The sequence below is a fragment of the Asterias rubens genome, chromosome 1, assembly GCF_902459465.1.
Source record: "Asterias rubens chromosome 1, eAstRub1.3, whole genome shotgun sequence".
In the NCBI taxonomy this organism is placed as follows: Eukaryota; Metazoa; Echinodermata; class Asteroidea; order Forcipulatida; family Asteriidae; genus Asterias; species Asterias rubens.
Window position 1 is genome coordinate 29,766,303 of NC_047062.1, and position 133,986 is coordinate 29,900,288.

Sequence of the window (133,986 nt, forward strand, 5' to 3'; positions counted from 1 at the left end):
ATGAAAATGAAGGTATTTGGACTGCACATGCAAAACTGTTGAAGCAAAGACTTAATTGTAAAATAAAAACTCAATATTAAAGCAACAGGTTCTGTATAACAAACAAAATCCTGGGTATGTTTGTATTGTTGTAATCTGCAAATTATTTGATCAATTCTTTGTTAAATATTCACAGCTCAACATTTATTTTTGATTACGTTCAGCTGTGATTATAACGAAAGTGTGTTCTTAGAACTCAATATTGTCATACAAATCTTCAAGTAACACTGCAGTTAAAGGGTCTATGTACCTTTTTGTAGGACAAAAAACACAATGTCCACATATTTATACAAAAATTACACAGTTTGAAGATAATGATAGTAGAAAGCTCCCCTGAAAATATTACGTGCTGAGGTGCTGTAGTTTTGGGGAAATGAGTAAAACAATGTCATGAAAATAATTTTGAGCATGTAAAAACGTATTTTCATGACACTGTTTTACTCATTTCTCAAAAAGTACAGCACCTCAGTTAGTAATATTTGAAGGGAAGCTTTCCACTATCATTATCTTCAAACCCTGTAAGTTTTATGTAAATATGGGGACATTTAAAAAAAAAAGTACGGGCTCGCCTATCACACACATGGGTTTGAATTTCCAGAGGAAAGCCTTTTACAGTGAGTCAGAGTATATTATCTTGTTACTCAAGCAATATTGATTAATTTAATGCAGTTTGTAATCATGGGTATTAAACAAATGTTTGTACTTAATGGATTGGCTTTTGCCAGCTCGATGTTTGTTATTGTGAGAGCTTTCTCAAAAAAAAAGTTGTCCATTCTATTAAAATAACACTTCTTGCAATGAGAGTCAATGACCAACCTCACCTTTAGTAGCTTTCATATCTGTTCAATTTCGTGGTGTCGTGGCCGAGTGGTCTAGGGTGATAGAATCAAGTTCTTGACTTGAGCAAGGTACCTTCTTTTAATTTATTCTCTCCACCCAGGAGTACACAAGATTTCCGGCAAGAGATGGAGAGTAAGTAAATGACTGCAAGTTTGAGTAGATTTCACTGTATGGACCTTGGACATTTGAAACGTTGTCCTTTCACACCAAGTGCAAGTTTCACAACCATGCTCAAATAAAGCTAGGGACCCCAGCTAAAAAACTGTCGTCTGATGAAAGGGCTTTTAGTTCTCTTACAGGGTGTGCGTGGTGGCAACTGATCCAGTGCTATCACTAGAAACATTATTTCACACGATAGCAATTGAGAAAGGGTCCCTTGCTTAATGTTACCATGGTTGCAAAATTGCACCTTGTGTGAAAAGACGACAAAAGCAAGTTTAAGAAGATTTAACTATAGGGACCCTGGATAGTCCAAACATTGTCCTTTCACAAAGTACAATTTGTAAAGTTTCACAACCATGCTCAAACTAAGCAAGGGACCCTTGCTAAATTGCTGCCGTCTGAAAGGGGTTTTTGAGTCTCTTACATGGTATGCTCGGTGGCCACTTGATCCAGTGCTGCATTCAAACATTTCCCCTCTAGTTTACCAGGGTGGCATTCCCTTGCCCTCTCGGCAACCTACTTGCTTGATGCATTGAAAACTGAACAAGAAAACGCCTTCTATGATGCCATTCTGACCAACCTCTTGAAAAGCTAATAACTCGGTAATTAAATAAAAAGGTGGTCGTTGAACGTGAAATCGTCCCAGTAAGTGTTTGATACAATCACGGGTATAAATTTATTTATTCATTTTAGACTAATCAAGGCCGCCGTGGATTTTGGCCTTGCACCTGCACCAACTAGAGAGGAAGATTGTCTTAAAGAAAATACACAATAAATATTCCCTCTTGGAGTTGTGCCGTTTAAAAATACATCGGGTATGAGGCAAGAAAATAAATTTTAGTCCTTCGTGGTTTGGGCAACGGGGGATCCAAAGTGAGAGTCGTGCAAATAATCTCTAAAAATAACATATGAATTGGAAACGGGAGTCATATTTTGAGTTATAATGCCTTTACGGGTAGGGGATCTTTGAATGGCTTCTGCCCGTGGGTTATTTTTCCTCCAATAAATGCGAATTTGCTACATCAGTGTGGAATGAATTGGTCTTTTTTAATCTCAGTGGACTTATTTTTGTGTCAGTGTTTCCGTTGAAGGCCTCAAGGGGGAACGTTAAGGAAGAGGGTATGCCCTCTGTCAATGAACGGCTTGCTTTGGCTCGTGGTCTGACACACATTTGACATCAACTCTTTTATTACGGCGTTCTTTAAAGGCACTGGACACTAATGGTCAAAATAGTTTTTGGCATAAAAACGTTGGTAAATACATCAGCTTAGACAAATTTAAGGGTGATAGAGAGGGCCATGGAAGGATTATGATAGGAGTAACAAAGAAGGACAGGGTGACGAATGAGGACCCAAGAAAGAAATCAAGAGTGCAGATCATTATTAAGTCCATTAAATCAAAACAACCAAAACTGGACTCCAAGAAACCGGACAAGAAAAAGAGGGCGACAAAACAGAAGATGGAGTCAGGAGGCGCTGCTTGGCAACAGACATCGCAGGATAGAATGACATGGAGAATTGGTGAAGAGGCTCTTCCTCATGCAGTGGAGTGAAACAGGCTAGACGACGACGATGACAGCTTTGGATTGCATTTTGAGAAGACTGTTCACTTTGAAGCAATGTGGTTATGGAAACAGATGTATCTTTGTATCCCTCAATTTTCGGCATTATCTCAGAACGTTAGTTTTATGTAAGATTGATGGTTCCAATAACCATAACCATCACCCCTAGTAACAAATTGGGCTCACGATGAGCAGTTGCATGTGTTGTTAATGTTTTAAATAATTATGGTGCAGTTATGTTCCGCCGTGCTTCGGAAAGCACAAGAGATGCACAAAAAGGGGAGACAATTTCTGACAAACCTTTACAAATAGGCATACCACTAGTGTTGGGTTATTCATTCTTTTTTTTTCTTTTCTTCAAATGGTGTTCCATTTAGAATGCGAAACATTTGGATCAATTTATTTTGTGTGATACTATATTTCTTAGCCTGTTTCTAAGTTATACGCGGTAATTTAGGTAGAACCTTGCTTCGGTGACACTGCTCTGTGATACGGCAGAAATAATGTATGCACTAAATTATATTAAATACTAATATTTTCCAGGGGAAAACGTGTGATACCCCGTATACCACCACATCGCATCCCATTTATTTGATTTCAGAACTCATTCGGGCGTGGTTTAATGCCGACCGGTAAAAAACACGCAGCATAAACACCAACAGCGTTTGGCACGCCCGAGCGCCGCTCCTGATGCCCATCGAAGCGGCAACAAAACAGCCCTGAAAAATGTGTTCCCAATTTTGCTGATATTAAATACATAAATGCATACACCGCTAACCATCGATTTTTTTATTTTTCTGGTGTATTTCCCTTCGCCAGCTCTCAGCACTTTCCTCTCATAATTGAATGAAATTCAATAATTTATCTACCGGTATAGAGAAACGTTTTTTTTTTTGTTTTTTTTTCTTTTTCTACCGAGAGAGGCGTCGTTCAGCGACGGAATGGTGATCCAGATTTAGCTGGGAGGTGTTCGTATAGCGTCCGCCGGCGCAGAGCGCGAGCTTCTATGTTTAGGCGGCTGCAGCTCGAGAACAAAAGATAGGTGCAATGCGAGGGCGGGTCGGTATGGATATCCACAGGCGAGATGGAGATGTTGCTATGGCAACGTACGCCTCTTCTGAGGACGCAGATATATGTGATGCCAGTAGATGCTCCTTCTATGTTTCTGCTGCCTACTCTGTTTATAGAGTGCTTGGTTCGCCTCGGGGCATCTTATTGCAAGGCTGGTGGATTTCATTTTGGTGAAATCAAAGACAATTCAGCCATGGGTCAGACAAAACGCCGCACTGACTGTATGCGGTAAAAACACCTTGCTGTTTTACAGTAGAGAGTATATTTACTGGCAATACTGCATGGAGGAAGAAATATAATGATCATAGCGAATGTGGGAATGTGGATGATGGTAGTGATACAAGTGACATTGTGTGTTGTACTTGAACCTACTTAAAATTGAATCTATGGTTTTGTATGGGAAAGGGCTGTGCTTTGAAGAACATAAATATATGAGAGCAAAAAATATTGGCCTACAAAAAAAAACATGAAAACAAAAAACATCAAACCTGCAATCAATTTTATACGAAGCAAGAAACAATGGCGACATGAATTTAAGGTGGAACAAACGTTCAAACTTATTCAGCCAAAAATATGGGAAACTTACCAAATTTGGTCGCTGAGGGCGCATATATGAGGATATTTATGAGAAAACATTAAATTTATATAATTATCAAAGTGCACTGCGTAAGGCCCTCGTGTGTGTCCATAACATTTCAATGTTCTCTCTCCACAGACACGCCACCACAAGCGATGACGCAACTCATAATCAATCAAGTATCTTCCCGTATTAGAGAGTTTGTTTATTCTCGGACCATATGTCTTGCTCTTTAGATCACTATAATCGATATTGGCGTATAGCCAAACTGAAGCTCGTTTTATAACTTGCCATTTTGTTTCAATTGATAAACAAAATGATACAAACCATTTGAAAACTTTAATTTGTAAATGCTATGAGTAAAACATGACAATACGGTGGCAAATTAACAGAACGTGGCGTTTAAGTTCAACCTTAGCAGAGTTTTTCTCAAAGGCTTAGTTAAAACACAACACATCACACATAAACAAAAATAAAGTCTGGATTTTAATATTTTTGTCGACTATATGGGTTGTTTCATAATTATTGTTATATATTTTTCGATCATTATAAAACTAGAATACGGTACATTTTGATAAAACTAACAAAGTTTCTAGGAACTTGAAAGGCACAAATAGGAAGTGGTTCGGAAAAGTAACTGACTCTCATTGTCTCTTGTTATTAATTTTTTTTCAAATTGAGTAACAATGAAAACAACAATTTCGTGAAAAGGGGGAAGTTTTGAAGTATATTTAGAATAATTTATATACAATATAACAGTGAAATACAATAACTGTATATATCTTCCTCTCACCATTTCTTCTTTGTACTTGATACGAAAGCCGCGCCACAAAGACTTCTGTAAAATCTGTACACGGGGATTACCCCAGCAGGTGCATAACTATCACTGATTGGTTGCTATCACGCTAACTCTGGCTGTTCTATTTATTGGACATTTTAATAACCCCTTCAATTGTGTCACAATATTTGCTCAACTTGTATAATAAAGACTACTTGGCACACAGAACTAACAAAAGCTGGACACAAATAATTGTTAACATGTATAATTTTCTTTATAAAGAAATATAAGTGCAAAAAATATTTATAAATGTGCAAAATTGGGACAAAACTCAGAGGGTATATGAATTGTCTAGGCGACCAAGCAGCGTCATACGTCACGGGGATTCCCGTATGTGCGCATGCTCACACTGCTATCAGAATGAATCACATGTCGCGTGCGCTGAAAGCATGGTCTTTGTGTGTAGTCTACCGACACTGTGTACAAAGTGAATGCAGTTTGAGACGCTCTAATTTACCACCACACCAACACATTGTTTATTGGAAAATCTGCACCATCGCTGTGAGCTGTACCAACAAAACGTAAGTAAAATTACACTTTTCTACTTTTTGGGGTATTATACATTTCAATATGATACGAAATACAACAGTCTACACTTATTACAGTTGTGTTTGAGTGTGAAAAGTGATTGGAAAACCCTAAAATGTCAGAGTTTCGACCCTGAAGTGTCCTTCGGAAATCACGATAATTTCCCTTCCGGTCGAGAGACTTCTGTGGGTTGCACCACGGGTGCTTCGGCCAATGAGGCCCCACGACTGGGCACGTGGCGACTACGACACGTACATGACATAAGCAGCTAGTTTCAGTCACTAGGTTATAAATTTCGACTTATTTTGCGGTTTGTGCACAACGTTCTACAAGTTTTGCTGTAAATATTATTGATTTGAGACGATATACAATGTGTAAATTTGAGTTGAATAAAGGAGAAAGTTTTTGGAAGTACAACAAAGCATGTGAACACACCTTGTCTCCACCAGCGTGTAACTGCTCTTGTTGTGTTGTCCTTGTTCCTTTTATGTGGTCAGCCACGTTTATTTCCTCTGAAAGTGGTTAATGGTGCCACTTCTAAAAATAGATATGATGAGCCAGTCAGTCACCTGCTCTATTTTTGGTAATATTTGGCAAAATAAGTTTGAACTGTTTTTTCCCCCTTCTTACTACTACTACTGTACTAGTACTAAACAAACTACATCTTGAAAGCATGCATGTGTTTACTTTTAAAACATGGATTTGATTTAAAATACAGGGTCAAAAGGATTCGTTTGTGGGAAACATTCATGACGTTTGACTTAAACATATTCTGACTTTTGAGATGTTGTGTTCGTTTTATTGGTAGAAGAAATGCCTGCATTGAACGTATGTGAATGAATAAAACAATAATAAACAAACAAGTCTATTGTGTGTGTTGTGTATTCTTATATTTGTTTAAATCATTGGAGCTATCAATTTCAGCAATGCCTAAAAATGTCTCTTTACATTAAACACAAAGAATTTAGTACATTAAACACAAAGAATTTAGCTAAATTGTCCAAAGAATGTAATAAGATTTCCAACGATTGTTCTCCAGACCTTAAAAATCAAACAAACCGTCCTCACTATGTTCAATTGCAATGCACATAAATTGTATGAATGGCCTATAAGTTTGAGAAAGATGGTGTTGTTTATTGTTTACGTAATTAATTGAAATGATAATAACTTGATAATTGTAATCCATGTTCTACGTGGACATGTGTTTAATAAATGATCTGCCTTACCACAAACTTGTGACCATTATAACCATGGTATAACCTTGGATGTGGTACCATGGAAGTAGGATTATGGAACCGTGGAGTATAAAATAACATCACTGTGCAGAGAAGTCCTTCAGTTTGTAACAGTCTATCATCAAATAGCACTCACATGTGCTTAGGTTTCTAAACATTGTTGTAGTGTGGAGGTATGTAGGTAGTGAGGGGTGATGACACTAGTGAATTTAGTTATGATCTGTTGGCATACTCTGGACTTTGTCTTTCGAGTCCATCATCTACTCTTCTTGACCAGGATTGGGCGCATCTCACAGCCTTCTCAGTTGCTGCCACCTGCAGCTGGGTTTGATGCATCCTAACTTCTATTACAGAACTTAACTTGTCCTATATCCTTAGATTAGTCCCAAGTTAGGAAGAGTTTGGTAAAATCAACTGGCAGGTCTTCCAAGGCATCTTAGATGGTGTGGCAATGTGATGAGTTTAGTAAAGAAAACTAAGCATCAGACCTAAGACCCACATTTATGTGGATCACATTCCAATCCTACGTATTTCAAGACTACAGCTTAGCCAATTCCATTAACTTACTCTAGCTCTACCTCCCTGCAGCCTAGCCTGTATTTTTTAGAGACAAAGATTAAAGGAATTTAAATCCCTTTGGCCCCTAAAAAGCCATCATTCAACTTTTCCCCAAAAGACCTTGCAGTATATTCATAGGTGAGTAAGGTGGGATGGGGGGGGGTCTTTTCCCCCTAATTTCTAGACATTTATTTCCATTTCAACAGATAATCTCTCCTTGTTTGTAACTAACATCCAAAAACAGCCATACAATTGTTTGTTTATTCCTAATTAATTGGCCCAAGATATAGCTTCCAACTCCAACTAAAATAGTATCAGAACTGGTAAATGACAAAAGAAGCACCACAAAGAGTTAGGTCTACACAATGAATTCAATCAATTTCAAATCAAATTTATCATGTGAGATTGTTTTTTCTGGTGTTAAACAATGGCGTCTGAGAAATAAAGCGGTGGTAAAATGTATTGATCATTATGGATTTTTATTTAATCTCAATAGGTATGCATTTTGCTTGATAATAAAAGTTCAAGGCTCAGTCTGTATCTGATTGTGTGCGTACAGAGAATACATAGTCCTCACATAAAAAGTATGTTTCTAGGGTTGTTTACTGTTTAATTATTAAGGGGATTTAATTAGTTTGTGCATTTGTGTGTTTGGAGCATGTGGTGTGTAGATTAATTTGGTAGTCATGGTTACGTGGACAGCTGGCCTTGCAGGATAATGGCAGCTTTGGAAAAAGATACTAGTAGTATACTTATCACTTTATGTGTGTATCTCTGTTCCATTTACTCTGTGTGGTGTTTTGTTGCAGATATTCAAATATCGTCTATTGTAAAGCCTGCCATATTGCGTTTTCAACCAGCAATAAAACTGATGTCCAAAACACATAACTGTCTTTTACCAGTAGTAATATTTCATATTTTAGACCTTTATGAGGTCTCAAAGTGACTGATAATGTTAACAAATAGGACCTCATGTAATACTGAAATTCACCAGCAGTTTTAACACAAGAAATTGAGACTGAACTTATTTTGTGCACACTGAATGCACTTATTGAGTAGCAAATCCTGATTTTTTAGTAGCATTTGAAACCTTTTGTGTAACATTTTGCTCTGCTATACAAGGGAAATTGTTCAATGCCACACCTCTTTCCTAAACAACATTCTTACAATTCTGCATCTACATGTAACCATGGTGTTCAACTTTACACATCATGGCTTGTTTTGAGCCCATAATACATGGATATAATTCAAAGAATGTTGCCTGTTGGTACACACCTGCATTGCATTCTTAAAACTCATCCGACTTTATCAAGCCTTAAGTACACCTCTAAGTTTCATTCTTATCCAGCAAGGGTATCAACGCTGTTAATCCCCATTAAACTTGACTGCTTGTTGGTGGGACTCTGGTGGTGGACTCATTGCAACACTGTGTATGCTTAGCAAACATGGCAGGAGAGAATATCCAGTTTTTGATTACCCTCTTTTATTGAAACCGCAGAGTAGATTGGTTTATTTAGTGATTTACGCTGGGTACATGGGAATGTTTAGACCCCAGCTTAAAATCTCATCTGGACAATAGCTGTACGAGCTATTGCTCCATGGTATGAGGAGGACCACTGCAACTCCTTTGCAAGACTCCGCCGCCCTACAAAAACATGTGAAGACTCAACACACTTTCAGTTATTGGGTCATGGGGGTGTAGCTTCGTAGCTCTTAGTATGTGGGTGGAAGAATTTCAGGGCAGAGGGGATTAAGAGATTTAAAGGGATTTGAAATCAATGGTTCACCTACAGTACAGGTGAGAGGCTAGTGTCTTCTTTGATGGGAGATGATTTCTAATAACAAAGGACGAGAGTGATTGTTGAACAGCCTTTACTCAAGTGGCACTGGGTCCCCTCATGCCTGCTACACTTGTGTGGTTGATTAAATACCAGGCCAGTCAATGTGCTTTGTTGGGATTTGTGTGGGTTGTTGATAAACTAAATTGTTATTTCTTCAGTTGAAATACAGTGACTTCTTGTTGGGGTGTATTGTCTGATTCCACCATGGTTTATTTGACAGGGGTTACACAGGCAGTGATTGGAAGAGTTGAGTGTGTTTGGTCTGTGCATAGAGTAAGGACAGATCCTTACTCTATGGTCTGTGGCCTTCTCATCAATGCAGATTTTTGCATTTTAACAGCAGGACATCTTGCTCATAGATGACTGGTTAGCAAATCAAACTGAACCACATTTTGTAACATAAAGAGTCTTCGATTCTGTATTGAAAAAAAATCACTTTATGTAAAAAAAGGTCTGGAAAGTGTGAAGTTGGTTACGTAAAACAACAGCAGACTGATTAAATTTGCAGACTGATTAAATTTGTTGCTTGCTAGATGTTCCTGTTCTATAAATTTGTCCAAGTCTGAGAGACTGTATGTTTAGGTTTAAGGGGTTACCATGATGCGGTGGAGAACCGTCGCTTGTAATGTCGTAGTACTACAAGCCAACAGATAAGTGGGTAGATTTTAATCTGAGATATTCTTTGAAAACCAGCTCCTTTGTCCACAAAGGCATCCTGTACAAACCTGTTTTGTAACAATTGGCAGTCTCTGTACAGAAAAACCAAGAATAATTAGTCAATAGGATTCTGTGTTTCCGAAGACAAGAGAAACAATGAACTCTTTATGAGGTGAACTTTTTTGTTGAAGTTGAAGGTAGATTGCTTTGTCTTATAGAATGAGAGGGTAATTTTAAGTAGTTATAGTAATACGATCATGCTGGCTGACATTGTTATCAATATGTGAACAGTAACACAGACTAGTTACCGTGGCATCTTGCAAAAACAAGATTTTTTGTCGGAGTTTTAGGAACTGTAGAGATTGTTACCAAGGCAACCTGCACAACAATTCCAGGTGCCTGGGAGAATAAGCCCCCTAGATATACTCGGGCCACAAAGTCATGGTGGGTTATCCGTATCATCGCTCAGTCACCTCTGAAGTTAACTCCCCCATCTGTTACTGTCCTTTGCTGAAGCCCTTGAGAATGGTAGCAGTTTGCTTACTGCTTCAATCAGGGCAGACGAGGACCAACATGGAGTCCATAAGGACTACAGCAAATGATCATCCCATATGGATAGTTACAAAATAGTCACTTGATTTTGGTTGTTTCAGTCCTAAACATACTGTAGTTGTAATAATGACATACTAGGTCCAATTTCAAAGACCCTCTTTGAAAACACGGCTTCGGCTTTGGATTCGGCGTAAGTCTCTTACCCTCGTCTGAAGCCCTGAGCGCGTACGCAAAGCACGCGCAATATTTAAACAACTGTAGGGCTAAGCTAGCCTGAGCCGAATTTGGAGCCAAAGCCGTGGATTCAAAAAGGGCCATTGAGGTGCTGATGCAGAGGATTATGCTTAGCAATTTTCTGCTAAGCAAAAATAACCAGGATACCAGTCTCGTTTTGAATTATGTAACTGGTATTTTAGCTGGTAACCTTATTCTGGTAAGCATAATTATATTGTGCTTAGCAACTTTTTGTGCTTAAAGCAGCTCTCCCTGATTAGAACCAATGGGTTATCATGAAGTTGTAACATTCATTTAAAACATTTAAAAAAAGATGAACATACACACAATACATATCCTGTGGAAGGATTTGCTAGGCCTTGTACCTTTAAACCCAATTCAAATTTTAATATGCATTCATAGGCATTAAGCTGAACTCTGTAGCATGCTTGTGATACCATACAGGGTTATTGATATTTGATTTTGTTTAAACAAGAACTTTAAACTAGCTAACCTTAAGACCTTTTACTCAGATAAAAATAAACATGCTTTACAGGCTCTGATAAATCACACACACAAAATACTAAAAATGTGCACACACAATGGTGTCAAATGATAATGCAGTAACTTATTGGAACATTTTAACCGTATAACCCATTTTAGCCCATCAAAATCGGTGGACCACAAGACAAAGGTTAAGTTTCTTGTCACGGTTTGTTTGTAGCTGTTCCGTAATATAAGTACAACAACAGTCTTGGAATGGGTCATAGGACAATAGCAACTCTTTGGGAACTATGGGTGTAAAACGGAAGGGCAATATACTTTATGTTGGCTCATGTTAAATGCTGTATTTGGCCCACTTCTTTCAAAAGAACCTGTTCAGAACCCCAGTTAAATATATTGTGACCAAGCTAAACATGGAAGAGGAAAGCAATATTATAAGCATTGAATGCATACATTAGTTTACACTGCATGATTTGCCCTAACACTAACAGGCACTGGACAATTACTCAAAATAATTGTAAGCATAAAAACTTAGTTGGTAACGAGCAACATTGTAAGAAACAGCTCCCTCTGAAGTAACATAGTTTTTGAGAAAGGGGTTATTTCTCACTCAAAAATTAGAAGACTTCAGGACTGAGGCATTAGGCATCTGAAAGCACACACATTTGTGCAGCCAAGGTGTTTCTTTTTTCATTATTCTTTTGTAACTAGGCGTGTCATTTCTCTAGCTGGTCGGCTTTTTCACTAGTCAGTATTTCATATTAAATAATGAAGCCCACTGAACTAGCCAGCCAGACTACTTGAAATGATTTTTGACTGGCCCTCAGGTGTTTTAACTGGCATTTGGCTAAGCTTCACATTTGGCCAGTAGACCACTGTTTAGGGGAGAATGCTGAACAGCTTTCACAAACACTAGGCCTACAGTTCATACCTTTTGGGTTCCCACTTTAATTATGTATAGCATAAAAGTTTGTGACCGAGAGATTGTACAGGAAGTGAACTTTAATACACTTTCCAGTTAGTAGTAACAATACAAAAACATCATTGTGTACTAAAATGTCTGTGCATACATGTAGCATAAAAGCTGCCAAAGGATAATATATAGGCCCTTCTATACACCAGATCCTGGCTGACACCCCTGGATTGTATCATGCAGTGTGTTACCATCTGCCTACCATGCTTAGTGTACTGTTGCCGTGGTTCCCTCCCCAATATGTGTACGGTTGGCATGGTGAAGAAGCTCCCTAGTCCATATCCCATTGTGTTCGACTCAAAGTCCAAACAGTACAGACCTTGTTCATTCCAATTTAACAGTTTCATCACCCTAGGTCATCTATTCTGATGAAATACCCTTTGATGGGTTTAGCAGAGTATCTAAATGCTTGACTGTTCATAAACCCTGTGTGTTTTTCAGATGTGTTGAGATTATCCGAGTATTATCCCAGACCAGTCGCTGGTTATTTTACTTTACAATAAACCCTTATATGTACAGTCCTATTGTGAGCAATTACGTTTTACTGGCGGTGTCAGAAAGCTTTATAACTCCAAAAAAGCAGTAAGTCAACTTTCTAGTTTTAGTAGTTTGGATAGGCCTATAGTTCTTCATTCAATGCAGGTATAAGATAGATATTAAAACAGTAAAGAACACAACCTACATAACATACCTTTAAAGTAAACACTAACATTTTTAAAGACTTATTTTAAAGACTTTTTTATTATGAATGATCTCAGCACATGGAATGGATGGAGTTCTAGTTTGAGGACTTTGAAATCCAAGTTCATTAAACAATTACTGACAATGCGCTCAGTTTATTGTCTCGTGGCTGAAAAAAAAAAATCCCACTAAGTGTACATCAGCCAGCCAGACGAGCTTACACAATCCCAGGCCTTATCTCTGAAAATGTTATGGAAAAACAATTTAAAAATTGACTGTTACCATGGTGATGGGACAACAGTGATAAGATAACCACCTGGTGTATGTAGAGTTGATTCTCAGCCAGTCTGGTGTGGTGTCAAATTTATTATTATCCATCCACAGGTGACAGTGGTTGGCCTGTTATTTGTGGGCCAGTTTTTGTTGCTGTTGTTCAGGTTCAGAACATTTGTTATGCCAATATTATTCAAACTCCATGGCAGGCATGACGTTCTTCCTACTTAAGTCTGTTTTCCGATTCTTTTGCCCTTAGAATTATCATAGAAATTGAGTTTAATAAGGCCGAAAAGTCTATAGTATACAACTGTACAATCAACCCTCATTTAAAGAGCACTGTTGTTAAGAGGTTCTGCTGATAAAGAGTACTTTCCGATTTTTTTCTTCTCATTTCTGCTTTGTGTTTCTTTGTTCTACTGTCCTCTTATAACAAGGTTCCTGTTTTGAAGAGGTAATTTGAGAGTCGACTTTTGTACAATGCTATCAATCAATGGTTATACTGTATGGGGAAGTGTTTTGGGAAGTTTTGTATACCTATTATGTTACAACCATCTTGCTTCAAAAAAGTTGTGTAAACAAGAACATTTATGGGACATTGGTCGGTGTGTCATTTGTTTTGTTGGGAGATTTTGGTAATGGTATTCCTTCTACTGTCACTCTGTGGCAATATGGACCGTTTAAAAAACAAACATTTGATACCACACCATATTGTTTGATTAATTTCTCTTGAGAGCTTAAAACAGACTGCTCGTTTTTCACAATTAAACTAAGTCATAATATCTTAGTTGGAATTACCAAATTTAATCAATCTGATGTTATATAAGTATTGTCGGAATTACTTTCTAGTTAAGTGGAGTTATTGACAAAGGATTGAGCCCAAATCCCTTGAACAAACACTCTTATAAAAGAGTTATCATTATCACAGATATAGCTCTTGGATCATCACGTACAGTAGCTTTCTTTATAAATTTGTTAATATGATATTGTAATCCACTTGCCAAATGGCAATTAAAACACCTGAGGACCAGTCAAACTTTTCTCAAAGTAGTCTGGCTCGCTAGTTCATTGTTGAAAAGCATACCTATGGGAGTAGGTATGTACTACAGAAAAAGCTGCTGGACTAGTGAATTGACTGGTCCTACTGGCCAGTCACTAGAAATGTCGAGGGCAAACTCTGCATACATTCACATAAATGTCATTAAAAAAATACTTACTTGGCAATCGCTGTGGTCTAGTCGGTAAGACACTGCTCTAGAACTGCAAAGTTTGTGGGTTCGAATCCCACCCGAGTAATAATGTGCCTGTGAATATTTGCTCACAGAACTCGGGAAGTATTTTAATACTTAAAAGTATTCCTGCTGAGCACCAATATTAATATAAAACATAACTGTTATATGATTTGATTGCACTGTGTCAAGGGAAGGGTTGAGTTTTCCTACTGAGTGGGCCTACCAAAATTAATATAAAACATAACTGTTTTATGTTTTTTGTTTGCACTGTATCAAGAGGGAACATTTATAACAAAAACATCACTTCCAATTTTCTTTCTACTTAACATCTTGAAATTGTAATCTGAAAACACAAACCCTTATCATTGATGACTCCTACGGTTCAAATGGAGGCGCCTGTATCGTAGTGCCGTGTTCATGATTATTCCCGTTATCTCCTCCTTACTGCGCACACCGCTGTTGACAAGGAGACGACTACGTCAAACTCATCAGTCTTTTTTTCAAGTCAACAACATCCCAGAGAGGACTGCAGTCAGTAAGACTTCATGTCTTGAGGTGTCCCCCTAGTGGCTTGACAGGGGTTTTTAAAGGCATTGGACACTATTGGTAATTACTCAAAATAATTGTTAGCATAAAAACTTACTTGGTAACGAGCAATAGAGAGCTGTTGATAGTATAAAGCATTGTGAGAACTGCTCCCTTTGAAGTAACATAGTTTTTGAGAAAGAGGTAAATTCTCACTCAAATAATAACAGACTTCAGCTAAAGCCTTTTTATTATGCATCTGAAAGCACGCAAGGTAATGCATCAAGGGTGTTTTTTCCTTCATTATTCTCTTGCAACTTCGATGACCAATTGAGCCCAAGTTTTCACAGGTTTGTTATTTTTTGCATTTGTTGGGATACACCAAGTGAGAATACTGGTCTTCGACAATTACCAAATGTATTCAGTGCCTTTAAAAAAAAGATGTTTAAGAAAATATTTACTTGCTTGTGAGTGCAATATTCGTGTTTGTTTACAGCAGTGATCATATGGAATGTAATAAGCTAAGGCACCGATGTTTACCTCGGCGAATTTTGTTTTTTCATTAAGTGGGATTAGCATGTAGGGCCTGCTTGTGAAATTCCTTATTGGCCTTGCCTCCGTTGTTTAAACAACTGTGTACAATAAGGCTGGACAGGCCTGAGGCTGGATGATTTCATTAAAACCACTATTTCTCTTTTAAACCATCCCAAGATTTTGCTGATGAGGGCATCAGTCATATTGAAACATGTTGGTGAAATTAGTGTTTGGATGCAAGAAAATGTTCTTACGTTACAGCAAATTATAACAAAACAGAATTTATGATACTTGGTTCTTGCCAACAACTCTTCAAACAACTTATAATTTGGAATTATACTCTTTAAGTTTTGCTTTGTTTCATTTTGCTGATGAGCGCTTTGAGGAAAGTTCATTCTGATTGTGCTATATAAATACTGTTAATTATTAACTCTCTAAAGTTACAATTCCCCAAATATTAATATAGGTGACTCTGCATTAATCACTGTCCAAAGTTCCCAATCTTAGTGCAATGAGCACTTTTCTGGATTTCCATTTTTCTTCTTATTATTTATTTCTATTGCTGTGTCTCTTGAAAATCTCTCACCCTGTACAGTTGTCAGCTTGCGTATTATCTGCAAATGACGGCTTATCAACTCGATATCTTTTCAGGCTGTTTGGTGAGGCTATCATCAGTCTAACCATCCAGCCAAGCTTCATTTCTCAGTCAGATAATTACTTATGTGTACACATCCTTGAAGCAATATTGTAATTGATCATCGCATAAACTCCTGTTTTTTACCCTTTTGCTTATTTCTGGGTTCCGAGAAATGCCTTGACGTCGCGCTGTTGACTCAATTCATAGAATTATTGCCGTTGCAATTTGAGTGTCTGGAAATGATCCAATCGTCTTGGACAAAGTAGGACCCTGCGAGATATTATATTCATTATTTAATCCCCTTACCACCTGCCAGGCCCTAACCATGCATAGTTTTCCCGTAATTTACAATGACAATCCTGGGCTAATGAAACGTGTATGGAGAATATCAATGTTTAATAAAAGTCAACCATGCAAATCGTTCATGACTAATAAATATGATTTTTTAATTAAAAATACATTTACGTGTGCAACTCTGGATTGCGATCAAAATAAAGAGTTTTTTTGATAATTTACATTGTATTAAAGGTGATATGAAATGACTACATAAGCAGCTACCCTCTAAATGCCCCTAATGTAAGCAGGAAGATAACAAATAGTGTGCTTGAAAAATGCAAATCTAAAGCACTTTCTTTCACCTTCAATTCCTGTCTCGTTTGGATTGAAGAATTTGGTCACAGGGATTCCTTTTTTGATTTCACGGTGCTTGGTTCTAAGAAGCTCTCTCGGTGTTTCAATTTTAATGAAACGCATCAATCATCCAGCGTTCTTCACCTATCAGCGGCTGGTCGCCGACTCGCCAAGGCGAGGTACCAGTCAAGCTGTACTCTCTCCTCTTGAAGCGTGGCATACTCAAGAGCAGCACCTAGCATCTGACAGAAACAGGTATTACTACACTTGAAAACAGATGTGACTCTTTGATCTTAACCACTGGTTAAAAAATGTTCATCTTCAGTTTGATGGTATTCATTTCCTCACGTTTGTTTCCTCGTCCACTCTGGGTTCGCACGACATGTCATCTCTGGGATCGCACGACGTGTCGTCTCTTGGTTCACACGACATCTCTGTGGTTAGCTCAGGGTGTGAAAACCTCTTGACGGTTGCCAATGTGCATTATTCATAGATCAGTGGCTTTGTATAAATTATTCACTTGCATAAATTGATTTTTGATCCGTCCTATTGGTTTAACTGTGTCATCTTGTTTGCATATTGCATAAAGTGTTCTTTTTTTCTGGAGGACTGAGAGGGGTTCATCTTTTAACCTTGTTGAATAAATTGAATGTTTCAACTGGTATGTTGGTGCAATACTGTTTGTACAACTAAAAAAGCTGGTAATAGTTCCTCCTTGAGTATACACACTCAAATTGTAAACCAGGAAATGAATGTTGTACAAAGGCAACACACAGGCTTGTTTGTGCTTCAACTTTTCTGTTAATCGGCTGATTTCCTGTTTTTCTTTTAAAGTCACCTGGAAATAGAATTGTTTTTCTTTCAAACATAAGAGTATATGCTTACGAACAATAAAACAGTTTTTTTAGTAATTGTTTGTCACCATTTATATGTTTAAAAAATATATAAAGTTGTTTCGGGGGCTGACTCCGCCTACCCCTTTTGTGACATCAATCTAGGCAGACTTTGCCTGCAATGCGTATAGTAAACACACGTGCAAAGTACATGTACGTCCAAGTCGTGAGTTGTTACATTTCAAAAAGTCTTTTTCTGCATTCAGCAGCAATACACCTGGTCGGCATTTTTTTTTTTTTAAATGTACAAACTCACGACTTGGTCCGTACATGTACTTTGCAATTGTGTTTACTCTACGCATTACAGGCAAAGTCTGCCTCGATTGACGTCACGAACAGCGCCCTCTCGGGTCGGGGTCTACTCTTAAATTTGTAAATAACATAAGAACTGATTTTGTAAAACCTTAGTTAACTGTTTATTCACATTTCACTCATCAAAACACATATATTAGTGACAAAAGCTTTATTTTGAAAAAATACCACTTCCAGGTGACTTTAAATAACAGTGCCATTAGAACACAGAAAAACACTGCCATACCAAAGTCAAACACTGAATAAAGTTACACCGAGAAACACTGTGTATACAAAATTAAAACACTGACAAAGTGACACTGAGAAACACTGTCAACTATACAGCATTCAAACACTGTAGGCCTACAAAGTAACGGTTAGTATGGTTGGGCATTTCCTCTTCTTTTATTACAAAGTTGCATGTTTGAATACAATTTGTTGACAATCTCTACAAGGTTTAAGCATGTACTGAAAAATTCACTGTTTCCTGACACATAACTTTCTCAGAATGTTAAGTCTCTCTGGAATTTTGTGAAAAAATTGTGATTACAAAAGTGATAGTTCACTAAATTTTACCGGCGCATTTCTCTATGTCTTCAAATATTTTCTTCTTCTGTTAAATTAAAATTAGAAATCTCCTTATGGAGTCACAGGAAGACACAACCTGGGATACCTCTCCTGAGGTGAACCCATGTTGTCAATTAACACCCTGGCTCACTATCATCATAAATTCCAGGCCTCAATTGAGTCATATTCTATTTCAAGGAGGCCTGGGTGTTCAGTGGAGATGATATTACAGTGGTTGTCATGAACACCAACATCAGGAAGCCTTAAAGGGGCAGATTAATCATATTTATGTGGAGTTAAAGAACAGACACATATAACTCGTCTAATGTTAAATTAATAATTACATAAACCACCTTTAACCTCTTTAAAATGGTTTGACTAATTAGAACTCCATCAAACTGCAACCGTCATTTTTGCAATGCCTTTATTTGATAGCAAACACAAATAAAGTTACTGTATGCTCCGTAGATTAATACAAATTCCCTTAAAGGCACTGGACACTTTTGTAATTACTCAAAATAATTGTTAGCATCAAAACTTACTTGCTTTGGCTTTTATGCCCCCAGTTCCAATTGTCCTCTTATTGTTCCTTTTTTATTGTTATTTGGATTCTCTGTTAGAATGGAAATACATTTTATAAAGGCAGTGGACACTATTGGTAATTACTCAAAATAATTATTGGCATAAAACCTTTCTTGGTGACGAGTAATGGGGAGAGGTTGATGGTATAAAACATTGTGAGACACGGCTCCCTCAGAAGTGACATAGTTTTCGAGAAAGAAGTAACTTTCCACGAATTTGATTTCGAGACCTCAGATTTGGAACTTGAGGTCTCGTAGTCAACCATGTAAATGCACACAACTTTGTGTGACAAGGGTGTTTTTTCTTTCATTATTATCTCGCAACTTCAATGACCGAATGAGCTCAAATTTACACAGGTTTGTTATTTTATGCATATGTTGAGATACACAACTGTGAAGGCTTGTCTTTGACAATTACCAATAGTGTCCACTGCCTTTAAAATGAAAAGAATGAAATGTTACTAATAGTCAGACCCTGTCTTATTAAAGTCCCCTCCATAGTCCGTGTTCAGATATATCCATAATGTTACATGATGATGGTGTGGGACAGCAGCTGCTACTATCAACTTGAATCATCTAAGCAGGTGCTAAAACTGATTACCACTACCAGGCTGAAGTTACCAGTCTGTTGGAATGGCCTTCTCTTGCCTTGCTTTAATACTGACCGAGATGTGATTTATGCGTATTTCACATACCGTGATGTTGGGTACAAGTATTTACCCTTGATGTTGGGGGCTGTCTTGGGAATCAGCAGTGTGGATTAATGAATGGTAAAAGTGTTTGCTGATCTGGTGGTGTGCAATGCTGTTTAGTCTCTGGATCCCCAGTTATGTCAATGATACACTGTACCACATCCAGCAGACAAATTGCTCATTTAAACTTTGAACTGTAAAAAGCTGAAATGTTTTCGTCTTTCATTTAAGTTCATTGCTTTGGTTTTTAAAATGCACATACTTTTGGTTATTACTTACAAAATTAAAGACTATAAAAAGTTACTTAGTTAATAAAGAGCAATCGAGAGCTGTTGATATTATAAAACACTGTTAGAAACGAACTTCTTTGCAGTAATGTATTTTGAATTTGAGAAAGGCATGAAGCCGGCATGAAGCCTTTCTTGATGAGCGTCTGGAAAAATGGAAGCGAAAAATTCTATGCAACAAGGGCATTTTTTTTTCTTGCAACATATATGACTAATTGAGCCCAAATTTTTACAGGTTTGTTTTTTCATGCATTTATGCTGGGATACACAAAGTGAGGATACTGGTCTTTGACAATTACCAAAGGTGTCCAGTGTCTGTAAGTGCCAAATTGAACAGGTATAAGTGCTCTCACAACTCAATGAAAAAAGAAAACCTTGTATGCTGTCACCTCACAACCGAACAAAAAAGAAACGCTTGTATATTGATGTGTACTTTTCTAGGTAGGCTGTTACTGTCAACCATGTTCCTAAATTATTTTGGTTTTATTTCCACACCATCACCTTTAATACGTGATGACAGGGTATTGGGCATAAACAGTCCATTCACACCTACTTATTATGTCATTGAAACTTCTGTTACACCAGCAATTACACCACTGCTCTTTATATGTCCCATATCTCGCTGCATAGAGAGGATTATGTAATATTTCATAATTATCCAATTGAAACTGCTGGTGTCCTTGCAGCCATTGATCAGTAATATTTAGATTGGTCTTGATGATTGCCATGGCAACAGGAAGCGTCTGCATTGTTGTATTAATATAATTTAATGTATCCCTGTTTTTTTAATGAAAACCCAAGTGACATATGTAAATACAAAATGTTCCCTCCAACCAAATTTGTTGGTTTATTTTTATCTGCTATCAGTTAAATTTGGTGAAATAGCAAATATTTTTGATTAATTTTGTTGTTGTTATTTGATTTTATTTAAAATAGTTTATTGCTTCCAAATTACATTTGCCACCGAAGGCTAAATTGTGGTCAAAGTACAAACCGTTTAAAATAGAACATTCAGAAATCAACCTAATTTCAACCAATCAGTTAAATCAGAACTTGGTGAAATGAACATTTGTTGCAAGTTTCATAAATATATCGGTCAAGAAATATAGAGGGAGCAATATGTGCCCACTGGCAAGTGAACTACAATGTATAAGGCAACTGGTTCTGCGTTACTTAAAATTGTCGAGCTCCATCTTCAAACGCAATGTTTGAACTTTGGTATTCTGATTAAAATATTCAATTGACCCCAGGTCTCATGCATTATTCGATTCTTATTGATATGAAAGCTAAGAGAAGAACAACTTCAAAGATCACACTGAATATATCGGTTTATCCACCCCCCTCCCGGTTGAAAAAAATATTTACTTGTAGTGTACAGTAAAGTAAAACGGAATTGTTGTAAGTTGATACTAAATATTTATAAAGTTATTTTCTTTTTAAAAATTTGCCCAAATCCTCTTTGCTGTAATTTTTTTGTAAATTTTTTCAAAATTCGATTTGATGATCAGTGCTGATTTATGATTGCAGCCATGGTGACTGACCCCAGAGATAGGAGAAAAGTCTAACAGAGCTTTTGGGGAAAATTTTGTTTCACACGCATCAGTTTTCTGTAATTCAAGAAGGAAGTTGTTGCTCAGGCATAGCTGTACATATATTTTCTCTGGTTATGGACTAGTTTCAAACCTTTTATGTCTGTCTTGTTTCAGTTTCTATTCTAGCAATTAAAGTCATAGAATATAAGGGTTAAAAATTCTCCCCTATCATGACATTTATGTGGGAACAAAAGACGGCGGCTTATTTTTGATAAATTATGAACAAATATTCTGATAATCCTCTTTATGTGAATGCAATATCTAATTGGAAAATGCGTTCCAACCGCACATTTTCAATTTTTAGATTTAGCAACAGAGGACAGAAACTTGTATGATGAAACTGAGATAGTTATTATCTGGCTTGCCCACTGTGAAATTTTGTTGATATTAGTTAAACTTGATGAAGGTTGAGAAGGGATTATGTATTATTTCTTCTGATTATGTAGTATTTCTTCAAAATATATAAAAGTTCAAATTTGAAATTGTGTGTTGCTGACCATTTATAGGATTACTCTAGTTTTGCCAGAGGGTTGGCCTACGTGTCTCTTTTAAATAAATGAAATAACCAATCGCCCAAGGCTGGATGAAAAATAAAAACCCAAGATGTATTTTAGTGCTGAGATGCTGTCACCCTTTCTTGGATCAGGCCTCTTGACTGCTAATTCTTACTGTGTTGTTGCGTTCATGCCTGCCTCTCTCAATGCTGGTCACTTGTATCCTGCAACTACCTCAGAAACGTTGCTAAGGACGTGTTTGTGGGTTGCCATGGTAAAACCTAATTAGCATTTTTCTCCTCCTTTCTTGGAGAGGGGAAGCTGTGGTGAAGATTCCCCCAAGGATCACGATGGGAGTGTAAGGGACGCAGGCAGTGTGAATCATATATTGGTCTCATTGTCATGGATGTGTGTGTGTGTCGTAGTGGCTGCTGAAGCTGCTGAAGCTGGGGGATCTTGTTGATAGAGACAGAAAGAGAAGACAAGAACCCAGATCATTAATCTGATCAGGAGGCAAGGACCTAGATGCATTATTGCCGGCAATCAACTATGTAGGATATTGGCCAGGTTTTGTCCCATGCATTTGGGGACATTCGACGGCCTTGGTGATTGAAAATCGAATTGATCCAGTTTGGCGACCAGCTGCACTGATTCTCATTCAGTTGTACCACCACCAGAGCACAGACTTTCTGCGGATTATTTTGCAAGGCCCAGCCATTTCATGGGTAGACACTGTGTTGCCACCAGAGTTTCCGCACACACCATCTAGATGCATGATGTGCCACATACACACATACACCGCACCGGCCATGGAAAAGATTGCAGTGGCATCGCCTGAAGGTACTAACCCTTTAACATACAGTACTTTTCTCCAGCAGCATCCACCCACCATGTGCTTTTCTTAGTGCACAAGGTCTCTAGCTAATTGAAATCTGATACCCCAATGTGCTTAGTATACACTTCAACTCACCATAATTAATTCATAACTTTAATCCTGTTTTATGTAATGAGTTGGCAACGACTGTACAAGGGCACATAGTCCGGTCAATCCAAACATGGAAACCTTTATTTGTACCACTCACAAAATTTGTATTAACTAATTCCACCACGACTGGCTTTTAAGATACTTTCTATTTTGTTCAGAGAGTGAAAACAATTTCAACATTGAGATTAAATTTGCAGGCCTGATACTTCACGAAGGCAACGAAGGCGATTGCCTCCATGCCCCCTGGTCATTGCCTTGGTGCCCTTGAAATACTCAAGTAGAAATTTACAATTCCTCTTAAAGTGCACATTACAAAGGAGAACATGCCTTGGTGCCCTTTCCCTCTCAAAAACAAAGCATACAGTCTTGAACTAGCTCTAACCCATCTTTGATTCATTGAACAAAAGCTAGATGTATTCTCAAGTGCTTCGCATTTAGAAGTGACCGGAAGCAATTCCAAACGGCCACTATTAATTTGCTGTCACTGTCATTGTGATCAGTCATTAGCTTGAGGCCTTCCCTACATGATTGTACAGTTTGTAGTTGCCGGTACTGACCGACCCAAGAGATTTTCTCAATGACCGTTCTGTCATTGTCAACATGCCTGCTACGAGAGACGCTACTATTTTGTTTTAGTCGTGCCAGGAGAAGAGCATGCAGGTTGTTTGTGTTAAAGGCACTGGACACCATTGGTTCTTACTCAAATAAACTGTTAGAATAAAAACCTACTTGGTAATGAGCAATGGAGAGCTGTTTGTAATGTAAAACAGTCCGAAGTAACATAGTTTTTGAGAAAGAGCTCACTCAAATATTATAGGACTTCAGGCGTGGAGCCTTTTAACTATGCATCTGAAAGCACACAATTTTTTCTCTCTTTCTTTCATTATTCTCTTGCAGCTTTGATGACCAATTAAGTCAACATTTTACAGATTTGTTTTTGTATGCATATTTTGGGGTACACAAAGTGAGCATACTGGTCTATGACAATATTACCAAAGGTGTCCAGTGCCTTCAAGTATTCCCAAATGAACGTATGTATAAAATTGAAACTTTTTGCTGTCCTTTCACACCACTTCAACATGGTAAATTTTACAACCATCCATGCTAAGCTAAATAAAAGCTAGGGACCCCTGCTAACTTGCTCTCATGTGAATAGGGCTTATCCTCCATGGAAGCAGATTGAATGACAGCAGTACTGTGTCTTTTTCTGTCATTTTGATCATACTGTATTCCTCGGTCTTCTTCTGATCCTTGTACACAGCCTTATTGATAAGCTGTAATTAAATTTCCAAGAAAGTCTGTGTACAAGTAACACCACAAATCACTCCATCCTTTTGTAGATTAGGTCTGTATCAAGCAGTCCATCATACTGAGTGTCAAAAAACATGTCTACAAGTAAATGAACATAAACTAGTGCGGGTCATTTAATTTCCCTTTCATCAGGTCATTTGGAATTAGTACTCTTAAAAGTAAAATCATGCCAGTTGAGTTTTACTATTATCTTTTAGAAATGCAAACTATCCTCACTACATGACTGTTCCTAAGGGATTGACAACGTGTACTTTACTTTTCATTTGACGACAACTTGTGCTATTTTTGTCAACCTATTTGTGAATAATCCATTCAGAGAGTGCCTCCCAGTTCCCCCGCCGTCTGCGACAACTTCATGCGTCATTGGCCGAGTTTTCTCAAGGCATAGAATGGATTTGCCATCTTTAGTTTGCTTGCACGACCTGAAATGTTTATTTATGAATGAACTAAAATAGGAGGCTACTATTTCATTACACAAACCAAATGTTATTTAAGTCTGTAGTACACGTGAAACAGCACTATTCAATAGGATTAGACAAATTTGCTTGATTTTTTTCGTTGAGATATTTTGTTTGAAATTAACACTATAAATGCTTGCTCACACATCGAAGCAGAAGAAAATTTTTGATTGCTACGTTAGTCATCGTGGAGAGTCCATGGGAAGTGATTGCCACAGGAATGTTGAGCGTGCGACAACTCTGATTAAACAGACATTTGATGTACACTGGTTGAATGCTGAGTAATATTGATTTGGGAGCATGCGATTCAGGCCAAGTTTAAATACAGACGGCCGGTTGCTTAGAAGAAGGCAGATGACAAGAGAGAGAGAGGCTCCAATCTTGATGGCGACAAGGGGGGATCGAGATGGTGGAGTAGGAATCATTAAAGTGCCGCTGTCACTGCTTGCGCTGCCGTCACGTTTGATGCTTTCAGTTGTCACGTGGTCGGCGTCTATTTTTAGGATGCATAAATAAAAATCGTGCTGAAAGGGAAAAGAAATAATGCAAGCATAAGTCCACTCTCGATAAGTAAGTGTTTTTTTATAAAAAACTGAATTATCAAATTGAAAGCAAATATCTGTAAATTATACCATTTGATGTATTTTTTTCTTTAAAGGAAATTATCATTATTATAAAATATATAAAAATTGTCTAGTGGACACAGTGAAATAATTATATCATATTGGTAAAAACATAATGCATGGGTTATTGATAATTTTAATAAAAAGAATCCGTACCTAAATCTAGTAAAGTAAAAAAAAGAGCGATATTAGCAGATCAGTCGTGAAAAAAAAAGAAAATAATTTGTTACTGTTATGAACTGGCCATTAGATATGTTATCCAAAACAATAAAAAAAGAAAACCTGCAATAAATAATTTGTGCGTGTACATGGTTAGTTGTACACATATCGGTGTCTACTAATACAGTGTTACAGACCTGTCACTTCAAACCATTATATTATTTACCCTCATACTTGTCCGTTGATGTTTCCTAATGCTCGGAGCAATCCATGAAATTGAATAAGCAAACATCTCTAGCAGAGGAACCCTCTGTAGTTTCACTCTTCCTCTTCTTAAAACTTAGCCCCTCCGCGATTTTCCCATCTCTTGCTGGAGTCAGTGCATTTACGCTTGTATAAAGACTACAGAATCTGCATATCGTCTTCCATAGCGGCTTGACCCGGAGGCTAGCCAAGGAATGACTTGATAGAATCTCTCTTCTTCAAGTTCTGGGCGAGAGCCGTGTCTGATTTCCAGAATAATTCATCTCAATTGGAAAGCAGAGTTAGGCATGTAGGTATGTGTAACTCGCAGCATCATTTAGCGATTGGTGCCCTGCCATCATCCTCATCGGCCCTCTGATGCTTTCCTTCCCTGAGGAGCTTTGCGAACTTGGGTTACCAACCGTCCCACCAAACTAACACTGAGGGAGTTGTCTCTAATCAGTGAACCTCCTCTACTTTCGGAAATTGAATTTCAAACAAAAATCACCACGAGAGATATCCAACCTGTTCTTAATTATATTAGTTCTTCAAAAGGATGTCTTCAATTGTTGAGCAAGTTCATAAGAGGCAAGAGGAACTGTTTTTGTGTTTGGGTGCAGGAATTCTTAGAATCTTTTTTGTTAACTGAATACACATGGTCTATATTTTTTTGTTCAGTCCAGTTCAAACCAAATCAAACATTGAACTGCATCAATGTTACAAAATGCTTGTCTAACAAAGTTTTTGCTCCAATAGCTAGTGACATAATTTGTTCCAAGTGGGGAACTGGGTTAAAATATAAACCTGTTTACAAACTACAGATGATTGACAATGTTACATATTTCAAAGTTTATGTAGGTACAGGTAACTAAAATATGAAAGGTTTGTGTAGCTTTGTACATTGAAGAAACTTGAATAAATTTCCCCCTCCAGGGGGAAAAAAAAAAAAAAAAAAAAATGAAAGGTTTTAAGCCGATTTCACGATTAGACTATTATTTTATTTGGATACGGTATATTTTATTATACATTATTGTTTGTGGTAGAACTTTCCATTTGTATACGTACTAAAATACTGTGCAGATCTTTGGCTCTACATTTCTAGGCCTGAAATTACACAGAGGCCATGGCTCATGTTGCTCCTTGCCTTTGCCTTGGTGCCCCTTAAAAGTGTCCCATAGACTTCAAAGATTTCCAATGGAACTGCCCTTTCAAAGCTGAAAATCCAGGCCTGTTTTTATGATTACATTACTTTCAAATGTCAAACAAATAAGGAGTGATAACGAATCTAAATGTTCATATGTACATATACAGGTACTGTGTGTACACCCGTACGTGAATATGTTTCTACTATTATTAGAGTTCCCATGGTAACGACAAAGCCAGTGGCAAAAAGTTGCAGGTAGTCCTGTTTATAAAGGGATAATTGATATGCACATGCATCATGCATTCAGTACTTGTTATACTATACTGTGGGTGGGGCCAGAATATATATTGTTCTCGGTTACCACAGCCATTTACATAAATGAATTAACAGGATCCTGCCTATAAAACTCACTTCCTTTGATAATCTTTCCCTGTCTGGATAAAGTTACATTCCCAGTGAATATCTGTATTGCTGTGCTGGCTGTGCTGCTGAAGCCATCATCAGCCAGTGTGTCTCTCTAGTGAGGTCCAGCACTTCCATTAGGCGTGGGTAATTGCGATATCACCCAGGCAACAAGTTGGCCAATCAGAGGGCATGTCTTATTGGCACTGCTTGATGGTTTACACTGTCATACTTTGATGAGTCAAGTCTGCAGCTTGGCTCTCCAGAAGGAAGCGCCTGAACACAGATAATTTGTGTGATAGTCATGCCAGCCTGAACTCTTGCTGCGGTGCATGGCCGGTTGTGTCGTACTGAAGTCCCAAACCAGGAATACGGATATAAAAGTACCCAGGCCATCATGGCTCTGATCCTGCCAAGCTGAAAACCATTTTGTGGAATACTTTAAAGACTTGGTTATCTTTTACGGACCATGGCCATTTCCTCTAACTGCTGTTGCCGTGAGTAGCTTTTAAATAATTGTTTCAGTAAACACAATCCTTCTTGCACTCGGTAATCTTGTAATTAGTGTACAAAGTCTGATCTTGTACAATACTTGCTTGTGCATAATATACGTAAAAGTACATACAGACTATTTACTCAACTTCAAGTACATACAACCCCTAAAAACCTAACTTTTTTGTAATGATGTTCTCAAGTTTACGTGCATCTCAAGAAAAAGGTCTTCTAAGTACATGTACATTTCTCCTGAAGACGATTAGAGCATATTGATCAAAACATTGAATTGTTAAACCATCGGTTCTTTTCATACAACCACAACTCATAGAGAGAGTTTGTATACGTATTCTTATACTATACACACTGCAAACCGGTAGATTGAATTTATAGAATAAAGCTGATACTAAAACCGTAAACAAAACTGACCATCTTGAAAAACAAAGTGCACACAAACATAATTCAAATGGCATACATTTGAGTTACGTTTGTTTTGAAAGAGTCTTAATCTTTCTCAGGATATAACACTTCTCTTTGAAAGAATACAATTTATACAGCATGTAAACAAACTAATTTTTATTACCTTGTCGTAGTTGTTTTGCAATTGTTGAAGTTCATAAAAATATGATGAACAACAAGATAATCATTCTGCGAGCCAAATGAAGCTGAGTTTGAGATAGAAGTTATTTACACAACACAAATAACTAACTACATTGTACTTTGTTTTAGATCAAATACTGTGATAGTTTGGATTGACTGATATTCACAGTTTTGCAATAAATTGGGCCCCTAAATTCAATTTATAAAAGCACACCCGTCTACAGTGCCTCTTAATTTTTCGCTAAACAAAAATTACACTGCAGTTTGTGGAAATCACCATACTGTACTTGAATTTAATTATTGAGTCATGCATTTTATTCACAATTAATGCAGTGCCATTTCAGTTTACATGCCTGCTGGCTATGCTTTATTTCTGTGGACACAACACTACGTAGTTAAAGGTTCAGGCTCCATAAGGGCTAATATGCAAACTGTGCAGGATCCGTTGTTGGTTGTAGACAAAACAGGCGATGGTACCAGCATGTTGAAATTCCTTGAACCATATTTAGAAACCTTATATTCTAAACTGGGATCTCTTTGTGAATTATTTATACCATGGTGGACCAGAAGTTCTTATCATTTAGCCACACAAGTTTGTGTTTTTTGTACGTGTGTTTCATCATTTATTGGTAGTTTCCTGGGTTTTATTGACACCATTCAAAAGCTAAACCAAGTTAACGTAATGGGTATATTTAAATTGAGTAATGAGTACAATGAAATGTTCAAGGTTCTGTCTCAGAATGGTTTTAGAAAAAACACATAAACAAATAAATTTCTTCTAAAAATTAAGGTGGAAGTGATGCACAACAACAATTAGATTTGATTTATCTGAGATGATAATTATAGAATCCTTCGATAAAACCCATTGGAAAGATGAAATTAAAGACAGTGGACACTATTAGTAATTGTCAAAGACCAGTCTTCTCACTTGGTGTATCTCAACATATGCATAAAATAACAAACCTGTGAAAATTTGAGCTCGATTGGTCGTCGGAGTTGCGAGATAACTATGGAAGAAAAAACACCTTTGTCACACGAAGTTGTGTGCTTTCAGATGCTTGATTTAGAGACCTCAAATTCTAAATCTGAGGTCTCAAAATCAAATTCGTGGAAGTTTACTTCTTTCTCGAACTATGTCACTTCAGAGGGAGCCGTTTCTCACAATGTTTTATACTACCAATCTCTCCACATTACCAGTTACCAAGTGAGGTTTTATGCAAATAATTTTTTTGAGTAATTACCAACAGTGTCCACTGCCTTTAAATGAAAAAAAAAATACCAACAACATTTTGGATGGCTTCTACAAGCAAGCCTGTTGTGTATTATAGAAGGGCTCAAATTTTACATTGGATTGCAAGCCTGAGGCCAGTGATAAAACAATGGGGCCAATAAACTCAAGTCTAACGATCTTGTGTTTGGCTTCTGATTTTGACTTTCAGTCAGATAAATACAATTCAGTTGATTATTGAAGGATACTTACCCATAATACAACTGAAATAAATATTGTCTTAGTGCTTATTTCAAATTCAAACTGTTCCAACTGTGTAGGCATTTTTCAATGATGGTGTCAATTTCCCAAAGAAGTCATAAGATCTTAAAAACATAGGGCTAGTACCAAGTTGATTGATTGATTGATTGATTGAATTTATTCGGATAAAAATACAGCAAGAACATACTCAAAATACAAACATGTACTTAACAACAGGAGAAAAGACAAAAAAAACAAGATAGAAATACTGCAGAAAATTATCCAAGGATAGCCCAAAAAAGCCAATAACTTAGACTTATTTCCATTGGGGTCCTTAGTTATTTCCATTGGGGTCCTTAGTTAGGACGAGTTGGACTAGTCCTAACTCTTTGTGAAATCCACACCTGGTCTTGTATACATCTGAGTCAGTAAATATTTTGAGCTACAACCCCTGAGATCTTGTGTTTTATTTGCCCCAAATTCGAGCCTGAATGGGGAATCTAACCTTACTACAAACATACATGTAGTTAAAATAAGTCCACAAACCAATAGCTTGAAGACTTAACCCCCCCATTATTGAGGAAATGTCCCAAGACTCTCTGGGGATGCGTGCTTAGAATATCATCTCAATTCTTAGAGAGCCTGCCTGAGAACGGAGAAGAGAACCCATCTTAGGTATCAAGAGAGTTACGATCGATTGTTGATTGGTCTCTTGAAAGGGCTTATGATCAGAGGATATTAATAATAAGCTTCTTAGCCTCCCTCTTTCCTGAAGTAAATAATAATTTATGAAAACAATAACAGTTAATACATTTAACTATAAAAATAAACGGTTCATTGAATAAAACTGAATAATTGTAATAAGATAGAATAACAGTCAATTCTGACCAAACCCTATGTGGCTGACCCTAAATTAGAAATAAACAAGATTAATTTTACTGGGAAAAGATATCATATTTTTTTCCCACAAAAGTACACATCAGTACAGAGGTTTTAAATACATAGACTTATTTTAATTTTATAACGCCAACAAAACAATCATGGTGAAGTTATTACAGCTCGTTGTTTGATCACAAAAGTGTTATTTCATGTGTGAATATACAAAGAAGGACAGTTGTGTTCAAATACCATAGCCTCTTCAAGAAAGGAAAACCAAAGCATTTAGTCTTTAGTTTGATATTTAAAAACTGGAAAGATCTTTTGCAATAGTGGTATTTTACATATAATGATAAAATCTTCATCCATTTTCATTTCATCATCATTTTTTGTTTTTACACCGTATTTGGCAAACTGTTTGCCAATGTAGGACAACTTAGAGCCTGTTATTTTTTATGTAAAATGAATGGACACTGCGATGCCTTACTAGTACAATTTTACAACTTTTATCATGGCCAAAGGGTGAGATTTCAACCAGGACTAGTTTGAGCTTAAGGGAATATCATTAACCCTAATATCCCTCAGAGGGTTGGGATTGCCAGACAAAACTGATCACCACCTTCATTTATAGTGACCCAAACTTTGCTGAGAAAAAGCAGATGAAAAATGTGCATAGTTGGCAAGCCACATGACCCTGAGCTGGAGCTTAAGGTTTCCATGGAAACAGATGCTTTATCCAGACGCAAGAGCTTGATGTGGACTGCCTGCCCACTGCTAGCAACTCAGTTCCTGGGACTGAAGCTCGGAACCGACTTTTGAGGATGAAGCCATTTGCTTGATGAAAAGGAGATTGACTGCGGCGTAATTATTGCCTTAAATCATACGCGCTTGATTCATTAGTTAGGTATGGGGTTTGGTGTCCCACCAGCGTGTGTAGATTATTAAGGGTCTTACAGTGATTAATTCTCCACTGAGCAAACAAGAAATCAGACTAATTGGATTTTGTGTTTACAACTTTTGAAGTCTTGGGCTCTTGCAGTTAGGATCCTTACATTTTACCATACAATGGTGGATGAAGTTGAATGATTTGGAACCATAGAGTTATATATAAGAACTAGAGGGCGCACGAGTGATGCTTCGTGCACAAACGCCACGGGACCGCAAGATGACAAGCGCGTCATTCTGCACGCGCGTTGAATATGAAATACACGTTTGAGTTTTTTTTATTGAATGCTCACGCGATGCTGTTTGTTCAACTTACAAAATGGCCGCACAAACACACGCTGTGAGATGCCAGTTTTGTCAACTAAGAAAATGCGTGCATGCCGGAGCGCGTATATAGGCCAGTGCGCCCTCTAGTTCTTATATATAACTCTATGTTTGGAACCCATGTTTGGTGTGTGCTGGCACTGCATGGTAGGCCTTGGTTCAGCAAAACCTTTGAGGAATGACTAAGTAAGAAAGCGAATAAGACCGGCAGGAATGCAGAATTTCAAAAGGGCAAGGCCATTTTCATATTGCAAATGGTACTTCAATCAAAAAGTAGGCAACTCCACACATTATTGGAACTTTTGAAGGTTCAACTATGTGAATGTTGAGGTTTGATTTTTGGTTTAACTCAAGTTTAATAAATGTCTGCTAGTTTTGCCTTGGGATAAAGAATATTATAAGTTATCTCACAAGCGCGAGTGGAATATGGAAAAGTATAGCGCTTCTGCGTCCCATATGCAACGAGGCCGAAGGCCGAGTTGGATATGGGACGCAGACGTGCTATATTTTCCGTATTTCCACGATATGCGTGTGATAACATATTTATCTTCAAGCAAACTTGGCGCGTGACATAGAACACACAAGACGCATGGTAGTGATATTAGCCGTGCAATATAGGTTTTTATCACCACTCCATTCTGCGAATCTGATTGGAGGATTAGCGCGTACTTGAAGATAAAATTTGATATTACCCTTACACCAATGTTTAGTTAAAAGCATTGTATAGCTTAGGCCCTACTCAGTACTTCCCCAAATTATGTGAAAAAATCCACAGGCAAATCCCACCCGAGTGATTTGCTCAAATCCCTTCCAAGCGATTTGCCTGTGGATTTTTTTTTTCATAGAACTCGGGAAAGTACTGAGTACACATCGCTTTATACACATTTGTGTATAACTGTATGGGTATATAAACAAATTATAAATTCAAGTGATTGGCTGTTCTAGTTCCAATGGACAAACAAAGGTAATCTATTGTTAAGTATTTAATGAAATGACCAGTACGAGGAAAACACCACGTAAAATATTATTGATGAGTTGTGTGTTGGTGTGAACGAGTGTTGCACTGTTGTATGAATAGGCCTACATAGTTTCTAATGATAACAAGGAAGTATAATGGTGAATAATTACATGAACTCTCAACTTGTGATGTGAATTCATCTAATTCTGGGCCCTTTTCATGGCTGTGTTTACCGTACAAGCAAAGAAGCAGGGAAGTCTGTGCTTATGTCAAACATATTTCACGGGCTAGCTAGTAATTTTGGCTTGTGCTCGTGCGTATACCTTGTTACATTCTACTCTTTACACAGCTAGTGCAGAAATTCGGTGCTTGCAAGTAAGCAGAGAATGGTGACCATAAGCACAGAATTTGGCAGTAAGCAAAGCCATTAAATTGGGCCCTGTATGGTTTATCTCTCCCATCTGTGTTTAAAAAAAAAACTGGGGAATTTAATTATATCCTGATCCCCATATCTCTTTTGGGAAAGGAAAGATGAGAACAGTGAGTTGGTTGTCAGAGCATGGTCTGCTGGTGATGGAACATCTGTCCCATTGACATCTTGTTATGCTTCTCATGCTTCTCTAGTATTCCCCCTTCATTTCCTGTACTTTATTGGGACTCAATGACACACATGCATGGGCCCCATGTCTTCTCGATGTGATTTACATGTTGTGTGGATGATGTACGCTACTATGGCACTGTTAATCTAGCGCTTCAAGAAGCGACAGATTTATATTCCGTTTTGTAGTTTTATAATTAAGACTGATAATGGATGGGCTCTGTATTTGTAGACGATTTGTTGAGGAAAATAGACCGGGCTGAGTCGACTACTAATCAATAACACTAATCCACCACCCCCCCCAAAAGGTAACAAAAATTACTCATCATATTGGAAGTCCCGAACAGATCTAGTACACATTTGATGCCGTTAATACTAACATTGCTCTGCATTTTAGTGTTTAAAACCAGATGGTTTCAAAACTTTGTTGTTATTACCATGTTTTTTGACCAAATTTATTTTGAAACTATAAATAAGTGAGACTTCTATGTCATGATAATAAGAATACAAAAACTAAATTCCTTTATCCTCTTTTAAATGTTTCCTCCTGGCTTCACAATTATAAAATATAGCGGATTATTTTCATTTGTACCCCCCCCCCCTTTATGAGTATTGTTTGAACATGTGCTCAGGTATTGCGAAACCCCGACAGTACAAATAAACACACTTTATACCTAGTCCCAGCATTGGAAGCAGACAAAGAATAACCAGATTTATTGTCTGGATTTGGAAATCCAGAATTAAACCAACTAAACACCATTTACGCAAACAGACCCTATTGTGTCCCAGTGGATTCAGAACTAGGCCTGAACAATTCCCCAATAAAAAACCTGTGAATAGCACTTTCCCCCCTCTTCATAGCCACGGGAGATTCAAAATCTCAGGTCCCACTTCACTTCAGGTGGTCCAAAGCAAAAGGAAAGTGTCATGACTTAACTATATAATGGACAATCCTTGGCTGGGTTTATTGTTAATGGAAAAAATCTGCTTAATTGGCAAATCTTGTAAATAGAGATTTCTTAGCTGGTCAGCCGGTTTATGTTTGACACGTTGATATTAATGTTAAAGGCACCGGACACGTTTGGTAATTATCAAAGACCAGTATTCTCACTTCGTGTATTGAAGTTGCAAGAGAATAATGAAAGAAAAAACACCCTTGGTGCACACAAATTTGTGTGCTTTCAGATGCATAATAAAAGGCTTCAGGTCTGAGGTATTTTATTTCTTTGAGTGAGAAATAACCTCTTTCTCAAAAACTACGTTACTTGAGAGGGAGCATTTTCTCACAATGTTTATACTATCAACAGCTCTCCATTGCTTTTTACCAAGTAAGTTTTTATGCGAACAATTATTTTGAGTAATTACCAATAGTGTCAAGTGCCTTTAAAACACAGATTAACACCCAAATTCATTTGCTATTTGGGTTTGAAGTGTATCCTTGATCAAGTTAATTGAAGTTCTGCAATTAATTGAACTTTCACTTTTTTGTGTCATTATTAAAAACTAACTACATGTAACTGCTTGAGCAGATGCGGTTCACACAGTTGTGCTTCACAGTGTGCTGAGTGCAAGCATGCACAAACCATGCTACCATGTCCCACGCTGGCATTACCATGGTAACACCTCCTATACCCATTGATGCATTATTAAGCTCTCTCCCATCTGGAGCTGTAAACTTGTTTGTGGTTTATAAAAAAAAAGTTTTTATCATTTTGCAATGGGCCTTAAAAAACCAAAGCTTGCCTGGCGTCACTGAATTGCTCAGCCGTCCTAATTTTACTAGGTGTGGGAAAGCCTTTTGTTAGTTGAACCAACGACCAATAGTTGAGCCAGAGCCTCCGTTCTGTGTGTTGTTTTCCAACAAAAGCTGTTGCTATGGGAACCTTAGCCGGTAGGCACACAACTAACTGAGCCAAGTTGCATTATGGTGGCTTTTGTGTTGTGGGAATCTATCAGGAATTCGCATATTACGAATCACGGCAGTTGGATAGATGAAGTGATTTTAGTGTCGGTATAGGAAATTGTGTTTCCTGTTTATACAGAAGGAACAGTGTAACTGAGCGCATGTGAACACTGTGCAAGCAACAGACAGTTGAAACAAACATTTATATCATGTCTATTTTGTTGTATGTTTTCCTCTCAAAAACTACTACTAATGAAAACGTTTTGATAAGAAGACAGACTTGTATGTCACCAATTACGTCTTGTGGTTTGACTGAACATACAGAACATTTCAACTTAAATTCAAATGAACAACTTTTATAATTGAGTGATAACTTGGGTTAATTTATTTATGAGTAGTTCCAAGCACTGTAACTGTTCTAAAAGCTTCTGCAAAATGATAAGATCCAATTTGGGGTTTGGCCTTGCTATGATTTAGGGAGTCGTGACATCACGGGAGCTTTGTTTCTTTTAATAGCATAAGCTGACTTTGCAAAATGAAATTGTCACTTTGTTTTTATTTAACAAAATTCATAACACAACCAACATGTTATCATGACATTTTCTAAAGGTATTGGCTGAGCTTTATCAACATCCAATGTAAAACTTTTTTCTTCTTTTCAGATCCTTCTGAAAAATAAATGGTTTATATATTAAGGTACACGTATACGTAAGTGTTTTTTTCTTTGTTGTGGAGTGCGCTGTGCGTGATTCAGTTCCCTAAAGCTATGCTTAGGAATTTTGTGGTCGACGATTGCGTTTTTCTTACACAAAGGGGAAAAGTTCCGTCAAGTGAAGTACATTTAATACTTTTTCAATGAAGTCTGAAGCCTTAAGCGTGGGCTGTGTTTGTTCCCTTTCTTGTCCTTTGCCAGTTTCATGCAAAACTCTTACAGGTATGTAAGCAAACCTTGTATAAACCGACCTTGGTAGTTTCAATGGCGACTCTGCCTACACTGGTACCTTGGCCCTCAGCTAAATATAAAGCATTGTTTGTGGGGAACACCGAACCTAAATCAGTGACCGTTAATTTCAAATGAGGGCCATTGATATTTCTCCAGGTATTCAAATGTAAATTTGGGACTTAGCTGGCTGACTGAACAAGGAAACTTGTTGTTCAGTATCGCTTGTGCTTTCGCTGAAATCACACTGAACAAAAAATATAAAGATGAAGTTCAATTTAAAATGGCTGGTTAGTAATGCTAGTTTTATTTCTCTCTCACGAAATTAGTAACCACTGTGTTTGACTACTTTTTAAAATAAGTCAACACTGAAATATCTTAATTAAGATGTTTGTTTTATTCAACCAACAGGTGGTAGCCTTCCACCATGCCGCCCAATCGTAAGCCAGAGCCACTGCTGAAGAGAAACCTGACGCTAGGTTTAAGCAAGAGCTTCCCCAGTGCCACGCTGTCCCGCGCCCTCGGACGGGTCAAGATGGACTTGAACAGTAGCTGCTTCGCTGAGATCAGAATGGATAAAGGTGCAATGGACGACGATGAACTGAGGCCGCTGAGCTGGCTTCACAGTACTGACTTACTCAAAGACATGAATCTGGACGATGAGGAGGACGGACACGCTAAGGAAAACAATGCCAACCAAGACGGCATGATGAACAAGTTCAGTAACCTCTCCGCGGGGGATCGGGACGGACCCGTCGACCCTAAAAGACACATCAACAGTAAGCCTCCGTTCTCGTTCAGTTGTTTAATCTTCATGGCCATTGAGGACTCGCCGTTAAAACGTCTTCCAGTAAAGGACATTTACCAGTGGATACAGGACCACTTTCCGTATTTCCACAATGCGCCAACGGGTTGGAAGAACTCTGTACGACACAACCTCTCCCTCAACAAATGCTTCCGTAAAGTGGACAAAATCAAGGGACAAATTAGCTTGGTAAGTTCTTCAAAATGGTGTCGGGTTAAAACTGCTCTGTTCAACTAACCATAATTCCTTGCTCTATGCCATGACTAACAGGCCTGGTCAATACTTCACGAAGGCAATGAAGGTGATTGACTCCGTGGTCCCATGTCATTGCCTTGGTCCCCAATAAATGCTACATTAGAAATTATCAATTTCTTCTTCATAGGGTTCCCTTTACCAAGGAGAAAAATGACTTGGTTCCCTTTCCCTTTCAAAATTAAGCATACAGGTCTGACGTAAATACACTGAATTCCACTTGTAATCCGCCATAACCTTTAAAGTGGTATGTAGTATACTGTCTTAATATCTCCAGTGCTTTCTTCCTGTTCAGAAGATACTCCTTGTTTTCAATTTTGAAAAACCCTAATTGAGTAAATGACTCGCAATTATTTTGTACCATGGTGCAATATTTGCTTCACAACTGTAATTCATAAGTACGCATTAGTGAAATTCTCGGACTGTAATATGAACAACAGAGCTTCGTTGCTAATGAACGAAAAACCTTCAGGAATAATTGTTTTTGTGGTAATAAAGCAAACTGTGATCAGTAGGGAGCCCCGGTGTAGAGAGGCCTGTAGATTCTGGGGATTGGGTCTGGCTTGGTTGGTGCACCAGAGGATCCAATGGTATACTGCGGAGTGTATGATTGCCTGGTCCTAAATCAAACCCTTTTGTAGCCAGGCATCACAGCTGCACTCTGTGTTAAGAAAACAAAGACTTCCCCAGGCAGGACATCTGCTCTGAAGTGTCACCATAGCAACGGAAATACAAACCTAGATGTCCAGATATAATTACCTTTGTCTCATATTCTTGAGGGTACCCGAAATGTGCTGCTTTTCTTTTTTTTTTGCATGGTGTGTAAGTGACAATGAATACTGATGTTTGTGATTGTGAATGGTGCGACAACTCTCTCGTAAAAATCTATAGCTTTTTAATATCCTTTACTAGTGGTTGTCCCTACACCTGCCTAGCTGGGGTCATTAGCATTGTTAACCTGTCCATCAGATCTCAGGGCTGGGTGAATATGGACCAATTTTGTTTTCATCTTGTGGATTATACAATCAGTGTTACTCCGCAGCGTGTTCCCATTATGCTGTATTTTTTAAATAGCACAATCTAAAAAGGTGCTTCCCTTAAAAGGTCCGCGCTCGCTAACAGAAAATCTAGTTGTCCAACAAAAGGACAAATTCCCCCATCTCAACCTCTAGTCACTGAAAACAAGTAAACGGTATGAATTGTTTTTTAAAGCCTGTCAACTGTTGATATTTTTGACCTATTGTTTGGGTCCAAGAAGAACATGTTTAATAATTCTGAATGGTACTGGACACTAATAGTAATTACACAAATCTTTGAGCATAAAAACTTACTTGGTAACAAGCAATTGAGAGCTGTTGGTAGTATAAAACATTGTGAAAAACAGCTCCCTCTGAAGTAACTTAGTTTTGAGAAAGAGGTAATTCTCAATTGAGAAAGAGGTAATTCTCAAACAAATGTGTAAAAGACTTCAGGCCTGAAGCCTTTTATTATGCATCTGAAAGCACACAAATTTGTGCAACAAGGTTTTTTTTCCTGACAATATTCTCTTGCAACTTCGATGACCAATGAGTCCAGAGGTTTAATATTTTATGCTATGTTGGGATACACCAAGTGAGAATACTTGTTTTTGACAATTACCAAACGTGTCCAATGCGTTTAATCACGAGGCTAAAAGGCCTGTCCACTGCTCCCTTTGTTTTGGAATATTGGACTGCTTGTGTAGGTCATATACCATTGATAAGGGTATTTGCTTAAACTCTATAACTACTTGAAACAACAATGAAATGGCCTTCTGATTGTATACTTCACAGTGTGCTATCAGCATCTAAACTATGGGGCTTGAAATTGTTGTATTGCCCCCAAAAGTGACAAATTATACACCTCTAATAAGGTCACCCATAAGCACGGGTGCTTCAAAACTATTATGGGATTGTGAGTGAACTGTCCAGTGTAACTTTTTCCACACAAAGTTGTAAACAAATAAAGGGGGGGGGGGGAAAGAAAGAAAGTTGCCCTTTATAAAAAAGTCGTACTATTTCAGATTTATTTGTAATTAGCAGCCTTGTTGAACATATGTGTCATAAAACAGGTTGTGAGTGACAACTTTCACTATGCTTGGTGTGTAGTGTAAGGAATCATAGTGTTCCCATTGTTTTAAAGGCAATGATCACTATTGTTAATTGCCCCAAATAATTGTTAGCAGAAAAAAACTGACTTGGTATTAACTAGCAATGGAGAGCTATTGATTGTAGAACATTGTGAGAAACAGCTCCCTCTGAAGTAACATAGTTTTCAAGAACGAGAGTAATTTCTCACTCAAATGTTAAAAGACTTTGGCATTCATAGAAAGTCCAAGCAATGAAAGGTCCACACTTATATAGTGGATATGTACAGTTGTACTTTGTCAACAATGCCTCAGGGAGTACACAAATGTCACAAGTATGACCAGGCAACTTGCTCAACCTCCTTCCCTGTTTTTTTTTGCCCACTTGATTGAAACTAGTGCATCTTCCTTTGTATTCAGTTTCCCGCAAACAATCCTACTTATGGCTGTCTCTGTTTCAGTTTCTATGGAAACAACATTTATATTGAAAACATTAGTTACCTGGCAAAGGTATTTTTCACACACAAACAAACCGGAGAGTATGTTTTGATACAGTTCAGAGTATACTTGGATGATTTCCAAGTTGCACAAACAGTTATATTCTAAACTGGGTCCATGTTTTGATTGAGAGAGAACTGACAATACAGAGTTGCCACACCAAGAATATTTTCAGTGGACTGTGACATGACGTGAACAGGGTGTGGATAAATGGGGGCGGTTTTGTTTGGAACACTTTTTTTCTGATTCAAGTTTGTAGTTTGTATACCTTTTTACTTGTCTATTGAAGAATTCATGGTCATAGAGTTATATAGAGCCCCAAATAGATCTCAATGTATTGTACCCAAATTTCACCGGCTGCTCTCAAACATATGCAGAATTAGTCTCCCCTCCAGTTCAATCTACTATAATACTGTGCCAGATTTGCCAACTTTCCCTGATTCTGTAGAAAATTCCTTGAAAGTAAACCAGTTTCCATCTTTCCATGAACACATTTCAAAATCTTCCTGTTTATGGAAACTGTTTCCTTAGATTGAATTCTGAATATCTTCCTGATTGTTGTTTAAAAACTCCCTGATTGCAAGATGTACATTCTAAACGTTGACAGCTCTCACAGGTCACTTTCGGGTTCATGGCCTGAAGACATTCACAGGGAATGTCTTGCTGACAGTATAGCTTGGAACAGGGAACCTTTTTAATAAATGCTTTCAAAATCTGTCAAGAATATCATTTAAGCCTCAAATGGCCCTTTAAAGCCAGGCAAAATCAGTCGCTCCATTCAATAGGGTTTTTGTACATATCTAGTTGAAGGTTAATATTTACTTGAAGACACTAGTCATACACCTGTATTGTTCATTTCATCTAAAAAAGGGTTTCAGAGTGATGAAATTCATACACCTTTAATCAATAAATTGATTCTTAACTGGCACACTTTGATTGTGGAGACTTTGTTCACAGGAAGTCATATTCGGGTAGCAGTAGTGCTGACTTAATTAAAGGCACTGGACACCTTTGGTAACTGTCAGAGACCAGTATTCTTACTTGGCGTATTCAAAAATTTGCATACAAAAAAAGTAGTTGTGAAAATCTGAACTCAATCTTGAGTCAAAGTTGCGAGAGATATAATGAAAAGAAAACACACTTTGGGCATAAATTTGTGTGCTTTCAAATGCATGAGAAAGGCTTCAGTTAAGGTATTTGAATATTTGAGTGAGAAACAACCTCTTTCTCAAAAACAATGTTACTTCAGAGGGAGTCGTTTCTCACAATGTTTTATACTATCAACAGCTCTCTATTGCTTGTTACCAAGTAAGGTTTTATACTAACAATAATTTTGTTGTAATTACCAATCAGTCTACCTAAACGAATAAGGAAACAATTAGATCTTTGACCAATAACTAGGTCTGAACTCCACTTGTGCATTGTGCTCTGAAATCAAAGTTTGAAAGTAACAAGGAAAAACAAAATTGCAGAGTCCACATCCTGATGCGTTGATTGAGAGTTATCTATCAGTTCACTTCATCTGTTATTTGTTTTGGTTGGAGTGCAAGTGAACATCCAGCTTTGATCAGGAAGTATTTCCCACTCCAGAAGGAAGGATCCCCCGAGATAATCCTATCAGGAAATGCCAGCCATTGAACAAACCAATCACCTCGGCCTTGTCATGGTTACTATGGCGATGAGTCCAGCTGTCGCTGGGTGAGCCAGGCGTTGCCTGGTTACGGTTTCACTTAGCAACAGGTTAATTTGTGTGCATGGTTTGGTTGGCAGACTTTTTGAGGTTTGGTGCCGGCTTGTTTTTTTTTCTTCGGAAAGTTTGGCAATAACAGTATAATAAGGATGTCTGCTTGAATTGATTCACTCAGGTGGTAAATGAATCCAGTGAAGTTTAACTGGGAACTTTTGAATTCATTGAAAACAAAAAACTAACCGCTGTGGAATGAATGCTTGGTTGCTTTTTCAAAGGCATCCTGTTTTGTGTACTTGACCTGGTTTGAAACCGGGCATGCCATTCCGCTAGAACTTAACTCTTGTTCTTTCTAAACCGGACTATAATTTGTATTTCATCGTTCAAGCAACAGTTCTGTTGTTCTTTTCAAGGAGTTTTTTTTATAAATCAATTTCAGGAAACTGTTGAAAGTATCCGAAGAGTTGGCTTGAGTATCGACTTCCAATTACCAGGCAAAGGTTGGAACTTGGTCCAGATGCTAAATAAATTGTTAACTGGTTGTGTTTATTTATCAATACACAGAGTAAATTCCACCAGCTTAGTGTACCATGAATAAGTAACATTTCTCACCTGTGTCTCCCTTGAAAGGCAAGGTATTGGTTGTTTGATCCATTTGATTGTGAATGTAGATACAACAATCAAACTAACCAGTGAAAGATTCATATCAAAAGGTGTTAGCAATTTTGAGAAATTGCTGAAAATCTGGAGTGCTTGTGTCCATGCCGGAATAATAGTTGGAATACACAATTTCATGCATGAAATGTTTTGTCAGATTGGAATTTTGTTGAGTCTCTTTCTTTCAAACAACATTCTTTTGATGGGAATCATTAAAACAAATTTTTTTATCATGATCAACAGCTGCAGTGCATTTTACCAAGTAAGTTTTTGGTTTTAAATTTTTTGAGTAATATAAAAAATAAAACCCTCCCTTTAAAGTGAAATACAATACTACAGATTTCTTCATTTCATGAGTTTCAAAGAAAATATACAGAGCTATTGTGTCACAAGTTGGAGGTGATCAAATTATATTTTGGAAAGTGCAAATGTTGGCCATCAGTTCGGGGTCAAGATTAAAGGTTTTTATGGGTTCGTTGCTTATACTAAAAAGGCCTGGATGTCAAGTGTCATGGCCAGGGGCGGTAACCAAAAGTCTTGTTACAAAAGTTCATTACAAAAAAGCAAGTTTTATTCGTGTGAGAATATAGGATTTGAACTGCCTCATCGACCAAGCTCGTTGGTTTAGTGTTAAAGACTAGAAGGCTCTAGAATGGCAAATGTTGTGAGTTTAAATCCCACCGAAGTACTATGTTCTGAGTAAACAGTGCTTCAAATTAACATCGGTGTAAGGGTTAAACGCAAATATTGGTAAAGAAGATTGTCAATTTTGGAGGGTTTCCTTTCTTAATACAATAATTGTGAACACAAGGTATTAGTTTTTGAAAGCATTTGATTCAAATTGAGAGAGATTTTCCATTCCTTACACCCGTGAAATCTGTGATTTTGATTTCATGTGTCTAGGACCCCTTCTAAGCATTCATTGAAGATCATTGCCTGTGTCATTGAGCTCAGCAAAAATCCCCAAAGGCAAACTGTGAACACAAGATGTAAGTTTTTGAAAGCATTTGAAACAAATTGGGAGAGATTTTCCATTCATTTCACCCCATTTGAATCTTTGATTTTGATTTCATGTGTTTGGACGACTTCCAAGCATTCAACAAAGCCTATTTCATTGAGCTCAGCAAAAATCCCCAAAAGGCAAGAAAGAAAAAAAAAACGAAAGAAAGTAAATTGGTTTGGTTTCACTGATGGAATTTGTTGCGAAGAAATATTCAAGCCTCTGTTTCATGAGGGAATTCGGGGGAGAAGAAAGTAGCTACACTTGTATCAAGCAGGGTGACCCATGATTCTCCGCTAAATCAAATCAAATCTGTTACAAAACTCATTGTGTAGGAAGGTATCGTGAATTGGTCTCCTCAGATCAGAACCCCACCTGTGAAAAAGGCATTTGGAAATGAATGACGATTGAGACAAATTGCTTCAATTGGAACTCTTGCTGTGTTTGCATCAACCTGAGATATTGGGGTATTATGCGCTGACTGTGTGAAAGCATGCCAGCAGGGGCACTTTGAATTCTCCCAAATTACTCACTCTGGTTTGTTGCGGGGTAAATCGTCGGGAAAACAACAACATAATGTTCAAGGTGTTTTTCCAATGACATAGGCCTAATTTAAACCTAACGACAGAGACTGTTGTTTGCAAAAACAAGTTGCACAGTTTGCTCTTTTATACACATCTACTTAGCATAAAACCTTACTTGGTAACGAGTATGTGGGAGCTATTGATATTATAAAACATTGTGAGAAACGGCTTCCTCAGAAGTAACATAGTTTTTGAGAAAGAAGACATTTTCCACGAATTTGATTTCGAGACCTCAGAATTAAGATTTTGAGGTCTCAAAATCAAGCATCTCACAACCTCGACAACCAATTGAGCTCAACTTTTCACAGGTTTGTTATTTTATGCATATGTTGAGACAAACCAAGTGAGAAGACTTGTCTTTGACAATTACCAATAGTGTCCAGTGTCTTTAAAGACCATCAACAAACATTCAACAAGTGGAGACAAATAATAAGCCACTGTTTACAGTAGTCTTCCTTTTACAGTCAATCTTCTTATGACACTAGATCAATCTTATAGACAAGTTTCCTTCCATCCTTCAGACAAGTTTTCAAACTTTTTGACAGCGTAAAATAAAAAGCTGATGTTGAAGACCACTTTCCCAAATGGCAGTTCTTGTAGAAACATGGTGGCCTGCCCTTTCCTGGGGAAAAAACAAGTAAAAGTTTGGACTGCTATCAAGTAGGTGTAGAGTGACGTGGAATCTCTTGGGGCCCACTATGCTAGCCACCTCTCAGCTGTTGCTTCAGTGTTTTCCCCCTGAACTTGACTTTGTCCCTGTTTGCTATGCATGTTTATTATGCCATACTGCTAAGGCTTTTAGGAGTATGAGGTTACTTGGAAGTTAAAGGCAAAGTTAAAGGCAAAGTTAAAGGCAAAGTTAAAGGCAAAGTGACGTTTCAGGTCTGCCATACAAGGTTTTTGGAACTGTCCGATTGTTAAAATCCTTTATCAGGCCTGATATTTAACGGAGGCTTCGATGCTACTACAGTAGAAATATATAATGACCTCATAGAGTTCCCTTTCAACATGTTCAAGGAGAAAATGCCTTGATGCCCTTGCCCTGTCAAAACGAAGCATACAGGCCTGCTATACAATTATAATACAATAAAATTAACCTTGTGAAAATTTCATTTCAAAAGGTGGTTGCGTATTTGAGATATTGCTGAAAAATCTGGAGCAGTTATGTCCAAGCCGGTAGAACCCGTAATTGGAATACACAATCCGAAAACTGTTTCATGCAGAACAATTTCTTAGAATGACAGTTTTGGAATCCCTCTCTCCCTAAAACCACATTCCTTTGGAGGGAATTAGTTTTTTTGAAATCTTATACATATGATCAGCAGCTGTAGAGCGTCTTACAAAGAAACTTTTTATGGTCATAAATATTTGGACAAACTACCAAAATAATAAACATTACCAACAGCTGTAGTGCGTTTTACAAAGTAAGATTTTAAGGTCATACATTTTTGGACAAATTACCAAAATGTTCGGCATTATTAACAGCTGAGTGCTTCTTACACAGTAAGTTTTTATGAACATAAAATTGTTGACAAATTATCAAAAGTATACCCCGACCCTTTAAAGCCATTGGACCCTTTCGGTACAGGAAAAAAACCCAAAAAAGTTCACAGATTTACAAATAATTTACAGGGTTTACAGAAGGTAATGGTGAAAGACTTCTCTTGAAATATTAGTCCATGAAATGCTTTACTTTTTGGGAAAACGGTAAAACACTATAAATTCTCGTTAGCGAGAATTACGGATTTGTTATAAACACATGTCATGACACGGCGAAACGCGCGAAAACAGGAGTGGGTTTTCCCGTTATTTTCTCCCGACTCCGATGTCCGATTTAGCCTAAATTTCCACAGGATTGTTATTTTATATATAAGTTGTGATACACGATGTGTGGGACTTGGACAATACTGTTTACCGAAAGTGTATAATGGCTTTAAAGGTGCTCAAAATGCTGACTGTCAGTCAGACACAGAGAAGTTAAGCTAACCTTGGTTAGAGGGTGCACTGTAAGCAATACACAGGACAAGATGTTGAAGCCTGTTTCTATTTGGTCAGCCAAGGAGCTTTAAAGCTGAGCACTTAAATTTCAATGAGAAAGTCAGCTTTAGAAATATAAGCAAATGCAGATCGTGGGAAGTGTTCCTCTGCAAATCTAGCAGGATTATGTTGATATCTCTTTATATATGTAGAAAGAGTTGTAGTGGATCTTGTCTTGAAAGTGCTGGTGGTGCTGTTTACTGTAATGAAAAACTTATTACACATGGTGCTATCTGTATCGCAACTCTCTAGTTTATGCTTCTCTGTTTTTCAAGGACACTATCAGAAATCTTGGCTTAAAATTTATTTGATTAGGAGTTCACAGTAAATTAGAAGAGAGTCATAATACAACACTGCCTGTTAGTTTTGGCAGGTAGTTGAGCAAACATGACAGCTTTTTCTGAGAATTGGCATCACCATATCAGGCTTGTATGCTTGGTTTTTGAAAGGGCAAGGGCACCAAGGCATTTTCTGTTTGGAAAAGGGCAGCCGATGAGGAAATTGTAAATTTCTACTTAGCATTTTCAAGGGCACCATGGCAATGATCAGGGGCATGGAGGCAATCTCCTTCGTTTCCTCCATGAAGTTTCAGGTCTGCCATATCTTTAAGAAATTGCGGCTTTACATTAGTTCTTACAACATGGTATACACATATGCATGCAAGTGTACTGTGATGAGTCACCAGTATAGTCGCCAATCAGTGCATAATAACATGGTCAATGCACCATGGCCCAATTTTCATAGTGCAGTAAGTTTTCTCATCATAGATGCGCATTGATCCATCATTATGAAATATTCAGAGTCCTAATCAGTGAGCTAAGGCCAATAATCTCTCCCCACAGGAGCCATAAACAGTAGCCTTAAGGCCCAATAGCACTCTGGCTCCCTTGCCGAAATACGCCACAGCCTCGTCGGTTCCTCTTGCACGGCCAGTGTGCTCTTCATTTCTTTATATAAGTCCTCCCGACGTCTCAATCTTGTTTTGCATTGTTGCCATGGCGATGTGTTTGCATCAAGCCACCAAAGCCATGGCGGTACCGAGGAAATTCGATTAACGGCTGTGTGTGTTTTCTCAGCCACGCTGACGGAAAGAAAAAAAGTAGAAGAGAAAGAAAAAAAATCAAAGCCACATCAGCCCAAGTGGAAATTTCACTTGAGGCACTAGTTTCGTCTACCCCCCCCCCCCCCCAATCAATCGAGAGCTGCTAATCCATTTTCAGTGCATTTTAAATGGCGTACCCAGCCGGACTGAGTAGTCCCTGCTAATCTGGTTTCATGAATGGGCTTATATGATTGTTTTTTTTTCTGGGAGTGCATGTATATGATTAAGGGGCCCCCTTTTACCCTTGGTTCAGTTGCAAAACGATCATTGGGAAGTGCCCCATGCTAGAGCAGTCGTGTATTGATTGTTTTGGCTGATCAATATCTCTATTCACACTCAGTGGTGAGGGTGAATGGAACGGAAGCAGGGCGGCCATATGCCACTTTACCATTGCCAGTGTTTTGATTTGCACCCAATCTGTGATTCCACTATCTACTACCAGCGCTCGGTACACTGAAAGCTTTTGAATCGGAGATGTGAACATTTTCTTGGCCGATTAAAAACATGTTGTACGAGCGCTAAATTGATTTTCACCTTCTATCTCACATTTGTGAATAAATTCTAAACTGTGTGTTTGGAGTGAGCGTACATGTATATAGGAGGCAGGGAATGCATCAGGGAAAATGACGGCAATTAATGTGAATCCCTCACAATTTTTTGTGAAAAAATGAGGGTGAGAACTTGCACATTGGGGCAACCTTTAGATTGCTAGGCAGTGACTCTCTTCCAGGCCTGTATGCTTCCCTTTTTGAAAGGGCAAGGGCACCAAGGCATTTTCTCCTTGGTAAAGGGCTAGCCCTTTGAGGAAATATTATTCAAGTGAAAATGCCAAGATATATTATCACGAAATCACCAAAAGTTGCCACTGATGAGTATATAGCCTATAGGCAAAAAGGGCTCAATTTTATGAGCTGCTTAGCGGCTGATTTTGTGCTTTGTGCGATTTCCATTTCATAGCGATAATCACCATAAGCGCGTAAAAAGGCTTGACTATTTTCTGGTGCTTACTGCACGAAAATGAACAACGTCACAATGTAAATCCATTTTGAACGTGCAAGATTGCCTTGCCTACATCAAATTTTTCGCTAGCCTGTGAAATACGCTTACACCTTAGCAAATTTGTCTGCTACTGTAAGCATGAAAATTTGCTTAGCGTTAAGCAGCGCTATGAAATTGGGCCCAGGTCTCATTTCTCATTCATCGGAGTAGCTCTTCAGTATAAAAGCAAACAGTGTAAGTCTCTTCAGAAAGAGCAGACTCTGTTGTTATTGTTCCACGGTCTGATTACCTGATTAATACGCCCCTGTATCAATTGTCAGTACGATCCATCAAAAAAACATCCCAAGCAAACTCTTTCTGAATGCAAATATGGCTTGCTTGGGAAAAGTTAGCCATTAGTCAACCGCGAACAAGCCCCGTCCTACTGGCTCGGTAGCCGGCTGAGATGATGATTTTGCTGCAGATCCTCAAACACTACACATGTCGGCGGTGTGTACATAATATGCATTACAAGCCTTATAGTGGATTGTGTGCATGTGAATTGGTCAACTTGTCGTGTTGATTCAGCAGGGGGGGGGGGGGTTGTGCTCAGAGTGTGCTCAGAATGCCCTGATATTCATGTACTACAGGGCTCTGCTAAGCAAAGATTTGCAGTTTCGGAAGCAGCGATTTCCGCGCTTTTGTCAATTGTATTTCATGGGTTAGCAGGGATTTTTCGCTATGGGCGTGCGTAATCCACATGTTTTTTTTTTTTTTTTTTTTTTTTTTTTTGGGGGGGGGGGGGGGGGGCATCTAGGATCAGAGTGTGCTCAGAATGCTACGATCTACTACAGATCCCAATTTTATTGCTCTGCTTATCGTAAGCAAAGAATGGGTGCTTACGGAAGCAGGGATTCAACGCTTTTGTCAAGTGTATTTTACGGGTTAGCAGGGAATTTTTTTCTTACGGGCGTGCATACTCCACATTACTGGGCATTCTCGCTTACACAGCCTTGCAGCTGGGAATGGTGATCGTAAGTGCAGAGTACAGTGGTAAGCTGAAAGCAGAGCCATGAAATTGGGCCTGGATCCTTCCACAATGGAAAAGATCTTTGATTGTCTTGATGTAGACAAATGCAGAATCAATCCTCAAACATTATCAGAGACGATCAATGCTGGCGAAGCCCTTTAGTCGGATAAGATTTGATAAATGGTGGCATTTCATATTTCAGTTGTGATAGTTAATCATAAATGAATATTTTAGTGTCAGATTTTCTAGGAAAAATGTATCAGTAAGGATCAATCACTTCTAAATTTCTTGTTAGTGCAGGGATCTTTGGTCTACGGTCTTATATTCTGAAATTGCTTTTCAAGAAATCCAAAATCAGAAAAAGTATTGAACTGACAAAACCATTGTTTCCTGTCCACAGACCTACCAAGTCTCACGCATTAGGCGTGAGACTCACGCATTTGGGCTCTGTCTCACGCTCACATGCACAACAACCATTTTCTCACGCATTGGGGCCAGATCGGGAAAAAATAAAAAAATTTACGACAATGCATTGCCAAATCGCGCTCTTGTGTACAAAAAACGCAATCTACAATGTTTGCACAATCTTCAGATTGCACGCAGTTTTATCAGAATCATCAATTGGAGCTGCCATTCAAACAGAGCGCAAATTTGCAGATTGCGCACGTTATTGCTCTCCAAGCAGGGTCAGCTAAAATTCGGCAGGGGTTAAGGGTGAGCTTTGAAAAATCTCACGCATAGCTATCCTCTGGACTTGGCATCTCTGTGTCCATGTAAACAATTAAATCAAAACAAATTCAACGATTCTATTTATTGCTGAAAATCTGCTCAATCTCAACACCAGATGCTAACCTAAATGTCATTAAAAGGATGAGAGAAAGCTTATTATAGCAAGCTGCTAAATAGCAGACGGTTTCTCAAAATCATAAATGTGTTGATACCTCAATATCAATATCAATATCACGTCTACCTACAAGTAACTCCTCTATCCCTACGCCAAGGCAACTCTAGTGGATGTGATTTTGATGAGTTTGCTGTGGGATTATGATGTGGATGTACATGTAGATGTACGCACAACCCTGTATCTAAATTAACAATTCCATCTTGAATAACATCCTTTAATAAACAAATTAACGTATTTCATTTTGTTTTGGCTTTGCTCCCACAGTCGATAGGCAAAGGTTCATTATGGTGCGTAGATCCTGAATATCGGCCCAACCTACTACAGGCGCTAAGAAAGACACCATACCACCCTTATCATCATGTGCTGCCCTACAACTCACACCCCTACCAGTATCACCAAGGCCCTCTCTGCAACATCTCAAGGTAGGATCACAATTTTCTTCTCTCCTCTTCTTCATTTCTAAAAACCCCAAAAAACTCCACCCCCTTAAAAAAAACCTCCCAAATAAACCCTCCTCATTCTCCTTTCATCTTGTGAATGTTGTTTAAAAATAATGTGAAATTTTCATCCGTGCTTCCTACTTGTATACATGTATGAACTTGTCTTAAGCCCGGTTCATACTTCCTGCGAATGCGAACGCAATTCAAATTTTGACGTCACAAATTCGCAACAAATAATTCGCATCAGTTAACTTGTGCTCAACTCATGTGTGAAACATTCGCTGCGAAAACAGCCCTGTGACGTCAAAATTAGCTTCGCATTGCGTTCGCAGGAATTATGAACCGGGCTTAAGTATTGGGGAAGAGAAATTTCAGACGTATCTGATGTTTTTACATCAGCCTCGTAAAGAAAATCAACTGGAATTTTGTCCAAATGTAAAGCAATCTGCTCAATCATCTACTCCTACATTATTTTGCTCAGGACACTATTCCTAAGTAAAAGCTCTGTGAAATCTAAACCCATGGGGTTAATCATAAGGTGGAAATGCCATTATTTCAAACTACCTCTTAAAATCTGCATCCTAGTTTCTGACTGTTTTCTTCAGCAATGACTTTAGCCACTGTATTATGCAGGTAAATTTGGGGAGTACAATGTCCTACTATGGGACGTTTGGCTGGCAAACAAGGGGGCTGCCACTGGCATGTTCAAACCAGTATGCACAGGAAGGAAGCACATCGGACATTAGCGTGAATCCTGCTTTAAATTGTTCATACATGACAAAGACTCATCGGACGTTGCAGTCCGACAAAAAAAAATAAGAAAGACGAAAGACAAGTTTGACATGCCACCTGTCCAAGAGTCCCAGCCCGCACTCGGTTGCCTAGCGACACAATGCTCATTGGATGTGTTGCCAGGGTTACCGACCACATAGTGTGATGATGGCGGCAAACTGACTAATGGATTCTGTTAACTTGTATTTACGACTGTCTCTCTTCCCCCGTGCTGGTTTGCAGGCGAGCCATTGCTGAGATTGTTATTCAATATGGGGAAGGCGTGACAGCCAACAATGGATGTATTCTCTTTAATAAAATGTCAGTGAATGTCACCGCATGCATACGTAAGCGTGTACTTGAGCGGGGTGTTAAAACTACACGCCGATTTTAAGCCAAGTTTTAACAAAATCACAGTGGATTTTGTTGTCGGCAATTCTCATAGGTTAAAGTCATTCTATCAATCGATCAATCAATGGGGAAGGATTACCGCGGCTCAAATTTTGTCTCACGAAAATATTTACAAATGGAGTGTATCTGATTTTCTAAATTAAAGGGGAGAAGTAATTCCTTGTGTATTAGAGATTCACTTCAGGGTTGAAACTTAAATCATTTGCTACCTTTGATACTAGTTAATTGTGGTTGGTTCACAGTTGCTGTATGCTCAGCTTAATCTGTATTCTTCTTTTTAAAAAACAACTCATTTTATTTTGCGTTTTCTACTGGTCTCATCCCTTTAAAAAAGGCCCTCGAGACTCATCAGCTCGCATGTAATTTGTGCCCCCTCCCTCGCCTATCTTTCTAGCTTTCTTTTCCTTTTCCAGCGCTCTGCATTCTCAGGTTAAAGGCGCCTTATTAACGTCCTAATTATTATTTCAATTTATTTCTCAATTGGATTTTCTATTGCATTTATGCTCTGAAACAATGGGAGACCTTTTCACAGTTCTCGCATGTATTGCGCGTGCTCAGACCTAGACGCGCAATACTGAGCATGTGTGGCATGCGCGGAGCTGCAAAAAGGGACTGTTATGTCGGATGCGCCAGCATCTCAAAAGTCTCCTATTAAAGAGTGTCCTATTAATGTTTTGTTTCTGTTATTTTTTTTTTTACAGCAATCCAAACCGACTTCCTTCAATGCATTTTGGCTATGGGAACGGAGTACCTTTACCTGGTAAGTCCAAAAAAAATAATAATACTGCTCTCTCAGAACTGTATGCTTCTTTTTTGAAAGGGCAAGGGCACCAAGGCATTTTCTCTTTGGTAAAGGACACCCTATGAGGAAATTGTACATTTCAACTGGAGCATTTCAAGGGCACCAAGGGCACGGGGGGCAATCATCTTTAATTGCCTCCGTGAAGTATCAGGCTTGTGGCTGAAGTTGTAGTTAGAGAATCACAGATACATAGAGAACAGTCCAATCTCGAGGCATTTATTGGTGACGACTTTATTTTGAACCAGGAAGGAAAAAAGGGGCCAAGATGGGTTTCTGAATCCGAGGCGACTGATTGGCTTTAGTGACCCTTAAGGGGATGTCTACGAGAGTGATTTGTCTCTGTCATACGATGGAGTCAAGGTGATCGTGGGGAACAGGGGCTGTTTTCCCTGTTGTTGGGTCCATTGTTAAAGGCACTGGACACTATTGGTAATTACTCAAAATAATAAAAGCTTACTTCGTAACAGGCAATGGAGAGCTGTTGATAATAAAAAACATTGTGAGAAACGGCTCCCTCTGAAATAATGTAGATCTTGAGAAAGAGGTAATTTCTTACTCAAATATTAAAAGACTTTGAAGCCCTTTTTAGGTATCTAAAAGCACACAAATTTATGTAACAAGGGTGTTTTTTCTTTCATTATTCTCATCCAAATGCGACCAATGAGTCCAAATTTTCACAGATTTGTTATTTTATGCATATGTTGGGATACACCAAGTGTGAGAATACCAGTCTTTGACAATTACCAAAGGTGTCCAGTGCCTTTAACATTAACTCCGGTGCCTTCTAGCTGGTACTCCATTTGGAAGGTGACTCAGGTTCGTGGGAATGAGACATTTCCCTAAAAAACATGTTTGGGTTGCTAGGCGGAACAGCAGAAGGTGATTACCAGGAGAAGACAAGGGAACAAAAAAGCCAGCTGTGAAACTGATTAAAATTGATTATACGAATGTGAACTTCGGAGCTGTGTTCTTCAGAGAGTAGTCCTGGGAATTCTGTCACTTTAGCTTTTTTAAGGAAAAGAGCGCAAGAATTTTAAAGAGTTTCTTCAGTCTCCTGACAATGTATAGAGTAGGCTAGTTAAAACGTTGAGACCAATAAAGAAATCAGTCTGCGGTAGTTGAGTTAATAACAATCTACTAAAAGCTAAAGTAGTAGTCCTGGCCGATGTTCTACCTTTCCGCCTAGGTAGTAGTTAAAAAGCAGGACAGCTCTTTTCAGAACTGAGAAGTCTCCTGAACAATCCTATAAATCTACTTCTCGTTAGTAGAATGTATTAAGCAAGACAAGTTCTCAAAAGATCAAACTCTACCTGGCAAGTAGATACACACATGGTGTTACCGCAAACCAAATATTGATACCTCACCATGCAATGCCTCAAATCCCATATAAGAATTTTAAAGTTGATCTTTTTTGTTTTATGTGAATTACACTTTCAATAATCATCCTTATGAGTTAAGTTGGCATAGCTTGAGTGCAGTAGGTTTCTCAAAATAGCAATCAATAAAGCAATCACAGAACTATTCATGCGAAATCAAATGAAGGAATACTTATTTCTACGCTGTGAATGGACAGCAAGATGTCTTGAGTGGACACACTGGAACTCGGTTTTAGCAATGCGCGCAGAAATGTTAAATAATTCAGTGCAAATGAAACCCTAATTGGCACTCACGTTGCTCTCTGTATCGGTATAGTAATCAATAAGAATGTAGTTATTGCATGTAATTGTAGTCAGAGGTACCTTTAAGACTAAATTTGATTAGGTCTGGCAGTGAAGGCATGGTTCCACAATTCAAGGCAGGCATGGACATCTTTCAGGCCAGTGGGTAGTCTGGGGTCAAGACAGTTGTTTCCGGCTTGCTCGGGGCTAGGTTGGAGTGTGTCGGTGGGTCTTTGACAAGTTGTAGTATTCTGTACATGGTTTGCCCATAACTTTTCTTAGTGACTGGGCTTTTTAATTCACTAGTCCTTCAGCCATTTAACCAGTCCATTCTTTATATTAAATAGGGATTCCTTTTTAGCCAACCAGGCCACTTGGGGAGAATCGTAGGAATTGCAATCACAAGGTTGTGGGTTTGAATCCTACCAAGCTAACTGCTGATTTCACAATGACTAGAATAAGTACTGTCATCTAGTATATATAAGGGAATCATAACTTCTTGAATTGTGCAATTCATGATTATGGACATTGACACCAGTGTTTGTATGAAAGGGAATGGCTGTTGTCAGCTTGGTGTTTATATCCTCTTGTTTACCTCTGAACAAACAAGCAAACACTATTTTGAAATGGTTTTTCCCTTCACAGAGGCCGACTGCTGTTTTTGATGAAAATCCAATGGTGATCTTGAGCCTTGAATGAAGACTATCCAAATAAGTTTCTCAGATTTTAACCCTATTTGCTGCTGTGGTATTGATAAAAGCTTTTAAAACAAAACCATCCAAAAAACTACATAACATGTGTAGTCTTTTTTCCTGTATAGTTTCCCTTGTGCTTCGCTGTGCCTTGGGCACTTTCCACTCCATTGCACCTCTTGTCCACACAGTAATTGAATAATTGTGATACAAACAAACCACTAGTGTCAAGCCAATACACTGATTTCCTGCTATTTGTGTGGGCTTGAAAGCAAGTGTTATTCGATAATAAGATTGTTGCAATTTTAACGGACTCCAGCATCGGAAAGAACCAAGATGTATGCTTGTTATCCTTTTATAGCAAAAGTAAACAATACAAGAGGATTTACATTGTAGCTGCGCTGCAATTATAAAAATCAAATTGAAGTTGTGATAAGGTGAAGCTTTATCAGGAAGAATGTGATACACCATGTGGGTGATCTCACCCTGGACAAGTTTTATTTATCAGATCATGGACAAAAGTGATCCAAAAGAACAGGCGGTTGAGTTTGGCAAAGTACCTCTGGAATCATCTGTTTTTTGTTGTTGTTGGGTGTTTGTTTGTTTGTTTGTTTGTTTTAATCGTATAAAAGATTTGGGGTTGAAAAAATAGCGGGATTTGAAACAATGCCCACTGGATTAATGTTTTATCCTTTATATTATATAACAATTAAAGGCAGTGGACACTATTGGTAATTACTCAAAATAATTGTTAGCATAAAACCTTTCTGAAGTGCCTTAGTTTTCGAGAAAGAAGTAATTTTCCACGAATTTCATTTCGAGACCTCAGATTTAGAATTTGAGGTCTCGAAATCAACCATCTAAACGCACAAAACTTCGTGTGACAAGGGTGTTTTTTCTTTCATTATTATCCCGCAACTTCGATGACCGATTGAGCTCAAATTTTCACAGGTTTGTTATTTTATGCATATGTTGAGATACACCAACTGTGAAGGCTAGTCTTTGACAATTACCGATAGTGTGCACTGTCTTTAAAGTAACTGGTAAGGATTTCATTTTGAAAGGTGGTAGCCTTTTTGAGGTATCGTAGAAAATCTGGAGCGGTTATGACCATGCAGGAATACACAACCTGAGAATTGTTTAATGGCACAACTTGAATTTGTTGACCGCACCGGGCAGTCATTTTTGACAACACCTCAGTGTCCCACAGTCAGCATGCCCCTCTTAATGCTATGCAAATTATGTCATTTAGTTGCATTTAGTATATCTCCAAGCAGTATTGTTTATCAAGATTAGGACGCTGCTAAGGGCAAGGTTAGCTTGTAGGCAATTAAACAGTCTTGAGAGCTGATTTAAAGGCTTGTAAACACACTCCATAGTATCAAACTGTATACTTTTGTGTATGCAAATTGCACAGCAAGCCAGTTTGAGGTGGATAGAGGGTAGAGGTGGACAACAGGAAACAAAAAGTAAATACAAGGGGGAAGTGTAAGAAGTACATTTTCCCCCCGCTTTTTCGGTTGCCATATCCGGAGCATTAGCAATGCGTTCACGTTTGATAGATAGGGACTTTGAAAGAAATGACTACTTTAACAAATAATCCAGCAGACTGGCTGTCGACGCAAAGTACATCCACGGCCCAGTCGAGTCAAAAGTAAATTGGAATTTTCATCTGGACGAGATGTCTGTGCGGAATATTAATCAGTAAGAAGGAAAAACTAAGATCTTTGCTACTACAGGTCTGTGTCCAAACTGATGGACAGGAAGGAAGACAGTGTAGGAGCAGAACGTCTAAGGTACACTTCTTCCCCCTGAAGAGTTGATGAATCTGGAGTATTATGTGTTGACAGAATTTACTGGTGGATGAATGTGGACGTGCGGACAAAATTTAATTTGTGGGATTTTGTGGCTTTGTCAGATTGAGTTGTAAGAGTCGTTACAATTACGAGATGCCTCTCCGAGCTGATGACGTTTATTAAGTTAAACGTTGATTGGCTCTTTAAAGTTGAATTTGGTTGAAGTTGAAGTTGGCCGCTGAATAAAAAAAACTTCACCACATTTCCACATTTTTGATGGGAACCTTTTTCCTGATCAGGACTATTGCTATTCTGAGATCACAAACTTGATCATCTTAATGATTGGTTTTACCCTTACTGATGTAAGCACTGTATACTCAGTACTTTCCCCAATTCCGTGAAAACAATTAAAGGCATTTTTGTAGGGTGGATTCGAACCCAACAACTTTAGCCATTTTAGAGCAGGTGTCTTACCAACTTAACTACCGAGATTGCTCAGTTGCTAGAGGCAGTCTTGGTGGTCTATACAATGGCAAAGGTCGTGGGTTTGAATCCTATCGGAGTAAAATGTCTGCGATTTGTTCACAGTATTGAGTACACAGTGCTAACACACATCGTAGTAAGGGTAGGACAAAACAATATATATATATAACAAATCTATATGATGACGTGATGCGGAATAACCATGCATAGCAAGCAAAAGTCTGTTGGATTTAAGGAAATGGCAACTTGTATCCAGATGTAACAGTTGACAAAATGTATGACATGTTTTTCCTTTTTAAAAATTACTGTACAGAAGAGAGATAAAGAGAGAGAGACATTTATGTTTACCCAGTACACAACCCAATGCTATCCCATTGAGAGACCCAGTCTATCCAAACCCAGCAAGGTTATAGTTCGTGACTCAGTCCTATTGTCAATGGTTTGTTTACATCATACCCATGTGACCCTGAATTTTTCATCCTGCCACAATGATTTTTAAACTCCCAGACCTTCTCAGAGGATAAATGCAGTCCTTTATGAGCTTTAAGAATGATCATATCCTTTGTTAAGTTTAGTTCCTTTCATCCTCTGATATTGACCAGGAATTGACCTCAAGTTTCAGATTCAGATTTTTAATCGTTAGTGATTTTGTAATCTTGTTGTTGTCAATTTTAATAAGTTCTTTTTACTAAGTTCCTTTGAGATTCGTTCGGACTTGTTGCCATTTCTCATACATTGGATGACCAATTTAGCAAGGGTCCCTTGCTAAATTGTAGCATGGTTACAAGTACATTTTACAAAATGTACCTCGTGTGAAAGCACAGCAATTTTGTCTACTGTCCAAGTTCTCTTGCAAAATCTTGTCAAACATTGCTACATTTTTACAACCATGCTGAAATTAAGCAAGGGACGCCAGTTAAATTGCTGTCGTGTGAATAGCACTTTTTCAGGTGATCCAGGTTAATCCATACATACAATCCAATAACATGTGATAAGTTTTGAACCAATATTCCTACATTGCTTTCTTTTCAACATGGTTGACTTTGGTGATTTTGGAGAGAGATTCAAAACCATTTCAATCTGAGAAACTTTTCTGCATGAATTGTTTCTCATGTGTATTACAATTATGTCAGCACATACTCTCAACCAAGAATAGTATTGTTTATGACTTTTACGATTTGATTTGAAATCCCAAGCTTCGCAGTGCCATGTTTACAGAGCTGTGGAATTTTGTTTCCAATTTTATTTTTGAAAACTGGCCCGTTGTATTGTAAACCCAAAACTAAAAACTATGCACGTTATTTGAAAAACAATACATCATAACACGTTTAATTTAAATTCCTTACTTCTTATCGCCATTAAAATCACAGCTCTTATAGTTCAAGTATAGCTTCTACTAACTGACAGTCTAGCTAGATCACTTGAGATACAGTTAGATTGCGCAGACTTAGAACAGGCTTTAAAGGCACTGGACACTATTGGTAATTACTCAAAATAGTTGTTAGCATAAAAACTCCCTTCTAACGAGCAATGGAAAGCTGTTGGTTGTATAAAACATTGTGAGAAACGGCTCTCTGAAGTAGTTTTTAGAAGGAGTGGATTTCTCACTCAAATATTAAAAGACTTCAGGCCTGAAGCCTTTTACTATGCATTTGGAAGCACACAAATTTGTGCAACAAGGGTGTTTTTTCTTTCATTATTCTCTTGCAACTCGAAATGTTCACAGGTTTGTTATTTTATGCATATGTTGAGATACACCAAGTGAGAAAGAATACTGGTATTTGACAATTACCGAAGGTGTCCAGTGCCTTTAATAGAAACAGGAGAACTCTTTGTAATATCACTCAGCAGAGGCAGAGAAGTAGTGCATCTGCCATAGTGCTCTGGTTCCCTTAATTTCTTATTTTGTTCTGATTTGGCGCTTGCTTTTCCCTCTCAGCAGGGGCTGGTGGTAGCAGCTTGGTAAATACACCGTGTTTGTAAAAGCATCTCATCTGTCCACAGATGCTGTATCTGTAGTCTGAGCGTGATAACCATTCAACATTGAACTTTTGCCTGAACAGATCCTTGTATTAAGCTTCAGGGCGATCAGTATTTAGGAAATAGTACAGGCCTGTATGCCTCGCTTTTGAAAGGGCAAGGGTACCAAGGCATTTTCTCTTTGGTCAAGGGCACCCTATGAGGAATTTCTACTGGAGTATTTCAAGGGCACCAAGGCAATGACCAGGGGCAATAAGGCAATCACCTTCGTTGCCTCCATGAAGAATCAGGCCTGATAGTACGTGAAAAATTGTGATTTTCCTGTGGCGGGGTTTATAAAGTCGTCTAGAGTGAATATAACTTATAAGAAGGTGAATCGATCTTAAAAAATGGTATGATAATCACTATTGGGTTTTCCCTCAGCAAGTCAGCGCCATGCATTGTGCAAATTCCAGCAGTGCACAGCCCACATGCACTTCCATCAATGCCCTGTAACCAGATCTAGCAATCTGATGCCAACCTATCCCCCCCCCCCCCCCTCATCATTTCTTTCCCACCATGCTGGATGGCGTCAGCCCAAGCCAAGTTGGCCCGTCGCCAAGCAACCGTGCCCATGCCAACCTCTTACCTAGGTCTGTGGTTGGATGTGCAGAGTAAGGGATGTACATCTTGGGGCATAAGACTCTTGAAGTGTTTTATAATAGCTATCATTCTAATTACGCAGTGGATTGCTTCCAATCTTAGATGCGCAGCCCCCCCGATCAGACACGTTTGCCTGCATGCTTTGCAAACGACGTCATACTCCTCTTTGATGACGGTGTAATACATGGGGCAAAAACAAGAAGGGCGTGTTTGTGCATTAGGATTAGGCTCCCCATGATGATTTAATTAAACACACTGTCTTAGATTAAGCTACTGATCGCAAAGTTTTGCATAGATGTGATAATGCCTTGTTATTTAGATGTGAGAGGGATATGTTAATCGCTGAAAGAGGGAACTTATCCAAGCCAAATAATTCTGCGAACAATTGCTTTGTACTAAATCATTAACACAAGTCGACTCTGATTACAAAATGTAATTAGCTATTTAAAAAAGCCAAACCTATTAATCATGTGTAATCCAGGGGAAAGTTAATTAATAATACTTTTACAAATTCAGCAGAGCTTATGAATATTATGCACATTGATAAGAGCAGTGCTATGGACTGAAAATGTATTCATTAAAGGCAATTGGTTTTAACCTTATAAATGGAGATACAATAAAGCGTGTGAAAATTTTAATTCAAGGTAAGAGCGTTCTTGAGATATTATCGAAAATCTGGAGCAGCAATGTCAATGCAGGAAAAATAATCTAGAATTGGAATCTGAGAATTGTTTCAAGCAGAAACGTGTCTCAATTTCTCACATTCCTTTCAAATTCCTTTCAAAGGGAATTACTTCTCAATTATCAACAGCTACAGTGCTTCTTAGCAAGTAGGTTTTTATGGTCATTAATTTTTGGAGTAATTACCAAGGATTTACATGTACCATCCCTTTAAACCTGATATAGACCAGTAGTACGAGTAACACGTAGCATCAGAAGGTTTTTGAAACACTGCTCATTCTATTTTGTCTCCCTCATATTTAGATTGTAATCATTCATTTACATTTTACAATCGCCATCATCAATCCTCATCAGTTGTTTGGCATAATTCTTTGGCAATATTTCTCACTCTCCCCCTCTCTCCATCTCTATTCATTGCAAAATCCTTGTACCCCTGATGCTCTAATGATGAATGCTGTCTTTGCTATTTGAAATACCTTTCCTTCATCGTTCACATTCCAGGCATAGTTGAACCTCACTGATGCTCAATGTGCTGTCTTGATATTTCATCATCAGTGTTGCTCCTGTGAATTCTCCACTGTAGGTGCATCACGTGCACATGGAGTTGTTCTTTAGTGTTGATACGTACAGAGCCCCTGTGCTAAGAAAGTAACGTAAAACTCCCAAGATGAAACAAAATATGGTACTACTGTAGCTTTGAATTTAAAGGTGTTTTACAGGATTGGTATAACCATGGTATAACCAAGAACTGATGCAAGTTTAACACCTGATAATTTGATGTGGTACTCGCTGCTAATAAAATAGAAGGTTCAAACTGCCTCTGTGCTCAGTTTGTAACGCTAATATCAACCCAAGATGAAAAAAGTATTCTACGCTTTTTATTTAAAGGTATTATACAGGATTGCTACATGTATAACCAAATAAAAGTCTTCATCCCTGATGCAAATTTGATAATTTGTCGCGGTAGTCGCTGCTAAAATATATGATTCGTATCTGCCTCTAGCCACTGCGCAATATCGGTGGTCTAGTTGTATGTAAGCTACTGCTCATGAAAGGCGAAGGTCGTGGGTTTGAATCCTAAACCATAAGTACATGTAATATGCCTGTGGATTGTTTTCCACACGACTCGGACTGTAATTCATGTAAAAATTATTTTAAAAACCTTTAATCCTGTATCAATTGTCGCGAAAAATATATTCATACAAAATTAAGCCAGGTGCAAGAATATTGACCACTGATAATTGGTTCCTGTATTGATATGCTAAACTGAAAAAACAAAAAAAAAAAAAAACAAAAAAAAAAACAACTCCACATCAAGAGAAAAAAAACAAAAAAAAAAAAACAGGCCAAATGTTTACCTGTTTTTGGAAGATAATGGCAGATGAAATCACAAACCTGAAGATCAAAAATTTTCTCGTCGAGGAAATTTTAAATTTCTACTGGAAAGTGTCAAGAGCACCAAGGCAATGACCATGGGGCATGGAAGGCAATAGCCTCCGTGAAGTATCAGGCCTGCCACACAAAGTTTGAGCGATGCAAATTGAAACAGAATTTTCATGAGAAATTAACAGCATTTTCATATGGAAATACAGCTCACACCGATTGTACCATTATCTACTTTTATTGCCTTGAAAGGCCCTGGGGATTAAATGTTAAAATTGATTTCATGGATAATACTCATTAAATACTGAACATAGTGATAGCGGTGGGTTTTAAAATGCAAATTTACACTGGGGAAAGTGGTAGTTAAAAAAACTCAATGCTCTTATTAGATTTAATCATTACGGGATGTTCACTGTGCTTAGTAGATTATGCAAATGAACATGAAGGACGTTGTTTGCGTTCTAATCAGTTCATAAAAAGGTAAATCAGTATGTTAATTGTATGCAAATAAGCATTGTTTGCAAGCTAACCAGTTCATAAAAGTGTGAATTAATAGGTAGATTATTTGAAATAATCACAAAGGGCATTATGTGCATGCTAATAAGTTCATTAAAATGTGTAAATCAGTAAGGAGATTTATTTGCAAATAATAATCTCAAAAGGGCATTGTTTGCATGCTAAGCAGTTCATTAAAATGTATTATTTAGATTGAATGCAACTAAACACAAAGGACATTGTATTTGTGCAATTTAGTACAAGAAATCCTGTAGCAAATCTATTACATACAAAGACACTTCATACAAATGGGCTTCACCCTTTGCTTTTGATGCAACACAGTGTTGCTGGATATTTCATTTTCAGGCCTGATACTCGAAGGTAACAAAGGCGATTGTCTCCGTTGCCCCCGATCCCCTTGAAATCCTCCTGTAGAAATTTACAAATTTCCTCATAGGTTGCCCTTTACCAAGGAGAAAATGCCTTGGTGCCCTTGCCCTACATACAGGCCTGGAAATTTGTGTATTTGTTTGTGTGTGGGACACTTCCTACTCGTACTAATGAGAGCTTCATGCTCTGCTTTTTTTAGATGCAACAAACACACTGTGGCAGCGTTGCTGAATATTTCATTTTATTTCTCAGAAATGATTTGCGAGCCGAGGTAATTTATATCATTTACAGGTGTCAAAACAAACCTGTAATGGACACCCAAAAAGCAGCAGTTTGCGACTAGCCATAAAACCTGCAAATGCCAAGGATATACACTGTAGCATGGTGTGTGTTGATTACTACAGAGGTATTGCATATAAATGACTTTTCAGATGGGTCCTGATTAAATAGTGCACTATAACCACATGCCTGTATGTTTTGTTTTTGAAAGGGCAAGGGCACCAATGTATTTTCTCCTTGGTAAAGGGCACCTTGTATAAGGAAATTGTAAATTTTAAATGGAGCATTTCAAGGGCACCAAAGCAATGACCAAGGAGGCATGGTGGCGATCGCCTTCGTTGCCTCCTTGAAGTATCAGGCCTGTTAATTTATTGCAAGTATTCTGTAGAATTCAGCATTGGTTTGTGCTTTTTTGCTGTCTCCCTCACCCCTTGGAGGCAATTCCCCTTTGATTGAACATGAAAGGTTTGCGATCGTTGTAATAGCTGAGTTGCCTCTCCAGGCAATGCCTGGCGAGCCGTTTGGGCTAGCTTTCCTTTTAATACGGGAAAGTGCACTGGAATTATAACCCATCGGTAATAGGTTATGAGATAAAAAAGAAGTGCTAATAATTGATTGTGTTCAACTTACTGTAAGTGTGCAATATGGCAAAGTAGACAACACTGTCCCTTCTGGGTGCGTTTACAATAGAACGGCTGGAAAACAATGAAACACTTCGGTTCATTCGTGTTCGTCCATATTGCCACGAGAAATTTACTTTTTTGGACTCAGACATGGTTCTTAAAGGCATTAGACACTGTTGGTAATTGTCAAAGACCAGTTTTTTTCACTTTGTGTATCCCAACATTTATGCATATTAAAATAACAAATCTATGACAATTTGGGCTCAATTGGTCACCGAATTTGAAAGAGATTAATGGAAGAAGAAGAAAAACCTTGTTGCACAACTTTGTGTGCTTTCAGATGCTCAATAAAAGGCCTCAGGCCTGAAGTCTTTTAATATTTGAGTGAACAAAATTTACAAGGGAGCCATTTCTCACAATGTTTTATACTATCAACAGCTCATTGCTCATAAAGTTTTTATGCTAACAAATATGTTGAGTAATTACCAGAAGTGGCAATTGAATAGAGAGTTTCCAAAATCTTTGTCCATCAATCCAATATTTAAATAAGCTGAATACAGAGATTCTAAAATCCATTCCCATCCAATATTTAAATAAACTGAATACAGAGATTCTGAAATCCATTCCCATCCAATATTTAAATAAAATGAATGCAGAGATTCTAAAATCCATTCCCATCCAATATTTAAATAAACTGAATGCAGAGATTCTAAAATCCATTCCCATCCACTATTTAAATAAACTGAATGCAGAGATTCTAAAATCCATTCCCATCCAATATTTAAATAAACTGAATGCAGAGATTCTAAAATCCATTCCCATCCAATATTTAAATAAACTGAATACAGAGATTTTTAAAATCATTTTCCATCAATCTAATATTTAAATAAACCTGACTCGCCACACTAAGATAGTCCACAAGGCCGTTAGAAACAGAAGAAGACAATACCACAATCCTATTAACGAGACTAATGTCTGTCCGGCCCACAAGATGGGCTCAATTAGCTAAATTGACGCTTGTCTGGTGGCGGCACAAACACCCCTTTGTTTGACTATAACAGATCCCTTATGAAGTAGTCGCAAAAAGCTTCTACAGGGAGTGCAGGCTCAGGTTTATAGAGTCAATATTAGGGAAGGATCTTAGTCAACAAGGCTTTTCTAACACTCATAGCTGGACTGTTTTATTATTACAATAATCAGATTGGTACTCAGAGATGGGATCCCAATTGAGTCTTTTAGCTGATTAACCTGTTTTGATGGATACCGTAGATGCAATGACACTGTGACTGTCATGTTTCAAGTACTTGAGTGGCTCTCTTATACCTCTGCTTCGAGTCATGGTTGGTTTTCTAAGGAAAATGTTCTTTAGACTGTCATACAGTATACTAACCCTTTTAGAGACCAGAGCAGCTTGTACCAGAATGCCCAGAGCAGCCTCAAATGGCCGCAATATTTGACAACATTTTGCTCAAACAAAAGGGTCAAAGAAATGGTATGGGACCGAATAGAATTTTTCCTGTGTTTCCTGTGAAAACATAGAATCAACAACTCTAAAACAAATCCATCTATTTCTGTTCTGATTAATTTTCCTGGCATTTTTGCAGAAAAAAATGGTGTATCAAAACAACAAGATTTGGGACGTCTAGACGTATGGTGATGGTTATGCAGAAATATAAAAGGTTAATGGAAACTGTTCACGAAACTGCCATAAATGTATCTGTTCATTAGGAAGAAAGTGGAAAAAAAAAACACCTCCCTACTGTACACTGAAACTACTGGAGTGCAAGATATATTAGAAGTAAATAACAAAAGTGGCCACAAAGAGGGGGGGGGGGAGGGAGTGTGTGTGGCTCTTGTTTTTTGGAGATGAGATGATTTTTTAGGAAAAAGGAAGTGGTTCATTCTCAATTAACTGGCAACATCCCATCAATAAGGAAGATGAAATCTTGGCTGTACGTCCATCTTCCTGTTTTCTTCCTATATCTGGAACCGTCTTGGGTTGTTATTCTCTTCGGACCTGTCTCAGTACACTGAATCATAAAAGCACATTCCTGATGTCCTGATGTTGTAAACTTACAACATCGGACACCTCCACCAGATCGTCTCCACTTCAGTAAATGTTTGCTTAATGCATACACGTGCATTAAAGATTGTAGCTTTTAGTAACCATGGCAACGGTTGTAAACCAGCACTCCATCGCCAGAATGTCAAGAATGCTGTCATGTGATTTCTGCTGGCATGGTGAAAACCCCCTCAGGCTTTGTGTAGATAATTATTCACAACTTTATGCAAGGTTTTTTGTATGCATACATTAGCCCCCCCCCCCCCTCCAAGGTGTGTTGAACTTTCACAAATTTTATCAGATAAGTATTTTGATGAATACAACAAGATTACCTTCTGCAGCTCTCATTTTATTACAAGATTATTGTTGCCTTATGAGATCTAGGAGGATTAAAACCCAGTATTGATTCGGAAATGTGAGTTCGCTCTATTCACATAATCCAGTACTACATCGGTAGCTAATATTTCATATACGTGGGCCGCTCACGACTCACGGCTGGAAAAGAGCTTTTTTTGTAATACAAAACGCTTGTAGCGAATCCATATGGCACAATGACAAATGACGTCGCACTTCAGTTACGTATCCATTTTAGTTATAATACGAAGACAGAAGTATCGAGCGCAACATGGAGGTTATTCACTCGAAAAGAAAGCGGGACAAAGATTAAAGAGCATTAATAGATTCGTCCTATCATAAAGCTGAAACAATACCCCGACTTGAAATATACCCCTAAAAAGATGTGGTCGGGTTCCCGACTTATCCCACCGGGATTCCCGACCAATCCCACCAGGATATTGGTTGGGATCCCCGACCACATTTGTTTTCAGAAGCCATTTTTTTTACACTCCCCGGTGCAATTCATCAACTGACATAAAAACACCATTTATAACCAGCAAATGGTTTATTGAGTGCGATGAATTGACGCAGAAGCAGCTTTCTGATGTACATGGGTGGATTCTAAGCTTCTGTACCTACATCAACATGGCCATTTATTAACCATTTTCAAACAACTCTCTAAGAAGCATGGCTCCTCCAGTAACCTAATAGATTCCCATCCATTGCCGTGTCCCTGGACTCGACTCGGAGACTGAACTTTGGTACATGCGATCACTGATTACCAGGCCAGTTTGTTAACCTCAAACTACTCTTTGCACCAATTCATACTCAGATTGCCTGATGCCCTGGCAGTTTCTGTAGTAATCATCTTTTAATGCGACCTTTTCTTTTGACCTGAGTTTGCACACCCCACAAAACAATTGTCAGTTGCTTGAGATAGCGGCCGTAGATAAAAAGCCGCAGTCGTACAAGGGAAACTAGAGATATTGTTGTCTGAACATAAAACAAACCTTTCTGGGTTAATTGTCCATTGGCAGGTAAACCTCGGACGGATGTATATACCTCTAAATGAGATGATAGCGATAATTAAATTGAATAGTATTTGACTTCGGAAGTGGAATCTAATTTAAAGAGAATCTTGTTAATTTCAAATTGAAGTGAAGAGATCACATTTGTATTGGTAAAGTCAATAGTTTGAAGGTTTCCGTTCAGATTAAGTGATTGCCACTCAAAACTACGGAAACAAACGCGATGGACAAAAGCAGCAGAGCGGTTCGTTTTCAGCTCTTGTTTCATGCAAATGCTAGAAAATATTGTCCTATATTTCCGTAGGTTAGATATAGCCTTCAAGCAAGACTCTGTTAGGGTCGAAACATCAGGCCCATTAACTATTTTTTGCATTTAGGTCAGATATGCATGTATGTACTACAATTTCAAGTACGTAATGTATAATTGAGGTATTCTGGGTTCTCCTTGGGATTCGTTAAAGACACTGGACACTATTGGTAATTGTCAAAGACCAGTCTTCTCACTTGGTGTATCTCAACATATGCATAAAATAACAAACCTGTGAAATTTGAGCTCAATCGGTCATCGAAGTTGCGAGATAATAATGAAAGAAAAAACACCCTTGTCACCCAAAGTTGTGTGCTTTCTGATGCTTGATTTCGAGACCTCAAATTCTAAATTTGAGGTCTTGAAATCAAAACTAGTGGGAAATTACTCCTTTCTCGAAAACTACGTCACTTCAGAGGGAGCCGTTTCTCACAATATTTTATACCATCAACCTCTCCCCATTACTCGTAACATAGTAAGGTTTTATGCTTATAGTTATTTTGAGTAATTACCAATAGTGTCCACTGCCTTTAAAACTTGGAGGCATTCTGGACTAAAAATTGTGAAGGTTTGGCCAAAGGACATGAGGCATACTTGTTTTCATCACCAGAAGTATAATAAATAATGATAATATCTTGCGTATTAGATGCAATACGTTAGCTCTTGCATAGGGAGAGCAATGGTGGTTATTAAAGATTTATAATTCGTCATATTGACGGAAGGACGATTGAACTATTGCTTTTATTTTATTGTTTTCACTGTTCAGCATCTCCTTAAACTATCAATCTTTAATCTTACACTATAATTCCTATCTTATGTGAAACCCTCAGTTTGTAAAGAAGGTTTTTTTCTCGAATCACCTCTCAGAATTTGTTCCTGATTGAAAAGGACACAAAGACTATTGCATCAGCAACTGAACTTATCATTTATCAACCTCTCATGTTTTCTTCTCGTCTCCATTTATACTTGCAGGTCATCTAGCTCTGGTTGAGCGGCTACTGAATGGGCCTCTCCACTACTCGCCGGCACCGCATAATGGACTTGACACTGGTGAGTTTGCAATCAAAACAACAAATTAAGAATAGCGTCATTAGGGGGGAAATCTGTGCACGCGAGCTGGCAATGAATTCACTTATGGTTTTGAGTATTTTGGACATGATCAGTGTCTGATGCATGTATTATCCAAAGAATCGTTGATTGATGTCGGGGTTAGGGGTTCAAAGAGCAGGGAGGGGTACATGCAATGGGTTGGATTGAGGCAGTCTTGGTTTAGGGTTATTAGGTCATTGTGACAGGGGGTTTAGGACATGGAAGAGAGAGTAAGGTAAACAGGATAAAATCTTGCGTCAGTTGGAGATTTTGTTTTTCTTTTTCGGGTGGTGTCCGATCTGTGATGGCTCTCCATAGGGTTCTGTCCTGCATTGCTGTTCGTAGAACTGCTGTCTTTAGTCTGGTGTCTTTCTTCAAAAGATCCGAGTAGGTCAATTTTGGTCTGCCATGTTTCCTGCGTTTACGTTTTGGTTCGCAGTGAATGAGTTTTGATGCACACTGCTTGCTCCTACTACAGTGCCCAGCAAATCAAAAGTTAAACCATGATTTTTTATCATTTTGAAATCATTCAAAGCATGTTCTTCTGGACAAGTTCCGATTTCAATCTGTTTCCAACCTGTCCAACACACAAAGCAACACCAGCTATCATCCCTTTGTGTTATTCACAAGGGGATACATGTAGGCTACCCACTCACTCAACAAAATAACTTCCGTCAATTCTCACGTGATCCACGGCAGAAGATTTCTATTAGCCCCTTTCGGATGGGTCACTGGATCGGTTCGCAAGTTATTCGGACAAAAACCTGAGATGGTTTGCCGAGTCAACACCCGACCTTCGGAGGTCGTTGCCCCTTCTTGCTTTATAGGCATCCACTTTAAAAATCGATGAGTGACAAGTTTGAGAATTGTTTAAACACAGAAATTCCGTGTAAGTACTCCGAGTCTCCAAAGTATAAAAAAAAAGAAACCCACTCCACATAATTTGGTTTGACAAGACAATTGCGATAGATCAACAAGCATATCCTCATATTGTTTTGAAAGCAAACGTGGTTATCCCGTCCCAGTTCAGCAGAAGTTGTTAATTTTTCGAAGACATTTTGTTTCTGGATGGCCCAAAGGCCGTTAATCATTTTTGTTCCCTCCCCAGTCATAACATTGGATTGTTTATTGCTTCTTTTGGAATTTCCCTATACTTCCATTGGGAATGGCATAATCTGAAGGGTTATATTTGGAGTTCGTGATTTTTTTACATTTCACCGGTGTTTGACGTTCGTCCTGAATCATCTTTGAAAGAGAAATTAACTTTTCTTAGATTGTAAATCATTTCTGAACTCAAAGCGGCAGGGCTTATATATACTTCATGGAGGCAACGTAGGCGATTGCCTCCATGCCCCCTGGTCATTGCCTCGGTGCCCTTAAAATGCTACAGTAGAAATTTACAATATATCCTCATAGGGTGCCCTTAACCAAACAAAAAAATGCCTTGGCGCCCTTGCCCTTTCAAAAATGAAGCTCACAGGGCTGATTGTGTTATCAGAAAAGTTTTGGTTCGAGGAGAAGTCTTGCAGGTGCAGTAACTGATCAAGATATTGATACAGTTGAGTAATTGATACATAAAAGAAAATGAGATCTTCGAACATTGATAAAATAATATTTGATCCTGCTACCTTGAAAATAGGGATTGTCTAACCCACTCTGAATTCCATTGTCATTATGGTTAACAACGGATTGAATCTCCCATGTTTTGGATTTGGTAAAATGAACGTCTTTACTGAAGTTTTAATGGACATTTCTAATAAATCTATTCAAGACGATGGAATCTTAGTTGAATATTATATCCAAGTAGACCATTGCATCTAAGATCCAAGGGGTTGTGGGTGCAAGTCAAAACCTGGATTGAGTAAAATCAGGTGATTTTTTTGTACCTTGCTGGAAGGGTTTTTCGTTTTGAGTGGATGTTTTTTATTTTAGAAAGGAATGTAGTTGAGTCTTGGAAGAGGAAGCTTAAAGTCAAAGTACGGTTTTTGAAAATAAATACAAAATGAATTGTTACAATGTGAAAACACAATAATTACAAAGGTCACACCAGTAGTCGTCAAGAAAAGTAAAATACTGTACATAAATACCAAATTTGTTATTGCTTAATTTGATTGTCGCAATTAAAATAGGCTAGCATGGGAAGGTGCAGAAAACACAAATTAGACCTTCCTTGTTTTTTGTCATCACTTCACGGCCGAAGAACATTTTCACTAGTTTGAGGTCGTATGGTGCGTTTGTGGTGCCTTATTTCGGAGCGAATAAGTCCACGCATGAAGAATAATCCCTTAGAGGAATACACAATCTGAGAAGTGTTACTGACAGTAATGCTTCTCAGATTCAAATTCTGGGGTATAAAAAGTGAAATAATTTTCCATATCCACATTACTTCAAAATGAAATGTTTCTCAAAATGCTTTATACTATTATCAAAAGCTGATGCAGGCTCCAACCAACTATTTGACTGCCGTTAATTTTAAGAGTGAATACCTTTCCTTTAAGAGTCACCTCAGCCGGCAACTTAGACCCACCATATTTTTTAGGATCAGGCAAGGTTAATGGACTGTCCAGGGACAACACTTTTCAGGGATAATGGGCTGCCATCAATTCTCCGGTCTCTGATGTACCCTTGTTCTCTCCAACTTATAAATCACCATCAAGGATTGGGTACTGTGTGAAAGGGGATTCCATTTTTGTGGTACCCCTGGCCCTAGTTGATTTCTTGGTTCATGTGTTATGACACCCACTACAAATCCCAAGAAGCACAAGACCATTGGTTTCTTTGCCTCCACGATTTCTTCTAGTGCCTCAATGATACTGATTCAGTCAATCAATCCCATGTTTTCTTTAGTGGATATTTCACTTCCAGATGAAAATTGGTCAGGTTGGCGTATATTGACTGTGCCACGCTCACCATTTTGGTTGGCAATTAGGTTTACGTGTAAATGCTGCGTCGCCTAAAATGCGCACTTCACTGAATAACAGACACTGACATTGTCCATCAATGCGCCATGCATGCAAGTTATTCTGATGATGATGTTAGGTGAATTTGGTCAATAGTGGCATCTTACCTCACCTTCCACCCTCAGGAACCCAAGTTTGAATCAAATGCAGGGGCAGGGGGCACTATGTGGATTGGGTTTTCAGTCCCTTACTGACTGGGTGGGTTTTCCCGGAATAATTCCCTGGGGTTCCACCCCCCCCCCCAACACACACACACACACACATCTAAATTTGTAAAACCGAAACTTCCTTCCTTGTCTTTGATGACATTTTCTTCAGGTTGGCGTAGTGGTTTCCTTTTCCTCGCCTTCCACCTCTAGAACCCCGGTTTGAATCACATGCAGGTTCGGTTTTTGGCTAGTATAGTGATTAAGTTCGCTGCTTTGAAAGTCTCTCTGTAATACCACCCATACTTTTTCAGTACCTATTTTTTGTTCTATCTTTGCAAAAACTTTGTAATATTTCCCCATTAGATTGTAATTAGATTTTGATAACGAAGAAATTGAAATTTATAATGATATTGATAAATAGTTCTGCAGATGGGTACAGAACTTTTTTCTTCTGAATTCTGACTCAAAGAGGTTAAATGAAATGACATTCTGTCCAAAGATAAAATCCTTAAAGTTATTTATCAAAATAAATCCCTGCCTATTCAATCCAATCCTTGTGTTTATTTTGACAAAAACTTTTCCTGTGGGAGTGTTTGCTCATGGACCAACAAATATAAATGATCATAAACAGAGGCATCCATCTTTAACGTTTTTTACCTCACCTTACCTATGTGTATGGCCGGCCATTATTTCCTTGATCTCTTCCAAGTGAAATCTTGCCTGTATAGACACACTTGGGAAGTGGATTTACCCAGTGAAGAAATGAGGCTGCCTAGGCTGGTGGTGCCTGACTTTGAACAAGCCCCCAGAGAGAAAGATGTAGGTGTTTTTCTCAAGAAAATCGCTCTCAGCAGATTTGACGGACGTTTACCTCCAGAAGCCGGCTGTGCCTTGCCATTGATAATAAAAACTGCTAAAATCAACATTTTCAAAGCAGACAGCCATGTGGAATGTGGATCAAACATTGTTATGCCTATCAAAGTCCAAGATTCACTGTGATCATATTGAGCTGTTTTCCTTATTCTCAACGTTGCTTAGATTTCAAGATAAATGGATTGCAGGGAAATATTTTAACAAGCACTAGTCAGCAAAACTTATAGTTTGACATAATTTCTCATATTTTGCATTATGTACTGTATTGAACAAGGGAAGGAAGATAAACATGATGGTTCACTACAAATGGTACAAACAAATGTACTTTGCTTTTTGTCTGTGCTGGGATTATGTTCTTCTAGTGTCAAGTTGACTTGTTCATGTTTCAATGTGACGTTTGTGCGTTTTGGGTTGAAGTTTTATAGTTTCAAGTTGGAAGTTTTTAAGATTGGAGTTGAGTATACTGTCATCAAATTCCCCTCCAAAATAATTTGTAGTCTACCAGAAAACCCACATTGAATAAAGAAATGGTGAATTTGAAATCTACTTTCTCCACCAATCTTTTAAAAAAAAACCCAAAAAAAACAAACAACCCAAAACCAAAATGACTCGTTCAACTGGAGTGTCATGGCCTCAACATTAAATTCGTAACAGTTGTAAGCATTACTTTGGCCTTGCAGGTCAGTTACAGTAATTGAGATCAGGGTTCTTTCCCCACTGTGCAAGCAAGCATGATGTTGTTCAACTTAAGCTGAATAATCCAAAGTACAGGTCATGAGCTAAGATTTAACCCCGATGGCCCAAGACAAGGTCACAGGCCTTGGCGGGTCTCCCAAACCTCATGTTTTTGGTGGGCATAACAATGTTTAATCTTTACAGGTGGCTGTTGTTAGGTTTCTACTGTTATGTTTTGGCAGGAGGTTTCTACTGTTATGTTTTGGCAGGATGTTTTTTTGGTCAAGGGTACCCTACCTAATGTACACACATGGTTATTGTAGCTATAGTAGGCAACCTTTTTAGTCATCCTTGTTAGTTAGCCCATAGACCTTCCTTTCTCTATGGTTAGCCCATGGTTAACCCAAAGAGGAAGTTTTTATGATTTGCCTGTTGATCATTATTTTCACATTGCGTAATGCTGATAGTACAAGAACCCTTAAAGGCAAATTGTGTTTTTTGACCCGTTCGATTGTTTGATCGTAACTATTGAACATGTGGAAATTTCATTACAAAAGGTGGTATGTTTTAGAGATATCGCCGAAAATCCAGAGCGAATATGTTCACTCATGAAGAATAATCTCTAATGGGAATACACAATCTGAGAAACGTTACTGACAGTAACGCTTCTTCAAATTAAAATTGTTGAGGCATACAAAGTTATACCACTTTACAGAACCACATTCCATAAAAGTGAAATGTTTCTCAACAAAAAGTTTTATCGTTCTTAATTTGAAGAGTGATTAAAAAGATGTATACCATAAAATTTAAAATGTGTTGTATGTCACAAGCTTTGAAAGCGTACGTTATATATCGCCATTTTCACAAACCAAAGAATGGGTTTAAAAAGTGATACATCAGGGTTTTTTTGCACAAATTATATTCACTACCCCTGTAAATAATTTTTATTTTATTGCAAGTTGTGACTAGATCAACAATTAGTCAAGGCTGGGATTCCAAAACTGTGAATAACAACCAGCTTTCTGACATTGTAATACTCTTTTGAATCGACTTTCTACACTACAAAAACTTTTAGTAAATAATACTAATTTGACACTATATGGTAGTCTCAGTGGATCAACCTTTTGAAAATGAAAAGGAAGGTCAACAAGTTTGATAATAACTTTAATAGCTAGTTTCTGAATTTGGAGTGTTGTGGTAAGCTCATTGGATAAGATACATTGTAGGAATGGCATGCAGTGCTGTATGTATGGGCTCTTTATTCTTGTTTCACCAGGGACCTGTTAGAAGGGGGGTCATGGGTTTCAAGATTGTTGCTTGGTATGGATTGTTTTGCCTCCAGCTACTTTACCAGAACTGTTTCCATTATCCTAATAATGAGATAAATACTACAATGTGTTGGTTTTGAAGCCCAAATGGAGACCAAGGTCCATGTTGGAATTGTATACACATGTATAGTGAGTGTTAATGAGTGGCAACTATTGCACACATTGCCAATTAGGAATCTGAGTCCAGTTGGTCTTGAAGGTTTGTTTTGTTTTGAAGTAAGACCTTTTCATTACTTGCCCAGCAGCCGATTTCGCAAAATGCTATCTTGAGTTAGGTTGAGTTACTTGGATGGGTTCAATGAGTCCTAAGACTCTCTGATACGGAAAGTTACTCATACTAAGTCGTCATAAGATTAATCCTAAGTTCGAACGAGTTTGGTGAAATTGACGGTTAGTAGGTCAATGATGCAACATACTTTCACAAGGTTAGGTTAATAGGTGTCCTTTGCACACTTAACCAATTAAGAATCTGTTTCTAGTTACTTTTGAAGGTTTGTGTTGTTTTGAAAAGAGACTGCTCTTATTACCTCCCCTGGTTAGGAAAATTATTCAGGTCTGATACTTAACGAAGTCAACTGCTTCCACGCCCCCTGGTCATTTCAATTGCCTTCAATTGCCTTGGTGCCCTTGAAATGCTCATAGAAATATAAATTTAAAACTTCCTCATAGGGTGCTTTTTACCAAGAAGAAATGCCTTGGTGCCCTTGCCCTTTCAAAAACGAAGCATACAGACCTGAATTGTTGCTACACATTCAGTTTCCCTGGAAGAAACAAAGTGATGGGTTTGCCAAGAAAAATATTAAGCTTTAAAAATATGAAAATATGAATAGAAGAATTTTTTATATAGCTTTATGCAATTAACATTTAAGAAAGGGATGACTTGCGGCGAGATATTAAAGTATACTGGCTTTTGTATTTTTTATCGGAGCGATTGCAATGCCAATTACGTGGATGCTGCAATAGATCTGCTCATACTTGGGGATCCAGCAACGCCGCAGATGACACCCCACGAATTATTTATACCATTAGACCCTCGCCGCCCCGCCTGACGGGACGGTTGCCATCTTTTGTGGAAGGGGTAATATTGGCAAAGGTGTGACTGTAACGGCGTTGGAGCATGAATAATACATATCCCATCAATGTGGGGCCGAGGGATTCTTCTTCTTTTGCTGATGACGACGGACGGAGACGTGTCCCCTTCTCCAGCAGACAGGGCCCTACACACATCTGGGGCCTGTAATTGTAAACAGTACCATGTGCACTCCCGTCCACAGCTTGATTAGCTTCACAGTTTAACTCAGCGAGCTCATACCTCAGCTGGGCGCCCAGCCAGAAACAAATTAGTTGGCATGGCAACGTAGGGGGAGATTATCGCGAATGCGATTCTTGCAGCTTTAGGGGCCAAAGTCGTGACAGATGGGCGTCATGGCTGGATAGATAGTAACTGGAAGCTGGCGAAAACATTATTTAAAAAAAGAGGGGCTCCATAATTTAGCTTTATTTATTTATATATTTCTTGTTTGGTTTTCCACTGATGAGCACACAGTACACTATCACAGCCCTTTCATGGCAAAATGGCCCTACTCAAAAAAAATGAGATTTTGAGAAAAGTAAGTAGGGCATAGAATGTACAGAAGCTGTTTTTTTGCAATAAAAACAAGATGAAAACTAAAGAGGCTGAGATTGGACAGGTTATATTCACATCAATACATAATGTATTTGAAACTTTGAAATGGAAAAAATTTCATCAATTTACCCAGAAGTGATCTTGTATAAGTAAACCAAATTTTCGTGCTAGGCTGTTTTGCCATGGAAAGGCCAACTGTCCTTGTTTAAAAAAATAATAATAATTGATGGAGTGAAGAAGCAAAGATAGTTCCAGTCGAGCCAGCTCGAAAGAAAGGAGCAATTCTTCCCAGGGATTTCACATGATTTAATCCCAATTGGATTACGGTGCACCAAAAGTAGCCGGTTAGCCTCCGTTAGCGTTAACCGTGTTACTGACACTGCGCTGCACTGTTGTGTCAGCTGCTTATGTGAAATGGCCAGGAGTTATTCGTCCTCGCTTGTACAGAAAACAAAATTGTGGGTCCAAACAAAGCGGAAGTCCCTCGTGTTATAGAGAGAGAGGGTTTTTTTTTTTGGTTTTTTTTGTAGGGCAAACCTCGCTGTGAGATAAAATCGAGTGTTGATTTCCTGAAGTAAATTAATGCATCATTCATAGGTGGACAAAAGTGCTGCTTAGAAATAGTAGGTGTAAGAGTAACTCATGCCCATACTATAATGGCGATCTATAGTACTGTAGTAAATTGTTTTGTGTATGTTGGTCCATATCACATATATCGCTGTCAACTTGTACATCATCAGACCGTCATGCTGTGATGATTTTTGCCATGCATCCTATATTATGCAGAATACTGTTGTTGTCAGGGCCCAATTTCCGGTAATTAACGGAAAGCAAATTTGCGTGCTTACTGTAGCATACAAATTTGCTTAAGCCTTAGCGTATTTCACAGGTTACCAGAATAATTGGGCGGCCATATTGCGTGTTTACCATGGATTTGCATTGTGACGTGATTTATTTTCGTGTGGTAAGCACCGGAAGGTTAGCATGCCTTTTCGTGTGCTTACGGTTAGCAGCGCTATGAAATGGAAATCGCGCAGTAAGCACGAAATCGGCCGCTAAGCAGTGCTATGTAATTGGGCCCAGATCAGTCTTTAAAGTGACGGTATTATACCTTTGGTAGTTACTCCAAAAGTTAATGATCATAAAATCCTACTTGGTAAGGACTGCAGCTGTTGATAATGGATAACATTTATTGAGAACTGATTCTCTTTTAAGGAATGTGACTTTGGAGAAAAAGATTCTAACAATTTTCAATCTGAGATATGTTTCTTGCAGAAAAGTTTCTCAGATTGTGTATCCCAAGTACAGATTATTCTTCCTCTGCTCGAGCTAAAACTATTGCTTAACAATTTTCTGCTTAGCAAAACTAAATAGGATACAGGTTAAAGATAGTACACATGACATGGTAATTTGGCTGGTAACCATATTCTAGTAAGCAAGATTTTGTTGTTCTCAGCTACTTTTTGTTAAGCAGCTCTGTGAAATTGGGTTCAGTTGACAGTTTTAACCATACAGTAGGCATACATGTGTTTGATGCCTATGGCTTGATTAACTCTATGTTTCTTGATGAGATTAAAAAGGAAGAACCTCATATTCCTGCTGTAGACATTTCTCAATTAATTTTGGTCCTACAAATGGGAGAGCTTTCCGACTGGAACAAATAATGAGAAATTTAATTTGATGAGAGCTTATTCAGGAGAACAAAATGGAATAGTGTGGACTATTGGCCTAAAGCCGGTTGCATTTTACTATTAGGCATCTACATAAAACTCTTTAATCTTGTTTCTGTATTGTGTACCTCTCATGGAGACCGTATGTATACATCACACGGCTTATGTTTTAATTTGTGTTTATTAATTTACATTTACTCGGACGATAAAATAAGGACGACTTGTATTAGCAAATTTGAATTTTTTGTTGCAGCTTAAAATTGCTTTTATCCCTACACTACCTCTCTTGCTCTCTGTCTTTATTGTACTTTATAATTGAACCCTAAATTAAGCACTCAAATCTTGCTTTATTAAACCAACCAAAATGAAAACAAAAATTATGATTACAAATAATTCAGAAACAATTTTGAGAAGTATGGGAATGATACTTCAAAAGTGTGCCATAGACTGCAAGTCTGGTTAGTGTCCAAACGACTGTGCAACTTTGTTTCCTTTATATTTTAAAGCACTGCAAATGGTAAAACCAATGGCAATGGTAAATGTGTTTGGTGTGTAACTGGTGTTTTTTTTTGGAGTGCTACAAAATGTTCTTTATTTAAAGGCACTGTTAATTGTCAAAGACCAGTATTCTCACTTGGTGTATCCAAACATCCCATGCATAAGATAACAAATCTGGGAACATTTTTGACTCAATGGTTCACTGAAGTTGCAAAAGAATAATCAAAGAAAAAATTTGTGTGCTTTTTCAGATTTAAATAAAAGGCTTCAGGCCTGAAGTCTTTTATTATCTGAGAGAGAATTTACCTCTTTCTCAAAAACTACATTTAGAAGGAAGCCGTTTCTCACAATGTTTTATTTTATCAACAGCTCTCAATTGCTCATTACCAAGTAGGTTTCATATGCTAACAATTATTTTGAGTAATTACCAATAGTGTCCAGTGCCTTTAATGAAAACGGTGTCAGCTTGCCGCTGTTACAATCTTAATATCGTCTTGGAAGATAGATGACAAGAGAGAGAGAGAGAGAGAGAGAGAGAGAGAGAGAGAGAGTAGCTATTGAGGGGAAGGAGTACCCCATCGAGAGAGTCTAGGATGCTGATTACACCCTGTTCAATATTCCCCTACACTACTCACATACCTCATCTATCATCATCAAGCATTATATCAAACCCTATAAACCACTCCTAGCTTGTAGAAATATTTCCTGCCTTTTCTCGTTTCCCTCAATACTCCCTACACCTCTCTGTCATGGGTTTTTCGCACATCCTTCCTGCGTGAGATCTGTAACTATTTGCGCCAGCGTCAGATATTTACATGATTTTGAAACAAAGAAGGAGACAAACAATTTGAGAGGGATGTTTCTCCCCCGAGAATCAATGTCCGCAGGGACCTTACACCTGGACGTGATTAATTTGTTTGTGTTCTAGTCTCGCTATGGTCTATTTTTATTAATAAAGGTGCCGAAGCAAACATCATCATGGCTTCTTCATCTCCGTGCTTGGAATCGGCGAGCGGAAGTTCTCAATCCCGTGACATAGAAATGGCTAACCGCCGTTACTTTGTTATTGTCGTTGTGACAATTTGATTTATACTTTAACTTCTTGTTTTTTGTCTGTGTGCAGAACGAGAGGTGGATGCAGCAGCCACCATGATGATGTTCCGCACTCCGCCGGAACAAAGAGTGGAAGAACGTGAGTGTCATTTTTAATGTCATCTTATCGTTTTGTTATTAAGAGAGATTTATTTTGAAGTCTTAAAGATTGTTGGGGGAGGGGGACAACTTAAAACCAGGGCATAGAAGGAGGAGGGGTACGCTACGTCATAATAATAGTAATACGTATTTATAAAAGATCAAACTGTCGTACAAGAATAGAAAAATAACTAAGGTGTAGTGATCAAGAAGTGTTTCAGACAATTCCTGAAAATAGTGAGGGACAGGGAGTTCCTAATGCTGATGGGAATAGTTTTTCAAAGTTTTGGGCCAGCTATTGAGAATACCCTATTCCTTGAACTTTAAGGAATTGTAAGAAGAAGTTTGTTGAAGATCTGAGTCCCGCCCTGCCCAGTTGATACAGAGTGCGAAGATCCCACAAAGACTGATAGGCAATTGTGAACCGTCAAAAGGACTTTAAATAAAAGTTGTTTGTCCTTAGCTTCCCTGTTGATCAATCATCTACACAAAATCTTCTTCTAACCATCATTTCAAAGACTCTCCCTCCACTTTTCTCCCTCTGAACTTACAATATGTGTACAGCAAGTCACTTTTATTCACCCTTTCTGACATTCCTAAAAATTTGTGTTGTGTTCGCTTCCTATTGCCAGGCAATTTCTCCTCGGCGAGTATCTTATTCCAAATTTGGCCCCATCAGTCATCCCCAAGTATCTCTCTACCTCTACATGCTCTACCTACTCCCCCCCCCCCCCCATCCCTCCTTTGATGACTTGGGTTATTTATTGCGAATTTCTGTGGCTGTCCCTGTTTGTTGGCCTTATTAGGCAATGCTTCTTGCAATGCTGCACTCTGCAGTGTTGTGGTCTGTTGAATAGCGCCCTCTGTTGACGTGATGGTGAACATGCAGCTGCTTAGAGTGCATTCCTTAGAAATTTAAGGCAAAGTCTATAAACATGGGCCCAGTTTCAAAAGAGCTGCTTATAAGCACAACAGGTAGCTTTGCACAATGCTTACCATAATAAGGTTACTAGCCGAACTACCATCGCATGTACAATTTGTGACTGGTATCCTGCTCATATCTTCCAAGCAAAAACTTGTTAGTAATTTAAAATATAATAATAATAATAATAATAATAGTAGGTATTTTTGTAATGCACCAATCAATCTTAACAGATGTTTAAGGCGCAACAGAGACAATGTTAACACAACAATACATGTAAATATCCAGTGAATGCTAAGCAAACAATAAGACCATTTAAAAACAACAAGAATGGAAAGAAAACAGAACCATGCGGAGGGAAACCACGGCCAGACCGGCAGCATTGAGCCAAAGAAAGTCCCGCCAAAGCCGGTCTCTCTATGACGAGAATGTGCAGGCCTAGCCGAGTGATACCGGACACACACTTTTGTTTTACCCATAAACCGATTCATGTTAGCACTGTCTAATCAATACTTTCCCGAGCTCTAAAAAAGAATCACAGGCATATTACTCGGGTGGGATTCGAACCTTTGTTAAGCAATATTTTCTGTTAAGCAGCTCTTTGAAAATGGGCCCTAAACTGTAAAATCTTGGAGTTTCTTGTTTCAGAATAAGGGGGACCCAGAACCACATAGATTTTCACAATCATCATTTCTCATCGCCAATTCACTAATGGTTTTCTGTTCCTATCTCTCCTGCAGATGCTCGTTTGAAGTCCTTCTCCCCTCCAGGCCCTCTTAATGGCTGTGTACCCAATGGTGGTATCGCCCCTCTCCAGGCTAAACCCCGCCAGCCTACTCATATCAGGCCGACACTGTCTGATCTAGCGGAGACCGCTCTCAATGATCAGAGTCTGCCAAGACCCAGGTTAGTGTTTCCAGTTCAACCTTGTTTATTCAAGTATTGTTTGAAGCTTTGCATTGTGTGGATATATAGGAAGAAGCTATAAATAAATAATGTGTTAATCTCTTTTCTGGGAGTGATGGTTCTTCAGCTTTCTCCTGAAGAGAAGCAAACTATGAATCGAGACCACATTGGCTCTATTCAGAGCCAAGACTCACCCTAAGAGATTTACACATGGTTGTACCCGCAAGTTTACTTTTTATTTGTAGTTTCAACCTGCTTGTTTATATGATCTTCCCGTCAAAGGGGACTTGGCAAACTCCCACAGGGGGATATAAACACCAAGCTAGCAACAGCAGATCTCTCTCATACAAACTCTGGTTTTACATCTATGATTATGAATTGCACAAATCAACTAAGCGGCCACACTAATAGTGAAATCAGCATTTAATCAGATTTTAAAAAGTAATTGCCCATAGTTAAGTTCTCACCCGTCTTTCAAGTGAGCAAAATTACACATTGGGAAACTTGGTCTCAAATAATACCATTTTTAATTGTCTAGGAACCAGTTTTAATTGTTTGAAACTCTTTGTTATTGTTTAGGATGGCCTCAACACCATTCAACAAGGCATCCCTTGTGACAAAGTGCACACCAGCGCCCTCTATGTCAGACGACCACACCTACAGCCTAAGCGCGATCCTCAAAGCGCAACGAGACAGCGCCCGTCAGACCGTCATCGACGACGACGATCCCTTGGAGTGCGACATGAGCGACGAAGACTTCGAGGACTACGTGGATTCCGAGTCCGACATGGAACAGGACGAGGAGTCGCGCCGTCTCGGTGACAGCGGATACATCCACGACGTCAGGTTTGACCGGATGGACGATGACGTCAAAGAGGCGGACTCAAAACACCTGCAGTTGCCCATCAAGAAACGGCCGCCCCGCTCCGCCATGGACACCGACCTAGCGGAAGGGGCAGACGCGCTCCTTAACCTTGCTGGGATCAAGACCAGTAAGATTCCCTTAAGGTCTATCAGTCCTCAGTCTGACGCTAACACCACGTGATGGAGTTAGGATGCCTAGGCAGGCATGTATGCTTGGTTTTTTGAAAGGGCAAGGGCATCAAGGCATTTTCTCCTTGGTAAAGGGCACCCTAATGAGGAAATTGTACCTTTCTATCGTGAGCATTTCAAGGGCACCAAGGCAATGACCAGTGGGCATGGACGCCTTCGTTGTCTCCGTGAAGTATCAGGCCTGCCCAGGTTTTACTTTCATTTGCAAGCTACTCTCCCATTAAGAAGACACTCAAACATAGATGATCAAATTTAGCTACTATCTCTTACCAGCGTCTTAGGTTCTGCTTGAGGTGGATGTATAATGATTAGCAGAAGGAAGGGCGCCCTCTATTGTTACTTTCCTTCCAATCCAGAATGAAACTTATAGAAGGTTTCCAAGGCAAGCTTCTAGCCAATAGGATCTTACATCCAACCAGTTTGTAGGAGTTCTTATATTTTAGAGAGGTGTTCGGTTATCGGGAGATTTTTTCCTATTCAGTCAAAAGCTTTTGTGGGATGAATGACTTATTCAAATGTCAGCCAAAACATTCTGATTTTTTATTTTACCTGATTTAAAAAAAAAATTGTCCATGTCTTGCCAAACTTGCCATCGTAACTCTTCCAAAAGCAGATTGAACAACCAAAAATAGTAAGATGGAATTTCTCTGTGGAACTCACTCCAGAATTCCTTCCTCATCAACTCAGTTTTCAACTTCTCCATTTGTCATTTCCCCCAATTGCTTTTGAAGACCTGAACGACGACAAAAAATATCCTTGTATGGAAAAAAGATAAATCTCCATTTTTGAAACTCATGGTTTTTTTTTTATGTGATCAAAAGGACAAGTCAAAGGAACGTATGGTTACATTGTCAAGATTTCTTGCCAGAAAAACAAATTTTGAAAAGATGCAACCAAATTTTCATATTAACGTGACAATGTCAGGATAGTTTTTTTGGTTTTGTTCTTGCTGTATTAAACATAGAGCAACGTTTTTATGATCAAAGTTTTTTAGTAATGGAATACCAATGGGTCAGAATAATATTAAAGTAGCATCTTTGTAACCTACGTTACTTTTTTCTTTTGGTTTTCTTATAAGAGATTACTTTTACTTTATAGTAACAAAAGATTTCCAGTGCTTCCATATTTGTGCCCTTGTACATTTTCTTACTGGTCCAGCATTACACTTATTAATATGTAGCCGTTGCGTATAGTTCATTACAGTTAGAATCTCCACTCAAAATACACATTTGTTGTAATTGTTATATTTAAATGAATGTCATTTTGTTACATTGCACAGTCATTTATTTGTCGATGTCATCAAGGATTGGTTGAGATGTATGCTAGCAAAAAGCAAGGATTAGACAAAAGCGTAAACCTCCCTCAGGAAATTGACGTTGGAGTTTTTCAGTTTCCAAACTGGAAATTTGTCCGAAATGACAGTCGCAAGGAAAGTTTGTATCTTGCTCATTCTAGGCTACATTGAAGCGATGAAAGTTATGTGCAAAGGATAACAGTGAAAATCAACTATTCTGTGACGGTCATTTCAAGGTGACATTTGCGGCACACCAAAACCCAAACAAGGTTATGATATAGTAATAGGGCTGTGACTCCAAAATCAAAGCAGGCATGTTGCTCTACATGGAACTAAAGGAAATAAATAAATAAACAAACTATGAACTCTCAACCAGGTCTTGCTTGTGCTGTAACTGAGTGAGAGATCATAATTCTAAGTACAGCCACAGGTCTGGGCCCAATTTCATGGCTCTGCTTACTGCCGAAATCTGCGCTTGCGATCACCATTCTCCGCTTGAAGGTCAAGCGCTGAATTCCTGTGACAGGTGTGTAAGCGTAGAATGCCTAGTAATGTGGAGTACCCGAGCCAAAATTCCCTGCTAAACCGTGAAATTTGCTGGACTTAAGCACGGAATTCCCTGCTTATGCAAGCGCGGATTCTATGCTTGCGGTAAGCACAGCCATGAAATTGGGCCAAGCTCTGATCATGGTGACACAACCCCTTTTAAACAAAGCTTGTCAACTTCCTTAAGTATCAATTGATTGGGGGAGGAATCGTTGAAGTTGTTGTAATTAGTCGACGGTGCTAATTGATCATGGAGAGAGAGAGTGATAGAGGGTTTAAACATGTAGACTTATACGTCGTAGCTTTAGATAACTTCTTAACTAATGTACTCTGCAGAGTCCTCCAAATCGCCCAGCGATTTCAAAAACTCTGCAACAACGGAATGAAGCTCTTCCACATATGACTGTAAAAAAAAAAAAAAAAAAAACTTATATAAGGAAGTAACTTGGAAACCTGCCAGATTTATTTCAAGTGGTTGCGTAGCCAGCTACTTGTCGATCTTCCAGAAGTTTGTCTGGTGCGTAATTGTAAGGGCTAGGGTTATTTAAAGCTTCCAAACTTTATTGAAGAAATGAAGAATGAATAATTATTTAGTAATCATGCATTTTTTGAGAAACTAGATTACCATTAAATTTGATTTTAAGGATTATTTTTCTGGCTTAGTATGGACATAGGGTGATCTTTTCTCTATGCTATGGAGAAGAGATTTAAGGGAAGTAATTTTTGTTTTGTTTTTGGGGGCTTCATTTGTTCCCCAAGCGTTTTATTTTTTCTTTCTTCAAAAAACTCCTTCCAGATATATTACTCCTAAGAAAACCACTTCCAGATCAAAATTTCTTATGAAAAAACACACCATATTTTAAAATATTGATCATCGTTTAACAAATCTCTGAAACTCCAATTGTTATGACAACCAAATCAACTCATTATGTCTCCCAGACTTTAAAAAACAGGTCTTCAAGATATTATACTATTTTTGTTTTTCTTTTTAAAGTAATATATATTATGCATTTGGGTGTGAAACTCAGTGTTAAAGATTGCACAAGAAAACAACGGACAGCTTGAACAAAGAGTGTGGGGGCAGTGCATTTGTAATTTATTGTACAGTACCGTAGTTGAGAAGAAAAATAAATCACACGTAATCACGTAGCTTTACTGTTCTTTAAAAGTTAAACAAAAAAAATACATGTTAATTTTTATGTACAGTTATTTTAGGTTTTTTTCTACCTCTGCTGAATATCTGTTTATGCCTTCTTTTCATTAACTTTTATTTCTTATATAGCTATGATCAAAATCACTGGAACAAATCAGTTAACGAATCAAAGAAGGTTTTTCGTTGGCGGTTTAAATTTTACTTTGTTAATTGTATTTTTTAAGTTCAATACACCATTGAAGTACTAGAAATGTCTAGTAAAGTCCGATAAATAAGTCGGAGCAAGCTGCAAACAGTAATCAGATACTAGGGAAACGATAAGTAGGTGCCATTTTTCAGGGATGATATTTTGTTTGTTAGCTTTCAGCTTTATTACCGTGCAATAAGTGTGCAGTGCGGCCTTGTAGAATTAGCCTACTTTTATCTTAAGTTAGCTTGCTTTAGAGTAGTCCTCCTATGCTCTGGTTTTCCGCTTTTCCTGCTAATATTTTCAATAACAAACTTATACTGGCCAGTTGATTGGTTGTGTGCTTGGGTCCTTGAGTTTGGTTTGGAAACAAAGAATGATTGCTGGCAATGGTTATCAAACCCTTTGTTTGTTTTCCAGTGAGTTAAAAATTCCATTTTCTGGATAAAAAAAGGCAGCCAGGCAGTATTTTTTATTAAAACCTTAAAGTTCTTGAAACCTTTTGGTTCAGTAAATAAAAACCAGGCCTTGTTATAGAGCTGCTTAAGAGCAAAAAAGTAGCTAAGCACAATAGTGCTTACCTGAATATGGTTACCAGCCAAAAAAATATACAGGCACCATTTCTGTCTGGTATCTTGCTCATTTCTGTTAAGCAAAAATTTTGTTATCAAAGTTGTCTGCTGAATTAGTAGCTCTATGAAATTGGATGCCATTCCTGGAAAGATAACTTTTCAAATTTTTAGGAAATACCATTGGAAATTGAAATGGTAGTTGCCCTTACATGATAATTTAAATTAAAAAGGCTGGACTGTCTTACAAGCACATAATTTATCTGGCCATTTAATGGGATTCTTTTGTGTATGAAACAGGTGTGTGGGTCTTGATATAAACCTTAACAATTTCCCCCTCAGCAATGATTTTGAACCATCTTGCTCTATGGTTGGTCAAACCAAGAAATGAGACACAGCAACATCCGAACAAGGCATTTGATTAGTAACAGGAGGGTCTTGAACAAAGACTAGCCATAGCCATGTCCAGCGGTAGCCATAATTGTAGCAATAGCTGTAGCCACTGATTTGGACATGGCCTTAACACTGTATGTGAAATGATGGACATTTTGTGTGAGCTTTGTCATGTACATTTCACATTGCTCTTGGTTGGTGTTCATGTGTGTAACGTTGCTGAATATATGAGGCTGGTCTGCTGACTGGTACCTTGCTAAGGTTTCTCGCTTTTTAATTTCCCTCTAACCCATAATCATCATTTTCTGCTTCTGTTTTTATTTTTTAGTAGCGTAGACAAACATTTATAATCCACATAAAGCTTCTTTCTGTAAACAAAAGAAATGCAATATAACTAAGCCAAATTAGGAACAAAATTAAAGTGTAGTTTGGAAAACAAGCATTTCCAAGTAGAAATACAATGCCAGCGCAATTATTATTTAACTCCTATTTTGGGAATTTAAACTTTAATCAAGGAAAACAAATATGTGCTTGTTTTTGTTCTCTCTAGTAAACAATTAAAATGATACTTTTACAAATGTGTAATATACAGCCAAATGTTCAGAAACAAAATGAACAGAAACGGAATGTTCACAACTGAATATTGGAGTTACTATTTAACGTATTTTTTACACATTTATTTCTTTCCATTTTACTTGAACATTTTGTAATAATATGTGCAAATGTAATCAGAGAGTTGCGCAATTAATTTGGTATTTAGCATTTGAATTTTTTTATCATAAAAAAGAATGATGCAGGATTCATGAGGCTTTGAATTTAATAATCTGTTCCAGTTTTGTAAACCCAAATGTACCCGTTATCAATTGTATAAATAAAAAGTCTGTACTTTGACATTATGCTACTACTGTACAAAAAGAACAAATTTGTATTTGAAGCGCAAGGGTAATTTCTTTCAGGATTTCTTTTTCGGTCAGGATTATTTTTTTGTGCATATTCAACTTTTTTTAAAACTCTCAAAAATTCTTTCTGGGAAGATTAAATTGACAATATTTATGAACGGTAGATTGTAAAGAACAAAGTGAGGGTCAGGAACCGAACAAATTTAAGGACCCTGGTGTAAACTCATTTGTTGTAGATACATATGTACAATTTCTAGTAATCAAAATATGAATAATAATTGAAGACATCTGTAGATAATCCTCAAAGTTGCATGAAATATGTTTTTCATGAAAATAATGTTCAACCTCCAAGTACCGATTAACAATTTTAAAAGGAGGAAAAGGTTTAATTTGAGGCTTGTTATTTATTGAATCAATCACAGTGAACAAATTGAAAAGGAAATGTTACCGGTTTTGCTTTTAGACTGCCTCGTTGCAAAGTCCAAAGTGATTAAAATTTCAATTTTTGGGGGTTAATATTTGCTTTCCCGTTAACGCAGATGCGAGGGTCACATACAAGGAACAGTTCACCACTACAACCAACTAACAATTTTAAACAAGTTTTGTCTTCTTTTTACAGTTTTTACAGTGCTTAAAAGGATTCAGTTCTTAAAATCATACTAAAATGTCAAATGTATTAATTTAAAAATGCTAATGGCCTCATGTTTTGATCCTAGTAGTCTTTCTTGAAGGTCTTTGACAAAGACTCAGCTAGGGTTAAAATCACAGGTCATTAACTATTTTTTGCATTTATACCATATGTCATTTTGGTTGGTATGCAGTTTGCAACAACTAGTGCTATTTTAACTCAAAGACAAGTGTTCTGTGCACTTCATAAGTCTCCAAAACAATGTTTTACACACACATTCAAAACTCAATTGGAAAACATTGATGAACAAAGTCACAGCAAAACCAGTTTTTATTTCATAATATTATAGTTATTTTTTAATGTTCAAACACTTTTTATTTCTCTTACATTTTTAGTTAATTAAATTATCGTAATTCCAGATTAAAAAAACATTTCCGAGAACAAATTAGCCACAACTCCCTCTTCCTTTTAGCAGAATTGTATTTAAACATTTATAAAAATGGTAAGCTGGTACTTTTGTAAAACAAAATGATTATTATCACAATGTTGTAAAGTTTTACGAACAAAAGCAACTTGTGTATGAAATGAACAATTATGTTATTGATAATTAATGTTCAGCATATTGTACACAAACTGTTTCAAGTTGCCGGTAAAGCATTTTTTGTAATAATTTACTGGAACCTCAGAGAATGAAATAAAAAAAGGGTCTTGGGACTATTTCTATGTAAAAAAATATTTGTGTTATAATTTCCTGGTGTTGTTATTTTTAGTGTATTGATGAAGATTTGTTAGGAATATAATAGCTGAAGCAAATGGCCTAAGTATTTGAACTAGTCCAGTTTAGCCTGTGACAAAGTTCTCTTTTTCTAAAATGACATTTTTGTTTATGTTTAATCGGTTAACAAAATATGCAATTGGATTTTGAAAGGTTTGGGGGATTGAATGAGAAAGGACTTTGAAATGTACTGGACACAATTGGTAGTACTCAAAATAATTGTTTTTAGCAGAAAACTTACTTGGGTACGAGCAATGGAAAGCCATTGATAGGATGACAAATTGTGAGTAATGGCCCTCTCTGAAGTAGCCTAGTAGCCTAGAAATTTGAATCTGAGAAACACTTCAGGGCCCAATTTCATGGCTCTGCTTACCGCCGAATTCTGCGCTTACGATCACGATTCCCCGCTTACATGCAAGTGCCGAATTTCTGCGCTAGCCTTGTAAGCCTAGTAACGTGGAGTACGCACGCGCAGAAGCCAAAATTCGCTGATAACCTGTGAAATAAGCTTGCCGTAAGCACTGAATTCCCTGCTTCCGTAAGCGCCGATTCTGTGCTTACGGTAAGCAGAGCCATGAAATTGGGCCCAGGCCTGAAGTCTTTCTCAACAAGGGTGTTTTTTTCCTATCATTATTTTCTTGCAACTTTGATGAACAATTGAGCAACAAGTGAAAACTGAAGTGCCAGGAATAATCCTATCTTTAGTATCTCATTCTAACGTAGGATGGGTTCAATGTGTCCCAACGTCTATGGATAAGGAACTTAACTCTTCGTAAGTCCTAAGATTAATCCCAAGTTAGGAAGAGTTTGGTGAAATCAACGGCAGTACCTTCAACAAATCACAAACACAATGTATACTGAATGTTGCATTCTAAATTTGTCAATGGCTAAACTGCTCAATGGTTTATAGTAATCCTCGCATCACTCCAACAGTCTGATCAAACAGCGGAGCATTGTACATCTTGCCCTCCTTGTCCAACACATAGAAAAATCGGTGCCCTTTGACCTTGATGGGCAACTGTGTACGTACACCATGTCGAGAATGTTGGCAGGAGATATTGGTGATGGGTGTGGTAAAGGACCATGGTTGCCCAAAGAAACCGAAGGTTGAGATAGTCACCTTGGTGCCCCCTTTCCGTAGGACGATCCGGTGGATGTTTTTTCTACAGTAAAGCCATGCACCACAGAAGATGGTTCCACCTACATGTAGAAAGACAGAAAACGAGAGACGAAAAAGGTTTGTTTTAGTGGTTGGTACAGGCCTGTATACTTCCTTTTTGAAAGGGCATGGCACCAATGCATTTTCTCCTTGGTAAAAGGGCACCGTATCATGAACTTTTAAATTTTTACTGGAGCAATTAAAGGGCACCGAGGCAATCGCCTTCATTGCCTCCATGAAGTATCAGGCCTGAATTGTGATGTCCCGGGTTACACAGTCTGTACAACAAAGAATGATAAAAAATAACAAAATTCAAATAATACCAACCAACAACAAAGCATATTGAAGTGACAACATATCTCCAAATCCCAGAGTGAAGTTTCATTCTTATCCCCGTCAGAGACGCCCAATTCTTCTTCTCGGGTGGCGCCCCCTCTGGGCCGTACTTCACCATCTCAAAGTTCCTCGAATCAGTCATTGTTGTGTATGCATTGAAAGTCATATATGACCAGAAGCCCACCTGCGCCAGGGCAAATATACCGAGGATACGGAAAAACCGAAGACGATCATTTCGGTAGATGAGGATATTTTTGTCCCCGGTCTCTTTTGCTAGGTTTATAGGTTTCCTCGTGAGTGTGGCAAAACATTGCGCTCTTCTGTTTGCAAATATTCCGCCATTGACGCACAATTTGAAAGTTTGATGTGAGCTTTGTAAAGTCCTTGATGATATGGATATCCCTATACATCTAAGGTTTCTTCCAGACAGCAGGATCTGTGCTCTCCCAATGATCATGTTGACTCCACTTGTCCAATGCTTTCTTTTCTTTATACAATGACGAATCTAAAGTTCACATTTCCCTGCACTCAAGTCCTTTAGAAAAATAAAGATACAAATGATGTTACATATATGTCAATGATTGCAGTCATATCTCTGCGTGAGATCACCTTTAAGTTAAATAACCACAAGTCTGCAGTTATTTATTCTCATTTCTAAGTGTCTACCCAGCAGAGCCCCCTATTTCTTTGTTTTACTTATTTTTTAAAACATTTTTCTTAAAATTTCATATTAAATCATTTGTAAACAAGGAATTTGGCCTATCTTTCTCTCCTAATTATTATAAACTGTAGTGTCCACACCGAAAAAGAATGCCAAATTCACTATTATTTACCTTAAAATTTAGTAACTCAATAACAGTGAATCGATAATATTAACTGATCATGCATGTTGTATTGATTGATAGAATAGATAACTCATGTTTACTTTTTTAGCTGAAAAATAATAAACAAACAATGTTTTATTATTAAAAAATATTAATTAAATGTTTATAAAATATATAAGACCAAATAAAGTTATGTTTTTGCTATATACTGTTGTTGATCAAATACATAACACGTTTCATTTAAAGTGGCTGCTGAATGTAGCATCTTAATCTTATTCTCGTTCTCTCTGATCTCAAACTTAACAAAATTTTGCATATTAAATTTTGAACAAGTCGATGTCCGGAAATTGGACAAACAAAGCTGGAGCCATTTTTATGAAAAATTGGTTACGTATGCCCCAAAAAGATGAATAAATTAGACATTGTACCCTAGGCGGAGATAAATAACGATTAAATCTGTATAACTGCTTTAGACTTTAAATGATATTACCCTTTGTAACACTAAGCAGACGATTCATACGGCGGGAGATCACGTACCGTGCGTTCTACGGAGGCGGCCATCTTTAAATTATAAAAGTATCCCACAATTCCCTTGTTTAGTGAAAATGGCCGCCCCCCTTGGATTTGGTCTCGCCCACCGTTTCTGTCGTTTTTTCCAAATAAAAACCACAAAACTCTAAGGAAAGCAGTGGTATTTTGCGTGGAAAGAAAATATGGCCGACATTCAAACCAAGTATCAAAAATTGGCTCAAGAATTTGCCAAGGTAAGTAACAAAAATGTGTTTAAAAATGTTGGTCGGAGAAGTGTCATTCATTTCTATTTCAACAATCAACATTATCACATGTGACATGTTCAAGAAATATTTTTAAGTTCAAGGAAAAGTTTCCGTATCCTGCCAAGCACTTTTTCATTTCCTGCCAGAGCACTTTTTCATTTTCCATTTGCTATGAAATAAACCAGACGAAATAGCACAGTATCTCATTCTTTCAACCCAACAAATGAATGAGATATTCCGTTTTTTGGGTAAAAATGATTGAAAAAGTGGTTGCACTTGCAGGATTGGGAAAGGCATAAATGGCGCCACCACTTTTCACCAATTTTTACAAAAAGGGTCTCAGTGAGGTAAATTAGATACTTTCAATCAAATGAAAAAGTGGCGGCGCCATACAGAAACTTTTCCTGGGAAATTTCCAAAAAATGTTCAATGATTTTTACTTGACTTGCTTTCAGTTTCAGACTTCTTCCGTTCCGTGAGTGAATGAGCGGATGAACTTGAAAAGTCTTGTTTTTTTTATAATTTTTGTTTTATTGTATCAATTCAGCGTGCTAAGGCTAAGCTTGCAAAATATTGGTCTTGGTTTTGAAAAATCTTGGCTGGGAAAACAATAAACAATTAGACTGGACTGAGTTAATTTTTTAATGCTAAACAATTATCATATTTTTTTTTGGGGGGGGGAGGGGGGGCAATAGGCGTATATCGACATTAGACATTCTTTCTGAAATAAAAACTATTGCTCGCATCCATAGCTTGCATTGTCCTTCTTGGTCACATTTTGACTGGCCCAGTTGATGTAAAAGTAAAACTGCACTGTACCCCCCCCCCCCCCCCCCCGCCCCCCTAAAAAAAAAACAAAAAAAACTAAAACAAGTCTAGAATGCGGCAGGGATCCATTTTTGGCCTTTTTTATTGATATGATAATGGTAGAGTGTGATGATGCTGTCATTTGCACATAAAATACTACATGCCTGTTGTGTCTACTCAGGAAGGTGAAAAGAAAACAGGGCAACTCAATCCACACATAACTTTGAGGGAATGGCAGGCCTGGTCCTGGAATTACATGCAGGCCACAGAGGGCAGGCCATGGCCTCCGTTGTCCTTGGTCTTGACCTTGGTGCCCCATCAAAAGTTTCCCATTAACTTTAAGATTTTCCAATGGAAGTGCCCTTTGCAAAATAAAAATGGCCTTGCCCTTTCAAAGATGAAATTCCATGCCTGGAATGGACTCTTGATGTACACTTTATGTAAGTTGTAACTTGGAGCCTGTAAAATACAAATTTGTGACAAAATCTTTTGTTTTTGCAGCTTCGAGCCCAGAACCAAGTATTGAAGAAGGCAGTTGTAGACGAACAAGGCAAACAGAATGTCTTAAAGGTATGTAGATTTAACAATCCAAACAAAAGTTTCTTCATTGAATCACATGTATTTCTGTATCTGTTTGTAAATCAGGCTTAAAATGGCAGGAAAATTTGTTTGGTTTAAAGCCTACAGCAGCTTTCGATAGTAAATCTGTTTGAGAAACATTTCATTTCAAAGTGACTGAAGTATGTAAAAAGATATCAGTTTTCATCCCCAAAAGTTTGAATCAGAGAAGTGTTACTGTCAGTAACATAATCATTACTATTTTGGGATTTCTGCACAGGATGGTGTGAAAGAAAAAGATCAGAAAATCCGCAAGTCTGAACAGGAGATTGACAGTCTATCATTCCGCAATCAACAACTGACCAAGAGGGTGAATGTTCTCCAAGATGAGCTTGAGGCGGCCGAAGGAAAAGGCAAAAAGAACAAGGTATGTGCCACGTTTCCTCCATTTCAATTTATTTCATATTCTGGTTGGAAGCCAAGAACTCTCAGAAAAGCAAACTTAATCACTGTAATATCCCATAGCTGTAAACTCTCTTTGATCTGCAGAAAGTTCCCTGAAAATAAACCAATCTTCACATGTTCTGATGAACAAAGTTGAAAATCTCCCTGATTATGGAAACTTGTCCCCTTTTTTTGTGGAATGTATTTCCAAATATCTGTCAAATATTATTGGACAAAATCTTCCTGATAAGAACCTAATGAAGAGAAGTGAGGAAGGAAGTTTTAGTTTTAGATGTGGGAGGAAAACGCCAGAGTACCCAATCCACAGAGGTGGAACAGGGGTTCTAGAGGTGGAAGGCAAGGAACGATACCACCAAGCCAACCCGACCGCCTTTGTTAGTAACTAAATCGCCCTCTATTCACCATTTAACTACATGTATTTACCAATAAGTTGGTAAGCAGTTTTTCAACAACAAAGTATATCTTCTTAATGGAAAATTTCTCCTAAATCTCCTAAAATAGCATATTATGCCTTAACTTGAAATTGTCAAAACATCGCATCTCGCTTTTCATAACCTGGATGTACACAAGTACGCGCTGATTTACAACGTTTTGGCACAGAGCATTTCCTTGCCATACATGTACATCATTTTACAAAATTGAGATGCAACGTTTTTAAACCAAAGTGACGATTTGATAAAGTACAACACCTATTATATATCAAACCTTTTACCTCCATAGGCTGATCATGGTGTATTAAATAGATCTGCAGCACCAGGTGGTGTTATGAATGAAGAACTCCGCAGTAAAATTGAAGAAAATGAGAGGCTACATAAAGAGGTCAGATTATGCAAACGTTTTGTTTTTTAACTTTATTGGGGGGTTTTGGACATCTGCCGAACCCACCTTTAAAAAAAAATTAGATTATGAGGTTCGTTTGTCGAATTAAGAAATAATGTACCTGTTACATATAATTTTAGCAACGTTTTACTCCTAAGCTAGGAGCTTCTTCAGTCTGGTGACAAAGTCCAATGTTTAACTGCCTTTTGTACCCTTTCTTGCTAGCCTTATTTGGACTAGTTGGTCATAATTGCAGCCACAAACCACACTTTAAAATGGGACAATTCGTCAGTGATTGACGCTAGCTGGCTTAGAGATGCTATTTGGACCAGACACAGGGGGAGAATACTCTCAACAAAGACAACAGGGCACACAAGTTCCAGAACATTTATGACCAACTAGTCTAAACCACGTGTACAAGACCCGTTATGACCACCAGTAAAGTGTACAAAAGGAAGTTGAGCGTTGGACATGACTGGCATTCGAACCCACACCCCGATGACTTAACCACTCGAACTTGGCCGAGACACTCTATCAATTCTGCATGATGCCTTTAATTTAATACCAATCTCCTGGCGATGACTAGAGCAAGCTAGTCGAACATTGAGACTAATTAAGAACTCACTCTGCAGTAGTGAAGAAGTTTATAAAGAGAAGTCCCCTTAATACACTAAAGCTTCAGTAGTTAATCCCAGTCAGTTGTCTAACCTCCTTCCCGGCCCAGGTAGTAGTTAATAAGCAAGGCAGTTCTTCTCAGAACTGCGAAGTCTCCTGAATTCTGAAAATCTACTCCGCGTTAGTAGTATAAAATAATAATAATACCAACACTTATTAGTATACACATAATGAATGTTTATGAGTGCAATGGTGCGAATATGTTCATGAGTTGAAAGATGAAAGTAGAAATGTTCTGTTCAACGAGGCGGAGCCGAGTTGAATGGAACATTCCAGCTTTCAACGAATGAACATATTCGCACCATTGCACGAATGAAAAACATTCATTATTTGTTTTATATAACATCCAAGTAGATCTTTGTCATTTTGATTGAAAGATACAACTTTCAAAACAAACAAATTTCAACTGTAGAAGCCGAATGCTAGTAATTTTACTATGCCTTCTTGCAGTAACACCTGCTGCGTTACCAAAGACACGCGCACGCAGTGATGTTTTTACTCAGCTTTTTCGTTCCATCCGAAAAGTACCATTGCACGCTGCCAGCGTGCAATGGTACTTTTCGGATGGAACGAAAAAGCACGGTGAGTGACTCAGCGTGCAATGGTACTTTTATTTGCTATCACGTGACGGACAATCCTCCAATCAAATGGCAAGGATCTGCTTGGGTGTTATATAATAGAATATAAAGCAAGACAGTTCTCTAAAGAACAAGTTTACCTGGCAAGTATGATACACACATGGTGTTACCGCAAACCAAATATATATATTGATACCTCACCATGCAATGCCTCAAATCCTGTATACCTTTACACAATCATTTCTCCTAATGTATTTAATGTTACAGGTTTACGAGTCCACCCATACGCACCAGCAGGCCGTGATGCAGCTCCAAGACAAACTAATGAATCTAGAGGGCAGGGCCAGCCAACATCAGAACGTCTTGGAGACTGCTACCAAGAAACATCTAGAGACAGTAGAGAGGCTACAACAAGAGAAGGCCATGCTGGAGGTTAAACTACAGGCACAAGAAAAAGAGGTATATGTACCACCCATAGAGTTATATATAAGCACTAGAGGGCGCACTGGTGATGCTTCTTGCACAAACGTGACAGGACCACAAGGAGACACGCGCACCATTCTGCATGCGTGTTGAATATGAAGTACATGTTGGAATTTGTGTTTATTGAATGCTGACGCGATGCTGTTTTGTCAACTTACAAAATGGCCGCACAAACGCACACTGTGCGGTGCCTGTTTTGTCAACTTAGAAAATGGCCGCCTGCGTGCATGCCTGGTTCGCGTATTTAGGCCAGTGGGCCCTCTAGTTCTTATATATAACTCTATGGTACCTCCCTAAGGTGACTAGGTAGAACGTAGCCTGAACATCTGATGTCGAACACAGAGGCTCGTGAATAATGCCAGATACCAGCCTAGAGCACCTGGCGGGATCCTGCAAGAGGTACCTTTGACCTTGCGTCCCTTTCACACGTGTACACACATTACACTTAATTACATGTACCATTATAAAACATACCCAGCTGCAGACGATCAAAAGTACAGCTAATAGACCTTTACCATGGTACAACCATCTTGTTTTTCTCCCATTCAAATCAATGTTATCCAAACCGAGGCGAGAAGGAGAAATAATCTGGTTTCTTTTTGTACAATGAACACTGGGATTCATTACTGATATTGGAGGCAGGGAACTTGACCAAGATGGTGGCGACGTGATAGTGGTCTATTGATGGTGTATGTAGGCGAAATACCAGGTCACTTCGGAGCAGACCAATCACATTGCAGAAGTAAAAGCTTACGTCACTGCTAGCTCATCTACTGATATCATAGATGGATTGCAATACGCGTCATCGACCGCCATCTTTGATGTATTAACAAGTGCACTTTTCCCTTGTTATGCCATCAAAGATGGCGGTCGATGACGCATATTGCAATCCATCTATTGGGCCTGTAAAACCGGTGCCTGTCTTTATCCTTGCAGCAGAGAAAGACAAGGGACCAGTCTACATAGAACATGGATTCACTATAGAGATATTACTAGAGTGATAACTCCCCTTTATACAAACACTATATTTTAGAAGCCTTCTGTTCTCAGACATGCTTTTCATATGGAAATATTCATTTAGGAAATATATGTAGTGCACAACCCTGCCATTGATGTCAATGGATATATTATAACAATTTCTTGGAAGTTGAGCGTGAGGAGGGGCAAAATTGACTTTATTTCCACATAAGCAAGCGTTAAAAATTTATATTTCAAAATGTCTCAAGTAAAAGTGGGAATGTCTGTTTAATCCAGGCACGAGAAGCAACAATGAAGGCTGAACAGAGTTCTCAAAAACTGGAGTCACTACAGGAAGAGCTAGGGGGCAAAGTAGCCTGGATGACACACATTATACAGACCAAGTTACCCTTCAATGATACAGGTGAGTCTCAGGGTACAAGACTTGAAAGTCACAGTACTAGCCAGGAACCCAATAGAGAGAAGACAATGAAGGAAAGTTTCAGTTTTTGATGTGCGAGGAAAACCCCATGGTTTATTCCAGTGAAAACCCACACTGTCAGGTAGGGACTAAAAACCCAATCCACATGTAGTGCCCACTGGTGTGATTTGAACCGGAGTCCTAGAGGTAAAAGGCAAGCACCACTACACCAACCCAACCGCGCACGCTATATGCAATATATATTTTAACCCTTAAAATTAAAAGATATTTGTGTACCTTTTTTCCTTCTTCAGAAAAGCGTGAGCTGAATGCCTTGAATGTTCCAACACATGACAGGAAACACCAGGTAAGCTAACACACAGCATGTCGTAAAATAGCAAGTTACTAAGTTTCAATAAAAACCCATACCACCCCCAAGTTCACTCCAAACAATGTATTGGTTTTTAGGTGAATTTGATGGATTTGTTACAATGCCCAAATCACCCTCTCGTACTTTGTTCATTTTCAATTGATAGCCTTTGATGATAGCTATATTTATGGTGAGAACTTTCATTATCTCCAGCAATTACCGTGCATAGACCCACAGGGGTCGGAATGGGATGAAAAGGTACAGCCTGTATAATAATATCGAAGTCTTATATAGCGCACGTATCTACCAAACAAGGTACTCAAGGCGCTGTGTATATACAAACTTTTAGAAAGATAGGTTATTGCAGTGATGAATTCTGAGACCCTATTGTTTAGCACCTTATAAGGGTTTACAAGGTGCTACGGCGCATACAGCAGCCACAGCCAGGAACACCGGGGGGGCACCTCTTCTCTTTTCGATAAGTGTACTGGGTTCTTTTACATGCGTTACACAACACATGGGACCAACGGCTTTACGTCCCATCCGAAGGACGAAGCAATGGTTAAGTGTCTTGCTTAAGGACACAAGTGTCATGGCTGGGGATTCGAACCCACACTCTGCTGATCAGAAACACCAGAGTTTAAATTTGGTGCTCTTAACCGCTCGGCCACGACACTTCCACCTATGTAATTTGAGAGATCAAATCCTGCTGCTTAGAAAATACATCAATGTGTACAACTGTACAAATGTATGTTTACAATGTCGGATTTGAGGCATTGCATGGTGAGGTATCAATGTATACTTGGTTTGCGGTAACACCATGTGCACATCTACTTGCTGGGTAGATTATGTTCTTTTGAGAACTTGTCTTGCTTTGAATTCTACTAACGCAGAGAAGATTTTTCAGAATTCGGGAGACTTTTCAGTTCTGCTTTTTACTTACTACCTGGGCGGAAGATATGAAAATAGGGCATGACTACTACTGTACGTTATTAACTACACTACCACAGAGTGAATTTTTAGTTGGTCTTAATTGTATGTTTTCTCTTCGACAGATGAAAACCAAGGAGATTATTGGTCAGGCTCACACCTTAGTGAAGGAGCTATGCTCTGGTTTGTCTAATCTACACACTTACACGGAGCAGAGATCCAAAATCTTCCCCATTGATTCCGCTACAGGTCCCGTCAGCATGGTCAATCAGAAGGTGAGTCTTATAGCTGAGTGGTTAGAGCATTTAATAAGAGCATCAAATTCAAGTCATTGTAGTGTGGTTTTGAATCCAAGTTACGTATTTTGTCAGCTACACCAGAAGCACTAAGCTGTAATTTTGATTGTCTGCTGTTTCTGAGGGTGCATAATGGTGGTATGTAATATTGTTTTATTCACAGTGTATTTGTGTATATACGTGTGTGTTTATACTGCAAATCTCCACCTGTGTGAATAAGGAAGTGGGGTCAAAGGTTTACTGACGGGTGGGCAAGGCCGGTATCTGGTGTTGTTCACAAGCCTTGAAGTGTGACTTCAGATATTTGTGCTAGATCAGTGTTCATCATTAGATCAGTGTTCATCTAAAAAACACTGCACTGTTTCAGTACTAGACAGTTTTCTTTATCAGTTTTCTATCATGTGAAACATTTGATGTCTTTTATTTTGCAGTTTTGTAGCTATCTCCATGAGAATGCATCCTACCTTCGTCCTCTTGAGCAGGCCTTTAAGAACTTCCAAGACAGCATCAAAGAGGAATCTCTCACAACTCTAGTGAGTGATTTTCAAATTCAGTGTCCGTGAGTGGAATTATAGGATGGTCCAGTGGTTAGACTGCAGGACTTCAATCACAAGGTTGTGGGTTCGAATCATATCAAGCTAACTGTTATTTCCCACTGACTAGAATAAGTATTTTCGGCACGGTTTGATTAATTGAGCCTTAATAAATGTAGATGTATACAATAAAACTAACTTGTGAAAATTTCACAACGGTCACATTTTTTTTGTAATAGATATTGCTGGAAATCTGGAGTGGATATGTCCAGCGCATGAAGAGTAATCCCTAAACGGAATACACAATCTGAGAAATGTTACTGACAGTAACACTTCTCAGATTCAAATTTTGAAATGTTTCTCAAATCGAAAGCTGCTTTAAGCCCGGTTCATACTTCCTGCGAATGCAAATGCGAAGCGAGGTTGACGTGAATTTGACGTCACAACCCTCCTTTCGCAGTGATATTCGCAAGTGAGTGGAACGGAGCTGAACTGCTGCGAATATTCGTTGCGATTTTTGTGACGTCAACATTCGCTTCGCATTCGCATTCGCAGGAAGTATGAACCGGGCTTTAGGCTTCTAAAGTTTTTATTGCCTATAATTTTAAGAGTGATTACCAAACATATACCTTCTCTTTGAGTAAATAAATGCCTTCCTTCAGCCTGTTAGAGTTGGTCTATAATGCAGGACATTCTCACTTAGTTATTATAATCTATGCCTAGGAGCCTCAACCCTTGTATGGGTCATCCAGTCATTGAAAGAGGTACAGCAAACATTTTGTGAAGCATTTTCAAAGCATTGTCAGTCTTCATTGAGTTTTGTTTTCTTGCAGGAAACAGCAACAGAACTTCAAGATTTTTCAGCTAAATTCAGCCTGTATGTTGCCTACCTTCAAAAACTCCTGCCATACCAACTTCTAAGGTGAGTTTAGGATTAAACACCAGTGAAAGACTCATAGTCAGGCCCTCTTGCTTCTGTATCTCTCCTGTGTCAGGAGAGTCTGTTTTTAGACAGACATGGCGCATTATAAATGGCCACTTTTATTACTATTTATTAAACAAAGAGCAGAATGTTGTATGATTTAGTAGCCTAGTTTTTAAAGAAAAAGACAATTTCTCACTCATTTTTAGGCATCTGAAAGCAAACAAATTTGTGCAACAAGAGTGTTTTTCCTTTTGCAACTGCAATGACCCGATGCCCAAATGTTCACAGATTTGTTATTTGATGCAAATGTTGGGATACACCAAGTGAGAATACTGGTCACTAACAATTACCTAAGGTGTCCAGTGCCTTTAATGTTGTTTTTTTTATGCCAGAAACTTTAAACAATAAGTCTAGTCTTTGTCCTCTCTAACCCAGCCTTGAAGAAGAGTGCGCCATGTCCACTTGCCCCCAGACTCTCGAGTCGCGCAACATGGAACTCCACGAGTCATTCAGGAAATTCACAGCTGCCTTCGTCAAGCTTGAAACCTACCTCACCGCGCTGGCCGCCGTCAGTACCCAGTCATGTGATCACCCACAGGCCAATCACAGGACTTTCTTTGAGAAGTTGTGCGAGTGCTGTCAGAGTATATCTGACGTGATAAAAGGTGAGATTAGTGGAAAATGTCTTTCTGAAAATCCTTTAACTCTTCCTTGCCCTGAAAAAGCAGCCTCGCTACCATTAGCCTAAAAATCTGACATCACACTTCGAGGCTCTTGAATATCACCAGAGACCTGCCTCTAGACCGGCGTGTATATTCACCTTTGACCCCGGTCATTTCACATAGAGATACGCCGTCAAATTCTATTGCGGACGTGACAGCAGTGACTGTTTGGGCATCTATATGTCACTGCACGTTTATCAAATGATATCATTGTATCCAATGGAATCACGTGATCTAGCGGCAGGGACCTCGGATAGACAGGGGCCCAGTCTACACCACATGGGCTGGGCGTCGTATCAATACCTCTCGTCACTATCCCCTGGTAGGGATGTACTGAAAATCAATGCTGATTGGCTTATCAAAAGTTACGGCTTTGCGCACACGCTTGTTAAAATCATTAAAACGCTTGTTAAACATTCAAGTGCTTGTAGAGCATAGGTATCAGCCACTAGGAGCCTGGCTGGTAGAACAAAATGCAATATCATTCCAAATTTTTATGAAGCAATAATGGTTAAGTGCCTTGCTTATGCCGTGACTGGGATTCAAATCCACACTCTGCTGCTGACAACACCACCAGTTTGGGTCCGGTGAACTAGACCATACCTAGACTCGGCCATACCAGATATATATAGGATTTGAGGCATTGCATGGTGAGGTATCAAGGTATATTTGGTTTGCGGTAACACCATGTGTCATCAGTCTCCTGACGATGACTAGAGCAAGCTAGTCGAAACGTTGAGACCAATTCAGAACTGACTCCGCAACAGTACAGTTAATTACGATCCTATAAGCTAAAGTAGTAGTCCAGTCTATTTTCTATATCATCCGCCCTGGTATTAGTTAAAAAGCAGGACAGTTCTTTTCAGAACTGAGTAGTCTCCCGAACCTCCGATTATCTACTCCGCGGCAGTAGAATAAAACAAGACAGTTCTCTTAGAATAAAACTCTACCTGGCAAGTAGATACACACATGGTGTTACCGCAAAAATATACACCAGATATATTCCTACAGAATACAGTTGGGTGGTAAGGGATTGGTACTAAGTAATACTTAGTGGTAAGACCTTGAAATTATTCAAAGTTTAATTGCCATTTCTTTGTAACTTACTTGTATTTTCTTGTGGCCTGCAGATGTTTCTAAGAATTACAACTTCAAAGTGTCACTTGAACACCAACTGCCGACTGCTTCCCAGAAGTTGCGAACAACAGATGAGTGTGTGGTGTCATCTCTTATATCTCTAGTTACATGTACAGGCAAAGTAAGTATGTTCCCTGAGCTTTCTTTCTATTATTTTTTGAGCAATGTTTTGTTTTCAGTATGTCTTTCTTTAGACAAGTCACCAAGAGAGGGCGCTCTTCACCAGGTAATGTCAACAATTTAGGAATAGGAGAAGCATGGGAGTGACGGTCACCGACAGCAAATACCTTTTGCGTGTTTTTGTTTTTGTATTTAGATTTAGCCCAACTGTATTTTGTTTTCCATAATACAATGCCAAACATTTGGTATGCAGTATAAACCAAACTGTTCTGGAACCGGACGTACTGGATACGAATTCCCCAAGAATGACAAACGGTATGCGGGAGTTTTTTGGGGTGTTTTTTTCAGGGTAATTAGCAAAAATTCCAAACTGCTGAACTACCAAATGAAATAATTTCCCCAACTCAGTGAAGACATGCAAGATTGTTGACAACTTCAAGACTAAACTGAAAACACACCTTATGACTTGCAAACAACTTACCAACCAAAAGGAGCAATAGGTATAAATGCAAAAAATAGTTAAAGGAACACGTTGCCTTGAATTGGACGAGTTGGTCTATAAAAAGCGTTTGTAACCGTTTGTTATAAAATGCATATGCGAACTTAACATGGTCGGCCATTTATGGGAGTCAAAAATTTGAAATGGCCGACCGTGTTAGTCGATGAGGTAAAAGGACAACCGTGTAATTTGGAGGCATGTTTATGTGGATGATTGTATTCTACTTTTACAACATCTTTCTACCCATATGCATTTTATAACAAACGGTTACAAACGCTTTTCAAAGACCAACTCAATCGATCCAAGGCAACGTGTTCCTTTAATGGCCTGACGTTTCGACCCTAGCAGAGTCTTTCTTGAAGGCTAAATGACAACATAACAAACCTGAACAGGTAACTAAGTATAATTTAAGCAGTGAAGTTGAAATACATGAATAGAGAGTGAGATAGTCAGAAAGCACACAGAAATAAGCATGCGAGTTATTGCTATATCATGCTTAATATTGGTCTATATTTTCTTTTTTTCAGATTGCCAATTTCACCAAGAGCAACCTGGAGTTTCTTTCTGCACCAGCAGGCTTTCGGACCAGAGGTCATACTCTCATCGGGACCAGTCAGTTTGAGGGCGCTGTCACATCGCCAGCAGTGTCCGTCTTCAGACTGAAGGCTGTTAAGTACATTGCTTCCCTGTCAAAGGTAAGAATGCAGTACAGATCAATCCATGAGTGTGAAATACCCTCAGATGTGCATCGCAAGCAAACTTGATTATTATTATTATTTTTATTGGTTTATTCAAATCTGCTTATGACAGCCTAAGAGGCTGAATTACAGTACAGATATACAAGCAGTAAAAAATGTACATCAATAAAAAAACACAAAAGGTAAATGAAAGGGAGTTTAAAAAGGCTTAAGAATAGAGCATAATCACATAAAACTGTCTAGCAATTTTACACATTCAAAGTGCTAGTCAAGTAAGGAATGGGACTATATTTGTAGCAGTTTGTTCTAGACCTGATAGTAGACAAAGAGTCGGAATTCTTAAGGTTATTGTTCCTTGCAGGAGACAGCCACTCTCTATGCTTGGTTAAAGACAGGAGCGAATTAACCAAAGTTCAAAGAAAGCTGTTCCGGTCTCTCCATGAAAGATCGGAACCCTAAGAACTTTACAGATATCTGAGTACCATTTGAATTTACAAAAATCACAAGTAAAAATAATAAGGAATGCTTTCTGCTGCATTTACTCATGCTTAGAGGAGGTCCATAAGTGCCAACTCCGCAAAACTGCAATTTTGGTACTACTTTTAGCTGCTTGCTGTCGCTAAGGTCTTTTAAAGGTTCAACAAATTTATCTTTCCAAAGACCCAATAATTTGTTTGGGTACATAGATTACTTGAATTTCTTTTTCTATTTCTCACTTAGTCTTGCCCTGACTCTGTGCCTTACGAGCGAGCGGTCCGTAACCAGCGCATCCTTCTGAGTTCTACGGAGAGCCAAGAGGGGTTAGCCCAGCAGCTTGCATCGACCAGCGAGAAGATCAGTCAACTAGAGCAGGATAGAGAACATTGGAAGCTGGAGTCCCAACTGGTACAGATCAAACTCGCTAAGGAGGTTCAGGTAGGTTAAAGAGCAGTAATAGGATGCTCTGAAAGATTTAGTTTGCACAATTTTTCCAATAGATTGAGTCCCCAAGAAATAGAAAACAAATATCATGAGTCCCTTAAAGCCATTGGACCCTTTCGGTAAACAGTATTGTCCAAAGGCCCACACTTCGTGTATCACAACTTATATATAAAATAACAAACCTGTGAAAATTTAGGCTCAATCGGTCATCGGAGTCAGGAGAAAAAAACTGGAAAACCCACCCATGTTTCCTCACGTTTTGCCGTGTCATGACATGTGTTTAAAATAAATCCGTTATTCTTGATATCGAGAATTGATAATTGTTTTCGTGTTTTCTCAAAAAAGTAAAGCATTTCATGGAATAATAGTTCAAGAGAAGTCTTTCACCATTAACTTCTGTAAACCCTGTAAGTTATTTGTAAATCTGTGAATTTTTTATTTTTTATCTGTTCCGAAAGTGTCCAATGGCTTTAACTCAGGCTACATGTAAAACAAGGTAATACTCTCGGCCCAAAATCTGAAAACCCAAGTTTAAACAAACAGCACTATTTGCTATCAATACCTCTGTAAATGTGATTCTTTAATAGGGTGATCCAACAGGAGTATAAGTTGTAAAGAATTTACAACAGATTAGTGATTTGGGGGTTTATCGTTCTATGAGTAGGCAAGGCGATTCTGCAGCGAAACGCAAACCATTGCGATCACACGACACACAATCGTTGTGACTCAATTTACAGGTTGGCAGTTCCTTGGTTTGTGTACAAACCCCTCTTTAATAATCTGAATAATCTCTGAAGTTCCTCAAATCTTGCCATATTGCCAATTTATTTGAGCTGCTCTGGAAAAAAGTTTGAATTGACAATTGACAATTTCTTGTGAAGACTATCAGAGAATACTGATCGAAATGTTGTTCTTTATGATACAATGATGTATTTTAAATTAAAGTGCATGTATTTGGTTGCCATGTTTGGAGCTCAAAGTAGGGAAAATTAATGAACAAAACTTATTGCTCTCCCAACAGAAATGTGTGGTAATTGAAGAGGAGCTAAGGAGGCTACACTCTGGAGGTAAAGGAGTAAGCCCTGTTGACCAGGGCTCCATGGTGGCCCAAGCCATGGCTAAAGCCAGTGAAGTGGACACTATACCTGGACATGGAGGAGGGACAAGGAAATCACAGCCCCAGATTGACACTTCTATGGTGAGTTTGTATGGCCTACCCTCTGAGGACATTTTTCAATAGGGACAATGGGTCCTCACTAGTCGGTTCTTTGTTTTCATGGGTCCTCACTAGTCATTTGTGTACAACACCAATAGGGATGGCTTCAATACATGAACAACAGAGAGTACAATAGGTGTCCTCTAATGTAATGGTCAAACACGACTGTGTGTATGCAATAGGTCCTCACTAGTCGGTTCTTTGTTTTCATGGGTCCTCACTAGTCATTTGTGTACAACACCAATAGGGATGGCTTCAATATAGGAACAACAGAGAGCACAATAGGTGTCCTCTAACGTAATGGTCAAACACGACTGTGTGGGTTTGTCTGGAGCTGTCATCATCTTTGTCTTGAGCTTATTTTTCTCTGCAGACAGATCGTCAAATATTAATAATAATCAAGAGAAAATCATTTAGAATGCTCCAGATTGCACAGTAGGAGTTTTAGACCAAGATAACCGCAGAGTAGCAAACATTTCCAAAGACCATGTTTCAAATCAGCGTGCTTTGGTTAAACATCCACAAATTTGGGTCCAGAATGACTTACAGTTGTTCATATCCTGGGCATCCTAATTGCGCAGTTGTGGCCAAGCGGTGTAGTTCACCGGACCCAAGCTCTGGTGTTATCATCAGCAGAGTGTGGGTTTGAATCCCGGTCGTGACTCTCGTACCCTTGAGCAAGGCACTTAATCATAATTGCTTCATAAAAGGTTTGGATGCTATTGCATTCTGCTCTACCAACCAGGCTCCTAGTGGATGATACCAATACGTACATCCTTACGGACTGTGAAGGGGGTAACCCTGTTTCAGCCACAGGAGTAGGTGCCAACATGCCCCTTGTGACAGTTGGATATTAATCGAGAGCCCAAATCGGTTAAAGTGTTGCCCTCACCTTGAAGTCGCCGTCTGTGGCCTTGTGATTTTAAGCGATTTAGGGCAATTTCTCAATAAAAAAACCTGATTGCAAAGATTAGTTTGGTTTCACCTCGCGAACTGTCCTGAAATATTACAAACCTGACAACCAATCCAATATTTGCTAACACATAGGATTCAAAGTGTCTGTAGCCACTGGGATAGCTCGTTGGTCTAGTGGTAAGACATCTGCTCTAGCAATGCAAAGTTCGTGGGTTCGAATCCCACCCGAGTGTATTTCCGATGGATTTTTTTCACAGAACTCGGGAAAGCACAGAGTATACTATGCTTAATATTACCCATCGATGTGTATGGGTAATATCAAAATTACAATCCAATATTTTATCTTTAAACAAACAGCTCGGCCAGCTGGAGGGAATTACAATGGATTTTGGCGAAAGCGATGAGAAATCTCGGGAGAACTTGATCAAATCTCACTACACCACGCGTTTGGCCCAGCTGACTGCACAGCGACAGGTCGTGGACGGCAAGGTCGTCAACTTCAGCTCGGAGGTAAGTGGCCCTCTGTTGTTTACTTTAGTCAGTGGTCTAACAAAATCGTTTTTTAAAGCTCAATTCATATCTCATGCAAGAGTGAGTACAAAAAGAATTTTTACGTCACATGGCTGTTTTCGCAGCGAATATTCCGCGGGAGTTCAGTACATTTTAACTATCTTTGCAAATTTGTGACGTCGAAATTGGTATTGCATTCGCATTCGCAGGAAGAATGAACCAGGCTTTAGACTGGTCCCCTGTCTTTATCCACCAGGTCAAGACATACACTGGTGTTGTATGCCCAATGATTTCATTGGATAAATGTGCAGTGATGTATGCTTTTTGTATCTGTGTTTTTATTGGTCCGAGATGATGTAGTTTGTCAGCTTAAACTTTCCATCGCCTACATGAAGCGTGTGCATAATGTTTGTAACTCATGTAGTATTATTTTATTCACTCTGTAATATGTATACATGTACATGTGAGTTAACTGCGAATCTCCGCGTATATGAATGTGAGGTCAAAGGTACATCTGGCAGCATCCGGCTGGTATCTGGCGTTATTCATGAACCTTGAAGTGTGACGTCAGATGTTCCGGCAAAAATCTTCTTTTATATTTTTCATATGACCATAACTACAAATCACCCAGGCACAGTCTCTTGTGTGCACAAATGTGGCTTAAGCCAGAGTGGTATCAGGGAGTCTTTCAAATGCCCAGGTTTTTAAATCAATTACATTTGTCAATGTGTTGCCCATTTTTTACATATATTGGGTGTTTTGTTACTTGTTGCATTATAAAAGGTAGTGTCATAGATCGTTTTTTGTCAGCGTATAAAAAAGTATAGGCCAAATTGTCATACAAATAGCAATAAAAGTTGCCTGGGAAACTTTCAGCTAAATACAGTGTCTTCTTGTTGAGAAAACAAATACGGTCACAGTGTTTTAAATTGTAAAGCCGTCGCCAAAGGGGAAAAGAAAGATGCCATATTGTAACGTCTTTAGGACAATCCAGGTCAAGAAAAAAGGGGTAGAAATAAAATTGAGACACAAAGTTTTTTTCGACGATCTCAAGCGTTTACATTGCAGTTTTTCCAAGTCCCTTCACCCGCTCCTCCTTAAATCTACATACATGTAATACATTTAAGGACAGTTATTTAGCAGCTCCCATGGGCCCTCGTACCTCCACGTCAGCCAGAATGTAATATCTTGAGGTTTAATATTTATAGACATTGTTTGGTCTAGATGCACAGTTTTCCTGGGTGTCCATCTCCAACGGAGCAATTGCTCTCAAATTGGTAAACAGTCAATCTCTCCTGTACAAACACTCGTCTTGGCTCTGGTGTACATTGTAACCCATATATTTATTTTTCATTATACATGTACCTGTAGATACCTTTATACATGAGTGACTTGGAGTGAATATTGTCCCTCTACAAGGAAGACATTAAGGTTGTGTGTGCTTAGTGCCATGTCTATCAAAATCCCACAGGGGCAATTGCCCCCACTATTTCCCCCACTAAGTACCAGGCCTGTGGCCGATTTTAGTAGAGCTGCCGTTCCTATCAAATCCCTCAGTAGAAAAATCCACAGAGAGACAATGATTAGGGGCAATTGCCCCCATTGCTTCTGTGATGTATCAAGTATGTGCCCGATTTTATAGAGCTGCCGTTCCTATCAAATCCTTGCAGTAGAACAATCCACAGATAGGCAACGACCAGGGGCAATTGCCCCCATTGTTTCTTTGAAGTACCAGGCCTAGGACCAATTTTATAGAGCTGCCGTTCCTATCAAAGCCCAGCAATAGAAAAATCCACAGACTGGCAATGATCAGGGGCAATTGCCCCCATTACTTCTGTGAAGTATCAGGTCTGGGCCTGATTTCATAGAGCTGCCACTCATATTAAAGCCAGAAGTAGAACAATCCACAGATAGGAGTTAACGTTTCTAAATCTGAACCCCTGTTCATTTATATGAATACTTTTTGGGGCCATTCAAAATTGTCAGTGTTTAACAGTTGCGAAACTGTGGGTTGGCGGGGCCAATTTTTAGATCTGGATGGAAAACTCCATCAAAACCAGCACCATTGGGCAAGGATAAATATATAGATATATTATATATTAACAAATCAAAAAAGAAGACAAAATAGTTAGCTGGCCAAGATCTTCATTTCATTCCTGATTAAACTACAAAGTAAATGAAAGTTGACGGTCGGTTTTTAGATGTGGGAGGAAAACTCAAACTGGGGAAATCAAGCACCATTGGGCAAGGATATATATTATTTCAACAAATGAAAAAGAAAACAAAACACCCAGCGTGTTCATTATTTCGTTCCTGATTAAACTGAAAAGTAAAGGTTGCTTGTTTTTAAGTCAGGAAATGCTGTTGAAAACTTTAAAAAGGCCATCAAATTTGATGAAATTTTCACTACTTGATTTTTTATTTGTGTTTATTGAAAACTAGAGGATAAAAATTAGTTTACTCATCCAAAACTTATTGACCTGCCTTGGGTATTGATATCAACTTATAGCACTCTAGTTTCTAATCGTTCAATTTGTCCGTCTGTGATGAAAATAATCGACGAGCTTCCTCAGCTTTTATTCATGACACTCGTCAACCCTATCCCTATCGAACCAGAGTGGAATGGCTGCCCCTGCGGCATGCACCAAATACCCCTCAACAAAAATGGTTTTGACCGCACTACCCTCCCCCTTCCGTAATAGACCATTCCAAAAAGACTCATTTCTAAAGTCAGAGGCAGTGACTGAAACCAAAAGCTAGACGTGTAACTCCTGTAAAAATCAAAACCTTAAGGAAGCGACTGGCTGGGACTAGATGTAACAACAGTCAGCCTCCAACGTTGACACTTAGAGGGTTTGGGTACTTTTTGTATGACACAAAACACAAACCTCCACATATTAACACTAAAGTTACATGGTTTAAAGATAACGATGGTAGGAAGTAAAATATTACTTGCTGATGTGCTTTTTCGAGAAACGAGTAAAAAGATTTGACAATTTGTTTTTATTACGTCTCATGAGACGAAAATTACTTAAGCATGTCCAACAGATTTATGCGACGCATCTGAAAACATTACTCTGTGATTTTCCCTTTTTTTCCCTCAAAAACGTGACGCCTTAAGAAGGTGAAACTTAATAGATGGAAATTTACATCAGGGATAAAGAATATTAATTTTGGTTTGACCCATATACACCGATGTATGTACATTGTAGCATGGTATACTCAGTACTTTTTCGAGCTTTGTGAAAAAAAGATTTCTCCTGTGGGATTCGAACCCATGACCTTTGCAATTCTAGAGCAGTGTTATACCAACTAGACCACTGAGATTTCCTGGTAGCTTGAGGCAGTTTGAATCCTATATTTGGAGTTGAAACTTCTGCAGGTAAATTATATTACATACATCTTCATTCACAGTGAGTATGGATTCATGTCATGGCCAAAAACTTGATCTACAAAAGGTATCAAAACCCTTTAAACGGAGGGTATACCTTTGATAATTACTCAAAAAAATTAATAAAAACTGAGGCCTTCTTGGTAAAAAGCACTGCAGCTGTTGATAAGGTATAGCATTTTGAGACACAATTCACTTCAAAGGAATGTAGTTTGAAATGTGTCAAGATGAAGCCAAAATGCATTGGAAAACTTTGACTTTTTATAAAAGGTATCAAAACCCTTTAACGCCCCCAGCTTCAGCGGGCCCTCCCCTCCCTCCGCCCACTCCATGTAGGGATAAGATTAGCACGTATTTCACTACGAATTAGACTAGTGATTGTGTAACAGGTGTGTTCGTATTTCCTGAAGGAAATGATCAACATGGATTGGGGAGTGACTCAGACTCGAGACGTTCCCCTATTAGAAATACAGAGCACCTGGTTCGGACAGGGTGACCCTGTAACCTACTTGTGGAGAAACTCTACCCAGGCTAGTGATTTTTGTGTTCGCACTGCTAGACTAAATAGAAGCAGGGGAGCTAAGCCTCCTGCTCTTAGTTGTCTGTATTGGGGCAGACTTGATTGCGGTTGTGTCTGGTGGTTTTAGTTATTGGAGACATTCGTGACCGACTTTCTCATCCATTTTTCATCGGCTGTGAGATGGCAGGCCTGACGGGGCGCTCTTTTTTAAGGGCAAGGCGGAATTCCCTAAGTAGATGGAACCTCTATGAACCTACATGTAAACTGTTGGACAGTTTGAAAGGGCAGCGAGGCAATGACCAGGGGCAATTGTTAAGCAGAAAATACTGCTTACATGTACAAATGTAGGTTAGCAATTTTTTTTGCTGAGCAAAATTGAGCGAGGCACCAGACTGCAACAATGTAAACTTTGGAATTTGTGTTAAAAACTGGTTACTGTTTTTGTGTTCATACCCTTGCCAGACTAAATAGAAGCAGGGGGCTAAGCCTCCTGCTCACAGTCGCTGTACTGCTGCAGACTTGATTGCGGTTGTGTCTGGTGGTTCTGAGTCTGGTTACAGGAGACGTTCATGACCGACATTTTCGTCTATTCTCATCGGCTGTGAGATGGCAAGCCTGACGGGGCGCTCTTTTTTAAGGCCAACCGGAATTCCCTTAGAAGATGGAACCTCTATGAACAGAATGTACATGGAAACTATAGGACAGTTTGAAAGGGCAGCGAGGCAATGACCAGAGGCAGTTGCCTCCATTGTCTCTGTGCAATACCAGGGCCGAATTTCATATAGTTGGTAAGGAGAAAATTCTGCTTAGCAACTTTTTTGCTAAGCAAAAAATGAGCGAGGCACCACGTTGCAACAGTGTTAACTTGATGGAGTTTTTGCAAAAAAAATGGTTTCTGTCTAAGACTCTCTGCTCACAGTTGTCTGTGTTTTTGCAGACTTGATTGCGGTTGTGTCTGGTTTTTGGATGTTAAATCATTGAGATTTTGGAGAAGACAAGAAGAATGTAGCATTCCATTAGATTTGCTCCACAAGCAAAAAAAAAAAGAATTCCACCATATTTTTCCTGATATTAATGCCAACAGATACATGTACTCCAGTCATTTGTTGTCATAATTCTTGCTGCCGTGGTTTTCTCTTAATTATTCTTGTTTAAAAATATATATATATTTGTTTGTATATCCGTCGAAATGTCCGTGTATCAGCACCCATAATTCTGGGTGCGATAATTTTGGCTGCAGGCAAAATATGCGCTTATCAGCACACAATTCACACGTATAGGCTTGATACACTAGCTGGTGCATATGGAGAACCTTTGCCTCTGAATCAATCCAATTTGTGTCATAATCGTCATCTTTGAATGCCTCAGGTGAAATGTTGTGCATTTCCATTTAAATTACTGAGATTTTAGACCGTAGCATTCCACTAGATTTGCCCTACAAGCAAAAATGCCACCAGTTTTTTCCAGAGATTTACGCCGGTAGATACTCTAGTCTTTTGTTGTCTTATTTCTGGCTGCCGGTGGTATAAAACAAGTATATATTTGTTAGTGTGTCTACCAAAATGTGTGGGTATCTGCACTCAATTACTGAGATTTTTCAGAGGACCTGTGTGTTCCATTAGATTTGCCCCACGAGCAAAACAACAAAAGTCCACTAGATTTTTCCAGAGATTAAAGCCACTAGATACTCCAGTCTGTTGTTGTCATATTTCCCGCTGCGGGTGGTTTAAAACAATATTGTTGGTGTGTCCGCCAAAATGTGTGCGTATCTGCACTCAATTATTGAGATTTATTGAGCATTCTATTAGATTTGCCTCATAAACAAAACAAAAAAGCCACATGTTTTTTTTTAGAGATTAACGCTGGTAGATACTCCAGTCTTTTGTTGTCGTATCTCACTGCTGACAGTCCCCCCCCCCCCCCCCCTCTTATCGGATAAAACCTCAGGATAGGATGGGACGGCCGGATGGTACACTGCCTCATTAGGACCATTGTGCAATGTTGCATAACACTCGCTTATACATTAAAAAAACCTCTCCGAATAACGCTCATTAATTACAAGACATAAGATCAGGAGGGATGGAATACATGAGTACCCCCCTCCTGCCGAACGACGGGGAAAGGTTCAGTACACCAGAGGTTACTAACCCGGCTGTGGGCATCACAATGGATCCAGTGATCAGAAAATAGAAAGGGTTTATTCTTAGAGCTACTCAGTTCAGTAACCGAGAGGTGAGATAAGGTCATTATCCTCTCGCCATGAATGTGATTTTTTTGTTTTTTTTCTCTCTCTTGACGATTCCCACAGTCAGATTTTTACAAAAATATACAACAAAAAATCTTGCATGATGACGGCGTACTCCCACACAAAGTTCAACCCCCTCCCCAGGGTTCATCAGCTCAATTTCACAAAATTTCGCAGCGGCGGAGTTTGTTTAGCTCAGACAGAATCTTTCGCTAATAGCCGAAGTGTAGTGTCTGTTCGAAAGTCGTGTAATTTTTTTTAAAGATATTTGCGAGTTGATCGACTGCTTTGTTTTTTTCTGTCTGGTGTATGCATCATCTATTGCATGCAAAGTTGCAAATCAATATTTTGTCTGCCTAATAGCTGAATAATATTGGGTATTTTAATACCGTTTTTGTAAAATTTATATGCAGTGCTTCTTTCAAAAACCAAAGAAAAAAAATACTAACTGCTCAATCTTTCCTTGGCAAAACAGCCATGAACAACTTGAAAAATTGTGTTTTGAGTAAAGGAAGTTAGGGATAAGCTGTTCTGCCATAAAAAAAAACCCAGAAAGAAAGTGTAAAAAGAAGCAACACTAGGGCATAATCAGGCCTGTATTGCTCCATTTTTGAAAGGGCACCAAGGCATTTTCTCCCCGGTAAAGGGCACCCTGTGACGAAATTGTAAATTTCTACTGGAGCATTTCAAGGGCACCAAGGCCATTATTGACCAGGGGGAATAGAGGCAATCGCCTTCATTGCCTCCATGAAGTATCAAGCCTGTTATATTCTCATCCATACATAGTATTTTGAAACTTTGACATGGAAAAAACGCCCTAAATTTACCCAGAAATGATCATATATAAAGAACCAACATTTTTTAGTCAGGCTGTCTCACCATGGAGGGACCGTGCTGCAAAAAGACTTTTCTGGAACGGGAATAAAAACAGTTCTAGGATATAAATATTTTCAGACCGCCGTTGTTTGAAATGGGTGTTAATTGTATTTCCCCCGTCGATCTCGTTTGCTCTAAAAAATAAAAAGTGTGGCAGACAAATGTCTGAGGCTCTAGACTAAAACATGGCGTGCAGTTTTTCATTTTGTATACCAGAGCAGGGTGAAGGCAGACAGCATGTTTTTCCAGACGGTTTACATTGATCTTTCACAGCACAGCAAATTGCAATTGTCGCCCTTCCCTGCACTTCCCTGACGCCAAACTCAAACAGATCAAGGCTTTTCATCATATTGGATTCTTACATATAGTTTAAAAAATATGCTGTTATAGTTCAGGGTTTTCCAGTAAACTACTAGAAGAAACTGTGATGGGTTGTTTCAGTGGTCGATTGTGTGACTGGAATTAGTAACCAGTTGGGTGAAATGGTTTATATTTTCCTTCTGCTAAGCAGAATTGTTTTGTATTAAGCTATTTTGTGTGCTTAAGCAGATTGATTAACTTCGGTCCAGACAAAGTGGCCACATCTTGAAACCTCGTTTGAACTCTGAGACAGCAGTCGAAGAAGAAGCGCCAGTCTTTCTGATTCTATATTTTCCTTCTGCTAGGCAGAATTGTTTTATGCTTATTGCTAAGCTTATTTGACGCAGCTCTATAATCTTAGGCCCAGCCAGTGTGGCCACATCTTGGAAGATCATTTGGAATATGAGACAGCAGTCGAAGAAGAAGCGCCAGTCTTTCTTTTTCTATATTTTCCTCTCTGCCTCTTTTCATCTTTCACTCTTCATTTAACGATGCCATGCTGGGGATTGGCTCCCTTGTATTGCCTGAAGCAATTAAGCCTATGATTAAAATAATTAACTGCTGGGAATCCATCTTGTTATAGTAATCGAACCCTCCTAACCTTGGCCTGGTTTCTGCTATAGGACGGACTGCGCTCTGCTGAACAATTTGAAAGCAAGGTTGTTTCACAATGTTTAGAATTCAACCGATGTTGTATTATGATGCAGTATGAAATGAAGTTATAGGACAGTTAGCAATGCATTATAATATATTTCTGTTGGGTTAGGCAGAATTCTCTGAACTATAAGTATTCTCTTTCAAGTTCATTTTGAAATATTTTTGGTTCAACAAAGAAAACATGACTAGACTCCAGACTCCAGATTAACGTGCTGGGGTGGATTTCACAAATAGTTAATACTCATCTTAACTTAGGACTAGCCTTAAGTTTTTAATGTCTATAGATCTCCTAGGTTAGGACTAGGACTAGTCCAAATTTCATTGTGGGTGAAATCGACCCCCTGTTGCTCAACCAACTGAGCTATCTAGCTCTATGTCAAACTCATCATGTTGCAGGATAGACTTGCATCCGTGGCCGCCTCAACCTCAGATTATAACGGAGGCGCATACCTGCGGTCACTGCCATCACCTTTTCTCTTTCATTCCCCGCAATTCTCCGCTCTTGAACACTCCACCTTGTCACACTGTCTATCCAGCTCAGCTCAGGGCGACCTGAGGAGTTTTAAAAACAACTGAAGAGATTAAAGAAATGACAAGAACAAAGTGCATGAACTGTGGTGTGGTGGGTTACGCGTAGGGCAGTTACCATTGTAACAGACCTAAGGTGTTCGCGAAGAGCTGTCAGATAGCAGCTCGTTTTCCTGCTGATGAGGTCAGCGGTTCGGAAAACGAACGCAGGTGAAGAAAATAACAAGTCACCTGATATGTGTTTGTCAGATTCCTCGTTTACTTGATTTATTGATAGTTTTGAGTAATAGAATCATTGGGAAATGTAGCTAAGCATGAAGTGGCTAAGCACAACAATGCTTACCAGAGTAAGGTTACCAGCCGAAGTACCATGTCACGTGTACAATCTGTGACTGGTTTCCTGCTCAGTTTTGCTTAGCAGAAAATGTTCAAGGTTTTTGGAACCGTTTGATTGTTTTAATCCTTTATAAATAACTACAATAAAACTAACCTGTGAACATTTCATTTCAAAGGTTATTGCGTTTTTTTGTTTTTTTTAAAGCGGAAAATTCGTAGCGGTTAGGTCGGCGCAGAATAAATAACTCGTAATCGACTGTCAGTAACGCTTCTCAGATTCAGTTTTTGTGGATATAAACATCTTTTTACCTAACCATTACTTCAAAGTGAAATTTTTCTCAAAATGCTTTGTACTTAACGAAAGCTGTTGTAGGCTTCTAACCTAAAGTTCTTTTTGCCATTCATTTTAAGAGTGATTACCATGTATACCTCCCCCTTTAACAAAAACAAAAACCCAACCTGGGACAAAAGACAAGCTGATCACCAAACCCTCCCTACAGATAGAGTGGAATGACCAGTGATGCCTAGTGACTAATCCTTCAATAAATCAGTCATCAGTTCAGAAGTGATTGTCAAGTTGCTTTGTCAGTGACTCGCAAACGAATTGAAGTGAAAAGCACACATGATATCTTACGCCGATATTAAGTGAGAGAGAAAGCCAACGATGCCTCCAGTATCCCCACGATACATCCTATCACTATCGCTGGCATACTTCTCTATTTGTCCGTGTCGTCCCGATGATTTGATGGAAGGTGAAGGGACTGGGACCCTAAGCTTTTTTAATACCTGATCTCCCGAGACAATCTTGAACATGTAGGCGACCAGTTAATCTGCCCTCATTCTTAACTCTGATGCATCTTTTTAAAAATAAATATCTAGGTCTTTTTTTGTTTAGGTGATGCATTTTAGGCGCAGCTAAATGTAGGTTAAAGGAAAGGTATACGTTTGTTAATCACTTGATTAAACGATTCGGGTACTTTTTAAAAATGTCCACAGATTTACATTAAACTTACAGGGATTGAAGATAATGATAGTGGAAAGCTTCCCTTCAAATATTGCTAACTAAGGTTCTGTAGTTTTTGATAAATGAGTTAAGACAAGTCACAAAATAATTTTCGTCTCAGTGAGACAAAAATTATTTCTTAAAAAAGATATCAGTTTATATCCCCCAAAATTTGAAGCTGAGAAGTGTTACTGTCAGTCAATTACACTCCGGATTTTTGGCAAAATTGCGACCACCTTTTGAATTGAAACTTTTCACTACAAGTTAGTTTTATTGTAAACATCTACATTTTCAATTCAATTCAATTCAATTCAATTCATTTCTCTTAGATTAAATTAATCAAACAGTTCCAAAAACCAAAGGTATACTTTGCTTTTACCTTTGGCAGTTAAAATGTTCGTGAACTTTCCCCACTTGCAATGTAATAATGGAATGCAGCAACGCTTGTAGTATTTTCTGAGTTCAACCATGGTTGTGATTAAAGGCAGTGGAAACTATTGGTAATTACTCAAAATAAATTTAAGCACAAAAACTTACTTGGTAACGAGCAATGGAGAGCTGTTGATAGTATAAAACATTGTGAGAAACGGCTCCCTTCTGAAGTAACGTAGTTTTGAGAAAGAAGTAATTTTCCAAGAATTTGATTTCGAGACCTCAGAATTAGATTTTGAGGTCCCGAAATCAAGCATCTGAAAGCACACAACTTCGTGTGACAAGTTCGTTTATTCTTCCATTATTATCTCGCAACTTCGACGTCCAATTGAGTTCACATTTTTACAGGTTTGTTATTTTATGCATATGTTGAGATACACCAAGTGGGAAGACTGGCCTTTGACAATTACCAATAGTGTCCAGTGTCTTTAAGCTGTTTGGATGAATTGAACATTCGCTGACTAATGAGAAAATGTTCTCGTTTGTAAGAGCTTACATTATTATTATTGTTATTACATTTGCTTGAAAGACAGGGTACAGCACTGGTGTGCCACCATATTGTGTTTGCTGGTTGGGGGTCACTTGGTGGCTTTTGTAAACTCCTGCGTACTTTGAATAGTCTAAGTGACTAAAGTACATTGTTCATGTACTATGTATAAAAGACTGACAGACTCTACACAAATTGTGAGCATGTTATTGCGTGATGCGAGACTAAACCAATATGCTAGATGTAAGTCCTCTATACCAAATGTATCTGAGTGACAGATGAAAATACTCATTCAAGTTTCCAGACATTTATAAAACTACAGATTCTATCACTGACAATTAGTTTATGCTCAACGACTCAACCATTGGTTAGAGTTAGGGTTAATTTTCTTGTGATCCATCCATTCTATGGTGATCCGTCCATTCTATGTTTGGGTCTCTAAAAGAAATACATGACTCGGAATCCCCGTGTTACGAATGGAACAACCCATGTACCCAGGGGTAGTGTGTTAGGAGCCAGTAATCACACTCCGCTCACTGCACACACAATGAGTTAGCATTCTCTTTGCCCCAACCCTGACTTCACTGCAGGGCCTATTGAGCAGTCACAGCGAGCTACCCCCCCTACCTATTCAAAGTACACATCAATGACTTTGGATGTCCTGTTCATACCCTAGCTGACCCCAACGCTTGGTTCAAGCATGTTCAAGGCACTGACCGCTACCTCAACACACGGAAGGCAGTGACTTTGTCAGCCAACCTGTAGGGGTCATTGTCCATATAGTGTTTGACTTTCACATCAGCTCAGGGTTCACACAATGCCAGTGTTGTTAAGAGTTGTTCCACCCCGATCATCGACCGGCTGGTCAGCTAACCACGCGTGACCCTAAGTAGACTCTCACAGAAATATTTTTTCTGAAATTGTATCCAAGGTTTTTTTTCTTTTTCTGTTCTACCCATCTTTATCATGCTACACGACGACGGCATCGCTGACTTTTTCCCACACACCCACATGGCGGGATGAGTTTGTTTTGAGTAAATTCATCATCGTGGGATATTTGCATGATGTGGATTGGCGATGTGTAAACGGAATTTGTTTTTTTTGAGAGATGTGCGTAGTTTGGCGAGTGATGCTACCCGCGGTTGCTCATTAGTTTCCACTGGGGAGTTAATTATAGATTCTTTTTAGATACATCAGAGTCCCAATCTGTAGTTGTCAACGGATGACAAATTAATGGTGTGATATTTGATTGATGAATTTAAAACAAAAAAGACTCAGTTTTAGTAACAACAATATTTCTATATTTACTTACATGTGTGTCCCATACTTTTTATTTCTAATTTGACTTGTTTAAGATGATGGTTGTATGTTGGTGTGTTGACGAAAACAGCTAGAATTGTTCATGTATTTTTCTCTTTCAAATGCTGATCAGTCGGTGTTTGTGAAAAGTTAATGGAGTGACACTTGATTTGTAAAGTTAAAAAGAGACTTGTGATCAGTTTTAGGTAGCAGAAATATTTCCATCAATACTGATGTGTGTTGAAAACCCCCAGAATAGTTTGTAATGAGTTTTTCTCTTTTGAATGCACCAGAGTTTAAAGTTTCCAGTCAGTGTTTATGAATGAAAAATTTTGTGACACTTGATTGGTGAAGTTCAAACAAGATTTGTGATCAGTTTTAGGTGGGAGAGAAATTCCCATCTATACTGACATGTGTGTCCCATACTTTCGGTGTGTAATTGTGCCTTGTTCAGGATGTTGGTTGTGTGGTGTGTTGAAGAAAACAGGGGTTTAGAATGAAATTTCCTCTTAAAAAAATAATTTGTGTAGTGTATCTTTAACCCTGGTGCTACCTGGTGGGAGTGTTTAAGAGGGTAGGTCCCCAGCCAAAGACACTAGGAGAGTACTGGTAAACGTGGGGTAAAATCAAAATGCCATGATCTCTCTTCTCTTATGACCAGGGCCCAATTTCATGGAGCTGCTTTTCACAAAGTAGCTAAGCACATTATATGCTTACCAGTATAAGGTTACCAGCCACTCTACCATGTCACATGTACAATTTGGCACTGTAATCCTGCTCATTTCTGCTAAGCAGAGAAAAATTTTAAGCAATATTTGCTGATTAGGCAGCTCTATTGGTAAAGGGCACCCTACAGTATCAGAAAATTGTAATTTTTTACTATAAGCATTTCAAGGGCATCAAGGCAATGACTATGGGGCATGGAGGCAATCGCCTTTGTTGCGTCTGAGAAGTATCAGGCTACGGTATTACCATAAGCGGTTGACCAACTCAACAGCTTATACCAGGAATAGTTGAATCAAAGACCTTTTCTCTATGGTTGAATAATGAGCCCACTCACAGCTCTTTATCTATATCATTTGGATATTTGCATTTGGCTAGCTCCTTCATCAAACGGCCACGACCCAACTGGTTTTATACAGCCATTTGATACATCCTAGCCTACTCTTTTATTCCCGTATTAACAACTAATGAAAATGTTCCCCTATCTATACTAGTTGAGTCTAAGTGAAAGGACCCTTTCTCTATGGTTGAATGTTGAGCCCACTCACAGCTCTTTATCTGTATCATTGTGATGCTTGCATTTGGCTAGCTCCTTTATAAAACGCCACGACCCAACTGGTTTTATACAGCCATTTGATACATCCTGGCCTACTCTTTTATTCCCGTATTAACAACTAATGAAAATGTACGTAGTTGAGTCATAGTGAAATGACCCTTTCTCTATGGTTGAATGTTCAGCCCACTCACAGCTCCTTATCCCTATCCCTCACCTTCCACTCTCAACTAAAGACCTAGACCCCCAGTAGGGCTACCACAGGGTAACGTTCTGTGTCCTTAGTGACTTGACCCTGCATGAGGGTTTTGGTTACGTAATCGCAAAGCTGGATGTGAAAGCCCCTTTTGAATTTCTAGTGGTCAGCTGTGCATCCATGTGGTTAGCCTGATCATGAGCCTTTCAGCAATGTCAGCAACCTTTTGGTGGGGTTAATCAACCTTTTACTGGGGTCAGTAACATTTCTTGACCAGAAAAAAGGTCTCTGGTGTAGATGTTAGGGAGGAAGAACCTTTTTTGTTTGGATTGAACCATTCATCTAGAAGGGGATGGAAATTGAAAAGGGTTCTTATTTTGATGGATGGATAGGTGTAGGGCAAGGACGTGTGTGCTGATTGTGTCTTGTAATGTAGTACAATGATTTAATTCAATTGGGCAATAATTGTATGTAGGTCAGTGAATGGGGAGGGAAACTGTGCTGTGCTGTTGATGTTACTGGTTTGAGCTTTCGTTATGATTTGGGTTTACTGTGTGTGCAGTGATTGTTTAGATCTGTATGGGGATACTGGCTTTGTAATGTTGTATGGGTTGGTTATATGGAGCTAGAATCTTCATGGTTAAGGGGATGGGGGGGGGGGTGGGTGGGGGAACTGTGGGATGCTGTTCATGTTATTGGTTAGAGCTTTATGATGGTTTTGGTATGGTTTGGGTTTACTGTGCAGTGATGGTTAAGGTCTGTATCGGGATCACTTCAATACTGGCTTTGTAATGTTGTGTGGGTTAGGATGGAGCTAGAATCTTCATGGTTAAGGGGATGGGGGGGGGGGGGGGGGGGGGGGGGCGGGGGAACTGTGCTTTTATTGGTTTTGAGCATAGAGCAAGTTACTGTGCAGTGATGGTTTAGGTCTGATGGGGGGATCACTTCCAGACCAATATAGGCTTTGTATGGGTTAGGGCATGGAGGTAGAATCTACATGTTTTTTTTTTTTTTTTTTTTTTTTGGGGGGGGGTGCCTTGCTGTTGATGTTATTGGTTGATTCATAGAGATGTTGATTCAAGCTTCAAGCATAGAGATGGCCATTTCTGTATGGTTCAGACATGGAGGAAAAATTAGACCTCAATGGTTAAACTTTTGTGAAATCCGCTGCAGTGTAGGCTTTGTATGGGTTAGGGTATGGGTATAGGGTATAATCCCTATGGTTAAGAGATGGTTTACAGTGGATGGTGTACTCATGAGGGAAATATTATTATTACTAGGTTAAACCAGTTTGGTATTAACGATTGCTTGAGTGCATTGAATCAGCAGAATGGAGAGGGTGGTGTTTGTACGCAATTGAGTGTAGAGTGCCATTGTAGAGTGCTACATGCTACTCACTAGAGTAAAATTATTTGGATGGAGACGTTGTGGATTATTGTGGTTAAATCCTGAAGATTTTTTTGTTGCTCTGCTGTTTGGTCTTATAGACTGAACCATGCACACAAGTGATGCATGCTGCCATATGGCTGCGTGCAATTGCTGGGGCGCTGGCAGCTCAATGTTTTGTACCCAAAGACATTGTAAAATCATTGTTTATTAAACTATTTTTAACATGAATTAGGTGTTTTTCTCAAAGATTTACACAATTTCCCTGACTGGACAGCCTGACAACGACATACGACTTTGAAAAGGGGAATAATATGCTGGTTTTGTGGATTTCATCTTGTTTTCCCCCATTATCTTTCAATTGGACTTGTTGTTGAGGTTTTTTTTTATAATTTGTAGTAAACATAAGTTTCTTGATATGAGTCTGAAATGTGTTGAGAGAATGAGCGTTTCTGATGTCGTTGGATAGCTTATTTCATAAAACTGGTGCAGTGTCAGAAAATGCATGGTCGCAAACAAATTATTCACATGGTGTCACTGAAAACCTCTCTTGGAGTATTGTGTCCATGAAAGTCAAAAGAGTGAGCATGTTGATCATTGCAGAAAGTGCACTGACTAATGACCTTATACCAAGAAAATCGTTTAATTGTTTCATCGGAATCGGATCATTCCATTTTGTCTGTGAGGGAAGGGGGTGGCATTAGATGACTCAGTTGAGGGGGGGTACACTGTACTTTTCACCAAGGAGAAAAAACCTTGTGTGACGATGGAAGAGTCCAAGGCCAGGATGCATTCCTGATGGGTTTAACACATCAAGAGGATCAAGTCAGATCAGATTAAACCCTTGGAATGTCCTTGATGACTATAAGATGATTAGCTGCATCACTTGCTCCCAAAGGAGTCGGATATTGATCCTCCGAGGAGGAGGCTCACTACCACCTGGGCCCAATTAGTAGCTTAGCACAACAGAATGATGCTTACTAGAAAAAGATTACCAGCCAAACTATCATTCCACGGGTAGAATCTGTGACTGGTATCCTGCTCGTCTCTGCTTAGCAGGGAGTTGTTAAGCATTATTTTCTGCTTAAGCAGCTCTATGAAAATTGGGCCCTGGTCAGAATCCTTGGTTTACGATGAGCTGATGTGGTGGGATTGGAGTTTCATGGCCAGAGCTCTATCATGAGGGCATACCTACATCCGCTCTACACCTACATGTACTATGGGATAAATCTGCCTGGTAGTACGACAGGGTCCATGATATAAACAGCTGTAGTTGTTGATTTCACAGTCACCATGAACGATCTTTAAAAGACAGTGTGATTTGATGGAACGATAGCATTCTGCTCTATCATATCCCCCAATGCATGATCACGATACTAGGGGCCCCACGGCAGCCACAGCAATTGCCATGATGCCCTGTGCTTTTGCTGTAGTGCCCTAAAAATGCAAAGTTCAAGTCAAAAATGAAAATTGTCCTTCTCTGACGATGCCCCTTACTATAGAGGAAATTTGCTGTACCCTTTCAAGAAGGACGCGTCAGGGCTGGTAGGATACAAACTTGCCTCTCGGACCTTGTTTGGTCTCAGTTTTAAACGATTCTGTTATTATCCAGATGGGAACCAGCAGGTCCTCTGGACCCCTCCCTTAGTGTTGAGTTCTTTAGTTTGTAAACTTGAAGAGAATACTGTCATCGTAGTGTGGTCATTAGACTGCAGGACCAGGGGTGGATTTCACAAAGGTAGTCCTAACTTAGGACTAGTCCTAAGCAATGCTAAGAGATAGGACTGGTCCTAAGTTAGGACCAGTAACTCATCCTAACTTAGGACTGGTCCTATCTGTTAGCATTGCCTAGGACTATTCCTAAGTTAGGACTACCTTTGTGAAATCCACCCCAGCAATCACAAGGTTGTGGATTCGAATCCTACTAAGCTCACCACTGATTTCACAATAATATGTGTTTGTAATAGTCTAGTGACTGAATCTTAATTTCTTGATATGTGCAATTCATAATCATAGACGAAAAACCAATGTTTGTATGAGAGAGACTGGCTGTTGGTGTTTACATATCTCGTGGGAGTTTGCCGAGTTCCCTTGCACAAGATCATCTTAAGAGTGTTGGATTTCAATGTAGTGCACAGTTTTTTTTAAAACAGACTCTATGATGAAAGTTGACGCAAACTTTAGTCGTACAGAATTGAACACCAATCAAGCAATACTTCTTTGTATGCCCAAGGGTGTACATGTAAAATGATTGATTGGCATTTATTGATTTCCTTGGTACGTGTAACAGCGTCACGTTTAATCAATCGTAAAGGCTTTGTCATCGGAATCCATGCGTAAGTGAAGACCATTGTTAGGAAATCACCCAGGTGGACCGTCTTCCTGGTCAAAGGTCAAACTACGCTCGTCGAACGAGGGGATTCCATCAGTCAGTCAAGTGTTGCTGAATGGATTGAGAGCATCTGAGCGGATTGGGTTCACCTCGATCATTATGCTGTAATTATCATGGCGTGTGAGTGGCGTGTAAGCTTGGATGGTTTTGTGATTGTGGGGATCCATGGTATACCGTCGTTGCCAAAAATACTGTGCTGTATACACCACAGCAGTGTTGTAGCTAGACCAATTTTAGTGGTGGGCTTTCAGACCTGAAACTTCATGGAGGCAACAAAGTTGATTGCCCCCATGCCCCCTGGTCATTGCCAAGGTGCCCTTGTAATGCTCCAGTAGAAATTTACATTATTTTCTTATTTCCTTTATAAAAGAGAAAATACCTTGGTGCTCTTGCCTCGTCAAAAACGAAGCAATACAGGCCTGGGCTCTGCTTCCAATTTAGTCTACCGAGGCATGCGGTTCTACAAAACTATTCTCGTTTAGATATGGGGCCATCATTGCTGAAGTGCAATCTGGGGGAAACAGTGTGTTTTGCTCAAGTGTGCTGGGCAAAATTTGTTAGTTTTTGGAGGCATTCAAGTTATTCTAAAAAAGGAAAATACATCAACAAAATCCATTCACTTAAAAGTTTTTATTTTAACCCTAAATTTTGTGTTCAACCCAACGCAAATCCCTCATGCTGCAAAACTGGCATTTCCCCCTTTCACCTTGTTTTTGTTTATCCGGTTGTGTTTCCCTTCCCAGTGAATTTTGACACATCTATAACTTCACAAGTTCCAACCCAAAAGTAGGTCATCTAGTAGACACGATCAATACATTGCGGAAATACCGGATGCAGTGTGTACCAGACTGCCAAACCAAGGCCATTGTCACCAACACAAACTCATTCCAGCAGAGCTGGAAAACAATCCAGGAAAATAGAAGTGCTTTCATTTAAAGGCACTGGACACTATTGGTAATGACTTAAAATAATTGTTAGCATAAAAACTTACTTGATATTGAGCAATAGAGAGCTGTTGATAGTATAAAGCATAGTGAGAAACGGCTCCCTCTGAAGTAACATAGTTTTTGAGAAAGAGGTAATTTCTCAGTGCAGTTAATAAATAAACCATACTATTATAATTACAGTCTAGAAAATAATGATACTTAAATGTAAAAGAGTTTTTCAGGAAATTTACATGATAAGTTGAGATCGGTAGTTGGGTTGGCATAGTAGTATCTTTCCTTTATATTGACTTTCACTTCGAAGACCCTGGTCCGAATCATGCCGGGACACTGTGTGGATTGGCTTTTCAGTCCCAACCGGACTGTGCGGGTTTTCCTTAGAATATTTCTCTGGGATTGTCCTCCCACATCTAAAACTGAAACATCATTCCTTGTCTTCTCCTTATTGTGTTCTTGGCTAGTACAATAATTGAGTTTGCTTTTCTTAGAGTCCTTGGCTTCACAACAAGAAGAAATTAAATTAATGTTCAGAAATATAACCTGCACTTTTGAGTTGACATGTTGGAACAGTCCATTTATATTGGGAGGTGTATAGCTGAACAGTGTGGGTAGAAAGCTCTTGATCATTAAGCCTCAAGGAATAACAACTACTTAAATTTCACCATCATGCCCACTCCTCTTTTCACTATGGTTCAGTCCAAGATGAACATGATGAATTATTCATACATACTGCCTATCCACTTATTCACTGACCGCAACATTAGTGAATGGTGTTGGGATAGTTCATTTCTCTAGGCAGGGGAGGTTAAGACCATCAAGTATCAAACAAAGAAATTATTTATCACGGAAAATTGCTTCTACTTCATGCTCATGTGGTTTGTGGAAGTTTGCCAAAATGAAACCAAATGAGTGCAGGATGAAATTGTGATTGTTTCTGTGATACAGCTTACATGCTACACCCACCCATTACTCAATGGTATCATCCATTTACTGGGGGAGACCTTTGGGTATGTCACTTATCATGGATTCTATTGGCTGTAAGTTGTGGACAGAGAACCAATCAGTGACCAAGTTGTGCACATGTACAGTGGATGTGCTGTGACCAAATCATTGTGTGGTATACAGTATGGACCTGTCCTTATACCTCTTTATTGTATTGGTCATTTTCGTTTTCAGCACTGCAAATGGCTTCTTTTTAGTAGAGGAGTTTGAACACTTTGAGCAGACTCAATGTCTAGGAAAGGCATCAACCTGGGCCCAATTTCATAGAGCTCTTTTAGCAGAAAATATTGATAGATGTTAAAGATGTATACAGTATGAAGCTGTCCTTAAGTGTGGACCTCTTTACTGTATTGGTCATTTTCACTTGCTTCAGCACTGCAAATGGCTTCTTTTGAGTTTGAACACTTTGAGCAAATTCAATGTTTAGGACAGGCATAATAAACTGGACCCAATCTCTTAGAGCTCCTTTAGCAGAAAACATTGATAGTCTATGTTAAAAAGGTATTGCTTTAACAATTTTCAGCCAAACAAACGTTAAGCAGGATACCAGTCCGGGATTGTACGTGTGACATGGTATTTCTAGCTTGTAACTAGTCTGGAAAGCATAATTTTGTTGTGCTTGGGTACTTTTGTGCGTTTACGTTGATAACTCAGCAGGATTCTTAAGTGAGGACGTTAAGCCAAGGGTGCTTGATTGTTGGTGGAGTGCAGATCGGACACAAAAGTGCTATCATAAACAAAACTTGGGAGAACTGAACGTGCCGAAGACAAGACAACTGTACTTAAGCAGCTCAATGAAATTGGGCCATGGTTTGGATTGGGTCTTAAGCGGATTAATGTGTTTAGTCTCGTGCCATCACAAACCATTCAAAGAAAAAACAGCTGGTTGTTGCTCAGCTCAGTTGGGTAGAGTCTGTTCTGCTAAAGTGATTACATGCTTTGCATGGGGCCAGCCATACCACCATAATCAGGCTCTTATAGTTTTGGGGTTGAGTTACCATTGGACTTTTGACTTTGAGCCTGAACGTTTAAGCAATGGGGGATCCTATGTGGTTAATAGTGCTAGGGAGTTGAGGTTTGATTGGTTGAGTTTTTGCTTGTTTGGCTCTTCCGATTCTGATTGGTTGATTTGGTTGCTCTCCTCTGATTGGTTGATTTGTTTACTTACCTCTTTCTTCTGATTGGCTGAGTTTCTTATTCTGGTGGTTTGATCATACTATCGTAATGGTTTGATTTGAATAGACACTCTTTCCTGGTTAGTTAAGTTCGGTACTTGCTTCTGAGTGGTTGATTTGATTACACACTTCTGATTGGCTGAGTTGGTAACTCCCCTCTGATTGGTTGGTCTGGTTTGCGTGTTCTTATACCAAAGAATACAGAAAGTCAAAGGCGCAAGATGGGAAGGCGCAAGATGGGGATTTTCAGCTTGATCAATTGTTGAAAACCAAAAATAGTAACTGGAAATCATTGATATTGTTTGAACACCAGTAATAGTTTTTGAAAACTAATGATAGTTTTTGAAAACAAACAACAGTTTTGAAAAACAATGATAGTATCTGGAAACCAGTGATAGTATTCGAAAACCGATGATAGTTGTTGAAAATCAATGATAGTTTTTGAAAACATACAACAGTTTTGAAAACCAATGATAGTATTTGAAACCGATGATAGTTGTTGAAAACCGATGATAGTTGCTGAAAACCAATGATAGTTTTTGAAAACCAATCTGAAAACCAATGATAGTTTCTGAAAACCAGTGATAGTATTTGAAAACCAATTATAATATTTGAAAACCGATGATAGTTGTTGAAAACCAATGATAGTTTTTGAAAACCAATCTGAAACCAATGATAGTTTCTGAAACCAGTGATAGTATTTGAAAACCAATTATAATATTTGAAAACCTATGATAGTTGTTGAAAACCAATGATAGTTTTTGAAAACCATTGGTAGTATTTGAAAACCAATTATAATTTTTGAAAACCAGTCATAGTTTTTGTAAACCAAAGATAGTTTTGAAAACCAATGATAGTATCTGAAAACCAAAGGAAGAAGTGAATAGCTAGAGTGGACTGCTCTGTCATCAGGACCAATAAAAACCACCGAACCTCTTGTTTTTTACAACCAATTAACCCAGCATTTCAGGATACATGTTCTCCTGTCAGAGCGAATTCAACCACAACATTTGTCACCAGATCCAAATTAATCGTGCTTTATACCGAACATGACACATCTAAATTAGCGCAACATAAATCCACGTCAGCTTGATAAAGTGGAAACCATGTGCGGCCACAACCGAGGGAGGAACAACTGGTACAGCTACAAGGCTTTATTGGGACGGATACTACATTGACCCAGAAACAACCGAGCTCAAGCTGAAAAATATCAATCATCTCTGAAATTGTGAAATTACAACTGGGGAGAGAGGCAGTTCATTTGGCTGGAAGGGATGGCTTGATTTATGGAAACAAGACTAGAGAGAGGAAAGAACTGGAGGAGGTTTGTGACGAGGAACCACAATCTGATATCAGCGTGTGTCTGGCTTGTATTTGTCAAGAGTAGGAATTTGATTAATTTGAATGCATCATTGAACATTTTTTGTTATCTCTCCAGAATGCCCATTTGTCAAAAAGGCTGTCTACTTTTATTTGCCATTTTAGACTTTTTATTAAAAAAAAAAAAAAAGGTAAAATCTAAAGCTGTAATAGACAGACCGGATGGTTGTGAGTTATTTTTAATGTTCATCTATTCATTCATTCATTATTATTAAAAAAACAACTGGCAGGACATAGCTGAATTAAGTGGCATTACAAGGTAAACATATTGTTAAAAATTTCACAGAAAAAGACTGAAAATAGCACCACCGCAGTACCGGGGGAACATACGTCTTGTTTTGACAAAGATGACAATAAATAGAAATAGTCTATTATTAACACAGTTCTATGCTGAATGAGAAATGGGGTCACCTTCAGAAATTGTTCAAGACGATGTAAATTATGTGAAGGTGAAAAATGTTGTCTGGGCAGCCTTGATAATGCGAGAGAGTGTTTGAGGCACACATCAATTGTAAATACGACTATCGGATGAAACTCAAATGGAGAACTAGGTTAACCAATAAGGTGAGGGTCCCACGTCTGTTGTACACGTGACTAGAGGGAGAGGGGGGGGGGGATTTTTCTCTTTCTTATCACCCCTCTGCCATCGGGTTATGGAACCAACCAACCCAGATGTCAATTACAGACAATCCCCCTTTGCATCTCCTCTCAGCACATCCACAGTTAAGCCCTTGTTCTAGGCTTTTTTTAATGGTTATACAAGTAGGTCCATGTCTTTAGGGAAGTGTTAGTGAAAAAATTAGGGGAGAAGTGTCCCCCGCCACCCGAAGTAGGTGACCCACTTCTTGGTCGGTGAGGCGCTGTATCATTGAAGCTTGTTAGGTTTCAGTTTCATTGATTAAGTACAAGACCCCGATTTCATCCATGCGATATTTACCATGCTCCAGCGGGTGCGCACCAGACGTCTTGAGGCAATTCTGGTGGGCACCTGACCCACTTTTTGATTTTCATTCCTTCCGAGAGGGAGAGAGAGGGGGAGACACAGTCAACATTTTTTTTCCACCGAGGCCGAGGCCTCAGTCATGCTGTATGACTTTGTTTCATTTGCCTGTCGGGTCGACACGGTGTGAGGGGACAACTCTTCACCAGGGAAATTGAGCGCTTATGTCTTTGTAGCCTGGAGATAGTAGTGGGAAAAGCGATTTTGTCGGTGGGGTGGAGCGAGGGGATTGGTTGGATATGGGTGAGGCAGACTAGAAGTAATGTAGGACTACATGTGTAGAATATAAAAGACGAACGGCGATCAGAAATGCGTCAGTGTGCAGTATGCGTCGTGTCTGCAGAGCATTGATCTAATACATGTGTATGCAGTCAGCTCAATGGCATGTCTCCCATGTAGGGAGAGCACTCCACCATCCAAATTAATCATAGGATCTTCAATTTCAAAGCGGGACACACATATAATGACCCATTTTTCTGATGGGCTGTTTGTTTATAGAGACTCCGTATGAAACACCTGGAAAATTATGATTGGTAAATTAGGGAAATTGTCAAATAGATAATCGTGTCAAGCAAAACAGAATACTGGGGCAGGCGATTTCCCCACGGGAAAAAAACCCGCTGAAAATAGGCCATGCAGCAAAGTGTTGCTGAAAAGAACTGCATTATTACCAACCCCCTTCTCCTTGAGGTTTTCTGTCGAACAAGACCACTTCTCATATTTGTTTAATGCCGTGGCAGTAAATTTAGCATACACTGAAAGTGAAAGCCCATTTAATTTTACACATTGTACACACTTGGACCCAGTTTCAAAAGACAAAAGTACCTAGGGACACTAGGGCCCTATATCATAGAGCTGCTTTTAAAAGCAGAAAATATCGTTAAAAAATGTTCTGCTTAATTATACCAGTCACAAATTGTACTTGTGACATGCTAGTTTGGCTGGTAACCTTATGCTGGTATCCTTATTCTGGTAAGTGAAATTTTGTTATGCTGAGCTACTTTTTGTGCTTAAAAGCACATGAAATCCGGCCCAGAATAAGGTTACCAGCCAAAATACCATGTCACATGTACAATTTCTCACCGGTATCCCGCTAACTGTTGCTAAGCACACAATTTGCTTCTAAGCAGCTCTATGCAATTTGGTCTATTCAGGTTGACCTTGGTGTTAATTTTTCACATTTGATTTGCTAAATTCAGCGTGGTTACACTATGGCCCCCACCCACCCCCACCCCCCATAGCGTCGGAGCCTGTCGTTGGGACTGAAAAACACTCCGGCTGTCACCTGTGGATTTAGTGGATTTCTATGTCGCCATTTGGCTTTCTATTTCAAGGGATATTGTGAAATCATGCATTTTGTAGGTCACATAAACTGGGACGGAGAGAAAAGACTTGTGGTATTTTTATCGCTTCCGATCTATACGAAAGTCCCTATTTAAAGTCGATAGAAAAAAAAGCGTGAGATAAAATAAGTTTCTTTGAAAAAAAGAGAGAAAAGAAATCCCAAAATATCACTAACACTAAAACAGCTTCAATGGGAATATTCATGCAGCAAATTGTATACTGTATCATGTTTCAATGGTCCTTTTCCTTTCAAAGAAACTTTCATTTGAGGTAGACCGTACTTCATTCGAAATGATACTTTGCGAAAAGAGCACGGCCCACTTTCCCCCTTTTTAAGAATTCTATTTTTTCTCTATTGGCACAGAGGGGTCATGATAAGCCTGAAAACAAGGGCATGGGGTTTTTTCTTTTCTTTCCTTTTGCAACTTTTTTCTTTTCTTTCTCTGTCCTGTGTGTGTGGATTACCGAATTTCCAGTGGAGCTCCAAACCCAAGTGAATTGGTTTTTAGTGTTAGTTAAAAAAAAGGTAGGCCAGACATTGGGGGGGAAACCCTAGCCGTTCCATTTTCTTCTTACTGACACACACGCTGTTAGCTGATACCAGTTTGCCTGTGGCCAGCCCATTTTGTCCAGCCAGTAGTCCCACTTTTGCTTTGCCTAACCTAGATAGCAGCGTTCAAGAGCGGGCCCTATTCATGATTCGTTACACTGACTCCATTTCAGGCAGCCATGTCAACAGCGACCTGGTTTCAGTCTAGCACAGACCCAGTTCGTGACTACGCTGATCTACTTTTAGCCCCGCTGACCTCATAATAGAAAATCAACCAGATCAGATGCGCCCTCGATGCTCCAATTAGCTTGAAAATAGAGCTTGTGCCACGACGACTAAGGGGGTGGGCCGCCACAAACGGATCCCACCGTCGAGTAAAATAAAAAAACCATTGTCATTTCCCCTCGTCAATTCCAGTCGAAAGTTGCCTTAAATAAAAAGAATTACCCATCTGTCTCCTGTTGCATACACAGATATAGTGCAAAGATCATATTTGTTTACGTTGGGAAAACAAAAATCAGAATAACAATCCCTATTCGGAGGAATGGAACAGCCCAAATTGTGGTCAGCCAGGAAAATCTCTATATTCGGAGAATGGATTAAAATGGTGAGGGATGTCCAATGCGGGAGAGCAGGTTGGTGGAGACAAATGATTTCCAGGCGGAGAGTGCTTTTGTCTGTGGGGAGTTTGAATTACGCTCATACATTACCCTATATCATTAGATGGATGGGAATGTGTGATATAATTGAAGTGAACCATCTCCCCATCAGGGGGTCATAAGCCAAACACCCCTATAAACCAAAGTGCAAGCTCCCATTCACTATGAGGATTTAACATTGTAGGTGACCGCCCACTGTGCATTTTCCACACTGTATAATCCCGCAATTGATATGCAAGGCGGTGTTGTATTAGTCACATGTAAATGATACTGCCGGCCCAGTCCATTGTTATCACCAGGGAGGTTCGTGTTTTTAATCTCCAAACAAACCCCGCTATCATGACCTCTTTTCATAAATTCGTTGAATCTCAAGGTTACATGTGTGTTTAGACTGGTAGGGAAATCACAAGGGTTAGGGTTTGATGTTGATACTGGTAGAGGTCCACCCACTAATACCCCAACAATGAGATTCTGTCTCGTAGATCCTACCTTCCAGCTGACCAATCCAACACAACATTTATATCGCACGAACTCCAACCCAGTTTCTATTCACTAACCTTTACACGCAAATCACGCCAACAACTAGTTTCAATGGGGTACCACGTTGAAGCACGTAGGCAGTACAATCCAACCCGCCCCTTTCACCCAATGCAATGTCCTGAACCAGAAGGAATAGGTTATTTCGCTGTAGGCCAAATAAATGAAAATACCAGTGGATCGTCCAGGTTTTTCTCAAAAGAGGAGGATGAGGGCCTTTTTTTATTTTTATTTTATTTTTATTTTTAAGAAAGGTGGCCCAAAGCATTTTAATTCAAACTGGCAACCAGTTCTTCAATTTAAAATCACCACTTACTTTATGTAGTTACCCGTTCTTAAGTTTAATGAGAAATACAAAGAATGCGGCCTAAACAAAGGATGAGTTGGCCTTACATGGAGCTGCGTTTTATTGACTGAGTGTATATATTTAATCACTGCTCATTTGCATGTACGTCTGTGGATAGATTTCCAATGGCACTTTGTATTGACATCACAACAGAGGTTTTTATCACATTTCAGTAAAGTGGTTCTCAACGTCGTCTGCACGCAGGTTCCACTGTTGTTGTTGTTGCAAATTTTACCATATATTACA

At 38.8% G+C, this 133,986-nt stretch overlaps 3 protein-coding genes across 5 annotated transcripts; 2 read left to right on the forward strand and 1 right to left on the reverse strand.

Moving 5' to 3' along the window:
• The first annotated feature begins 22,472 nt into the window (after positions 1-22,472).
• On the forward strand, positions 22,473-82,427 carry LOC117288041 (forkhead box protein N3-like). 3 transcript variants are annotated; one of them, XM_033768832.1, is made up of 8 exons: positions 22,473-22,898; positions 36,899-37,481; positions 50,390-50,547; positions 52,449-52,507; positions 68,357-68,434; positions 79,377-79,445; positions 81,107-81,272; positions 81,852-82,427. In XM_033768832.1, exons 2-8 carry the CDS (start codon positions 36,915-36,917, stop codon positions 82,315-82,317), a joined length of 1,563 nt encoding a protein of 520 aa, XP_033624723.1. In that variant the 5' UTR covers positions 22,473-22,898; positions 36,899-36,914; the 3' UTR covers positions 82,318-82,427. The 3 variants fall into 3 exon arrangements, with proteins under 3 accessions (XP_033624723.1, XP_033624654.1, XP_033624807.1); XM_033768763.1 differs by lacking the exon at positions 22,473-22,898 and adding an exon at positions 27,655-27,880; XM_033768916.1 differs by lacking the exon at positions 22,473-22,898 and adding an exon at positions 36,722-36,777.
• Positions 82,428-89,393: 6,966 nt separating this feature from the next.
• On the reverse strand, positions 89,394-91,182 carry LOC117295361 (transmembrane protein 223-like). Its single transcript, XM_033777971.1, has 2 exons — positions 90,256-91,182; positions 89,394-89,969 (listed from the first exon to the last, which is right to left on the reverse strand). Exons 1-2 carry the CDS (start codon positions 90,719-90,721, stop codon positions 89,674-89,676), a joined length of 762 nt encoding a protein of 253 aa, XP_033633862.1. The 5' UTR covers positions 90,722-91,182; the 3' UTR covers positions 89,394-89,673.
• Positions 91,183-91,703: 521 nt separating this feature from the next.
• On the forward strand, positions 91,704-130,561 carry LOC117292549 (protein phosphatase 1 regulatory subunit 21-like). The gene is made up of 17 exons (XM_033774682.1): positions 91,704-91,852; positions 93,173-93,241; positions 93,510-93,656; positions 94,415-94,513; positions 96,034-96,225; positions 97,504-97,630; positions 97,942-97,994; positions 99,053-99,202; positions 99,655-99,756; positions 100,590-100,678; positions 101,117-101,346; positions 102,534-102,661; positions 103,687-103,854; positions 104,578-104,772; positions 105,800-105,976; positions 107,267-107,419; positions 130,481-130,561. Exons 1-17 carry the CDS (start codon positions 91,802-91,804, stop codon positions 130,559-130,561), a joined length of 2,211 nt encoding a protein of 736 aa, XP_033630573.1. The 5' UTR covers positions 91,704-91,801.
• The last annotated feature ends 3,425 nt before the right edge of the window (positions 130,562-133,986 follow it).

Coding starts and splice junctions, on each gene's coding strand:
- LOC117288041 (XM_033768832.1), top strand. CDS start 36,915: ATGCCGCCCAATCGTAAGCCAGAGCCACTGCTGAAGAGAAACCTGACG. Junction 37,482..50,389: donor TCAAGGGACAAATTAGCTTG/GTAAGTTCTTCA, acceptor TTGCTCCCACAG/TCGATAGGCAAAGGTTCATT. Junction 50,548..52,448: donor CCTCTCTGCAACATCTCAAG/GTAGGATCACAA, acceptor TTTTTTTTACAG/CAATCCAAACCGACTTCCTT.
- LOC117295361 (XM_033777971.1), bottom strand. CDS start 90,721: ATGATCATTGGGAGAGCACAGATCCTGCTGTCTGGAAGAAACCTTAGA. Junction 89,970..90,255: donor TTCAATATGCTTTGTTGTTG/GTTGGTATTATT, acceptor TTCTACATGTAG/GTGGAACCATCTTCTGTGGT.
- LOC117292549 (XM_033774682.1), top strand. CDS start 91,802: ATGGCCGACATTCAAACCAAGTATCAAAAATTGGCTCAAGAATTTGCC. Junction 101,347..102,533: donor TATATCTGACGTGATAAAAG/GTGAGATTAGTG, acceptor TGTGGCCTGCAG/ATGTTTCTAAGAATTACAAC. Junction 104,773..105,799: donor AACTCGCTAAGGAGGTTCAG/GTAGGTTAAAGA, acceptor CTCTCCCAACAG/AAATGTGTGGTAATTGAAGA.